The sequence below is a fragment of the Nothoprocta perdicaria genome, unplaced genomic scaffold (genome assembly GCF_003342845.1).
Source record: "Nothoprocta perdicaria isolate Ctin4 unplaced genomic scaffold, notPer1 scaffold_5, whole genome shotgun sequence".
Taxonomy (NCBI): Eukaryota; Metazoa; Chordata; class Aves; order Tinamiformes; family Tinamidae; genus Nothoprocta; species Nothoprocta perdicaria.
Window position 1 is genome coordinate 8303190 of NW_020455754.1, and position 108411 is coordinate 8411600.

The 108411-nt window shown below is 49.9% G+C and overlaps 4 protein-coding genes across 10 annotated transcripts; 2 read left to right on the top strand and 2 right to left on the bottom strand.

Moving 5' to 3' along the window:
• Positions 1 to 1160: 1160 nt before the first annotated feature.
• CSNK1A1 (casein kinase 1 alpha 1) lies at positions 1161 to 31699 on the bottom strand. Of its 5 annotated transcripts, none has more exons than XM_026047575.1 (11): positions 31452 to 31699; positions 30554 to 30660; positions 19153 to 19279; positions 17588 to 17686; positions 15059 to 15142; positions 11698 to 11837; positions 9265 to 9343; positions 8135 to 8209; positions 6848 to 6954; positions 5930 to 6042; positions 1161 to 2116 (listed from the first exon to the last, which is right to left on the bottom strand). In XM_026047575.1, the coding sequence occupies exons 1-11, from the start codon at positions 31572 to 31574 to the stop codon at positions 2109 to 2111; spliced, it is 1062 nt and encodes a 353-aa protein (XP_025903360.1). In that variant the 5' UTR covers positions 31575 to 31699; the 3' UTR covers positions 1161 to 2108. The 5 variants fall into 5 exon arrangements, with proteins under 5 accessions (XP_025903360.1, XP_025903357.1, XP_025903362.1 ...); XM_026047572.1 differs by having other exon boundaries at positions 5894 to 6042; XM_026047577.1 differs by lacking the exon at positions 15059 to 15142.
• Positions 31700 to 50056: 18357 nt separating this feature from the next.
• ARHGEF37 (Rho guanine nucleotide exchange factor 37) lies at positions 50057 to 59892 on the top strand. 2 transcript variants are annotated; one of them, XM_026047495.1, is made up of 13 exons: positions 50057 to 50099; positions 51420 to 51610; positions 52035 to 52158; positions 52272 to 52419; positions 53028 to 53227; positions 53969 to 54099; positions 54652 to 54756; positions 54919 to 55029; positions 55121 to 55450; positions 56309 to 56437; positions 56788 to 56983; positions 57331 to 57503; positions 58074 to 59892. In XM_026047495.1, exons 2-13 carry the CDS (start codon positions 51434 to 51436, stop codon positions 58281 to 58283), a joined length of 2034 nt encoding a protein of 677 aa, XP_025903280.1. In that variant the 5' UTR covers positions 50057 to 50099; positions 51420 to 51433; the 3' UTR covers positions 58284 to 59892. The 2 variants fall into 2 exon arrangements, with proteins under 2 accessions (XP_025903280.1, XP_025903279.1); XM_026047494.1 differs by lacking the exon at positions 50057 to 50099 and adding an exon at positions 51277 to 51323.
• A 6422-nt stretch (positions 59893 to 66314) lies between these two features.
• Positions 66315 to 72518, top strand: CD74 (CD74 molecule). 2 transcript variants are annotated; one of them, XM_026047643.1, is made up of 9 exons: positions 66315 to 66397; positions 68128 to 68303; positions 68394 to 68485; positions 68579 to 68641; positions 68923 to 69018; positions 69241 to 69331; positions 70385 to 70573; positions 71329 to 71403; positions 71789 to 72518. In XM_026047643.1, exons 1-9 carry the CDS (start codon positions 66321 to 66323, stop codon positions 71797 to 71799), a joined length of 870 nt encoding a protein of 289 aa, XP_025903428.1. In that variant the 5' UTR covers positions 66315 to 66320; the 3' UTR covers positions 71800 to 72518. The 2 variants fall into 2 exon arrangements, with proteins under 2 accessions (XP_025903428.1, XP_025903429.1); XM_026047644.1 differs by lacking the exon at positions 70385 to 70573.
• A 1198-nt stretch (positions 72519 to 73716) lies between these two features.
• TCOF1 (treacle ribosome biogenesis factor 1) lies at positions 73717 to 94166 on the bottom strand (the record flags this gene model as incomplete). Its single annotated transcript, XM_026047539.1, has 18 exons — positions 73717 to 74231; positions 74683 to 74719; positions 74992 to 75095; positions 76798 to 77358; positions 78459 to 78684; positions 79417 to 79502; positions 79787 to 80036; positions 80491 to 80661; positions 82553 to 82701; positions 82845 to 83019; positions 87191 to 87460; positions 88092 to 88316; positions 88813 to 88907; positions 89720 to 90062; positions 90338 to 90441; positions 91829 to 91971; positions 93793 to 93848; positions 94074 to 94166. Coding segments are annotated over 17 exons (3084 nt in total), but the record flags the coding sequence as incomplete, so codon positions are not given.
• Between the last annotated feature and the right edge of the window lie 14245 nt (positions 94167 to 108411).

A 108411-nucleotide genomic window follows, 5' to 3' on the forward strand; every position in this document is an offset into this window, starting at 1 on the left:
TCCACTTGTGCTAACGCATGGTGCCAGATGCTCTGTCTAGACAGGACATAACAGAGTATTCCAGGCACCAGTTCTTACAAACATACAATCTCTGTACGAGTCCTTATTCATAAAGCATCCTTAGTTGGCAGAGGTCGGCCTCGGAGCCTTAAAAATACCCCACCAGAGGAGTGAGCTGTTTCTTCTTCTGCCTCCGGGCACCAGGATGTTCTGCACACAGAAAGCTTCTCCAAACACACACTGATGTCTCTCTGAGGACTGGCAGGCTTTTTGCCACCACGCTCCCAGATTATTTATCTAAGTGTTAACTGGCCCACCAAGGTCCTCTGGCAAGATTTCCTACCTTCTCAGGGTAGCTCCTTACTTGGGGAGTGCACATTGCAACTGCGGAAGCGCACGGCCTTGTCCCACACCACCGCTCGAGAACGACACGAGCACAAAGGGCAACTTTTGTGAGCCTGAAGTAACAAGAGATTTCAAAATGAAAGGCCTCGCCCAACAGTAAAAACATGGACTGTGCCCAGGAACTCTGCTCCGTGCATGGAAACTGTCTAGGAGAGCTATCATACAAAACATTTACACAATAGGCATCTGGCAGCATTTTCAGACATTTTTTTTAATTTATTCTGACATGCTATAAAGGAATAAATTACACTGTTAAAGAATTACCAGCAATAAAAGTATTCTTTCTTTCAGCTGGGCTAGAATAGGAGTGAGAAGGAAGACAGCCCGGGGCAGTAACCAATGTGAACTCTGCATGGTATGAGGCTGTCCCCAAGAACAAGTATAAATCTGGTCATATCCACTTCACAAGAACTTGAAAGAAAATGCCTTGGTTTAAAACCATCCAAATACTTCCATCCAAATTTGTCTCGAGACTGGCAAGCACAAGTTAGGCCAGCCAATGTATGACATGGCAACACATAAAAGGCTACCAAGACTCGGTCTGCAAAAGATGCCGGTTTGTTTTTAAAAAAATCCAATCTCAGAAGAGAGGGCTGGGTCTCAAACAGGTTATAAAAATGCAAGACTGTCCCTTCCCCCTCCAGGAAAAAATACAAAATTCATTTAAAAACAAAAGCGAGGAAGAGTTACACCACTAAATCTAAAATGATTTAGAAAGAAATATGACTTCTTTTGCTTAACACATGGCCTTGAAACCTGGTTTTAAAAAAACTGGGGTGATGCAGATTTCTTAACTGAATTAACAAGGTAAATTAAAAAAAAATCTCATTTCCTTACAGAAACAGTTTTTAGTTTTTAATGAACTTGTAAACAAAAAAGTTCCCGCTTCAAAATAAAAACAAAATCCCAGATCGTATAGATGTTTACAGTGATTACATTTATCTAAGCAACTTACATACAGGTTCAGTTGTAAGATGTTAACTAAATTTCTGTGACAAATATGCTGTTTTTCCTTTTATACCAAGAACATTATAGAGTTAATGCAGAGTCCTAAAGATTATCTAGTAGTCGCTAAGTTTCTCTTAAGTCTTCACTTTAGATGCTGTTACTTCTAGCACAGGTAAGCAGGCAGAGTCTTTCATATGCTTAAAAACTGGAATCTTTGGTTACTACCATGTCAGCTGGCTTGGTATGTTGCACATAGAAGCCAACAACTTTAAGAATGTTTTAAGTGTACAACTTTTAAAACCCAGGGAGGAATAACCAGAAAAGAGTGCACAATTGTGAGCATTTACAATTATCACAACTGTTGCCGAAGACTGTTCATGCCATTCTTCCAAAACAATGAGATCTCATAAGCAGTGTAGTTCAAAGTAAAAAGGTAACAAAAATTGGCATATGCACAATTTTCTCCACTTGTGTGTCAACCATTAGTTAACTTCTCCACTTGAAAAAAATGCAATAGAAAACTGGACACCATGTTTCACTATCTCAGTAATATTCACAATTACAGCTGCTACAACTCAAAGTGCAGCATCATTGACACTGCCCAGAGCCAGTTTATACTGATATTAAGTTCTTTACACCAAGTAAATGGTTGCCCACAGCCACTGGCAAGTGTACTTATGAACTAAAATTTCTAGGATTTGGGGAGTGACAAGTCCTGCTCCGATCTGCTCTGCTTTGTCCCATCCTCTCCATGCTCAGAAACCTGCAAGATAAACACAAGGGCATCTTACTGGCACTGGAAGAAAATGAGAAACAGCCTCCACGACAGGAGAATTCAATATCAACCATTACGATCATCCACAGGGGAAAAATGTTGCTCCATTTTAGAACTGCAGAGTTCCTGACACCCCTTTCCAAAGCTACAGCGCTTGCTGTCACTCTTCAGCTCAACCACACACCTCTCGCTCGCACCCACTGCTGCAAGGGAACACACTATTATGCACCAGCTGCACAGCGCATTCCTCAAACAGGAATCCAGACCCACAGTTTGAAAACAAGATGCGTTATTGCCACTAGGAAGCAGGATGTAATTTCATAGGATTGTTTTCTCCTGGCCTGCAATGCCTCATGTTTTTTTTCCTTGAATGTCAAACTGTCATCTGATTGTGGTTGTGCTCTTCAGCGACACAGAATGGCAGTATCACACGACAGGAGGAGAAAGAAACAAAAATAACTTACCTTACAGTAACTGGTGTTCGCTACATGCTCGGATCTACGACACTCTGGCCGACCAGAACAGAAATGAGAACCTTTGGCAGTGACTAGGAACCCAGCCTACCTTCTGTCCTTGGAGGGACAAGGGAAACTACTTGTTCTCGACATCCCACATTCCCCGTCACACAATTGCTTCAGTGTTCAGGACTCCAAATGACAAGTTTGAAGAAAGGGGAGAGTAAAGGAAAACACGCACAGAACTTGAAGAACCAGTTACTGCAAGCTAAGTCAGGCTCCTGTTTGTGTGATTTCTTATATTCTCATTTCTGGTGACTCAGGTTGTACCATGGTGCTATTACGGCGGTAACAGGAGCCTTCGCCACAAACTACTTGGCCCAGCAAGTTTCCGTTCTGAAGGCCTTCCAAATAGGATAGTACTTTGTGAACATCAGAATCAACCTCAACAACAGCTCAGTTTTTAATAACAGAAATATGCTAACAGGACCGCTGACATGCTAGAGAATTCTGCACTGAAATTAAGGACATCTCTGCAAACAGAATTGATTCAATGTATCCTGGGGATTGATAGTTATGAGTCAGTTTTATATGAGGGAAGGTGACTGCATGTATGGTCACCAATTGTGCCTGATCAGTCTACTGCACTGTCAAGAGATACAGAGCTAAACTTCCCAGAACCAGAAGCACATGAGAAGCTGCATCCTTGGAACAGCTTCCCTCTCCCATCTTCAAAAAGCAGCTGATTCTGCCTTTACCAAGGACTCTGTACAGGGTTCCAGAAGAGGAATGAAGAGATGAGAGGGAAAAAATGGGTCCAAGTTAAAGTCAAGGATACCTGCAAATGAGCATGCTCACACTGGGAGTAGGGTAAATCTACAGATTAATTTGGATGAATTCAGATTCTTCCAAGATGCAGGTTTTCAACAGTGCTTGCACTTTATACAGCATACTCAAGATTATTACTGATAAATGCCTCTGTATATTACTATTACCCTTATTAAACTAGATAAAGAGACAAAGGGAGTGAAACTACCAGCAAAATAAAACACAAACTGGCTAATTTAAGCCAGTCTCTATCTTCACACTGTCACTGTAAACAAGAACTGTTGCTGTGATGAAGAATGTGCACTCTTGCTCAGACTGTTTCTTCCTGCTCCAACAGGCAGCCTTTCCACACACCCCCCCAGTATCAGGCTGGATTCAGTGGTAGATTCTGAATTTCAGGAAAAGGACAAAAATCTGAACCCAGCTATTTAATCAGATAGTCTATTACATACCAGTGTTTTGGCAGAAATTACTGTACAGCCTTCAGTCTTGTAAGGCCTGTTGGCTTCAGCAAAGCAAGCTGGTCCTCTGCCACAAAGAATCTGACATTTAAATGTAGCTTACTGAAAAAACTGTCTTCAAGAAACTTTCAGCATGAGCCTTGGGAACACCAGCAGGTTCCTTTTCTCAATGAAAGAAAACAGTTGTACTTTTATTAAGCTACTTTAATACCTGGTAAGGTTTCAGTACTGCCACAATGCAGAAACAATGTTCTGGTAGACTTATGGTAAATGTTGCAAGCATAATGCAGAGTGTGCTCTGCACTTCCTTGACTCCTAGTCTGCCACATTAGCTGAACAGCTCGTAGTTCTTACCTGCACAACTGGCAGCACGTGGTTTGCATCTGCAAGTCAGATCTTCCACAGAAGAGACAAAACAACCCAAACTTACTGTCCCTGTTCACCAGCACGTGGTAGAACTTGCTTCACTTTCCTTAATCGAAAGTATGCACTTGGATTCACCTGCTACCAGTGGGTGCAAGCAAGTATGCAACCCCCACGTATAAAAGTTACATAGAGCAAGTTTTTCTGCTGGGGAGCAGATCCACTTCAAAGCCCTCATTCCTGGGGAGAGCTCATGAAAGAGCTTACGAACCAAAGGCAGAACTATCACGGTTCAGTGTGACTGCATCTGCAGCAAGGAGCACTAGCATTCCACTTTGGCAAGCTCACCCGTTTTCAAAGCATGTTCAGCTGACCCAGAAGCATTGCAGCCATACCTTAAGGTCAACTTCTGCCAGTTTAAAAATAAAGCAGCTGCCTATACCTTCAGGAAAATAAGGTTTACATTTAGAAAGGCTCAATGGGACTTTCATTGTAAGAAAAAAAATGCCAGTGTCTCCACATGGCCCAAAAGGGAGGTCAAGACAAAACAATACTGCAGCGTATCAAGCAGCAGCAATGTTTCAGATGCGAGTTAAACCCGGTTTTTCTGTTACTCATTTGGGCAACTACATTGGATTCAATTTTCTACACAGCTCATCCTGAAGGAGCAATTTCACATGAGGACTGGCTGCAAAAACCATCTGCTGGAGCAATGTTTCATTCTAGTGACTTATTTAGACTAACACTGGGAGATTTGCTTGGAAAACATTAAAATTTAAGTAGTCCCCAGAATGTGTAAAACCATCTTCTGTGCCTTTTCAGGATCTCTCACTTTAAAATTTTAAATCCCCAGATCTTTAATATTTCACAACATTTTCCCTTGAAATCATAACCTAGAAACATTAAAACAGTCCAGAAACCAGAAGAGCCACCCCAGAGCATCCAAACGCTTCAGAAAATTGTGACTTGGCAGTTCACAGCAGTTCAGGTTTATTTCTCAATTTAAGCAAGACACTCTGAGCTCACGAGTCCATTTCTTTACCTGTGGACCAAACGCCTCAATGTAAAGCCTCTGGAGGACGCCAGATAATTCACAATTTTCCGTTTACAACATTTCAGCCATACAGAACAGAAGCAAACCGATAGCACTACTACCGCTGGAACACAGCAGAACCCAAAGTCTCTCGATCCTTGCCTAGTTGATGAGAAATATCCCTTAAGAAGTGTTAGGTCTAGGATTTTGGATTTTATTATATATTTTTAGATAAATATATATGTATATATTCATATGCATATATATGAATATAAATAAAATAAACATTCCCAACACCAAGTCAGTATCTTTTTTTTTGTTGGTTTTTTTTGAAAGGGGTTAATGCGGGAGCCAAAGATGCAGTGGTTAAAATGACCCAATATCCCCAGAAGAAATGATATGAAGAACAAGGACATTTTGGTATAAAGTTAGTAGTCAAATTCTCCAAGGACGTCTTTTGTTTTTGCTTTTTGTCTTGTCTTTATTTTGTTTGTTCTTAAATGAACAGCCAAATATATTTTTGAACCACCTCCTTGATCTAACACTTAAATTGTCGACATTGTCCAAATTAGTGTAATTTTTTTTTCTTTTTTCCTGTAACGTCACTTGGTTCTTGGCTACTAACCTTTCATGTTACTCTTGGATTTGTCAGTTTGCTTGCCTGTGGGGGTTTGGGCCTGCTGCCCCTGCCCACTGGAAGAGGCTGCCTGCTGTGCTGCTTTCTGCTTTAACATTGTCCAGTCGAATGTGTAGTCATATTGGTGGTTCAGGGTCCTAGGAAAGAGTAAAATACTTCACTGTAACACATTGCAGCTATCTTGTTGCTAACATGAAGACTTTGTTAAAATCCTAGAATTAGAGGTTAAGTTTTATTCAGAACCTGCTTTGGACATTATAAATGGTATAAGACTGCTAGCTATTAATAACTCAAAGGGATTCTTGAAGCAAGCCCAAATACCATCAAGTAGTGTTTTCTTTGCTGTTTATGCAAACGTATGAGTGTGTAAAAGCACTCCCCAATAACCCGGCTATCCTTTTGGCTCTATTGGGGTTCTGCGCTTTTCTTTTTCTTGAAAGACTATAAATCCCAGAACCTGCAATAAAAATTTATGGAGATGCCAGAAACCTAGATATTCTTGATAGCTTCCACAGACCCTATAGACTAGGGGTTTTGTTCTCATTTATCCAACAAGTGCAAAGAAGGGCACAACTGTTCTCCACTGAAGTCCATCTCCTGGGTATTACTACTAGTCCCATCACCAGACTCCAAACATAAAAAGCTTCCAGCACTTCCATGAAGGGATTAATTTATTAATTCAGTTGCAACATCTGGCATTAGTGGCCAGATCACGCAATTCAAAACAGGAGAACCTTTTCCTTCACACTTAACATTGTGCGTTTCCCTCCTCCCACTTCTGAACTGAGTCAATTTTCAAACTCTTACGTGGAAAGAAAATCTCAGAGGAACTTGCTAAATCATACACATATGTGCCAGGTTTCTATAGCATAAATACCACAAAACAGCTACTGACTAGAACAGCATTGACCAATTTCTGTACTTTTCTACTTGGAAACTGACCTGAAAAGAATACGGAATAATTGCCTCAGATACATGTAATCTGGTGCCTCCTCAAAGCGCAGGCCACGACAGTAGTTCAGATACATGGCAAATTCTGCAGGGAATCCCTGTAAATCAACAGCATTAATCAAGCCATGACTTGCAACAAAATGCCTTTTACAATCCCTTAGAAGGCAAAAGAAGTTAAATTGCATATATGATGGCAGATAGAACTGTCTGAAGATTCAGCTCTTCACTTTGCCTGTATTTATGTTGTATTTCAGAAAGTTCATTTCATCAGTATGTTCCTAGACATGCATTCCTTCTCCATTGACAGAATTGTTGGCTGGTATGGTTTGCTTTACTCATCCTAGTTAAAGCTAGTTCTTATTAACCAGGTCTCTGAAAGGAGTAACAAGGTTCTTTTCAAGCTTCCACTTCATATATCATCTTGATTTTCTTGTATATAAATACACTAGAATTAAGGAGAGTTACCCCAGTAAGCGTGAGGACTTAAAACGTGAACAACACCTCTCAAGGATTCCCTGCTTAATGCTTTTGCACATTTACTGCTCTACTAAGCCCAAATCTTGAGCAGGTAATAGTTCATGCATAATCCAGTGCTTTATTACACAAGAAAAAATATAGGGTGGAACAATTTAGTCATTTGGAAGAAGCCATCTCCCCTGTAAGCGTGTATAAACATTAATGACTGGAAAGTCTTATCCTTAGTTCTTCCTACGTAATGTTTAGCCACTACCACCTGTTCCCAAGGACCTTTGGTAACAAGGATATGGCAGCCACAGATTTAAAGAGATAGAGAAGAAATCCTCTGAAGACCTAAGAATAGCACTGAGAAACTGCTAGTCTGCAACATACCTTTAAAGATTACTTGACATGCAATTCCATTACAGCCTCTGTTTGAGATATGGAAGATAACTCAACTAAAGAGGCAGCAACTTAGCTCTGCCTTGGGTTTATTCATCCAGAGGGCACAAGTAAAATGTACATCAAGTTTTAAGAAATAAGCCCTCCCTTAAGAAAAGCTGTGAGCTTGCAGAGCAGACAGTCACCAGGAACTAGAATGACAGCTGCCTGAAATGTTCTAGTAAGCGGCAGAGGATGCCTGCCCCGTAACACATTCGATCTTGTTGGGTGGCCAACACACAAAAAAATTCACGACTGTCATAAAAGCACTAGTCTCACATTACATTTGCGGCTGAATATCTGATACACTGGCTCTAGTGTTAGAAATATCAAAGAAAAGAACTTCCATTTTGCTGCACGACACCATTTGGAAACTCTTACCTTACACAAAACCTCAACAGGAGTGGACATTTTCTTTTCACTAATCTTTTCATACTTTTGCTTCTTTGTTGCAGCCTGTGGAACATGTAGGTCACAATATAAGAGATATTGTGCAACACCAGATTAACAGTAGCAAAAACAGAAAAAAACAAATAAGCAAAAAAAAAACACCCCACAAAATTCCTTTGGTCAATCAGAAATATTTTACATGAAATCTCCGAGTCCCACACACTTACTGCAAAGAGAATGAAGGTCAATCTGGTATTAAGATTTGGACACAGTTTAATACCATTTGTTGCAGTCTAATGCTTCCATCACATGGCACAGCTCGTGTAGTTCTAGCTGCTGCTTTTGTCCATTAAATCGACCAGACTTGCATATCCATTTGCCAAAGTTGTATTAATTCCCACTCAGTGCCCTATTGAAGGGCTGCCTGTGTGTTTCAGTAAGCAGCCATTACATTCATTTGCAGCTGAAGAGTTCTAGTCTTTCACAAGCTGCTTGCCTATTTAAAAGTCTTAGATCTGCAGCTGCAACACCATCTGAGTTACACAACTCCCACATGGAAGAAGAAAAACAATTAAAAGATGGAAGCAAACTACTGAAGTCCATATAATAGAAATATTTGCCACACTTGCACTCTGTTGCCACACATGATAATACTTGAAACAACTCTCTTCAGTCACACTATGAACCAGACGGAAGATACCACTACAATTTAACTTGCTAAGCTGGAGGCTGTTTCTATGCTTTCTACAGCAACAGAAGAAGCCATTAGTAAAGGTTACTTTCCACTTCCCAAAGAAATCATCAACCCAGCACAGGAGAACAACAACTTGGCAAGACTGACGTCAGCTATTGTTTAGCATAAAGTTTAAGAGACTTAAACAACGCACATTCTGCCTTCTGCACAAGAAGCAGAAAGGACCTTTTACATTCTATAAATAACACCTTAGAAAAAGTTTCTTTGTATAACTGCACTAGACATTGCCTACACCTATGCAGCCCCGCAGCAAAGCATTAGACTCAAACCCAAAAAAGGTGTGTGTGTGTGTGTGTGTGTGTGTGTGTGTGTATATATAAAGCTTAAAGAAAAAAAAAGGGGGGAAAAAAAAGGCAGCAGAGCCTACCTTTAATCCTTGCCAAGGAAGACTGGTTCTGTTGAAGTACATCAATACATAGCCTAGAGACTCCATGTCATCTCGACGACTGTAAAACACATAAAAACACTACATTACAAACTTCAGCATTTTATACTTTATTCTAGGTAGTATGAACATTGCAAATTTAAAAACAAGAACTAGGGAGCACAAAAAGAGGCACTTTTAAACACAATTAAGACACCTGGAAGTTTAGGACATTCACTGGCACACATGTAACAAGTCACCAAAACCAGCTGAGTCTTTTCATTCTACAGGCAAGTCAGTACGTGTTGTGCATGGTTACGTTCCTTATATCTGCAGGTACATTGCAATTCATGCGGAAGCATAAAGCTTTGGAAAAAAAAATGAGGATCTTTGGCCTTCTTTACAGATCTTTCATTAAACCTAGATTCAGTTGGAGACCAATACTGAACATCTAGACTCACACGAGCAGCTCATTTTCCAAGGGCATAATTCCATTCTTCATTTCTAACCCGCAAAATTGAAGAAGGATCTCAAGCATCTCCATGTTGCAAAAAAACAAGGTACTTCAAAAGCAGTATGCATCATCTGAGAGGTACTGCTTTTCTTACATTCCAAACCAAAATCAGTTTCAGCACAGTTTGGGAGTTTTGGAAGTTAAAGGTCTATAGAATTAACGGGAGAATTTGCATGCAAATTCTCACCCATAGGGCTTCCAACGTGCTCTATACTGCATATACTCTAGATTCAGGCTTCAGCCATACAAACACTGCAGTAATTTGCTGCATAGGTTTCATGAATACTAAGGCTAGTAGAGTTCACAGGGGTGGGGAGAAAGTTCCATGACTGTTTCTTCCTGGCAAAGTTGCCTCTTCCCGGCTACAGAAGGGTCAGACTTTTCCTCTGACTGTCCCTCTACTGTCAACACCTATTTCATATGAAATAGAAAAGTAATTTATGCTGTTTTTTTTCCCCTCCCTTGAATGCCTGGGGAACCTGTCAGGTTTTCCTACTTCTCTGCTGCCCAAGCAGGATCTGCAGGAAGAGTATTTAGAAGATGGCAGACAAGACTTTACCCCTCCCACCCCAGCAAGAAGCTAAGGGCTGAGAGGGTGGAGTGTGAACAGGATTACATGTAAGGCTGACAGTAAAATGACACTCTCACTTGAGCACGATCTAGAGGAACAATCTAAAGGAACCAGAACAGTTCCGCTGCCCCCAGAACTTCGTATTAGAAGAAAAACTACAGGTGAAGCTTCACGTTACAGCCAAGCCAATATAACCACCAGTTACTGCCAAAAAGTGCCTTGCCTACCCACCCCTGAATCCTGTAGCAGCTTCCTAACCTTTCTGGGGGCCAGCTCAGGGAGTTGCATTGGAGGAGTCTCCTTGGTTCCCTGAATCAGATCACCGCAAGGACAAACAAGCACTAGCTGTGCATGAGGGTCAAGGAAGAGAAGGGGTTCATGCCTCCCAATAGCACCCAGCTATTAGGTCATCACAGCTGGAATGCGAAACCACCGTGTAGGTCAACGGGGTGAAAAGGATAGTAAACAAGACCACAAACTCCAGCCTGCAGAATTTCTAGTTCCATGAGACTTGCAGATTTTAATCATCAACAGAATCCAGTGAACCCATACAGAAACACAAACTACCATTAAAACTCTAGAAGGTGTAATGGATTCAGCAGCATAAAGGCTCTAAACAGACTCCTTCACCACGTGGTTCACTCTTTTATTGTTTAACTACATAGCTTTCTAGTAGAAAGTACAAAATTTGATTTCAAACTTTTTTTTGTTTTTAATACTACTTTTAAGTATATACTCATAAAAGCGTATTTCAGAATCTGAGAGATAAAAAGATAGTCTCCATTAAGACAATAAACGGAGAATTTCACCCACAGCGACTCAGAATTAGGTGCCCTTACATGCAAGAAGACATATTCTGTAACAGTTTAAGTAAAGCACTATCAAATTATATATCCTGACACACAATGTCGGGTCTGGCTTCTCTTGTTTACAAGAGCGTTATTTGTTTGTTTCACTGCTTGCTCCTAGACAGTTTAATGGCTTTTTAAATATAGACCACATTATATTTCAAATTTCATCAGAATTGTCAATGCCAGGAGAGAGGCCATAAGATCTCCAAATGAATTTAAAAGCAATCATGCTTTGCAGGTCCCTCCTTGCATTGCAAAGGGCTAGCATAGCTACTTCACTACAAGAAGAGCTTATAGTCTGCAGCATATACGTGCTTAGCTCAGAAATTACACCCAACATTTGTTCTACTTATCAATTAAGTTTGAACAATGACATTGAATCAAGGAACCCTAAAATTAAAACATGCACTTATTCATATAAAACTACTTCAGAAACTTCAAAGTTTTACAAGATCATCCTATAACCACCAAGGCAACTGCAATGATCTGCTTAAACTCACCTCTGCTCAATGCCAAGGTGCGCATTGATACTGGCGTATCGAGCTGTGCCAGTGAGATTTTTGTCTTCTCTGTATGGTATGTGCTGCCTTGTCCTGTTGTCCCGGTACTTTTTGGCCAAACCAAAGTCAATAAGGAATAACTTAAAGAGAAATGAAAATAGATTATATTCCCGCACAACGCAAGAATTTTCAGCCTCTTTTACTATGTAATAGCTATAATTTAAGAAAACCACACAATGTAAGAGCCTACAGTTTAGAGGAAGCAAAGTAACATTGCAGAGTCTTGACTAGCACGTTCAAAAATCTTAATACTGAATTAGTTCAAGCCTCTTCTCAATCAATCCAGTGAAAAAGATTAGGCTGTGCTACTCAACACTTGTAGCTTAGTTCTAACTATTTTGTGTTACTACTAGAGTCTGTATTATGCTAGTTCAGTAACTACAATGCATAATTTAGGAAGGGAATTAACGTGCAAAAGTACATCTCACAAAAACCCACTTACATTGAAGCAGTTTACACATACAGGAGGTTAATGGCAGCTCAGCAACATAATGCTAATGATGTACTGTACTTCTCTATTTAATAAGAACACAGGCCATTCTGCAGAGGATATGGCCAAAAACTTCAACAACAAACAAGACTCCTTGCTTTCATCATACGCCCATTTTAAGACTACCAGAACACTATCACAGCAGCATGAAACTCTTGTTGATTATATTAATAAAGCCAGAAAGCTGCAGCCTAGCATACAGAATTCAATTTAGGTTTCTAATTACCAAGCTTGACCAATGAACTGGCATTTAGCAACTAATGAGTGTGTGTTAATGAGCGTGCTAACAGCCAACCTGCCTACAGAGGTTAATAAAGATTTTACCTTCCTGTGTCAAGACTAATAAGACTAGGTAACAAAAGCTAAGGCAGAAGGACATATGAAGCATTTCAAGTTCTAACAACCAATCTTCAAATTACATGTCATCAAGTCAAATGCCTGATTCTATTGCTGAGATTAACCCTATAGGATCAAGGACACCAATCCCTATAAATTAAGAAATACTGGTAAGGCAGCTATCGAGGGATAGGGAAGGGGGGGGTGATGGGAAGATGACAAGGTTAAGTTCACTAAAAATCTATTCAAAATCACTTTTAAAGTGATTCCAGAACAGAAGACTTTAAATGCTAACAAGTAACAGAGACTGCCTTGCAGTTGGATCTGGAGACAGGCAGGCTGGCTCATTCAGGCACGCTGGAACTGTGTGAACCTCAAAGTGACACTTGGCAAGGAAGAGACTGAATAAAGATGCTGAAGATCTGAAGATCTCTGAAGTGCACAGTTGCTATTTTTTTTTTAGAATAGCTGGTTGTAACTTTAAAAAAAAAAATCAATTCAATAGTCTAGAAAAATACTTAAAAGTCATCTCAAAACACAGATGAGAGCACAGGAAACCATGAGCTGAAGTCTTGCCACACGTTCTATGCAACCACAAAGCCTGGTTCTTCCACATTTGCTTTCTACAAGTTGTTCTACTGAAAGTCACCCTCAAAGCCTAGAAGTCTTTGAACAAGATGTCAAACAAGTTTTAAAATCTCCTCCCTGGTCAGACAATAGTTTGGAAAGTCAGGATGGGGGTGAGGAAGGAGGCAGTGGGGGCTTCTTTTCCTTGTTGCACCCAATACAGCCACCACTAGAGGCAGTTACTCACTTAGTGAGCAAGAACATGTTTTCAAGCTACCAGGAAATGATTTGTGTAAAGGGAGTGTAAAGCTCATATGCGATTACTATGCTGCAAATTCAACTTCCCTAAAAGGAAAAGTTCATCTCAAATGCAATTCCCTGTTTTCTGACTAGAGCTTTGTAATCTGCTGACAGCCTCTGATGCGTAGTTTGCAGTAGCTACTTTGCAGGATATTTGCCAATCAGTTTATGCAAGATACTATGCCAGGAGCAGGGAGAAAGCAACAACAAACAAACAAAAAAATCAGTACACACAGCCAGAATATTGTCACTGCACAGGAAGCCATACATTTTAAAGAACTCAAAATCTTTACTTGCTTTTTATAATGCTAGGCATTTTTCCATTAATAATGTTATGAAGGGACAGAGTCTGAAATCTAGAATCTATTGCTGAGTGGAAGTATGCCTTTAATGCATGAATACTTAGTGTCTAGCTCTTAAATTTATTTGGTAGATACATACACAGTCTGTTTTTCGCTAGCCAAGTGCCTGGATATTATTTTACAGCACTGACTTCTCTGGGCAAGTTTCCTTTGTTCTCTAGCTGAGGCCGATTATTCCCTATTCTAAATAGGCAGAAGTTAAAGGAATATGATCACCTTGAAAGAAGTTAAAATGGAAGATATAAATCTGATCTGAATGAGCACAGAATCGACCAATACCAGCCAGCCCTGACACGTAAGTATTTCCACAGGTAACCTCATACCACTTCAGTTCTGTTTCTTGCATGATCAGCAGGAAACCTGAGAAGCAGAGCAAGATTTCTGCCAAGAGCAAGTAGGGAAGTAGATCAAAGTTTCTGCGTCAACTGATAAGCGAGTTTGAGAAGGAGATAACACCAGTCTGTCAGTGTGCACAGCACAGCTAACTGTCTGGTATCTACTAAGTGAAGATTATTGTTGTGGAAAGCTGCTAACTGATACCATGGACACACTCCTGAGCTATGATTTGTACTCAGCAGTTTCCAACTGTCCTACTAGAAACCAGCGTATGTCTTCATTTCTTTCCAATCTGTCTTCTTTTGAAGGAGTCAGATGTACGCTTCACTTTACAAGATAAACTTGTGCTTATCCAAGGCACAGCATACTCGAGTTACTTCATTTTGATTCACTGGGATTATAAAATAAGAGAATTCTCAAACAGCCAAAAGCTTATGAACAAAACCTGTGCAGGGAAAGAGTCTGGCAGAAGGGATGGCAGAATTTCTCCATGTGCATTCAAACACACTGCAGGAACCCTACAGGAAGGCAGGAAGTCAGCCCTACACAAAAGCCCTCATGTTTGTCTAGAATGGCTTGTCTACCCTTTGGATACATGGAACAGATTGCCTTTGAGTTTTGAAAGACAAAAATAGAACCCGATTCTGCATTTGAAACCAAGCATGTACATTCAGCCCTTTTAAAAAAATCAAGTTGAGAAATAACTTCACAACTTAAACAAGCGCCACAGGGAAACATCTTAGTAATGTTACATGTTTGCCAAGTATGTCTGAATAATGCCAACATAAGAGGTGCTTTTGCAAGGTCTACATTCTCCAGAAAGAAAGAACAAAACAAAAAAAAAAACCGAAACAAAAAAAATAAAGCACATGAACTTGGGGTTGAGGTTGGAATAGGAGACAGTTCAGACCTGGTTTAATCCTGAGAAAGATGGGTCCTGAGAAGTACTAACAGTCATGCTTCTTTTCCTCTTCCCCACTGGAGATTCTAAACACTGAACAAACAATAGAGGGTGGCAGTGCATCAAACAGTATTGCTCACATTGCAACAAAGGCCGGCGCAGACAGGCAACACCGAGGCGTTCGAGAAAGAACAGGGTAGCCAAATGCCATCCTTCTTCCACCAAGCACTGTAGTTTTTCCATGATTTATTGTTTTGGTTTGTTTGTTTTAGGGAGGAAATTTGAAAGATGTGGCAAGGTTAATTTTGACTGCGAGCCACTTCAGAATGACACTGCCTCGATCAGGGATAGCAATGGTGACATTTGGCTCTATTAAAAAAGGAAATTGAAGTTTTGCTTACAAAAGCAGCCTTTGGTTCCACAAACTGCCCTTCCCCCAAAAGACATTTAGAAAAAGTAAATCTTCAGTAAGGAAGAGGTAGAAGGCATTTAGTCACCTTAAGCTTTACTTTCATAAGCATGCAGGGCTTATTTCTAGCAAGGCTGAAATTTCACCTTTTAAGGTGGGAGTAAAATATCTCCCAATCATCAAATTAAAAATTTGGAAAAAAAATCAATTAATTTTGTCTATATTTTTAAAATATAACTGACAGGAAGCTACTGGAACAAGATTACCATGCTATTCTAGTCTTTGTGGTTGATGCATCTTTAAGCAGCGTGTGGACAACTTTTAAAAAATGGGGGAAAAAAGGCAAAACAAAAAACCACCAACCACCCCAAACTGCACTCAACTACAAAAAGAAACAAAGTAAGTACTGTGTGGTGCTATGTGCGACCTAGATAAGGCATCTATTGTTTCAAAACTGAAGCAATCCATTTCTAATTTTGCATAAGCAAATGTGCAATCCAATTAGTTTGCACTTTTGTCAAGAACTCTCCCCTTTATCTCTTAACGCTGCATCAGTAAGTGAAGCCTATCATCACAGAAAGTGTTCATCCAGAGTATTATTTTGTGACTCCATAAGTAATCTACAAATGGAAAAAAAGGGAAAAAAATCATGGTTTACAGGCAATTTTGGTTTTCTATTTCAGCTGATGCAGACCTAGTGTGTCCCTCTTCTAAAACATGTACAGCAGCTTTTTCTAGGCCATTATTCCACGTCAAGACACAAAGTGTGGCAATGCCAGCCCGGCATGACAATGCAAAAGGGTAGAAAAATGGCCCAGAAAAAGAATGCTTAGAAATCAGATGCTAACACTAGGAAAAAAGTTTTCTAGTTATATTGCTAAGTCATGTCAGAAAATTAGGGAGCCTAAATGCTCAATATAGCAGAGAAAAATAGAGCTCTACAGAGGGAAAGTATGAAACTTGGGAACAAGCAAAGTTTAATAGCAACAGGATTACATGAAAACTACCTTTCATATGGACTGTTACAAACAGTTTCAAAATAGTTAAACTAAACATTCAGTGCATTGCACCTCTTCAGATAAGAGCATAATCTCATGTCAATCGGTTTTCCTCTTCTAACGTTCATGGCCCTGAAGTTGGCATTCATACAGGCAAACAAAGGTAAACATTTTAAATACTAAGTGCCTAAAGACGGTAGACATTCGCTGATGGCCTATTCCTAAGTGGGAATCTTGCTTCCAATAAACAGCTTGATCGTGTACGTTTGTCCTGAAGTTAATTTCTATTAAGTAGCATGCTTAATGCATTGCCAATGCTGCCTGTCTGCCCGAGCTCGACACACAAATTGCAAGATTAAGCATTTCACTTAAGAACTAAAAATAAAGGAAACAAAAAACAATATGTCTCTATGTAAGGTTTTTCAACTGAAAACATGCACTTCTGGCTAAGAATACCCTCCATTCAAAGAAATTTAACACCTCAGCACCTCCCTCCCCACATCACTCTTCACAAAGTTCACAGAAAGCAGTTTGTTTTACAAATTCAGCTACTTTACATCTTAGCAGTTTTCCATCACCATATTTGCACAAAATCATTCACACAATCATATAATGAAAAGGATTTTATGTTGACTGTTAGTCATATCCACAACTCTTGGGGCTGAAGTCTCTTTACCAGTCAGGCACTAAACTTCAACGCCCTGATGACTGGTAGCTCCGGAGCTCCCACGCTGCCATGAATTCTTTTCATCCCAGAAAGACTATTCCAAAGTCACAGAAAAGATTAAACTTTAACATCAAGGGAAAAAAGTGCTATTACAATAGCTATCTCAATAATGAAATATCACCATTGAGGAAAGTAGTCAAGTATTTTCCAGGTTGAGTTTATAATCTTGTTGCAAGCCTAGAACTCATCTTGCAGCCAAGTCCATCTCTGTGTGACCTGCATATGGAAATCGCTGCATCTGGCAGTAGACACTGGGAAATCCAAGTTCTTGCACTGAAGAATTATGGCTTTAGCATCCAAAACATCAATTCAGCAATGATTTTCATAAAAGCTATGCAGCTAGAAAAAAAAGTCAATCATAGCCATTCTCTTTGGATCATTCAAGCAAAAAGCATTAGACTAACCTTATTACAGTGACGCCCGATACCCATTAGGAAGTTATCTGGTTTAATGTCTCTGTGTATAAAATTCTTTGTGTGCACATATTCAATTCTACTGATCATCTGTAAAAAAAAAACACACACGAAACAAATCCGAACAGTTAGAATTTCAGTGACAACAAAACAATTTATTGAAGCTTGAAATAAAGCAAGACTTTGTAGGTTTGTAGGGCTGCCTTCCTCTGCCACATACGCCGAGAAGTTTGATTTACTAACCAAATGATGACAAGATACTTGCTAAATGAAAGCCAAGTCTTTTCTTAGACCAAAGTAATATACTAAAACATTAAGCCACCTAACTTATATAGTCTTGGTCAGGAACTGGCAGTTCAAATGCCTGAAACTACTTCCCAGACATTTTAGTTTGTCTGACTGTGATATCCCATTGGTGAATAATTTTTCTAGAGCTTTATTTCAAAAATAAATACCTACCATGAAACCCTTCTCATCTGTTACTCACTCATTCATCCTGTTCCATGCATCATTTTTCCAGTTAGTAATTCACATAGCAAGTAACAACTTGTTTGCGACCTACATCATCCTAGTCCTAGTAGGGGCTACCATGATCCACAAAGAGTCAGCAATGAAGATGGAAAGAAACACTGACACATCTGCATCATCATATATGATGTTTCCGATGTATTCAATCACAGCATATGCATCTGTGACGCAGCTTTTTAACTAAAAGATATTTCCTTAAAGTCTTTCGTGTGTTTAAGTATTTTACAGCATCACGCCCTTGACAGCAGTTCTACTGAACCTTATCCCAAGGGTCAGTTTTCTTGCAATGATATCATAAAGTCTATCTGAATGTTTCCAAATGATAAGTGATTAGTGCTTATCATACAAAAAAGCTATACATGAAAGCTATATAGATGTTCTGAAGATGCTTTATTATCCTGACTAACCTAAGCGGGTGATTCATTCTAAAGCAAGCTTATCAGTCCCACAAAGCAGCTGAGAAAAGGGACAGTTCACCTTTGTTTCTAACAGGAACTCTCAACTTCCCTGGCTGAGAGCCTGGGATTCTATGACCACCTGGCTAAGTGACAATTTGGTACTAACATCAGTTGGATAATATTAGGTGACCTTCAAACCACCGTTGGAAATTCAACTCAAGAATCACTTACTGCCTTCTAAAGTAACTGAAGACAGTGCTTAGTAAGAGAACAAATACAGCAAAGCATTTCAAACACTGTACTCACAACCATGTAAAGTGCTAGAAAAGCTTAAATCTAGACATTCCTGATAAGAAAGCTCAGTTTTAGAGGCCTAGGCTAATTTTGAAATAAAGAACAGCAATTGTACTAACAGTTTAAAGAGCTGTCTTAAGCACCAGAACATGCAGACCAGCTGTTAACTCACGTTCTGGTATGGGAAAACAGCAAGTCGAGAGGATGGTGACATTCCATGAGAACAGTGTTTACTATACAGAATACAGCATTACACATTTAATTCACCTGAAGGAAATGATGTTACAGAAAACTCTTAATGGTTGTACAACTCCTTGCAGTGAGATTTGTACATACCTGGTCTGCTAACATAAGTACTGTTTTCATCGTAAACCTGCGAGAACAGAAGTTGAAAAGGTCTTCAAGGCTGGGACCAAGAAGATCCATAACTAGAACATTGTAATCCTTTTCTTGACCATACCACCTGCAACAAAGAAAACTGGTATTAGCAGATATCTTATAAATTCGAGCCTTAGCCATTAAACATTATTAGCCAGTAAACATTACTCAGTCTAGCAGTTAAACTATTATCAAGCAGCAGAGAGAGTTACCATAGTTGTGAATGCACAAATACGGACATCCTCCAAAGGCACTGCAGAATACAATATACAGCTCTAGAGAATCAAACATTCTGAAACTCTCATACTAAAGGTTTTGAATTTCTAGGAGAGTAACAATTATAAAAGACATATCCTGTTACTTCTGAGCATCCTGTGCAGAACTCTCAGCTGGAACAGTTCCATTTTAAGCTTCTTGCCATCAACTCTCAGGAAACAGTTGCCAGTGCCAGTATAAGTTCAGTTAACTTATATTCAGAGAAATCAACTAATATCAATTTCTTCAGCTTTTATTTTCAGATGTAACTTGCCTGCAACAGATCAAAGCAGATCACACAGGTAACAGGAATACTATCATTCATCCAAGTTTAATAGCTAATTGAAAGTCCTGTGCATGATGGCAAGTTTTTATTCTATTAAGTAAATGATAAATAGTCTTTGCTAGGTTTAGGTTTTGCCATACAAGGAAAATATTTAATTAAAAACCAGAATGTAGCAATACACACATTTTTCCACCAAGCAGACTGTGTCAGTTCTGGCCCTGGTGGCCACAATGCTGCTTTTTGCCTCTGCTAGGCAGCCAGCCCTTGTGACAAGGACACAGTACTAGCACTCCGTGGACTAGCAATAAGCAACTGCCTCCTGGAATAGATTTGAGGTTTCCAGCAACAGTGGTGAAGCTAAGACATCCCAAATATATACTCCTTAAAAGCAAGCAGATGAAGGAGTAGAGGGAATGGAAAGTCCTTCAGCTTAAGCACAGCTCAGAGGCATTAGGACTAATGCATGGTTGCCTGGAAAAGATAAAGTTACCACTGATAAAGTTGACAAATTCTTTGGTACTCTTGGAAAAGATTCCAAGCAAACTGTCAGGTTAGTAAAATGTTTTCAAAAAGCAAAGGAAAGATCCTATAAGCAGCTTCAGCATGGGAATTACTGGCCTGAGTCTTCCCACTGTCAAGATTCTAGTAGAAACCACTTTTACCAAGTTTTTAAATAATGCATTGTAAAGTCAGTATGGGCCACAGCCTACATACAATCAGGTCAGTGTAAGAGTCTCTCATCCCCTATGCCAAGGAGCTGAAGACACGCATTTTAAAATTAGTCATTCAAATTAAGTGCCTCCCACATGTTAAGTACTCACACTACTGGCAAGTTCATTTTGTCTCTTTGACTTCTAAAAATTCATCAAGATATTAAGATTTACAGAAAAGTTACAAGTGAGTCAACTGGGAAAGCACGCTGCATGGTATTATTTGAAAAGGTCTGTAGTTCACAAAAAGGTTGGCACTCACAACGGAATCTGATGCTGAGCTACCAAACTTAGGCATTTTAAGGCTGAAAACCTCTGCCCAGATAGGCTCTTTTAAGAAGTAATCAAAAATTATTTTTTACTGCAAAAGCAACCAAGAGGAGTAGAAATATCATATTCTTTAGAGTTAGGGAAAGAGACAAAGTTAGATACTGTCAAGAAAAAAATTTACGTTCAACTACAGAGCTGCTTCTGCTCAGGAACTACTGAATATGCCTGCAAGACAACCTCTTAATTCCTATGCAAACTGACAAGTAGCTTTGACATGGTTCTGTGAACACCTCAGTGCATCATAGTTCAAAGTGAAACACTACAGTAAGCCAGAGTAACAAAAAGTGGGAAAAGAAAACAAATTTTCTTGTTATTTTGCCGTATGAAGTTTAGGCTTGCTGCAAGTCTGAAATAAATAAGCTGAGACAAAATCAAGCATTCTAAAGAATAACAAGAAAAAAATAAAACAGTTTCTTCAAGAAATGTAACTCCAACTGAGGTACTAATTATTTGGTACAGTAGCAGTTCAACACCCAAGAGACTGCAGCATAAGGGAAAAAGATCAAGCAATTGCCTTCAACTCGGAAAATTTAGTTACAGCAACACACACAAAGTAGTAAAACTGATGAAAGAGAACCCTACCCAGGGAGCTCCATTTGTAAAGTATTTGGTTCCTCTACAGCAGTCTCTCTGGACTGTAATTGCATTTATTCAGGTTGATTGCCCAACCTCCATTTGGCCTACTTCCGCATATGCACGTCAAATTTTTTTTTTTTTTTAAATCACCTGACCATTCTGCACTGTTGGAAAGCAAATTCTGCAAGACAAAGCAGTAAGTTGGGTTCTCTTAACATTTCATTATGTTTACTTGCCAGTAATTTCTTACAGAGAAGTTTTTCCACTCATGTAATTTCACTACTGACCACTGTAACTTCCGTTACTATGTTAAGCAACTTGAGCTTTATTTGCCTTGTTGACGTTGCATGCATGATTTCCTTAGAATTTTTCTAGGGTAAATGGGATTACGTGGATTAATGATGTCCACTCAAAGCCTATCTAGCGGTTGCTACTACTGACAGTCAGAAGCATTAAAAGTCTTGGCTTTTCCTAGGAAACCTTGGAAAATATTCTTAGGACCTTGGCAAGTGCTGTTTACTCCCATATTCATAAAAATCAATGTAAGATAGAATAAAAGCACACAGAAAGCACAAATTCAGAGTAGTTTAGGAGGCAGGTCTTAACATTAGTGACACACACAGTCAAGGTGTAAAACATTACAGCAACAAAAGCATCTCAAACACTAATCTCTCAAATATAAGTCTCCAGATGTGCTAATGCTGCATCAGTCACTGAGATCTGGAGCACAGAGAGAAATTTAACTACCTGACACATCATGTGTTATTCTGGAGGTGGGGTGGGTGGAGTGAATTTCTCCACTTTCACAGTGAGTACGTCCCAATAAAATGTATTTACTAAAATGGGAATTTTGATTCAGAGTCACAGATCCACATATACAACTTATGTCAGGAAAATGCCAACTGTGTGTTACCATTGACTTGACTTTAATGAGGATTAGCAGTAGAACACATTACCGAAGGCTCCAGAAACATCAGCAAAACCATGTTTTTAGGCACTCAGAAGAGCCCAGTTACTGTATTGCTACCTGTTTGAGGGTAACAGCTGATGTAACTGGTACATATGTAAGCCTTAAGGTGTGTCCAGGTTCATTCATGTATGAAAATGCTTTGTCACCCTTACCAGTCTTGTCTGTTTATGATTATAGATCAGTTAAACAATTCAGTCAGGATACAGTAAATACCATTTATGAAGCTTTCAGCCAAATCACGGTTGAAGGTCCATCACAGTGACGTTGATCCAACTTCGGTTACATTCTAATTTGAAAGACTAAGACTCACCACGTCAGCAAGTTTCCAAATCATGTGGTTCAAAAGCCTGATATGCAGCCCAGTACATGCACTGAGGTGAAACTATTTGTAACATCCTCAATTTCAATATTCTTATCTCCACGCAGAACAAGACACATGATACAGAAGTACAGAACCATTAGGTTTCCAAAGCTCACACAGTTAAGTGGGCATTATGTCAGATCATGACATATGTCAATGTTTAAACTCATGTTTTTTTTAATTCCCTTGACTAACCTTGAGGCAAGCAAGTGAAGTATTGATGCACATCTAGCATTTAGTAGCAAATAGTGTATTCAGGTCTACCCAAACTTATAATCCTCTATCTTCAGAGATCTTTCAAAAATTGTATGATGTCTACTTCAGCAACTGCGTACTTCCTAAACAACGTCAATGACAAAAGAAATGATGTTTGAGAACATGTGCATAGATTTTTACTGAGAAAATATTTCATTTGGTTATAACAGTATTCTTTCTGTTAGATATTTCTTCTTTTGAAATGGCTGGGTTGGTACAAGCCAGCCCCTTCAGTGCCTTGTTTGCCAGCTAATGGAATCCAGACAGTTTTAGACTATAGTGCCACTTTAATAGTTCTGCAAGATACCCAGTTGCTTAATCCTGCACCATAGTTACATATTGTGTTAATAGTTATAATAGCAACAACAGCAGGGCAACAAAAGCTGTGCAACTATCCAAACTGTTTAAACTGCTCAAATTTTACACAACAGAGAAGGATTCTGGAAACTTGCTTGAAATGCCTCAAGTTCAAATGGAGATTAATTCAAGCACCAAACAACTGTAAATACTGCTGCTCATCAGCCACACAAGGCAAAACTCGCATATTCTTAAACCAGTAAAGGCCACCATTATGGATCATGTTGTTTTGTCCACAGCTGTATTAGAGACTAAAGTTAGCTCACTGCCATAGCAAAGTATTCCTGTCACAAAAGCAACTATAGTTTGGACAGTTTGTGTTCCAACTTACAGACATTTTCTTCTAACAGCAGCTCTTCTTTTCCAGCTAACCTATTCTCTGCTAAAAGCATCAGTTCAGTTTCCATCTCTTAACTATGCAAGTGGAGGGTGCAAAATAGCAGACTAGAACTAAGAAGAACTGAAGAAGGTGACTCTTAATACTCGAGACAGAAAATCTCATTGCCTCTCTGCAAGACTTGGATTTCTTTGAGATCATTAACTTTGCCACTTTTTTTTTTTTTTTTGGGTCATCTATGCTATGATACCTTGACTAGCCCTATACAATTAGTTTCTCATCATTTTGACTTTCAAATTGACTTTCAAACACCAAATGGAACTGCTCACGTGCCAACAGTTGCTATTATTAGAAGAGGAGTGCATAGTAAAACTATTACAAGGAAAGTAAGTTAACAGTGAACAATCTATAAAGAACTTACTACTGGAATCACCTGAGATGACCTTACTAATAAGCTTGACAAGTCAGCAGGCAGAGGAGGGTGAACATGAAATCCCAGAAAATCTCATGAACACATAGGATTCAGACATGCTGTAGGAAACCAAACGCAAACTGCATTCCACTTCTACAATCATTAAGTTATTTCTAAAAGGTCAATGAATTAATCATTAGTCAAATGATTTGACTGAAGAGAACATCACAGACTTCCCTGTGATCGTATGGCCCTAATAGCAGGCATGTCTGAAAACAACTGATCCTAAAAAATAAAAGCACAGGTATTCTGCACAAACTGGGAAGCAGAGATACCAGTGCTCAAGACACTGGTGGGCCTTCATGCTGCATTGCACATGCAGTCTCTGTCACCCATATTCAAAGATGAAAAATAGGGGGGAAACTTTTTCTGTCCCTTTCTGAAGGGACAGAAAACAACCACAGGTGTGAACAGGCAGGTGGGGATCCCTATAATTGTGCATTCAAAGAGCTCAGCACAGCAGTCATTAAATTATGCAACCTCTCTTTATAGATACATCCAGGGAAAGGAAGGGTGGGATGACTGTAAGAGAGGTGGTTATTAAAAACAGTAGTAATAACTACAAAAAAAAGACAGAGAGAGAGAAAGGAAGGAAATGACTGACTATGGTTAAGAAAACTTATCTTTAAGCACAGAATTTCTCTCTTACCAGGATTACATGAATTGGGGTGCTTGCCTAGAAAGTATTAACATTGTGCCTGATTTGCAAGAGTAGCATGTTGTCTCAAAAAGGAGCTGAATTTTGATGACTAAAGCAGTCCCTTCTGGTTCTACGTTTTCTGGACTCCCCAAGGCAGACATCTCCCAACAGTTCTAGGCAAACTGGTAAACATATCCCCCTATATCAAAATACTATTTTCAACTGTAACAGGTATTGAGGCAATACACGTTAGGCAGTCTGTTGCAAACTAGAAATATAAGATCTGTGGCAATTTATCTTCCCTGAAACTGGAAAAGCACTTTTAAGCTGTTAGCCAACTAGGAGTCAGTAATATAAGTGAACTTAGCATGACTGAAATACCGAAATAGAATATTTAGCATATGTCATCTAATGTTAGTTGCCATGGTGAGTATGAATTAGGCCACCCAAGTACTAAATAAAGAAACACCATGAACACACCATGCTATGAAGTTAGATGGGGTCTATAAATAAAGCTATTTTTGTGCAGACTGAGAGAAATATGAATATGTGAAGTATGCCAATGCAAATCATCTCCTAAGCAATATGGTCATTTCAGCTGCCTAGTGATATGATGCATACATACTTCCACCTAGTTGACTCGCTACTCTGGCATTAATGAGGTAGATTAACAGCTGCTAGGAAGTGAGGAGAATATCAGTCAAATTTCTTCCATAAAAGCCAGAAAATTGAGTTCAGCTGAGAAGATAAACAATTAATCTGAATTATATATGGGGAATGTTCCTGGGGAAAATATACTGCGTCAGTAGTGCTTCTGCAGCTGACCATCTCCTCCAGATTAATGCCGAACTGAAAGTGCGTACGTTCACGTTTCTGCAAAGGTTCAGCTGAGGCAAGGGAATCAGAAAAAGAACAGCTTCATTTGTTTTAAAGTTATGCTCTATCTTGGCTGTTTCTAAGGAGTTGTGAGGACCAATTAAGACAGGACTTCAGACTGTTACAAAACATTAGGATTTTGTTTAGGAATGTCTGTCCTCCTAGAAAATCTTAGATTCATTTTCAAGATAAGCATTCAGCTCTGCTTTGAGCCACAAGAGTCTTCCTGTTATCCAGTACAGTGGTTCTATCCTTTAGCATGCAGCCTTAATTAATAATAGAAGGTTAATTAATAGGAGGCTCCACTGCTAGAACCTTCCTCCTGACTACTTTGCATGCTTGGATGAAAGTATCCATATTACCAATGAAATAAAGACAGATTTTAATGTCTGAGAGGTTTAATTACAGATTTTTAAGCAACGCTTAAGAAAAAAATCAAGAATTGAAGTATTGAAATAAAACTCCAGTGTGAAAACAACCCACCAAATTTGACCATGTTTTCCCACTGTGCACACTACTCAATGAATACAGGTAAGCTGCTACTAATGGCATATCCAACAATACTGCATGAAGTGACAATAAGGATAAAAATATTTTAAATGTGTATCTTGTCTTCTCACCAGCGACTTAATGCACTACTGAGAAGATTAAGTGATACAAGTTTCCCAACTTCAAATATTTTACAGTAAGTTACTACATTGAAAATGCATAAGTCTGATGCATAAGGATGGATTTAATGTTGCAAAAGAATGTTTTTTAAAAAAACACTCAGTAGTTTCAGTTTTTAACCTTACAAATGAGAAAGTTCTAATATCACCTCAATGCAATCAGGTATACCATATACAATTAAATCAGCCTTAGCTATGTAAGAGTACAAACACTACCTGTCTTACGTTCACTACACCTTTTACCTGCCCTTCAATGCAACTTTATATATTGCATTAATTTATATAAATATATAACTTTTATATTAGAGCATCACCCATTTCAATGGGGAAACAGGTTACAAGATTAATTCTCCCAAAAGACTTTAGGAGAAACATCTCCAAATCCAACTTTGCTTTTAAAAGAAAGCTACATCTGAGCGGATAACTAGAAGCTCTCTCCATAAAGGATACAACAGCTGTTAAACACTACAAACAACAAAAACCAAGATTGACTGTCAGATAATTAATCAAACAATTCCTTGTCAAGAGTGCTTTTACAGAATTGCACTAAAAACAATACACAAGATGACTACACAAACAGACACCACTTCACTCCAAGACAGAACCAAGAATCTGGCTACAAGGGCAAATATTCTAAACTCATGGGATCCATGCCCGGTTAAAAAGACTACTACAGCCAAAAATGCTTTGCCTACAAAAAAGGGGCAGCTGACAACTCAGAACAATACGAGTAAGCCTACCAGAATAGTGTGGACTTTGCATGGTGTCCTAAAGGCCGATCAGGCCCTCAGTTGTTAAGCTGGGTTCAAGAGTTTTTTTGTCAAAAATGAAGGTAATAGTATAAACTAAATTTACACATCAAGAACATACAACTATGTTTTTATGAATTCTGATGAAACTTTTGAAACAAGTTCAAAGTCTTTCCTACTATTCCTGTAAGCAGGAAGGTCGACAATTTCTTTCCTAATCCTAAAGGGTTACCACTATTGGAGAATTAAGACACTCTGTTTGGATATAGAGTTTAATTTTAAAAAAAAGTTTTCTGCTACAGTGATATTACCAAATCCCTTTGTTCTCCCTCAACTCAGTTAATCACAGAAGCAATTTAAAAATAGCTTTTCTCTCAAAAAATTTTTAATTCATTATCCTTCTTAGAATCTGCTAAAATTAACCTTAAAAGCTACCAAAACAAACAGAAAAAATAAGAACAACTTTTGCTTAATTTTAGATAATTGAAAGAAACACTTGAGATACTTATTGAGTTTGAAATCACATATAAAAGGCAGAAGAAACTAGTTTTAAGAACAGGTATCTGAAGGAACAATCCATAACTTTTCTTCTGGTTTCCTAAGCCAAAGAACTACAGCAGACAAAGCACTATGTAAAGGCACATAATGCAACTTCTAGTAAGTCAGCATTAGCCACTGCATTACTAATGTAGATAGAAACTCAAGACCAAGTAAATAATCCTCAAATGTGAAGTGTAGTATTATATGTCTCTGTTTCCGAAATCTGCAGAACTGATAAAAACGCTGCTGGTCCCAGCTTATGTAGCATGGCAATGGCAAAAGTCAGGACAATTTCTTAATTATCAAATGACCTACTTATTGGATGCTGCTGCTATTTAAGGGCATCACTTTAGAGAGGTTTTAACAAATTTGCTGAAAGTGAACAAATTTCATTCATCCCCATTTGTCTTTCTAAACATACCGAGCCAAGAACAACTCATCCTGACTGGTCAGCCTGCCATTACAAAACGGCAGCAGAATGCGTATTATCAATTACGTATGCAAAGTGACCTAAGGACAAAGTCATACATTTTCCAAGCCTAGTTTCTGCTAACAACGCATGTCAGAAAAGCTTGAGCTGTCTGGAACAATACGCACAGTAATTTGACTTTGGAGTAATAACCTATTCAAAGACATATCCTTGCTAAGCACCAAGTGACACATCTCTTTGTAAGCCCAGCTGCCCCCCTTAGACTCAGAATAGCACAGATTCCAATTCTATCCAACACATCATGCTTTAATGTCTGTCCAAAAAGCTGTGCTGAGAAGCTCAGCTTCCTTGTCAAGAGGAGAGAAAATATAAAAATACCACTCTAAATTTCATCAAGTACCAACTGATGGTATACTAGGCAACTAGTAACAGAAGCAAAGTCAAAAAACCTGTTTAAGCAGTGTGTGGTATATACAAATAGATTTAAATCAAAGCAGTTTCCTAAAACCAAACAGGTATTTCCAAATACATGGCGAAAGCTAATTTTCTAGGCAAATACCCAAAGAGACTAGCACTGTGAGAATCTGAAAGGGAAAATTTTCATGACTCCTTCATATTATCAAACAACTTATGCATCTTTAAAACACAAAGTCTAAGAATCCATCTGACTAGTCTGAGGTAGTGTTTCAGCTATTCTTATTGAGGTTTTGGTGACCTTTTATTAATTCTCTAATTGGCATGAAATGTATGTTGAAGGAAAAAAAGGCTACAGTTCTGTGGCACTGTGACTTTTAAGCCAGAAGCACTGGTTACACACAAAGCAAAATCATATAGAACAATACAGTCAAAAAAGGGGGGGAGTAAGGGGGAGAGAGAGAAAAACAACCCTTTAAAATCCAGCACACCTTTAGCATCATTTCATTTGTTACATAAGTTGAAGAACCACACCTTAGGCCTCATTATAGCACCAAAGAGCTGTTTAGTTTTCAGAAATGTTTAGTTCAAGAATACTTGTTTTTCCAGTTTTATGCTGAAACACCAGATATCTACTTGTTTTGGCTATTTTCCCAGTTGTCCCCATTTCAGCATGTAACTATAGCATGACGACTTTCCCATGTGCAATTTCCATTCTCACAGTTGTGGAAAAAATATTCATTGGAAAAAAAAAAAAAAGCAGGGAATTGCAGTACAAAATAAAAAACGAACTCTGAGTTTCTCACGAAGGACTATTTAAGATAGGAGTAATCCGCTTCATACAGGTATATTTACTCTATTATTGCACAGGGCTCTACTGAATGGAGAGGACAAGGGGACACACAACCAGGACAACCCTGTCTCCTTGGCTGTATACAGCACATATTCAGGGCTACAGCTACCCAAGCTTGCAAAGTGGGGAAAAAACTATTACCGAGAAACGCAGGGTTTAAGTTACAGACTTTGTTAAAACTAAGATATAGTCTAGATTAAGAAAACCATTATGTCCCCACAATACATACCAGTCTGTAAGGGTACGCACATTACAACGTGAGACAAGGGTTAACAGACTACACAGAATCCACAGTTCAACTCAATTTCTGAATTAAAATTGCTTCTGTAGCTCAAAGAAGCATTTTCTTTATGACATGGAGTAAATATTAGAAATACTGACTTTATCCAAGTGGGTATTTTTTAAACCTCACTACAAATTATTTTTAAAGTCTCCCTGGAAAAGACTTATGTTGCACTTAATCTATTCTTATACACAGATCAGTGGCTAAAACTACTCAGTGTAACAGTTCAATAATACGAAACAGCGAGTTCTCAGAGTTGCACCAAAACAGCAGCATTTTTTTTGCCCTATAACAGGAAATTAATAAAGGCCACGTGAAAGTTTCAAAGAAAATATGAAAGAAGGAAGTCACATAACAAGCGATTGGGAGGGATTAATCTTGGCACTTTAACTGCAGGGAAATCCAAGTGACACATCTGTTGTGGGCAACAGAAAGGGGCTGCCATTTCATCCCGGGTTGAGGTTCTCTGCAGTCTCAAGGCTCAGAGCACATAACTATGAAAGGAAAAGATACAGGCCTGAGCACGTCCCTTGTCCCAACAGGAGAAGGGGGAGGGTTAATCACGTCCATCCGCCATTTTCTGAGCGGAGGAGGAAGACATGTTGGAACAAAAAAAAAAAAAAAAAAGAAAAGAAAAAAAAGAAAAAAAAACAACAAAAGAAAGCAGCCATTTCCAGTATCAACTCTCAGCCTTGCCAGGTACATCTGCTCTTACAGCCTCACACTCTAAATACTTTAAACATTTCATATATCTCAGGGACTGCTGAGGATCTCAGCCACAAAGCAAAATATGAGTGATACTTTTTTTCTTTTTTAGCCTCGGGATTTTTTTTTGAGGGGGTGGGAAGTAACCCACACAGTTGTAAAGCTTGTCAAGGAGCATTTTGCTGACCAGACTGATCTCTCGCAAGTTAAATCATGTATCCTTAGTGACAATCCCAGCTCACACTTAACATTAAGAAAAGTAACAACACGAGCATATATGGACAATTCCTACCGTATATGTGGGATGCCAACTCCTCCTTGCAGAATCTTGTATAGTTTGCTTTCATACAGCAGCTGGGGATGTCTTGCCTTCTGAGACTCCAACTTCACAGCAACTTCCTACAGCGAGAGGGAACAAGGAATCAGAGCAGAGCGTCCACCAAGCACCAACTTGCCACTGAGCTTTAAGGGGGACAGAACTTCAACATTCCTCACACAACCCTGCCACTTTCAGGGTTACACCGACTGCTTTCAGGGATACATTTTTTTTTTTTCAAAGCTCTCAGCTGGTGCTCAACATCCCAAGTTTTGCTGGGTCTTCCAATAAATTCCATACTGTGATGATTCGCACATAAATATCCACCTCGGGTAATGAAATTAATCTAGAGATGTTAAGTCTTCAGATCCACACAAGCGAGAAGAACATATGTGGGTGTTTCTTCTTTACAGCTCAGAGCAGTGAGGGGGAGGAAAGAAAAAAAAAAAAAAAAAGAAGAGAGACAAGAGCTGCAAGGGGATCTTCTTTGTTTTTCACCATTACTGTTGACGAACATGAGCTCAAGTGATCTCCAGCAGGAAGAGGGGGCCAGGGGGAGTTCTCTGGCCGCTGATGAGAGACAAAAGTGCTTTTCCCCGCACAACAGTGGTCTGTTCCAGCGCCTGGAGCTAAGCGGGCGCCGGGCGGGGAAGAGCAGGGCTCTGCGGGAAGGAGCAGAGCCGTCCATGCAGTGCGGGCCCTGTCCCCCACCCCAGCGAGCCGGGCTGGCCCACAGACGGGGGAAGGAGCAGGAAACGCGGCTCCTTGTGCGCCCTGGAGGGAGGCGATCGCCGGTGCCTGCGGTTCCCCCCGCGGGCCGGAGGGGCCCGCGCCGACGGCCCCCCGGGGCAGCCGGGCAGAGCGCCGCCCTTACCTCCCCGTTCGTGATGTTGATGGCCAGATAGATGTCGCCGAAGGAGCCCGAGCCGATCTTCCGCACCAGCTTGTACTTGCCCCCGACAATGAACTCGGCCTTGGAGCCGCTGCTGCTCGCCATGGCGAGGGGCGGCTGAGGGGCCCTCCCGGAGCGGAGGGGCTCGGCAGGAAAGAGGGCTCTACCGCCGCCCGGAGCACGGCAGGAAACGGGGGCAGACAAAGAAGGGCTGCTCCCCGCCGCTCAGCTCCGGACGGGCCCCTCCGGCGGGCGCCCCCCCTCCGCGGCTCGGCCCCGCTCCCTGTCCGGAGGCGCTGGGCTTCGGACGAGCTCCAGGCAAAAAATAACAATAATAAAAAAATAAAAATAAATTAAAAAAAAAAAGGCGCGAGGTGGCCGCGGGGCGGCTGCCGGGAGAGGGGAGGGGAAAGCGCGAAACCCGCTGGCTCCGCCGGGTCCCGGCCGCCGCCGGTCCCTCACTCGGCCGCCGCCGCCATCTTGTCTCTCAGCCGCTGCTACCGCGGACACAAAATGCCCCCAGCCTGGAGCGGCCGCTTCTTCACCGCGCAGGGCACGCTGGGAGCGGGGCGGGGGCGGCCACTGCGCATGCTCGCGGGGCAACCGCCTCCGTGCCTCAGCACGCCTGCGCGCGGCGCCGCGGAGCGAGGGCGAGGCTGCCGGCTGCGCATGCGCGCAGGGCGCCCCTCCTCGACGCCAACGGCCCGCGTCGCTCTAGCACCCGCCCCCCGGACGCGGCGCTGCCGCTCGGCGCGTTCCGAGCGCGCGCATGCGCGCGGCGCCGTCCCGAGTGAGGGCGGAAGAGAAAGGGGAAAGGAAGACGTGCCCGCACTTCGTTCTTAAAGGGGACGTCTCCCTAATGGGGCCTACGCAGGCTGGCGGCCCCCTCAGCCGCGGCCTGAGGCCCGCAGGACGGGCTGGTCCCAGCCTAGTCCCCCCTGCATGGCTAGGGCACCATCCTGAGTCCCGCCCTGCTGCCCCTGCAGGGCTGCGAGGCCACACGGAAACACAGAGGGGGCCAAGGGAACCAGAGGGGGCTTCTCATCCACAAGGCACCGTCCCAGTGCTTAAAGAAGTGGCGTTTCCCTTGTCTGGCGCCTCAGCTGTTGTCTAAATGTCTCCCTGAATGTCGCTGCACGGCAACAGGATCATGCCCGGCTTGGCTCTGTCCGCTCCATTGTTCCCCGGGGATTCTGATGACATCAGTCCCCGGTGTCTCCTTGCTAACCTGCTCGGGCAGAGTCCTCTCGAGCCACCCGCCAAGGGCCTCCCAGCCCTTTGCTCCCTCCCGCGGGCTCTGCTGGACCCTCTCTCCTTCACTGTGATCGGTCTGGAGTCGGGCAGCCCACACCTGGGAATTGCAGGGGGAGTTTCAGGACCTGTATTCAGGAGTCTGCATAAACCGTCCCTTTCCTATTGAACTCAGGGAGCTACGACTGTCATGTGGCCGAAACGGGTCATTTCCTGAGTGGTTTTATCTCTCCCGGAGCCTCTTTGGAGCAGAACTGCAAGTGTTGTTGTCTCCCTAACGTGCCCACGTGGGCATTAGAGACATTAAGTCATGTTCTGAGGTCAAAGCCACCAAAATGACACCTGTCTTATGTCACTTTTTATAAGGCTCAAATGGGATTTGAGCACCATGCCCAGCTGACAGTGTCCCAGGTTCAAATCAAATCCAAAAACACCCCCCCAACTACCTACAGTTTTCATTTTTATATTTTTTTTCTTTCCCTATAAAAATGAATCCACAATCACGTGTTTCTTTCTTGTCCTGCTGCTCCGAGGCCCTGCGCTGTCTGCAACACAGCAGCACGGTGCGATGGGCTGAGGGCTCGGTGGAGTTTCCCCTTGCTTTTGTGGATACACAACATCTGCTTCATGATCCTTCCCTGCTCGGTCTGACAGGGTTTGATTTATCCCTCTAACCTTCAGCCTTGGTTTGCCATGTGCGGTGCTGGAAATCCTGCACAGGCCTCACACAGTTCTCCTGGGAGTTTTCCAAGCCAGATGTGGATTTTCGAGGAGTTTAAGGAGGCTCGAGCCCCTCCTCATTAGGACCATACAGCACCACAGGCAGAGTGCCTGAGATGTCCACAGCTCCTCAGCCTGACATCCCCACTTTTACATGCCAGTTACACCCTGCTCCTCTTAAAAAACTTGCTTTGATTCAGCAACTTCTGTTCCAGAGCCCGTGTTTCTTGCTGCCCAATAAAACTGATCTTTCCTCTTTTGTCCTCACGCTGCAAGTTTTTTTTTTTTTTCTTCGGAGGAACACAAAACTGTGAATTCCCAGTGACTCATCATCACTCACTGTCAGAGCAGCTTCTTCTGCTGTGCAAGCCTACACTTGGGAAATGATTCAGTCCTCAAGAGAAAGCAAGCACCTACAGGAATGAAGCTCATGTATGGGGAAGGGAAGCCCGCAGCAGATGCCACCTCAGGATGTCTACTTTTAGTAGGGGTAGTCAGAGAAGCTGCTTTCCAGGTCACCTGCTACACCCAAAGCCATGGCAATGATGAAAAGTTTGGTTTTAGTGTCTGGTCTATGCACTGGTTTGGTTAGATGTTTAACTGCTTTGGGGAAATGTGAGGTCCAGGTAGGACACTGCTGTGTCAGTAGAAAATCTTTCATATAAAAGTAGAGGAGTCTTCTTAGCAGGACAGCATCTACGTGGTGATAAAGGCTATTATCGCCCTCACCATGTTGCTCTCTAGCTTGGTAAAGTTATTATAGCACAAACTGTTTCCTGTCTGCAAAAGTGTAAAAAATCCTGGCTTCTTTTCATGTGGCTGTTACATAGAGGGGGAAGTCTGTGATTTCCCTGTGGTGGGCCTTGTTAGCTACAAGATGACTTCAGACTCCATAGTAAAAGACAAGGAGAAATGAAGAGGCAGGGAATTGGCAGTGAGCAAATGCCCCGAGCTGTGAATTTCACCTCCAATTTCCCTGTTTTTTTTTTTTTTTAAGGGAATTCATATTCAAGGTTTTCCTATAGGCCTCAGGCCCCTCCACATCTCTAATGAATTTCAAATGGACCCCATTGGACACCTGGACACCCCAGACTGAGCTAGGTCTACCCCAGAATCTTTGAGTACCTTTGAGATAGTCAAAAAGCAAGTTAACCTCCATCTCATTCCTACCTCCGTGCTGTAAAGCAGCATTTGTGCAAGTAAGCACATCTGCACTCATGTCACTCAAAGTGAAGGTGGATCCTGCAAGGAGGAGCTGAGATGCATACAAAGACTCTAGACACAAAGCCTTTTTGTCCTCACATGCCCTCACATTACTGTTGATCGTGATGTGCAAACAGCTTAGGACTGGTAGGCACTCAGAGCCCTCGGGGGTTTGGTTGTTAATGGTCCACCTGGTTGGGATTTAGGCAGTGTGGAAGCTTTGAGCTTGAGTCACGTATCCTTGGAGGAGCTGGAAAAACAGGTCTGCAGCCCTTGGCCAATGAACACACCACGCATGGGTATGCAGGAGAGCAGCATCTCCTGGGCTAGGCAATGCTGCCACCTCCTGCCTGCTGCGGGGCAGCTCTGTGACCAGAGGACACTGCTGGTGCCTGGGGACATGGCTCGGGATGCAGATCCCTGAGCCAAGGCCGGTAGGAAACACACCAAGGTGCATATCTTTGCCCAAACGTCGGCGGGTGAGTCAGGTGTTCTGCAAAGGAAACCGTCAGCAGGTTGTGGAGACGTGTTTGGTATTTTCTGTCTTGGTCATTTTAAACACACATCCGCTTTTAGGTTCTGCACAGGGATAGGAGCCTAATGGGAGATACAAAGAAAGATCAGTCAAGGGTCTGTGGGAAGGGGTGCAGGACAGATCGGAGAATGACAGACAGAGAGGAGAGACGAGCCAGCATAAACCAGCGTAAAATCAGAACACAGAACAGAAGAAAGACTTACCAGCACAGCCAGAGTTCATCCATCCCCCCGGCCAGGAGCAAAGATGATCCCTGTGAACACTCTCCTGCACTGGGACCGGGAGTGTGGGGAAAACTTCCACCCCATCTCCAGCTCCGACTGCTCCAGGAGACCTGTCTATTCCTGGTGATTACAGGATAGGTAAAGGAGTGGTTGAGGAGCCCTGGGTGCCATCATCCCACCCACGTGTGACACTGAGATGTCCTCAACCCATTTCCTGTTCCCTCACACCTCTGTGGTTGGGACCGAAATCTCTTCTTGGGCTAGGACACCCTTTTCGGAGACCACCTTTGCCATTTAGGTCTTGGATACCCCAGAGCTCTGTTTATGTCTCTACAGTAACAAGGAGGGGCTGGTTTATTTTGCCCAAGAGGAGAAGCACACACAAATTTCTACATGGGCAGAATTTCAGCCTAGTTAATGAACAACACTACTCAGAGCGTGAGGCTGGAGGAGACCCGTCCAGCCTAGGATCCAGCTCTGTGAACCTGGCAGCTAGAGCACCCTGTAAGCAATTCTGTAGCTCTAGTTTTATTTTTCACATTCCAGATTATTTTTCACGTCCTTCAGGAACACTGAAGCAACGAAAACACGTCTATGCATCACTTGATGAAGAGAAAACAGTTTAATAAAGCAGCTGTTTGATGTAGCAGCATCCGCTTTTCATGTCTGTAGCAGTGCTTGCAAATATTTGGATTGGAAAGCTGAGCTTGAGGGAACTGCTTATCCTCCTGGAGAAAGATTTTCCAGGCTCCTGTCACAAGGCTCCTGGGGAGGGAGGAAACTTGAAATGACAAGCTAAGCAAAGCCATGGTTGGAAAAGTCAAAGGGCGTCCAGTGTGCCTCCTCCGGAGCAGTCAGCTCATGTTCAGCTCAGGCTATAGTTTCAGTGACTCCTGTGGCGGGGCTCCCGTCCCCCAGGGCTTTCCTTGCACTCCTGTGAGTTGGACCTAAGAGGGAAATGCCCTCCTGAGTGTTTCTGGAGTCCCACTTGCAAAGGACAAAGTTACATGTTGCGTCTAAGCTGAGCTGACGGGTCCATTCTCCTGCCCAGCTGTAAAGTCCTTTTCATTCCTTTTCAACAGCTCTGGCAGGTCAGGCCCCTCACAGAGTTGATTCAACGTCTTAACCCAGAAGAAGACAACTCATTTGTTCCACTGGGCTTGTTTTCGGATGGTATAAGGAACCAATTCATCTCACGGCAGGATCCAATAAAAACTGCAGCTGATGGGAAGGAAAAGGAGGAGTGGGATCACTTCATATCGACAGCAAAAAATCTGCAGAAATAAAACTGGCGTCTTCTGGCTCCTCCTTCCAGCCATCTGGCATCAGCCCCTCTCTAGGGAGGCACATTCACCCTGTGTGCCCTGTGGAGCCAACGAGGAGTGAGGCTCTCTTCTCTGCAACCCGTGCTCCAGTCTGCTCTCTGAAGCAGATTGTCTCGGAGATAGAGGGAGCCTAAGGCAAATTGCCCCCGAATTTCCATGTAGGTGGGCAAAATCAGGGTGCAAAAGAACAAACTGAGGCGACATCAATGGATTTCACCAAGTGCTGGCAGCCAAAGTCATCTTAGTGTTATCTCTTAGTGCTTTGGAAGTAAGGACAAGCAGGCTCCTGGCACGCTAAGGGATTTATGTATAAAGTCAGATCTGGCTTGCAGGTCTGTGGACACAGCTGGTCGCTCGTGCCCGAACACCCGCTCTGCTGCAGCGTCTCGTCGCGCCGCTGCCAGCAGCGTGCCCTTCACACAAGGACGCTGGGCCACTGCTGGGCTCCGGCCTTAGCTGACTCCCAACCGGGCTATTTTTAGCAGGGCTTGCAGTGTTTGGGAAAACGACTAGGGAAGAGCAGCTTGTGCCCGTAGGAGCCAAATGGGGCTTGTGTTGGCAAAGCCCTCAGACCCCGGTGGAGGTTCCTCTGTGTGAGCGATCACCTCCGAACGCTGCGCTCCTGGAGCTCCCAGCATCAGCACCAGCTCCTGCAGAGCCGCCTTCTCACTGCCGGTGGATCTGTCCCCAGATCCAGCCTAGCCATGGCCTGAACATCCACAGGAATCATGGAAGTGATCCCGTCCTCTGCTACCTGGGACCACGTGTTCCTGCCCTCATGCTGCTCCCTCCCTGGTGCTGGCACCACTGGTCGTGGGGACATGGGGAGCCAGGGCAGGGAACTGCTCCAGGTTGAAAATAGCTCTGTTTTTCCCAGGGCAATGTGACACAGGCTGCGTTTTCCAGGCTGGCTCTCGGCACAGTGCCTCAGTGCCAGTGCTGGCACAAGGAAAGCGATGCCATCATTTTTGGCAACAGGGCCTGCTCCAAGTGTTAGTAACCTTCAGAAAATTCACATCCCTTTGAGTCCAAGGTTACTTCCCAGCATAGATAAAGCCTTTATTGCATCATAAAGAGGGATGAAGAGCCACATGCCTATTATTTTACCCCTGGCAGCGTCCAGTGGCAGAGGATTAGGGAAAGGATGGGATACAAGGGCAAGGCTGTGCAGAGCCTTCCCTCCCTCTGGGAAACCCTTGCATTTGACCACATCTAGGGTCAGGTACAGACTTACTTTCCTCCTGTGTTCATCCTGCAGCCAGCAAAGGCTGTCCCCTCTCTGATCATGCACATGAGAAGAGGCCAAGGCATCACGGCACGGTGGTGGACACTGCCCCTTTCAACTGTGCTTTAGGTCAGGGACAAAGTGAGTAGCAGGCGACTTGTGCAGATCCCCTGCCGCCCCAGCAACCCGAGGAATGGGCGGCCACCAGCAAGATAACAGGGTAGCTGCATTTGTGACAAGCTAGATAAAGCTATCAGGTGCTTTGCAGCAGCAGAAGCCAAAGCCTTGCAGCTTCTTTTCCTTCCTGCCAGGTGGGAAAACACAAGTACAGTGATAAAACCCAGCCCAGGAGCATTCACCTTACCGTGGCATCAGCTGAGGAGCTTTTGGTTATTTCAGGAAGGGAAGTGTCTCAGATACAAGACAGTGAGGCCTGGTAAAGCTCTCTGTGTCTAGGATCAATAATGCTTAACTGGGTTTTGATTTTCCTGAGGAAAATGAGGTTTCCAAAACTGGCACAAGGAATAAAACCGAGACTGAGCCATTGCAGTCCCGTATCACTGTGGCGTGGCTCTTTCATGTTGGATAAAGTCCAGACCGGACTGGATTAATGAGAGAGCATTAGTGCTCAAATCCCATTTTTTCAGGGCTTGAGTATAACCAAAGGTATCTGGGTCCAGGGAGAACATGTCCATGAACTGACAGGACCATTTCTAATTTTTGCAAGAAGCCGGAAGGGAAATTCAGCAGTCTGGGATGTTCTTAGCTGTCTGCAGGGAGGTGCTGCAGAATATCAACATCAGAATATACAACATCAGTGCAAGGGCCTGGTGGCAGGACGTGGCCGGCCGTTGAGCACAGGCTTTGGCTGCGCATCTCCCATGTCAGGAGCCGACCAGACTGCAGTTCATCCCAGGAGGTTCCATCACCCTCGTCTCAGGACAGCCTGGATTCCTTTGAGCTTTTGGGGAGAAATGATACTGAGCTGCCAGCACAGATTAAACCATCCCCTGCTCTGCAGGCCCTTTTGGAGCAGCAATGTTCCCCTCTGCCTCCCACACCTTGAATTTTCAAACACTTCCCAGACTGTCTCTGCATGAAGAGTTCGCACTCCGGCAGATTGCAGAGGGAGCAAATCGAGGACTGCTGAGTCTGGTGATTTTATCATTGCACTACATCATGCAGGGCTTAGCTACTCTTCCTGATAGGTCAAAGCAGGAGGTAATTCTATCAAGGGTCAAGTCTTTACAAATTCTTGTTCTTATTCTTATTCTTATTCTTATTCTTATTCTTATTCTTATTCTTATTCTTATTCTTAAGTAAGGTGCTTCCTCACCAGATTAAAAAGACGAATGTGACTGAGAGAACCCCAGAGAGCCTGGAAAGCAGGGAGCAGCAGAAGGGAGTCCCCATTCTTCAAGTGGGCTCTTTGTAAAAATCTCTGTGATTCTTAGGCCTGGATTCCTAGGCCAACCTTCTGATCTCTAAATCCCAGAGGAGATCAAGAAACCATAGAAGCTTGCTCAGCACTTCATGCACCTTCATGCATTAGGATTATTTTAAGGATTATTGTGAGATCTTCCCCTAATCTTGGGCTGTAACGGTTAGTCTAGCCCAAGGAGGAGTTTCTGTGGCCATTGCAACCTGAGATCTTGTGCAGTAAATACACTCCTGGATGCAGTAAAGATGTCAAGAGCAGATTTACTTTTCATTTTCCCCTTATTCTCCAAGCCATGTAAGAGGGCTGGCCCAGGAGTGGCCTCAAGCTGTGTCTCCTGGTTGTCTCCACGCAGCCTCAGGAGCTCAGAGACCACAGCCCTGCCTTGGGATGAAGCTGCTGAGGCCACTGGCGCTTGTATTGATGTGCCTGGGCCACCCTGAAGGATGTCGAGTGCGGGCACGTCCTGCGTGCCGTGCACAAGGGCACGGCCCAGCACTGAGACACAGCTGGGAGAAGAGGGACAGGATTTGGACACAGGCTGGATCACCCGTTTCCAGACACAGCGGCTGGAAACCTGCGGCTTCAGACCCTTTGTGAGCTCCTCCCAAGGAGACGATCCCACTGTGTCTTGTTCCTTCCAAAAGCCAGGCCTGAACATTGTCTCTGTTCAATGGAGTAGCTTTTCATGCTGTTCAAAAGCTGATTCTTACGGAGATCAGAAGAACATAGGCGGAGAGATGCTGTTTGATTATGCCGGATTTTTTTTCCTCTCCCCTCCTCCAAAGATCATCACGAGCTCCAGTTCATTAGTGTTTGTAAAAAGCTCCGGGTGGAAAGTGCCAGATAAGGGGAAAGGCTCATCACATGTTATTGTTGCCACAGTAGAGGAAATATCATTAGAAAATCAATCTGCCCCTTGATGTGCAAAGCCCTGTTCCCCATCTCTGGAGCAGCAGTCGCACCATGTGGGTACCACTTTACAGTGAGAGGAGCTGAGCGAGCAGATGAAAAGGACGCAGGCTGTCCCACTTTGATGCTTTTCAGAGCGAGCTCTTTCAAGAGCTCCTTTATGGATGAGCCTTCGGCTAATTGTAGTACCAGTGAGCAGCAGCTGAACACAGCTCAGGGGAGCGGGGGACACAGTGTTGAAAAGCAGGTGTCCCCATGAGACCCTCCAGCCACAGAAAGGGCCCTGTGGGATCTCACTTGCAGCCCTAACCTTGCTGTGATCATATTCCAAACCAGCAGGACAAATGCCGGATCTGGTCCTTGCTGGCACTGACACTCCATGGGGACATCTTAACTGCCTCTGTGACACAGCAATGCAGCTTTTAGCCACTGGGTCTTGAGTGAATTCCTGTCATCCAGCTACATCGCAGCTTCGTGAAGCGAACACAGCTCTGCCAGTGGATGGTCCGTGCCTGGTTTTGTTGTCGTCAGGAAGGAAACGACAGGCAGTTTTATTTATTGCCGCATGAGGCTCCAGGTACTGGCTGCAAATCTTTCGTATTCTTGTTCTTTTCTGCCTCTTGTTCTTTTCTGTAGCCGTGCTTTGATTCTCCAAGGCCTTGTTTGTGTGCTGTCACTGACACCTGACGCAGGAATGCCACACAGCAACAACCAGCTCGCCCCGATTGCAGCTGCTTCTGGTCTGATCTAAAGCACATTAGTAGTTAGGAACAGATTAAAATCTAGGTGTGACTCAGGCAAAGCCATTGTCACCTCTCTCCCAAGCAGTGCAGTTCCTTTGCTGACGCAAGATCCCTTCGGATCTGATTTCTACCTAGATGCGGGATCCTCCAGGGATCCAAAGGAGAGGGAAGGAACGCGATGGCTGGTCAGCAGCTCCCCGAAGCAAACGCCTGCTGCACAGTCTGAAGGAGCAGAACCGCTTAGGGCTCACACTGCATCTTCCTTCCGAGAAAAGTAATTTAGGTCAACCTGAAGCATCTCCAGAAAAATCAGAAGCGTGGGACCTGCTTCCCCTCCGGAGGGAGAGCGACAAGCTCGGAAGCCATAGGGGAAGAAATGAATGGTCACGCAAAGAAGGACCTGCCACAACCACTGGTCACAGCAGGTGACAACATTCTTCTGCCCTGTGTCACCCCTGGCCAAAAGATGTGAAATATGTCCAGGGATGACCAGCAGCCAAACACCAAGTCAAACCCAAACCCGGGGTTCCTACCCGGAGCTCGCTGCCAGCCTTCTATTAGCACCGGCAGTCACATCCCCGTACCCAGCAGCTTGTTCCCAACTGCTGAGAATTGGTGCATTGCGGGAAACTCCAGGCAAATGAAAGCACCTCTCTGCATGTTCTTACTGTAAGGTTTGCTTTATGACCCTTGGGGAACTGGAGACTATGCTGTGAGATGTTGAAACTCACTTTACTGAGTTCGGCGGGGTAGGACTGCAGAGGCAGAGCGTATCCGCAGACTCCCGTGACAGCAGGCACTGGAAAGAGCAGCCATTTCGGAATAGCCAGCTCCTGTCACACACGAGCTCATTGAAACTATTGCAAGCCTCAAACAGTGCAGCATACAGGAGCCCAGAGGTGCAGGCTTGTGACAGAGTCTGCATTAAATGATAGGAAAATAACTTACTTTTTTTTTTTTTTTTGTGATAAGAATGTGGTTTCTGCAAATTCCCGTGTTCTTTCCCTCTCCTCTTCCCAAGGACATCACCAGATGAGAGTTAACAGAAGTATTTGCTTTTGTTAGGCTTCACGTTGCCTGAAAATCCACAGGAAAGGGCGCAGAGGGATACTCCCTGTTGTGAGGCTCCAAAAAACACTTCAAGAAAAATAATGAGCTGCAGTTGATTATAACAACTATTCCGTTAAAACAAAAGGCAATGAAAACATCTTGTCTTCTTGGAGTAGTCTTGCACTGTTGGTCTAGGGTGCAGCCCGAGCAGGACTGAGCTCCCGTGCAATGCACAGGCCCAACTGCAGCAGCAGTGACTAGAAACACTCAGATACACAAGTACTTCCTAGCCAAGAAGCTGGTGCGCAATATTCCCGGGAAATTGCCCAGTGTGTGACTTTACCTCCTTGCAGCAGTCTGATGAAATGTCAAAGCCACGGTGACAGCTCATCTAGGCCCATATCTGGGCTCCAGCTGTGGCCAACCGCACACACACAGGAGCCGAGCAAGGGCACAGCACTGCTCCCCAGATAGAGCTTCCCAGCTAACAAGACTCCTCCAGCCGTAAGGAAGAGATGGGGGTTCTTTGTATTTAGTAGCCCAATAGATTTTTCTTCCATGAATTCATCCCGTCCCCATTGAAATGCTTCGCCTCTGTCACATCCTGTGGCGACGCGTTCCACACATTAGCTGCACGTTGCACGGAGCGCCACTTCCTTTTCGTCACTTTGAACTTACCTCCAACTAGTTTTACTTGAGGCCCACAGTCCTGTATTGGAAGAGACAGTGAGCAGCCTCTTGCTCCACACCCTTACGTGCCACCCAGGAGCGGGCAGGTCTGTGCCATACCTGTGTCATCCCTTTTTCCAGCCCTTCTCCATTGAGTCATTCCTCACAGAGGCTATTAAAAATCTGTGATCATCCTTGCTAGCCTTCTTTGAACCATTTCCCTCTCCATCTGGAGAGGAGGAAATGGGAGGATGCAGAACTGCACCCAGCAGCCTAAATGCAGGAGTATTGCTGACTTACGCAGTGACTTATGCTATTTCCTGCCTTCTTCTTTCCTCATTCTTGGCATAAATTTTTCTACTTATTTCTTGCTGACAAGCTCCATCAAGCTAAGGTTACTCTTTTTGAAACCAAGCATAGTTTTGTCTTCCTTGCCTGCAACGATGGGGCTCTGGGCATTCCTCTTAATCAGTGGCTATCCAACGGCAACCCATTAGGCCGGGCTCTGTGCTGAAGCAGCAATTGCTCTTCCTCTTGTATGCTCCTTGCTACCTGCCCCTTCAAACAGTCATTTTCCATGTCTAAAAATGTGATCTCGGCACCGTTTGCCAATGTGACATTCAGCAGCCTCCGGGAGAGCTGGGGGCTCCCACTATCCTCACGTTTCCCTCCTCTCTAGGCTCTCTCTCTGTTGGCACCAGTAAATTGTTTATGCGATTTGCCTCAAAGGTCCCTTTAGCACAGAGCATCCGCCTCCGGCAATGCACGGCAATGCAAGGTGAAGGAGCTGCTGCTTACACCACGTACAGAGGGGATTCCAGCTGAGGTCAGGAGCGCGAGCCGAAGCATGAGCCGGTCTTCCAGGAGGGAAGGCAGCAGAACCTGTCACCCTGCGCTCTGCTCCGGGCTCCTCTCGTTCACAAGACACCAGCCGCCAGGACAGAAGCCAGCCAGGGGCAGCGACCTTGTGTTGGATGTCCAAAGTGGGGCAGCTCTCAGATCATGTCCTTTGGAGCACTGTGTGAGCAGTTCAGTTTCTCTGGAGTGATTAAGGAAAATACATGTTTTCCTCCAATCCTAGCAGTTAGGGTAATGAACGGAAAGAAAATGCTTTCTTCTCTTTTTTTTTTCCTTCTTTCCATCAGAATGGAAATCAGGTAGGGTACCTGATGACAGAGGGGCACCTTTGCTAAATATCCCTTTTCCCCCAAATCTGACATTTTAGGCCTCCTATTACGCACGCAGCATGAGCTTTCTTCTTCTCGGCCCGGGCAGAAGGGACACTGGAGGCTCCTGGATGGCTGTCCACCCTCATGGCCTGGCTCTCCTGGGGCTGAGACCTGCAGCCAGCACTGCCACTGCCTGGTGAGCCAAAGGAGGTGGAAGAGCCGGAGCTGGGACCTCATCTACTCGGATTAGTAATGGAGACGTCCCCTCTGATGCTGCAGTTGTCTTGTGGCTGGAGGGAAGGAGATGAAGTAATTGCTAGTGACGCACAGTGGAGCTCTTCTCCGCTTGGCTGGCAGAGCATGCCCAGGCCAGGGACTAGCTGGGAAGCTAGACTTTGTCAGGAAACTCCGCATTGCCGCAGCTGGGATAACCTGACACGTAGGAAGGGAGGCTGAGCCTTACGGGAGGCCCTGGGGCTCCTGCAGCCCTAAGGAAGCTGCGGGCACAACAGGGCCAGGTCAGGCTAGCAGACTCCCCGCTCAGGTGCCAGACCACAGTGCCACCGGCAGGAGAGACTCTTGGCTGTCGTTTTACGTTCTGTGGCATCAGCTGCTATTATTATCATCACTGGAACAGGTTGCCAAGAGAGGCTGTGGAGTCTCCTTCTCCGAAGATCTTCAGAACCTGCTTGGATGCAGCCTGTGCCACATGCTCTAGGTGACCATGCGTGTGCAGGGAGGTTGGACAAGATGATCTCTAGAGGTCCTTTCCAACCTTAAGGATTCTCTAATTATTATTATTATTAGCTGGTCCTCTCTCTCCCTGAACCTCCTCCAGCCCTTCTGGGTTTGTCTCCTCCGTCTCTCTGTCTCCTCAGCCTGGGCATGCAGCACCCCCACCAGCACTGTCCTGTCCCATGAGACCTTCATGCTGGGCAGCTGCCCACCTCCTGCTCCCACCTCTCAGCAGCCTCCAGCAGAAATGCCCAGTTCTGCCTGGCTGTTTGTTTATCTTCCTCATGAAACAAAGAGGAAGCCAAAGAGCCAGACGGCTCCACTGAAAATTCTCTTGGCCATGACCTTCCCCACCCCATTGCAATTCCTTCAACGCATTTGCCTGGAAGGCAAATCCTGGTGGGACTCCAGAGGTGATTAAGACAAAAGAGGAAGGGGAGGCTCTATGGGAAGTGCCTCCACTTATCTTCTCACGCCCTCATGTTGTGCAGGAGAGCAATTGCACCCTGGGGTGGGGTGGTTGGTGGTGGCCTTGCTGAGTGCATGGTGCGTGGCTGTGAGGTGGTGATGGTCATGTGGAGCTCCAGCTCTGAGCGGTGGGTGGTTGTAATGACTCAGGCAGGGAGAAGGCATTGGTTTAATTGGCATAAATAACTCAGCAGTAGAAATGGCCAGAGTTTCCTAAATTATTCTTACCTTTCTCAAGTCCCTGTAGGATCACAGGAAAATAAAAGCTGTGTGTTGCTATTCAAGAAGTTATTGTAGAGGCCAAGAAAGCTAGCAGATGTCTTCTCTGGTTCTTACATTTACAGGAAATCTCTCTCTGGGATTTTAAACCATGCATGTGTCCAGACACATGGCCATTTCAGCAGCTGGTGTCACTGTTCTGCCTGGCAAGGGTCATCACCTGGCACTTCATGGGTCTGACCTCCCACTACCTCTCTGCTCATACCCAATGGTCCTCACTGGGATGGAGCACCTCATGAGACACCTCTCACAAGGAGAGCACTTGAAGCTCTTGGATATCTCATGGTAGAAAAAGCAGCATAGAAACAGCAGGGTCTGAATGGGGAGAAGAGGGGCCACAGAGACCAGGGGCATGAAGGTTACAGTCCTAAAAGACAAGAGCTGTGAGCTGATGTAGTCTTAGGGAGGCAGAGGGGGGGCGAAGCCTTGCTCCTCCAAGGAGGAGGCCTCATTTTCCTTCACCTTTCTTTTCTTTCCCTCTTTCCACCAGCATTATCTACCATGGGGAGGTAAAGGCCTGTGGAAAGGAAGGTGAGGAAGAAGGGGGGCATGAAGAACAGCTGCTGCGTGGTGGGAGCAGAATCGCTCTCCATGTGGGACCATATGGACTGGCTGCCCAACACCTTCTCCAGCACCTCCACACCATTAACTAAAGACTTTGAAGGCCAAATGGCCCAGGGAGGACACCTGGGGGGAGGCAGGAGGGGCTCTGGTGGCCGCCTGCCCACAGGAAACAGCTACTTGAGGTTTTAGTTCAACTCCGGGTTTCTTTTCACAGTGAGCAGAGATGGGGGAAAGGTGTGACGAAGTGACACCACGGAGGTGGCAATGCAATCAGAGAAGAGATTGGCCAAAACAGTGAGAGGGATGTTCTGCCATGCCTTACACTGCTCACCAAAGAGACCACTGCTTAGTGAGAAGAGGTAATATATCACACGGCTAAGCCAAATGCAAGCTTAGAGCCCACAAATAAACCCCTTAGAAATAAAGAGCTGACAATTTATTCCACTTGGATCAAATTCTATCTGGTTATTTTTAGCATCTCCTCTGCCTGGTGGTGGAAGCAGTGCCCCATAGCAATGAGACCGGAGCCTGCAGTTCCTCACAGACCTGGGAAGCTCTAGCCGATCTTTTTAGGACCAGGCCCTCAGTACAGCCCTGATAAAGTAGGTAGCAATTATCACAGGTAGGTTTGTGCAACTTCCCTTTCTTCCCACGGTGAACTTCAGCATGGGTTACACTAGCTGGCAGAAGAAGAAGAAGAAACTGGAATGCCATCTATGTGGATTTTCAGGCATTGCACTGATAGCCACTGCTGATATGAAGAACTCACATTTCACTGTTTTTTCCTCTTTTTCCTAGCCCATTAGCTCAAACCCACCTGTTTTACCCAACAGTATGGCCCATACAGTACACAAGAGCAGTGGTGTTGGAGGCAAAGTCTACTTCCTATGGCTCCAGTGTGGGAGGACGTCTTGTAATTAGGATGCACCTGCAAGCACATTCTTGAGCTGCTGGTTTCTTTACGCACGTTTTCGTTTCCAACATGAATGGCTGTTAGCAATGCGTGCTCATGGGGTCCTTTGAAGAGAGGAAAGAAATCTGAAGAACAATAAGAGTGGAAATGATTCAGTGAAGGAAACGTAATTTTCCTGTGCAAACATGTAGCTCTAAGACCCCCCTCACACACCCAACAATTATAAGGCAAATCCAGAACTATCGCGCTTTGCATGGCTGGAAGTTGCGTTTATTTTCTGAGCAAGCTCTGACTAACTCAAAGTGCACCTAATGTGTTCCCAGAGGACCCCCTGCCAGCTTTAGCTTTCATCTGAATTGCTTCATCCGTAAGATTTTGAGCGTTTGGGAGAATCCCCGTGCCCTGGATGCTTCACACAAAACAGCTTGTCGGGGAGGGAGCAGCTCGGGCGGGACGGAGGGGGCAGCAGCAGCTTCTTGGCAGGGCAGCCTGCGCGTCCCCGGGCGAGCCCAGCCCTCGCTGCAGGGACACGTCAGCTCCCGCATGGAAAATACACCTCCCTCGTGCTGACGCTCTCAGTGCAATGCCTGTTTGGAGCCGGAGCCCCGTGCCACCCAGGAGAAATTCTCCAGCCTTTGGTCTGGGTGTCGGGCAAGGAGTGTCGTGTGGGGACCTTGTCTTGCCGGCAGCTTGGGTTCTCTTTGCAAAACAGCCAGGGAACAGCTTGAGGTTCCATTTCCTACTAGTTAGGCAGTTGGTGGATCCTAGCAAGGCTGGACAGTCACATATCTTGAGTAAGTCTGGGAGAAGCTTCCCGGGAGAACAGCTTTGCAATGAAGCTACACAAATAAAGGTCTGTTGTGAAAAATAAGCCGTCCTGCCGTCCCCTTGGCAGGTTCCCATGCACCTGCTGTGCTGTGTGTCATTCCTTGGTGGTTTTCATTTTCATTTTTGCAGAGTTATGCCATTGCTAACCACAGGGCTACACTATTGCCATTGCCAAGGGTAACAGCAGACGGAACTAGAGCGTTTGGCGACTGCAGATTGCCTAAGCCGGAGTATGAAATCTCAGCCTGCAATGCAAACAGCTGTGCTTGACCAGCCTGCGCCTGTTTGCTTTTTGTGCTGTAACTGGAGCTGCTGGGCTGCCCTTGGAGAGCTGGGGGCAGTGCTGGTGCGGTGGCACTGCCCACGTCTGCCCCTAAAACAGCCTGAGAGCTCAACGCGACCAGGGCTGGTGGCCAGGGCTGGGCAGCAAGAGCATGGGGCTGGCAAGGAAGGGAAGGAAACTGCGCCCGCAGCGCGGGAGCCTTCGGCTGCTCTGGAGGAGGACTCCGCAGCAGGGCTGTGTTGCAACAATATCACCGGAGAGTTTTAAAGTCTTGATTGGAATTAAAAACATGCCCGAAGCAACGCCCCCGCTGGGGCGGAGCGGCCCTCGAGCTCCTTCCCGCCTGGCACGGCCGGATCCCGGAGCCCGGGCAGGGCCAGGCTCGTTGGAGCGCCCGGACTCCCCTCGGCAGCCGCGGCCGAACGGCTCTAGCTCCAGCACGAGGCCTGACGCGATGCTGATGGGCGCGAGGAAGCAGAGACGCGGGCAGCATGTCCGGGGGCTGCGGGGAGAGCGGTGAGAGCATCTGCCCGCGCGTGGAGCCGGGACACCCCTGACGTCTCTGCAATGCCAGGCCCAAGGCAACGCGCTCAGCCTTTCCTCCGCGTGGGAAAGCACCCAGGCAAGGCTTGACTCCGCTGCCGCCAGCAGGGACAATACCGGTGTCCCCAGAGTGCCCAGCAGGTAAAGCCCTCGCTGCTGCCCGCGCGCGGTGGATGCCTTGCAGCTCCTGGCCTGGGCGGCCGTGGGGCTCACGGGCTGCCCCACCAGCACACACACACCGAGTGCCCGTGGCCCCGGTGCCACCCTGCCCGTGCTCCTCCCTCCTGCACCGTCCCCCGTGCAGCGCCGAGCCGCTCGTGCCGGCGGCAGGAGCCCTGGGCCGCGGCTACGCAGTGCGCTCAAAGGTCGCCTGGCGCACGATCGAACACGTACCAGGCAGGAGAATGATTCTCAGGCTCTCCAGCGTATCCCGCCCTGGGTCCGTATGGCACAGGCAGTCTGGCACGGGGCCTCCCACTGCTTTCCCATGGCAGCTTCCCACCCGGCCACCAGCCCTGTCCAGGGACCATCTCTGCTTATCTGCTTCCCCATGCACCTGCGTGGCTCTGTGCGCCCTGGCTCTTTGCACCCCTTGCAGCAGGCTGCTCTGCTCCTATTTCCACATTTCTGCCCTGCTTAATCACCTTGAAAGCGCCAGCATCCCAAAGCATCTCCCTTACCACAGCTACGTGTGGTGGGCACAGGCTTTTGGTCACATCCATGCCTCTGGCACCTTCTTGGCCTCCCTGGAGATGTTAGGGAGAGGCTGGCAGGGAAGGCAGTGGGCAAGTCTCTGCAGAAGTCCCAGTGGGAGCCAGCAAGGGACACACATTCTCTTCCCAATGTTTGGAGAGGTTTGGCTCTGGGCTCCAAGTGCTGTTTGTGACCTGCATGAGTCACTAAAACACCCAGAGTCGTTCGGGATGGACAATACGGATCAGCCAGGAAAAATCCAGGGCGCTGCTGTCACCTCCCTGTGGCCGCTGCAGGGACGTGTCCCCTGAGCTGAGAGAGCTGCTTGTTATCCAGGCTCCCTGTCCTCCATGGCTTGTTTATAAGGATGCAAACATCTACAGAGTGAAAAAAATCACGCCCAAAACCACCGGCTCCCAGCGGAGCGATGTGTGCAACCTCCTCCTCCTCCTTAAACGCGGGTGCGGCGCGGGGGCCGCCCGGCCGCGGGGGCACCCGAGGCAGTGCCGAGACTCCCGCACCGCGGAGCGAGCGGCGACGGCGCCAGGCGGAGGCGTCGCCGGCGTCACCCAAGGGTGCCGGCCGGCCGGGGGGCAGGACGAGCTGCGGCCGCGACGCTGCCGCCCGCTCCTCCCCAGCCCCGCTCCCGGTCACGTTAAGTTGCCTTTGGGGGCAGCGCGATCCCGGCAGCCGGCCCGGCCGGGGCCTGGGCCAGCCCCGCTGCGGCGGCCGGGCTCGCGCAGCAGCGCGCGGCCCCGCTCGCCCCCGCGGCCGCCGGGATGATCATTAACGTTGATCATTAACGTCCTCCGCTGCCTCCCCGCCGCAGCTCCCCGGGATCGGCTGCGGCCTCCAGGCAGGTGAGAGCTGCCGGGCGGCTGCCCTGGGCGGCGCCGAGCCCCCAGCGGGAGCGGGAGCGGGGTCCCCGGCGGAGCGGGAGCCGGGGCTTGGCGGACGGGGATGCTGCCCGCAGGGAGCGGAGCCGGGAATGGTCCCCCGGCCGGCACCGCTGCCCACGGGCGCGCAGCCCTGCCGGCCCCTCCTGGCCGCGTGGGTCGCGGCGCTGCTCGGCCGCCTGCTCTGCACCAGCCCAGAACGGCTCTTTATTTGCCGCTTTGCGCAGCTCGCTCTTTCCTGCCATGTTTCAGGCACGGGGTGCGGGGGTGGGGAGCCTGGACACCGTGCTGCCCGTGCAGGGAGCTTTGCTGCTCACCCGCTCCCACACTTGGCACCTTTCGGATGCGGTGTTTGCTGGGGGTGCTGTGACCACTGCACCCCCGTGGGGAGAGGAGCTGCGCCGGAGCAGTGCCAGTGACAGGCACCAGCCCCTTCCCAGCCCTGGAGCAGAGGGAGGCAGCTCTGCATCTGCAAGGACCGTGTGGCTGCTTCCCCAGTGAGGGGACCCTGAGTCTCTGCTCAGTCCCTGATCCTCTTGTGGGCTAAAATATTCCTTTAAAGCAGGTAGAAGCTGCAGAGATCCCATTCCCCTTCCTTTTCCTTTAGCTTTCTTTGCTTTCTGCCCAGAGCCGAGATTTCTTTATGGGCCACTGGGTAGGGATTTCCCAGGAGGGAGCATCCCTGCTGCTCAGGATCCCGTGTGGCTCCATCCAGGTATGAGGCTGGTATTGGGCTCTGCTCTGCTCCTTCTGAGGCCTGGGGCTGCCAGGGCAGGGTGCTGGATGGGCTGCTCCAAGCTCTGCCCCTTCCTCCTCAGCACCAAAACGAACACGGAATCTTCCTCGGGAAGGAAGTGACATGAATTCTCTTAGATTTTTCTAAGCAAAGAGGAAATCAGAAGAGGTCCAGCTGTGAAAACTGGATGTGCGGCTGCCAGTGTCTCTGATAAAAGCATCCACATTTGTTTCAATTTCTTCTTCCTCCCCATCTTTTTCTTGCCTCTCCTCCGCTGCTGCCCGCAGCGAAGCAGTCCTGCAGCGGCTGCTGCCTTTCCGTGCCCCTCGCACACGTCCTGCTGCACGCGCAGCTGGTGCAACCGGCGTCCCGTGTCCTGTGCCTCCTGCCTGCCTCTCCTAGGACGTGTCTCCCTCTGGAACAAGCTGCCAGGGCAGGGCTTGGAGCCATCAGTGAGCATGGATGTGGGAGAGGGCGATCCCGGGCGCAGGGTGCCCTCATCCAGCCTTGCCTGCTGGGTCACGGGCTCCTCCTAACCCTCCTTGCAGGGCTGCCAGCCGGCATGGCGAGCCCGGGCACGAGCGAGCCCGAGTGCTCCCTGTACGAGGAGCTTCCCGATGAGAGGATGGAGCACAACCGGAGGCTGGCCGTGGAGGAGCTGCTCGCCACGGAGGCCAGCTACGTTCACAACCTGCAGCTGTGCATGTGGGACATCCGGGCGCACCTCCAGCAGAAGCAGGTAGAGCCGGGCTCTTCAGCCTTGTGGCATCCAGATGTTCACAGCTGTGCTCCAGGGCGGGCTGAAGCAGGGCTGGAAGGGGCAGAGCATCCAAGTCTCCAAGTCTTTCTCTACTGGTTTGGCCATATTCAGATGCTTTGGGGAAATCCTGGGTTGTACAGATGCTTGAATAGACACTGGTCCAGTACCACTGTCCTAATACTACTATCCCTACTTCTGTAGCATTAGAAAGACCTCATTACCTCACACAGGAGCAAAGACAGGTCTCAGTATTTCCAAATACCTCCTGAAATGGAGACTTGCTTCCAGAAAGCTCCTCAGGTAACATGGGAGGCAGGTGGAAGAATGCAAGGACACAGGAAAAGCATGTTCCACCTCTGTCTAACTCATGAGGCTTGTCCTGGGGCAACTTCATTCCTTTCAGCTGCCTGATCTTGACCTGGAAGGACTCTTCTCAAACACCGACGACATCCTCCATGTCTCCAGAAGGTTCCTGGAAGGTCTTAAGGCCACAGCTGACCAGGAGTCCGAGCAGCTGCTCTTCATCTGTAAGTGGAGCAGGGGCAGGAGAGCGCTCCCAGGCCAGGACCACACCGGTGCTGTGATCTGGGGGATCCCATATGAATGGACTGGGCTTTGCAGCCTCGGTTTCCTTCCCCAGGTGCTCTGTTCCAAGAGTTCAAGGAGGAGATGCAGACCGTCTATAAGATCTACTGCGCTAGCTATGAGCATGCCCTGATGCTGGTGGAAAGCTACCGGAAGGATCCACGGCTGCAGGAAGAGATTTTGGACACCCTCCACACAACAGTGTAGGTACCTAATGCTGGGGCCACTGGCTCCATCTCTGTTTTATGTACTGGGCTTGTCCTTCTCTGCTGCCTGTGTGGGCAGATGCCCCAGACCCCTCGTCAAATCAAGTGTTGTGGCCATCCCCGTCACAGTGACGTGGGTCTAGCCCTGGCTGTCCTGTCCCGTGAGCTGGGTCGCAAACAGGTGCCCTGCACCCGGAGAAGCAGGGATGGCAGTGGGGGACGTGCGGGGGTCCCGTGTTCCCTGCTCTGGGCACAGCGACGTGGGAAGGAGAGGAGCCGGGTGCCAGCGCTCGGCTCCCGGGCTCCTTCCCCAGCGCAGGCGCCGATCCCAAGGCCGTTAGCCAAACAAACGCAGCCCTGTTCGAAGCGGTGGGCGCCCACGCCGGCGCTGGCAGGGACGGCACTGCCAGGCACAGGGCGCCACAGCCCCGCAGCTGGCCCAGAGCGGGGATTCACAGCCCGAGCTGCCCGCCACGGCCCTGGACGCTGCAGCACGGACGGAGAGGCGGGTGCCTCCCCCAGGAGCTCGCAGAGAACTTGGCAGAAGCAGGGAAATGACGGGGCAGGAGAAGCAGCCTCCGCGCCACTGCCGCTCTCCTCCTCAGGCCTCACACAGGGGCTTCAGACCTCAGCTTCTTCCTGGTGATGCCGGTCCAGCGGGTCACCAAGTACCCGCTGCTGCTGCAGAAGATCCTGGAGAACACCCCCGCCAGCGCCAGCGCCTACCCAGCGCTGCGGAGCGCGCTCAGCGCCATGGCCGAGGTCAACGCCAACATCAACGAGTACAAGCGGCGCAAAGACGTGGGTGAGCGGGGGCAGGTGGGAGGACCCAGCAAGCCCCAGACCAACTCCAGTTGTGTCCTGCCAGCATTGCAGTAATTTCTAAGTCCGTTTAAAGATCTCCCTTTTTCCCTTCCTGCACCTTCCTCATCCATAGGAGCTGTGAACCCCCCAGACAGGGACAGCCCCAAGCATTTCCTAGCTCTGACCCTGCCTAGGGCTGCAAGGCACCGCTTTCCTGCTCCTACTGCCAATGTCACTCTGGATAAGAGGCAAGATAGCAGCCTGGCATGGAGGGAGCTGAAAATAAAAGGGGCTGTTGGCATTTCCAGAAGTGAGAAGTCGGAACAGTCCTGCCCTGGGGACAGGAAAATGGAGCTCTTCACTTTGCTTGCTCTTCTTCTTGGTTTTAACAATTTTCCTGTGCTTAATTGATCCTTCTTTGATGTGCATTACCCTTGCTCTGCTGATCACGATGCTTGGGTTCCTGGCCTCGGTGCGGTTTCCAGCCTCACGGCTCCTCTGTTTCGGCTGCTTGGGCTGCGCAGGGTTCAGTACTTGCTTGTGGCTCTTGTTTGCCCACGCTGACCTCCTCGCTGCCCATCATGATGCACGGGCAGCGAGGCCACTTGCGTGCGAGGCAGGGGCAGTGTGAGCAGCCTCCTTGCCTCCCCTCTACGGAGGGGTCCCCATCACCTGGAGGGCCGTTCCTCCCCTCTCATCGCCTCTTCTCCTTCCCATCTTGCGTGCCCTGCACCCGGGGCAGCAACCAAGTACAACAAGGCGGAGCACCTGACACTGCGGGACCGCTTGGCTCGCCTCAACACGCACTCCATCGCCAAGAAGACCACGCGCCTGAGCCGGCTCTTCATGCACGAGACCGGCATTGCGGCCAAGGTAGGGAGCCTGCCGGCCACCCCGCAGCCCCTGTCCTCTCTCCTCATGCGGCCAATGCTGACACCCAGTGGTCCGTGCAGTAAAGGACCCATTTTCCAGCAATGCAGCGGTGGCTCCTGGGCTCTGACTTCAGGGACCTGTGCGGTAGTGGGAGGCTCAGGTGTGGACCTTGCTCCCTTCCTTCCTTGGGGAGGGCTGGGAGCATTAGGGGGGAACATGTTGGCCCCCAAAGGTCCTTGGGCATCCCAAGAAAAGGAGGCAAACGTAGTGAAGCGAACCATTTCTTGAGGCTGGGCTCCACAGGCTCCACATGCCCTTCTAATGCCCTATTTTTGCATGCATCCTCAAATCCCTCAAGTTGGGCCCTTTTGGACTCAAAGTCCTGAAGTTTCCCAGGTTCTCCCTCTCTCTATCTCCCCAGCACTGAGTCTCAAGCAGCGCCTGGCTTCATTTTGCATCATGATCCAGTGGGGGGCATTGCCTACACCCAAACCATCCCTGCCTGTCCGGGACTCCCCAGGTCTGTGGGACAACGTGACCTTTTCCTTGCAGACAGAGGACAAGGAATACGATGACCTAGAAGAGAAGTTCCAGTGTGTGGCATCCAGCATAACTGCACTGAAGGAGAACATGGGGTCCTATGTGAAACATTTAGAGGTAAAATCCTTGACCACTGGCAGGGCAGTGGCCCCATCCAGGCCCCAGCACCTCCTCAGTGGGGTTGCAGGATGCTTTCAAAGCCCATGAGATCAGTGGAAGCTCCATACCAGGGCAGCTTCTACAAGTCTGAGGCCTGATTTCTTCCTTTGCTTCCTCCAGGCGCTCATGTTGTCCACCCCACACAAGCATGAGCTGCAGATGGACGAGGGGGTTGCCCAGCAGTACCGCCGCTTCGCAGAGTGTCTCCATCGCAGCGTCCTCCCCGAGTTTGTGAGTGCCCCTTCCCCTCCCGGAGGTCTCCTCAAGCTGGGCCTGTCTGGGAGAGGGTTTCAAGCAAGGATTTGGGGCTGTCGTTCCACAGAGGCAGCGTCTGGACAGGCTGGTGTGCCAGCCCCTCTCCAGCCTCTCAGACATGCTGGTGGGGCCGCAGCAGCTGGTCAAGAAGCGCCTGGACAAGCTACTGGACTACGAGGAGATCCAAGAGCGCAAGAGCGAGCTGGGCAACGTGACATACGATGAGGAGGCCGCCATGAACACCTACCTGGCGATCAACGCTCTGCTCGTGGCCGAACTGCCACGGTTCAACCAGGTGGCTGTGCAGCTGCTGGGGCAGATCCTGGGCTCCTTCGCTGTCCTTCAGCGGGACTTGGCCGCACGGGTCCTGCAAGAGGCAGAAAAGGAGCTGGAGCAGGTGAGAATGACCCCCTGTTATGTGTGCCCAAACTGGCCAAATTTCAGTTTCTTCATTGGCAGGGATTGTCCTGCTCTCTCTTTGAGGAGTGCTACATGCGTTTTATTGATGTGGTGCCCAAGATCAGTGTTCACTTTGAGCTCCACTGAGCTCTGCATCAGGCAGGCAGATGGATGAACATCTCTCTGGCCTGAGGAATGAACATCACTCAGAGCAGTCTCCTGGGAGACATCTCTCAGGATGCATCACTACACAGACTTTCTAAGCAAACCTGAGGATAATAGCTCAGGCCCTCACCTGACTCATGACCAGATGAGAACATCATGCAACCACATAAAGATATCCTCTCACGTTGTAAGTATCTAGTCATGAGGGCTGGATTCCCCCAATCAGTCAGAGATGCTTAAATGTACATGTCTATTCCTGAGCTACATCACACCCCGTCTTCCTTTTCAGCCAGATGGTTTATGAAGGAACAGTTATTCTGCCCAGACCAGTTTTAGATGCAGGCTTTAGGAGGAGACACATCTACCACGTGTTCTACTGATGGAACCAAACGCTCTCCCCAGCTCTAGAGGGAGCCCAGGACCATGATTTTAAGTTGATAATCCCACTCATGTTGTGATAAGGCCCCCTTCATGTGAGCTGGGTCCATTTTCAGCTACTCTTCTCCAGAGCATGTGACCCAAAGTCAGAAAGGGGCAGCTTTTGTTGCCAGAAGGGACTGGAAGTTAGGTGTAAAGTGCATCTGTAGATGCGAGGCTTGTTCTCTTGCTTTCTCCTTTTCTTTCTGCTCTTTTGATCCTATTCAGGGCTGTTCTCTAAGGACTTCTCTAATCTCAGGGTCTGTCTTCACAGATGCCCCACAGCCACATGCCTCTGCCCAGTTTCTGGAAGTTGATGGAGGACACTGTGCAGCAGTCTGGAGCTCAGCTCCATACCTTCTGCCAGAAGTTTGAGACGGTTACGCCAAGCCCTGTGTCACAGGTAGGAGCTGGGAAGGGGCTTTCTTGCAGGCCTGCTAGATGAAGGCCTCCTAGCACAGCAGAATGTCTCCTTGGAGGGGAGGTTGGCTCAGAGATAGGGGCATGGAGGGGCTTGCCACAGTCATAATTGCCTCTGTCCTTCGAGAGGGGCTGTCAGGAAATAATGGCAAACCAGGAATACCCTTAATATTTCTAATTCTGGAAACTTGCCTCCAAACCATGAAGATAGTTACTATGAAAGAGTTTCTACTCCGATAGCTCGCTGGGATGTAATCACTCAGAAAGAAGGAGGGAGCCCTCAGTCTCCTATGTTTCCAGTCAAGAACTCCTTTGTCTCTTGCTCTCCTTTAGCCTCTGAATCCTGCTGAGGAGAGGAAGGTCCTTTCCCTTGTGAGCAGACATGGCCCAGATAAACTTTACCAAGTGACAAGCAACATCAGCGGCAGCAGGGATTTGGACCTGACCTTGCAGAGGGGACAGATCGTAGCTCTGCTGCAAAGCATGGACACTAAGGGGAACACGAGCAGATGGCTGGTGGATGCTGGAGGTACTGTGAGAGCTTCAGACGTTTTCCTTCTGGGCCTTCTTCTGCAGGGCTTGCTCAGTTAAAACCCTCCTCTGCTTTGCCAGCTACACCTGTAGCCATTAGATGAGGTTTCCCTGTCCACTCCTTGTGGCAATGCTTGTGAAGTATCACGGCTGGGAAAGGAGAATTAACCCAAACAGAAACACCTTGAAGCCACTTTGCTGGGCTTTACTGCTGGATGTCGCCAAAGATGGGGTGGTTTGAACAGAGCTCCTGTGTCTTGCTAAGCAGTTAGTATTGCCCTCTCCTCCAGCCAACCCTAAATGTGCAGCTGGTCCCCATGAACCACGTGTGTCCCTGTCCTCCAGGTCCTCGGGGGTTTGTCCCTGCTGCAAAGCTCCAGCCCTACTGCCCAGTGCAAACCCAGCAGCCCAGGGTGCAGGTGCCAGCCCCGGAGTGCGGGACGGAGAGGAGGCGACATTCCTATGCGCCGCCTGAAGCTCCCAGGCCTCAGGTCTCCACGTTCGCACCAGCTTTCCAGGTGAGAATGTGAGACATTCCAAGGATCACTCCTAGCAGCCCTGTCGGCTCAAATACTGATCCCTGTGTTTGCAGAGCATGGGTGGATGCACAGCCCTGGTTTTGCAGCACCCATTGGTCATCATGTGCTCCAGGTGTGCCTAGCAGGGAGGTCCGTGCCCGCCTGGCTCAGTGCCCTGCTGGAAGCTGGTGTGGATGCAGTGGGATGAACCATCGTGAGGCACCAGGGCCCTCTGGAGAGTGCTGCAGGGGTGGTGCCCATCTCCCGCCGGGACCAGGGAGGGAATGAGCGAGGGCAGCGATTTGCAGGTGTCAGGAACAGCATGCTGCCCGTGTGCCATGCTGCCTCCATGTCCAAGTGTCTAGAAAGGTCAGCAAAGTGCTCCAGGGAGCTGTGCTTAGTGGCACGTGGAGTCACCAGTCTCCCTGCACTGGCTTTTTGGAAACAGCTTCATTTCCCACGGAGTGAGACCTCAGGTGCCTTCTCTAGATCCTGCCCTGCTGTGCATGCCCTTTCCCTCCCTGACCTTACCACCAGCAAGGGCTTCCTCTCCTCCTCTGCCTTCCGCAGGTGGTTGCAGGTTTCTCCTTCGCGGCCAGGAGTCCCCAGGAGGTCAGCGTGCAAGCGGGGCAGCCGGTGTTGGTGCTGGAACCACACGACAAGAAGGGCAGCAAGGAGTGGAGCCTGGTGGACGTCAACGGCCAGAAGGGCTACGTGCCGTCCAGCTACCTGGTGACGGTCCCTGTGGAGAAGCCCCTGGGCTGGAGCTTACCCGTGTGACCAACCCGGCTTCACGCTGGTCTCAAGAGAGAGCCATCCGCTTGGCACCGACGCTGCGCGCCGTGGGAAGCGATGGAGAGGGAGGCAGCGTGGGAGGGCCCTGGGCAGGGAAGGAGGTGGGAAGCCCTGGAGGACGTTGCCCAGGGTGCAAGGAGTGAGGTGAAGGGATGTGTTTTGTGCTGGCACACGCAAGGCAGGGAGGTGCGAGGCCGTGGTGCCCCACACGTGCTTGCTTGCTGTGAGGCACGGCAAAGGGAAGGCTCGTGAGGAGAAGGCGGGTGGGCTGCTGGTTTTGCAGGGGTTTGCTGAAATTCCTGTCAGGGAGGAAAGTGTCCCTGAGGCAAGGAGACAGAAGCTGCCCCAACTTAGATCAAGGCCAAGGGGGTTGTTAGCCTGGCACTGAGTTGCTGGTGCATCCAAAGGGGAAATGGTGGCGTGAGTGCAGAGAGACAGGGACTCAGCTCCTTACGGGGACCGGGTGTCCGCGTGGCCACCACCCATGAAGTGCCACTCCGGCCCCTTCGGCAGCATTATCCACGATGCCTCATGGGCCGAGACTCCCGAGGCTCCGGTTCCTCTCCTGGCGACCATGTGCCGCCCCCGGCCTGCTTCCCGCTCCGCACAGCGAGGCTAACGCTGCTCATGTCCTTGTCTGCAGTCTCGTGGCGCAGATCGCTCTGTGTGTGACATGGCCATGGTATTTACTGTGACTAATGTGCTGGCAGTACAATATGTCTCTACACACACGGATAACTCAATGCTTCCGAGTTTGGGTCCCCGTTGCCACCGGGTCCTGGGGGTCTCACAAGTTCACTGCACAGCTGACGCTCCCCTGCCCCAACACAGCACTGCCGAAACGACAGCACTGAACCTTGCTTCTACGTGATAAACACTAACAGGAAAAACAAACGAAAATCCCAAAGAGTTGGGCACATCCTCTTACCGTCATTTTTTTTTCTCCAAGACAATCCATGACTTCTTTTTGTGGTGAGTTCAAGCAGCCTTCACCAAGTGGCTGGGCATCACGGATCAAGGCTTGGGAGTCATGGGATGTTGATCGAGATGTTTCTCCCTTTTCGCTCCTGATTTCCTAAAGCTTGTTCTTCTGTCACGCTGCAAAATTATCCATTTAAAAATAAGCACAAGCCAGGAGGAATGCAGGAAAGCAGCTATGTTAACTCAAGTGCATGACAGCAATATAAACTGTTCTTAAAGTTAATCCAAGCAATGGCATTAAAATTCAGGAACTGTACTGCAAGCAAAAATATTTTCATATACACAGATTACATTTCATAGAAAGACATAATTTAAGGTATTTAGATCTTTCAGGCTCGATATCACTTATGTGATATTCTTTGCATTTCAAGATCTTGGTTGATCTTCTCACATTACTCCCTTACTATCCTTATAGTGAATAAATACACACAAAGATAACGTCCAACTCTCCTTAACGTGAAGAGCTATATATTTTTAAGGATATTACATAATGTTGTAAAGGCAGCACCCAAACTTATCCAATATATATCAAATGCAACTTCTCACTTGCATTAAAATACTCGCTTGGCAATCATTTAAAAGGAGCATTTAGAATCAATTTCTCTGTAATCTTTTTCAAGTATATCTTATTAAAAACAAATGTGTTTAATCAGACAGTGATGGTGAGATCGCTTTGAAGCCATAAATGAAGCTTAGACACGGTTATTTTCTGCAATTTCTCCATCACAGTCAGACAAGTGGTGATTAACTAGAGAGCCAGCGAGCAGCCAGCCCAGCTTAACCATCAGATCTAGAAAGCCAAAGTCAGTGATTTTACTGCAATCAATTTTGAAACAATTAAATAGCATATAGTTTATATAAAATACTTGTCAACAAGTCAGCAAGTATTTGCAATACAAAAAGTGAGTGCTGCTGAACACAGACTTAGCACACAATTATTAGCCAAAATAGTGCAATTTGAATCATTTTGCAATCGACTTTGAAGAACACTTGCACATCCTTTACTGTTAAAAAGAAAAATAGAAAAAGGAAATAACATTCCAACAGTTTGAACATATCTGCAGTATTTACTCAAATATTTCTGCAGATAAGAAGTTCCCTTTCCAAAACATAACAATTTAAGCTGTCTTAGCTCTTTAAGCTGATTTGGAACCATTTTAAGTCTATCAGCTGAAAGTCAGTCCCCTTCTTTGCAGTGACTTGCTTAAGCTCAGCTGCTTTGCCAGGTACTAAAAACATATATTCCATTATAGATACCCTCTCCCATAAAGTCCTGCTCAGCACTGCTTTTGATGTAGTGACATAGGTTATGAAAAAGAGGCATGCTGCCATCAAACTACTAGTGTTCTTTCATGAATTTTTTGTAGCAAACTGAAAAAAAATCATGATTTTGATTCCCCTACGTAACTGTAACTTGATGAATCCTAAGCCGTGAGGCTGAACCAAACTCTTTGCATGCTTTCTTGTAGAAATGTGGTGACAATTTCATACTTGTACAAAACCCAAGGATTTTCTTACAGAAGTCCCAAATACCCCCTTAATTTTATTTTTATAGTGACAAGAACTGAGATGAGATACAAGCAAGATTACTCTATTTCTCTTAAATTTATACCAAATTTGTGTAGATCATGTCCAAAATAAGTCAACTTCCCTCAGTTATTTAATTGGAGGATGGCCACATTATCCCAAGGTAACTTTCAGAAAGCAATTAATTTCAACAACACATAGTTATTAAAATCCACACTCTTGCTGTGCTGTAATGATTTCCTCAAGACAAAAAAGCATGTATGATCACCTGAGAACTCTATTATTACTCTAATATATTTTTTCACTAAGTGTAACAAAAATTAACTCTCCTCTAGTGATTGCAGGACAGAAGAGAACTGTGTGTTCTCTTCAAAGACAGGAAAGAGCTGGCCTGCTTAATGCAATTTTGGGCTCATTTCACGCTTGATTTTTAAAACTGGATAATTATTACATTACAAAGTCTTTCCTATGCTAGAAAGAACTTCAAATTTGGGTCCACAGCTTCATATAGAGGCACTTACCTGCATCTGCACCCTTCACACAACATTTTCTCAAGGACTTCTCTACGAGCATCTTCAACTATCTTTCCTTGCCATTTTAGCTGCAAGAAGCTTATTTGTATTATGACTGTGCCAGAAAGTTTGAATTTGCTTGTAATAAGACCATAAAACCAAGTAGGACATCATGTTCAATTCGGTTTGGTTAAGATCGACACGATCACTTTAAATACCAGCAGATCTCAACTTACTCAGTATTCTGGTTTTCTGTCATCCTCATAAATAACTGGCACTTTCAGCAGGTGTTTTATGCCTCATAGGTTACCGATTTAATATTCAGATCTTGCTATTGAGCAGTCAGCGAGCTGCCATGCCATTGTCAGGAAAACACATTAGTCTGATTTCCCCCCCCCACCTCTCATTATAATGAAAACAAAACTTAAGTAGTCATGCCCCTCTTCCCATAAAAATAATGCAGTGGGAGCGTGCAGCCTTCCTACCAACCTATTAAGTGAACTCGAGTGAGCTGAGACCTGGCATGGGGTAAAGTCTGCTAGAAGTAATTTTCTATTATGTGCATTGATCGCCTAATAAAAATGTCAGGTTGAGGCTGAGGTTTGGATGATGTATGAAACAACACGTGGCTCTGCATCCTCTAAATAATGGTTATTATCACTTTGGAGCTCGGGCACAGAGGGGCATCAAACCTCTTGGCTTTACTGAGAGGGCAGCCAGTGCACAGGGATGTGCTCCAAAGCTTTGGAGCCCAACAAGAAGCCCAAAATCAAAACGCTGGGAACAGAAGGGATTTTCACAAATCCCAGCAAAGCCGTCCTGCGGCGGCCTCGGCAGCGTTTAACATCGGGTTTTGCTCTAAAAAACACACGCGTCATGGGACACAATCTACCAGATCTTGCCTCCGAGCAATTTGTGAACAGAATTTGTTGTTTCAATATATTTTTAAAAGGCTTATGCCCTAATTTCACTTCCAAATTACAAGTTCAGGATGGAAACAGAAAAGCACTGGATATTTATCACTCCTTGCACAGCAGCATTGAACAGGCTCCAAGCTCCAAGCTTGATGAGAGCCCTGCAGCATTTATCAAGCGTTTCAGCACCCACGTCGTGCCACGCAAATGAGTGACAGCTTTAAAGGAGCCCAGTTAGCAGAATCACAAAGGGTTGGGGCTCGCAGCGGTGAGGTGCGGGAACAATGCAGGGCACTGCATTTGGGAACACGCTGCTTCCCTCTCCCGGCTCCCCCAAGGGGATCACGGAGCACTCTGTGGTGAAGCAGGCAGCAAGTGGATTTTTAAAAAGCAGCCTGTGCTTAGTACTAGAAGGATTAATCTGCCCCTCAAAATGGCTTTCTAAAGCTGCTAAAGTCACGTCAGCCCGTTCTGGGAAAGTGAAAGGGCGCTAAATCCATTAACATTTTAAGCCACTTCACATCTACTAATAACATTGCCACGAGGCATTAGCAGTATGAGTAGAAAGAGCACATAGCCAAGCGCTGAGTACTGCAAGCGAAGCAGTTATGCAGGGTAGGAGCCATCACCCAGGCAGCCTTCTGAATGGCATTTAAAACTAGCTTATCTTTAAGCTTAACTTTTGAGAGTTTAAGGGCTTGGTCAATTCCAAAGGAGAATTCTCCAAAGGAGAATTTCTGGGCATAGAAACTCCTTCTGTGAGATAGCCCCCAACCACATGAGCTCTAATGGCAGGAGATCGACCCCATCAGTTGCAGTCTGTAAACTAACAGGAAAAAAAATGCTGAGTATTTGTTCAGATGATCCATACTTGTATTCTAATTAATGAGAGCCTCACATGGGCTTCATATAACAGTACCTTGAACATGAGAAGGGAATTTCCCTTGCTGACAAAATACTCATGTAACTTCAGATGTTCTTTCAGGCGTTGAAGACTTCTGCATTTCCTCTTCCTTCCTTCCTTAAACAATGCCATTCTGCCTCTATCATGTCTACTGTCTCAGGCCACAGGCCCGTCACCTTTCTAGCTACAGATAAACAGCTCAACAAGAGATGTTTTTTACACCTTAAGTGGTAGGTTCTTACAGTAAATCAGTCTTAGGTACCCCAGGGCTGCTCAGGTTGGTTTACCTGGGGTGCAGAGAGGCTGCAGGCTCTGCACATGCTCTGGTTCCCCAGCACATGCTGCTCACAGGGCTCCTGCCCCATGTGGGCTCACGGCTTCCTTAGCCACAAACCGGCTCTTGCTCTTCAGCTGAATTCACTTCTCTGGAACGACTCCCTGGTGTGAAATCCCCCAGGGAGGAAGCGGCAAAGGAGGAATAGAAACTGCTGCCCTTGGTGCCGCAGCTCCCGAGTGCTCCGTTGGCGCGGAGTTTCCCACGGGCTGCCTCTCCCTGTTCCTTGGAAGCCAGCCGGGGTCTCGTGTGGCGCCAGGAGGGACCCACTGCTGCAGCTCACGGTGCACAGGGCTGCAGCAATGCCATGGAGGAAGGAGGTGTGGGTGCTGGAGCCAAGACCTAGCCCTTCCTGAGGGAATATCCATCCTGCTTGTGGGCACAGTGGTGCTCCCGAGCCGTGTGGGGTGCAGCAGCCCCAACCCAGCCCTGTGTTCCCACAGCTGACCCTTGTGCATTCCCAAACAGAGGGAGAAACCTGCCTCTAAGCTACGCAGGGCAACTTGAACTGCAGCGTGCTGCTCCAGGGCTTGATTGCTGTTGCAACAACACCCACAGCACAAGAAACCCCAAAGGAGCCTCTGTCCTGGGGAAAAAAAAGACAATTTGGGCTTGCTGAGACCAGGTGAGCAGTGTAAGGCACAAGGTGGGGAGGCACCTGCCAGCAGATCCCCTAGCTGGCTGGTTACACATGCGTTTGCTCCATAGGTCTCTTTGCAGCAGAGCCCCTCGAGGTGACCTGCTGAATGCGACGAGGATGTCACGGCCCGAGCAGCAAGAACTGTAGCTCATTCCGTAGGTGCTGGGGACCGTGAAAGGGAAACTCTGCTTGGTGACAAGTGACATCACACAGATGTCTGCAGGGTTATTTCCAGCTCCCCGTCTGAAATAATTGCTGTTTGCTCATGTCAAGGTCTCTGTGTAAGAGGCAAGTCTGAACCAAGTCTTCCTAAGGCTGTATTCCTTCTCTCGGATGTCAAGGTGGTTTGGATTTCCCCCCCAAAAAGGACAGCCTGTTCTCAGCCTCCTATAACCAGGAATTACCTCCTTCTCAGGGGGTTTCACAGGTAGCACAAAACACGTCTGTCCCATTCACTCCTATCTGCACTACCCTGAAGTTGCAAAGGAAAGAGCTGGGGAAAAGGAGGGCTGAAAGATGCTACAAAAGGATCTGCATCTTTCATGGAAACCTGATTTAGAGGCTGAAACACATCAACCACCACTGCCCTGTGCTGAAAGCTGGAGTGAAACACACTGGAAGAGTTAATAGAAAAGAAAAGGTGTCTAGTGCAGAGCAAAACATTGATTCAGTGGTGAAAAGAGGCGAGCTGGCCGTGAGGTGACCCCCCCTCCTTTGGCTCACATAGGGATGAGCATAAATCTTCTCCCCCAGTCCCAAAGCAAAGTTGGCAGAATTGGGCCCATTTTCAAGGAAATTGATTTCAATTTCATTTGCTGAGTTCCTACTAAAACTTTCCATAGTTCCCCTTTTGGACTGAGGCAGTCACGGAAGCGGGTCCCGCACACGCTGGGCTCTGCAGGTCCTTTCCAGCCCCCTGTTCGGATGGGGCAGCTGCAACTGCGCATCCAGGAGAAGCGACTTGTCTTAGCGCAGCCGCTGCGGCCCAGATGGGTGACTGCAACCGAGCTCAGTGTCAGCACGGAGACCAGGTCCACTCTGGCACCCAGCATGGAGAGCCACACGTCCTCACTCATGTGTCCATAGTCATGTGGTCCATGCTGCACCACAGTGTGGGGCCAGCCTGGACATGTCACCTGCAATGTCTGCAGAGCAGGATTTGGTGGGATGAGCCCCACAGGTCTATTTTGCTCAAATGCAGAGAGGGATGAAGAGTACATACAAAAATGCTGGCAAATAACCCAGTGGTCCATGAACACCTTCAGCAGGTTCTGGTCATCCCCAGTTCTCTGAGGGTTGCCTGGCCATGGAGCAATGGCGGCACTTCCAGCTGCATCCAGGAGGACAAATGAGTCTATAGAGATACAGCAGGGCAGGGAGCCTAGACCAGGTCACGCATCTCCATCTCTCACAGCTCAAGAAATTTGAGCTCTCAGACTGAAAAACTTAGTGCAAAATGAGCAGAGGAAAAAAGCAGCACTTTGGCATTGCTGGGTTGCCTCTGGGGCTGATACAGGCAGTGTAAAGCTCCATCCAGAAGCTGAGCAAGAAGGTTAATGATCAGCTGCAGTCATTTTATTTAACTCGGCAGGAATTGTTGTTGATTTATGCCAGCTGGGCAAGGGCCTGTTTGAAAGGGTGGTTGGTTTGCAGGGTTGTGGTGTGTAAGGAATAGGAGTGATCCCTTGTGTTTTCAGGGTGCAGGCAGGGCTCCGGGATGCACTGGGGCACCCAATCCTGGCCATGGCAGGTGATAAAAGTCCAAGAGGGCTTGAAAAGACTTTGCAGTGCTTTAAATGTCGCCCCTTCGTGCTGGCAAAACACCCTGCAGGGACTTTCCCAGCCGACGACGTAGCCCGCGAGATGGTGGAAGAGGGGGTTGTGCTGAAGTTCAGTGCGATTACACAAATAAATAAAGAAATAAATAAAACCAGCAACTTTTCCAGGCCCCAAAGGCAAGTAGGGAGCCGGCCTTTGCGGGGGACGGGGTTGCTGCCCGCCCCGCACCCCTCCTGCCGCCCCCTCGGGGGGTCCCGGCCGCGCCGTCGGGTGCCGCAACATCAGCGGAGCGGAGCCCCGGTGCGCGGAGCTCTGCCCGGCAACAGGTGACGCGGCGCGGGGCAGCCAATGGGGCGGCTCGGCGGCGCCGCGGGGCCGGGGGTGTTCGGCGGCGCGGCGCCCCCGACGCCCATTCCCCGAGGGCAGCAGCCATGGCCGAGGAGCAGCGGGACCTGCTCTCCACCTCGGACCGCGGCAGCGCCGTGCTGCGCGGCCCGGAGCCCTCGAGGTGCGGGGCGCGCGGGGGGCCGCAGCGCGGCCGCGGGGTGCAAGAGGACACCCGGGTCAATGGGGCTCTGTTGGGCCCATGGGGGCTTGGTGGGACGCAGTTGGGTTAACTGTGGCATGGCATGACCAGGGGGAGGGTGGAGGCACTGCTGGGCCAAGGGGGGCTTGGTGGGACATGGTTGGGTCAACTGTGCCATGGCGTGGCCGTGGGGAGGGTGGAGGCACTGCTGGGCCAAGGTGGGCTTGCGGCAGCTATGGGGCACCATAGGGACCTAGTGGGGCTATGGAGAAGGAGAGGGCACTATTGGGCTAAGGAGGGGGCTTGTCACGTCCATTTGGCCACTTGGGGCAGATGGTGGTTAATAGTGGCATGGCGTGGCCGTGGGGAGGAAGGGGACACTGTTGGGACAAGGAGGGCGGCTTGGCGCGACTATAGGACACCTGGGGCACGGTTGTGCTGAGCAGATGACGGCGTGGCTATGGGGTGGAAGGAGGCAAGGTGGGTCAAGGGACAGTGCGGTGCGGCCATGGGGTCAAGTGGGACCGAGATGGGCCAAGGGGGGCATCGCTTGGCTACTGGGGCCAGTGGCCGTATATGGGTTGGCTACGGGGCCAGATGTGGGCAGCAGGCTAAGGGGCATCTCAGTGTGGCTATGGGGCTGGTGGACATGATCCGGGACACAAGAGTGCCTGGGTTGGCGTGGGGCACATGGGGTTTTGTGGCAATGTAGGGTTGGGACCCCCTGTCCCTGGTCATCCCCTGGCCACCTTCACCCACCCTAGACGGGAGGAGGAGGGAGGAAAAGCACCGCAGCCAATCAGACGGCTAGGAATTGCTGACGTCAGAGGTAGCCAGGCAGACAGGCCAGGACCGATGTCAGATCCTGTTGTTCCCTGAGGAAAGGTGGCTTCGGAGCCAGCTCTGCCTGGGACGGAGGATGAAAGTGCAGCAGAAAGGCTGCATCCTAAATCCCTCCTCCTCTTATCTTGCCCCTTTTCTTTTGGGGAGGAAGAAATCATCCATCCGTCCTGATTAACAGAGCAGGCAACTTGAAGGAGCCCCCGGTAACCCAGAAGTGCTGCCCGGCAGGAAAGAGCAAGAGGAAGGAGTCAGACTGCAGGGACCGGCAGCACGAGGGCTGCGGGGCCTCCCTTGGCTCCGGCCTCCCTTGGCTCCGGCCTCCCTTGGCTCTGCCCTCCACCCGTGGGGGCCCGTGGTCTCTCCCACGTTGAGGGTCCCCGCGGTGTGTGACGTGTCCCGAGCCCCCCGCGCTGCCCCTGCCCTGCGCCCACGCGCTGCGCCCCGCGCGGCTCCCGCCTGCGCCCGGCGGGTTTCGCTTCCCCCCGGGCGCAGAAGGGACCCGCGCGGAGCTTTCGCTTCTGCAGCTGCGGAGCCAGCGCCCGCTCCCCGCCCCGGCCGCTGGCGTTCAAAAAGAGCCTTTTTAAGCGTCTTTAGTCACTTAGTGTTTTGGCTGAAGAGGTGGCAGAGGTTGTTGAGGGGCTCCATAACGTGAGAATTTTGTGGGGCGGAGCTGGAGGAGGCCAAGTGCCACCAGCCTCTCCTGGGTGCTAACTGGAAATCCCCGCTTGCGTGATGGACGTGAAGGTTGGGAGGAGCATCACGACTCCATGTCCCGCATCCCGCCTCCGTGGCCAGCAGCCGGGCTCGGCCACCATTCCCAGCTGCCAGGAGCAGAGCGGGCTCTGAGCTCCCTCCCTCGTGTCTTGCAGATCCCTGTTTGGGCGCAGAGCCGCCCTCTCAGCGCTCTCCATCCTGGTGGCCCTGCTCATCGTGGGCCAGGCCGTGACCGTCTACTTCGTGTACCAGCAGGGCGGGCAGATCGACAAGCTGACCAAGACCTCGCAGACTCTGCAGCTGCAGGCGCTGCAGAACAAGATGCCCTCGAGTCAGTAGCTCACGGGGAGGCGGTGGGAGGTGGGCACAGAGGCGGGTGGTCCCTTTTCTTGATCCCCCTCACATTGCACTTCCCTGGCAGATGCTAAGCCCGTGAGCAAGATGCGGATGGCCATGGTGAACATGCCCTTGGCCATGAGGAGCCTGCCACTTTCGCCCCCTTCAGACAGGATGGTAAGAGGTGCCCACCCCTGCCTTACACTGGCCGCTGCCTCTTGGCCACTGCCAACCTTGGGCTGACTCTTGCCATTGGAATTTTCTCTTCAGCCTATGGATATCATGGGGCCCGTGAGCAACAAGACGGAGGATCAGGTCAAGCACCTGCTGCTGGTAAGGTCCCCATGTGTCCTCTGGAGCATGCCAGCCTCCCACAGCTGCCCTCTGTACTGCCGAAGGTGGTGGGACACTGTGCTTTGAGCTGTCCCTGGGCTACATGGGCATCACTGGGGGCTTTCCTCCTGCACTCTTGGGGTCTCGGAGCTGGCAGGAGCTCCTGTACTCCTATAATACCTATACTCCTATAATATTGCACTCCATTTGATGGGAGCTTCATCCCATCCCTCCTTTTTTCCTTTGTCTTCTTCGTCTCACTCTGGTGGTTGCCTCTGCAGCAAGCAGACCCGCAGAAGATGTTCCCAGAGCTGAAGGACAACCTATTGGACAACCTGAAGCATCTGAAGAAGTCCATGACTGACGTGGATTGGAAGGTCAGTGTGTGGCTGCTCTCCTGCTCTGCCCCTTCTGGAAGCTTTTCCCTCGGGAGGCACTGGCATGTGTCCACCTGGGCATGGAAAATCCTTATGGCGTTGGGCTCGCATTCCTGCCACCCCAAGGGAGGGGACGTGCACGCAGCTGTCCCAGCTCCGAGCTGGAGCAGGCAGCAGGGCTCCTTCCTCCTGGTCACCCCATGCTGCTTCCTCCTCTTGCAGTCCTTCGAATCCTGGATGCACAAGTGGCTGCTGTTTGAACTGGCCAAGAAACCCCAGAAGAACGAGAGGAAGGTGATCCCGGCGCAGAAAGGTATTGCGGATGGGAGCTACCAAATTTTGGGAGGGTTGGGAGTAGCCCTTCAGCGATGGCTGCGTCCCAAGAGGGGACAGCACGAGAGCACCCAGGGGTGGCTGGGCAGCCTGGAGCCTCTGCCTGCCTCGGGGTCCAGCAGCAGCTTCATCAGGAGCTTCCAGATGCTCTTGGTGGGTGAAGACGCAGGTCCAGGGCAGCATCTGGGCACTGCCGGGCTGGAGAGAGGGGTTCAGGCATCCCTGGCAGGATTTCAGCTGCTGCAGAGGTGTGGAAATGGCACCTTAGCAGCAAGGCTCACCGCAGGGCCCGTCTTCTGCGCCTCTGCTCCCTCTAATCTAAACCAGTAAGGCCAGACTCGTAGGGATGGGAGCAGCCCTCCTCCTCTGCAGGGGAGCTGCTTGCCTGTAGGACTGAGGCTGAAGTCAACCAGGACATCCTGAAGGAAAAGCCATGGTCCTAGAAAGGGCTGACGGTGGATGTGCCATCAACAGACGAGAGCAGATGCAGAAGTGTTAAAAAAGGAGAGCAAATGTCTGGGAAAAACAGACCACCACCTCAAATCCCCCTTTGGTTAGAGGGAAAGCTTTAGAAAATATCCCTGGAGTGGGGTTTGCGCTTCCTCCTTTTAAATGTAGTTTATCTAAATTAAAAAGGCAAAAGCTCAGTGCCCAGATCCTCCTGCAGTTTCGTTCCCTAGGCCTGCTCAGACCAGTCCCCCATAGCCAAATTCCTGTAGACGTGGCCCCTGTTACGTAGGTTGGTACCGTTTGCCCTCATTAGGGTAAACGTTGGCAGGAGAATCCCAGCAAGGCAATTCTGTCCCGGAGCAGGTGGGATTTTGCTGTTGCTGACCCACGCCTGTTGCAGCGGCCCCGCTGCTGCTGCAGTGCCAAGGGGCTGGCCCGGGGTTCCTGCAGCCCTGGTGGGTGACGTGTCCCCCGGGCAGATATTGCCTGCACCGAGCCCTGATCCGAGCGCTGCTGTGAGGCTCCTGGGCAGCAGCTGCCCCGAGGTGCTCATGGTGTGTCCTGTTTGTTTTTATTGCCCTAGTGCAAACTAAGTGCCAGGTGGAGGCCAATTTTGGTGGTGTCCATCCGGGCCACTTCCGCCCCCAGTGCGATGAGAATGGAGACTACCTTCCCAAGCAGTGCCAAGCCAGCACGGGCTTCTGCTGGTGCTCCTACAAAAACGGCACCAAGATTGAGGGCACTGAGACTCGGGAAAAGCTGGATTGCCCTGGTAGGTCGCCCGGGTGGGGAGGAAGAGGAACAAGCAGCACCTTCAGTCGTGGTTCCTGTTTTCTCTTGAGCTCAGTGAAGAGCAGAACCCGATAGGAGCGGGGAGGGTGCCCGGCAGCACTCGAGCTGCTCAGGGCGTTGCAGCATCAGGCAGTTCTTGCCCCTGTGCCCGAGGCAAGGTGGCGTGGGTCAGTGGTGAAGGACAAGGTTCACAGGCAGCAACATCTATCCCCTTTGCCCCTGCGGGCCCATCCTGAGGACATGCTGCAGGGGCTGCCCCTTCAGCACCTCCGCACCGTGCAGTGACATCGTGTTGTGGACACCCTCTGAAGGGAACCCCAAAAACCCTAGGAGTGAGAGTGTTGACCCTTGCCTAGTGGCAGCTGGAGCTGAGGCCCTGAGCCTTGCCCTCGTGGCTCTGCTTTAAGATCTGAGCTTAGCTGAAGCAATCTGATCTAGCTGAAGCCCCTCAAAACAGAGCAGAAGGACCCCAGCTTTTACAGGTAGGGGAGAACATTCAGGAAGGCCCTCGCTTCCCCTTCCAGGGTCTTGCCCACCCTGGCGTGGCTGCACTCAGCACTCGGTGTGTTCATGGCCTGGCCATGGTGGCCTGGCAGCCCTCGAGGGGCAGCGGGGCCGTTGCAGGGACTGGGGAAGCAGCAGTGCAGGTCGCCGGCCTGGCAGAAGCAGCAGAGGGTGGCACAGGGCAGCGAGCCGTGGTTGTCCCAATGCTTAAGGACTGTGTGTTCCCTGCAGCGGTGCCCAGAGCTGTGGAGCCAGAGGAGATGATCTTCTCCGGGGTGGACGTCCTCAAGCTGGACGGAGAGAAAGGTGAGCAGCTCGGCACGGTGGAGACGGCATCTCCAAGTGGGTCACCCAAGGCCAGGGCAGGGTGGCTGGGAGGAAAGCCCTGGGTCTTTGGGCACATGGAGCTGCAATGCAGAACCTGCCCCATGTCCTTGCACCAGCAGTGGTGAGAGGGGTGGCCACGTCCATGCAGTGACTGGGACACATTCCCTGTGCTGGGAAACAGCATCAGCCTGGGCTGCATCTGGCCATGGAGCAGGACGGAGAGGCGTTGGTGGCTGGGAAGGATCCCTGGGTCCTCCCTGCAGCCCGAGCGCTGGCTGCGGCTGTGGGGAGCAGGGCAGCTCCCATCAAACCCACCTCCTGCATCCTGGGTCTTCCTGACTTCCCCCCTTCCTTTTCCTTATAGGAGCCAAGTAGAAGAGGATGCCTCCAGATGCCTTGTTCCATCTTCAGCATCCCCCCCTCTTGTTTTTGCTCTCTTTCATAAGTGCTTTCATATTGCTCTTTCGAAGGCTATTAATAGAAGGCAATCCTGAGCACTTCTGCCCAGGCGTTAATTCTCCTCCCCTACTGCAGGGCACGAAAGTGGGTTGATCGTATGCTGCCTGCAGGCTGCCTCCTGCCTTGTGCTAGCACAACAGGAGGAGCCTTCCCTTTGCTAGAGACAAAATGTTCCCTTACAGGCATGGCTGGGAGAGCACGCTGGAAAATTCTTTCATACTTCAACCACATCAGACCCATAGTTCTTTCCCCTTTTGCTAATCAGACACGAGCTGCTGGGTATGAGCTTTTGTGCGACAGCAGCATCATTCAAGGGGAGCTTCCCGGGAAGATGCGGTCGCTGAGACCGGTCCCAGGTAGCACTTTGCAGCACCCTGGCCCCAGGCAAAGAGCAGCAGGACCCAGGGCAAGCATAGGGATCAACCATGCTGAAGAATGAGCCACTAATTAATGCTTTCTTGTACTGAACGATCATTAAAAGACGGCAGCAAAATGGAGTCCACATGCTTCTTAACCGAACCCTATAGGTTGGAGCCACATTTGACAATCAGATATGTTAGACTGCTGATGCATCTTTCTTTTTTCTTTTTTTGATAAATTGCTGGGTTTGGTAGGGATAGATGCTCACCTGCAGCTTAGCTTACCCCAGCGCCAACAGCCGCCAAGCAGCAGGTAACAGCAGGAACAGGAGCTAATGCTGGAGTCAGAGGGGGTTTGTTTTCAACAAATTTCCTCTATAAATCAGCTCACAATCTAAATGCAAGCTAACCATTTTGAATAAACTTTTGAATAAGAAAGCCTTGTGGCAATCCTGGCAGGGCATTATACTCAATCCTTTTGCAGCTATCTCAAAAAAAAAAAAAAAAAAAAAAAAAAAAAAAAAAAAAAAAAAACAGGAGAAAAAAACCCCACTAAATTCTGCTCCCTCGAGAGCTTCTGGGCGGACGCTGCTCAGACATCCGTGCCTGGCTTTGGTGCCTGTTTTCACTCATGTTTGCAGCGCCAGGGAAGGAGCGCGGGTGCAGGCGGCTGCTAGAGGATGTCACTGCAGGGCAACCTGCTCCCTGGTGCAGGCAGGACCGGGGGCACCAACCATTATCACCTTGAGGAGCATCTTTTCCCCCCAGCAGGGAGGATTCTAATGAATTCCCTGCGCTGGGATGGCAGGGAGCAGGGTGCAGTCCCGGCCCCGGGCTGCTCCACGGCACCAGGATGCACTGGGGGTACCACAGAGCTGGATGGTGCTGGAAGGAGCAGGAGGGGATCCCCAGGGATCCCTCCTGTTTTCCTCAGCCCTATCCCTAGGGCAGAGGATGGAGATGGAGCCAGGCACCAACCACAGGTGCTCCCGAGCGCCAGCTGCTCGAGGCTGCAAACACAGAGCAGGCACAGGGGAAGGGCGACACTTTTAAATCCAGCCCAAATCAGGCTGCTCTCACACCTGCCCCACAGCAGTGCAGCATTTTAGTAATTAAAAACGGAACAAACCACCCCAACTGCTGTGCCAGGACCACGCACTCAAATCCCAGCAACAGCAGCATCTGCACTTTGGGGAGCAAGCCCCAAACAACTGCTTTTCCCTTGGGGGGGTGTCAAGCTGGTTCTACAACCCCAGCAGAAGCCGCCTCCAAGAGCCCTGTCTGCCCCAGCCAGCCCCCTGTGCCCCCCAGCACCAGCTCTGCCTCCACTACAGCCAAGAGGGGCCCAGGGGCCAAAGGCAGGCCTGGGGGCTTCCTGCCCCTTCCCTTCGGAGCGGCGCGAGCACAATCTCACCGTTTCTCTTTTATTGCATTTTCCATAAAAAAAAACTCACGAAAAATTATGCAGCCTTGGCCAAGAGCAGCTGCTGGGCACAGCTGCGCAGCACAACTCCAGGGAAGGGAGAATCGTCGTCGCCAGTGTCAGAATAAAAAGTAAACCCAAGAGCTCTCTCCATGGGTAGCAAAAAGACCGACACCACAAATCACAGGAAGAAAGGGAGAAAAAAGAAAGAGTAAAAGTTTCTCTTAAAAATATAGCTCTGTGAAGAGAGAGAAAAAGGGATGTCTGGGTGTCAACTAGGAGGAAAGCAGTCTATGCAAGCTGGCTCTTCTCTGGTCAAACTGCCTCCTTTAGTTCAGTTCTAGTGCAACGGGTGAGCCATCGGCAGGGGAGGTAAAACACTTCTCCAGGCCCCAGCAGGACAGGAGGAGGCAGAAAGTTACACCACTCTGCTCTAAAAGTCACAGTTAAAAGGAGGAGTTATAAATTACTATTAAAAAAAAAGTTGGAATTCTCCTGTTGGGCTTCCTTTTCCTCTCTTCTGCTTGATCTTCATTCATAAATCCTTACTGACAGGGCCACGGTACCTTTGAGGAAAGGAGTTAAAGAGTTAGGGAGAGGGAAGAAAGGAATTGCCTAGAGCTGGGTGGATCCATCCAATCCACCTCGAGGTGGCTACAAAACCACCCTCTAATTCACATGACTTTTCCAAGCTCCCTGTGGTCAGCAGGGACTGGCAGACACTATCAGAGGTCACTCATCTCTGCTGATGGCAGAGGACATCAACGTCTAGGCTGGATATCCAGCTTGCAGCAGCTAGAGAGAGAGCTGAGAACAACCTCATGCCCAGAGGCCAGCACGCTGCTCACTGACCCTCTTACACTGCTCTGCTCCCTGGTCCTCTCTCCTAAGGCCAGACTGCTTCACAGAGCGGTTGCTCAGCAGCCAGACCTGGCTCCTGCGACCGGCCCAGGAGTTTGGGCAGAGGTTACTGCTGTTCAGAGAGCTACCAAGTGACACCTTCCACAGGCCTTGTACCTTTTCATAATTCTTCAGGCTCGGTTGTTTTCTTCTTCTAAAAGGAAAAGGGAGAAAATATAAATCAGTATCATGTGCACAATCAGCACACAGAGCCCAGCAGTTCCTCTGCTGCTGTCTCCACAGGGATAAAGTCCACAACGAGGAACACATCCTATTTTCTCCCTCTGTCCCCTCTTCTCACCCTGGGGATGGGATGCAACAGCCTGCTAAGCCCTCAGGGGCTCCAGATGCTGCTGGGACGAGCCCCATTAGCACTGCGCCAAACGGCCCTCCCTGCTGTAGCCTGTTCCAGGGTCCTGCACGTACCTTCTTCTTCTTCTTGTGACCTTCAGCAGAGCTTTCTGCTACCGGCTCCCCTTCTGAAGATCCTTTTTTGCTCTTCTTCTTCTTTTCTTTTCCATTCTTCTTTTCTAGGGGAGAGAAAGAATTTAACTGAGAGAGTGGATCTGCTAAAGGCAGTGCCCGAGCAGCATTTGACTTCACCCCAAACACTGGAGGAAGCTTAGTTAGAAAGGGGGCACCCCCAGCAGGTCCTTGACCACTTCTAAAGCCTTCTGGAGCACTAACTCTTGGCAACACTTCCTGCACAAGGCAGTTGTCCTCAGGGCCCCTTCTCCAACACCAACGGGCCAGGGGGGTTAGATCTCACCACATCATGCAGTGTGGGCAGAATCACACAGGATTCCTCCCAGTGGCTGCCTCGGTGCCAGAGTGGTGGGGCACACGTGAGAAATCAGAGCAAGGGGAGCTGCCCACACAGGCCGGACACACAGCTCAGCTCAGCACGACCACGCCAGGAGGTTCCAGCTCACCTCTGTGCAACAGCCCACACAAGCACTGATGGACACGGCCCCGTCTCCTTCAAAATAAAGGGCTGTATCTCTGCAGAACAGTCACCCCAGCAGCTCTGGCCCACCCATTCCATCTTCTCTCTTTTATTTTAGGTAGCAAAAGCCCACAAGAGCCAGCACAGAATCAGCTCTGATTTGCAAGTGCAGTAGGAAATGCTCTGCGTAGGAAAATTCCCTTTGCATTAGGGCAGCAAACAGCATTAGAGAGAGGCGTGCAGGGGCAGGAAGCACTCTCAATTAGGAGCAGCAAGCAAAAGGCTGGTACTATCCTCCCCTTTCTCCTGGGGTTTGAAAGCTGCAGTAATAACCCCAAGCCAAATCCCTCAAAATGAGCAGCTCACCGTGTTGTCACAGGAGGCACCGTGATGAGGCAGGGCCAGGGAAGGGCTCTGTCACCCTACGGGAAGCAGCAGTGTCTGACAGGACAGATGACAGCCCGGATTTCAAGGCTGATGTTTTTTGAAGAGGCTGCCAGCGAGGGGACACGTGCAGGCAGCTCTGACTAACACCAAACCCTGTGTATGTGAATGCTGCCTTTCATCTACCATGCCCACAGCTCCATGTCAGGCTCCGGGGGGGAAGCAGCCTTTCTGCCTGCCTTTCCCAGCTGCACTGCAGCTCGGCTCTCCGTCATCACGTGCTGCATTTCCCCCAGCAGAGCCATTTGCCCTGCAGACACAGAGCAGGGCATCATGCAGAGCCTTAGGGCAGGCAGAAACCAGCCCGGAGGCTTCAGGGTTTGCAGCTAGTCAGAGCTTGCCCCAAGCACAGGAGAGATGGGGGGGAGTCCACACATGGAGCATAAACAGCCCCCAGCAGCTTTCGTGCAGACACATTTAAATCACTGCCTGCAAGAGAGCAGCTTCAGCCACAGGAAAGGCCAGGAAAGGAGAAATCCTAGAGGAACAGGTCACAGCAGCACACCACTGAAGATATACAGGACCATCAGCTTGCTCTGCAAGCAGCAAGGATCAGTAGGACAACAAGTATGAGCATTATGTAACTCCTGCTGTGCTGGGCACAGGACAGAGCGAGACAGAGGAGCCAAGTTGGCTGCTTGCAACACAGCTTGCTGATGGGACTGCAGAAACACACTGCCGTGGTTTGAAAACCTGCCACTGGCGTTGGGTGGGCCAAGCAGGAAGCTAACAGGAAAGCAGGTGCTGTTTATATGGCCCTGCACCAGAGGCTGAACATGCAACAGCAGCAAAAGCCTATTGCAAATGCAGCCTCGAGTGATGGGTAGTGCTTAGATGCTTACTTTTATTGGATTTTTTCTTGTCCTTGCTCCCTGGTAGCTTCTCCACGTCACCAGCTGCTTTCTTCTTTTTCTTTTTGGGCACTTCTTCACTATCCTGCCCTTTCCGCTTCTTCTCCTTGGGCTGCCCAACTGCTCCATCCTCCTCTCCTGGCCTTTTCCGCTTCTGAGAAGCTTTCTGCTTCTTGTTCTCCTTGTCTTTGCTCTTGGGCGCTTTCACAGCCTTGTCAGCCGTGGAGGACGGTTTCTTCTTTTCCTTCTTTTCTTTTTTTTCCTTCTTTTTCTTCTTCTTCTCTTCCACCGTTTGCACTGCAGGGATTTTGGCGGCAGTGGTAGCCTCGCTTTCGTTGCTTGAGCTGGGCTCCTCTGACTCTGGGATGGAGAGCAGGGCGTATGGCAACGGGTTTCCTTGTGTCCCTTTTGCCCCAGTGTCATTCTGCTTCACTGCAAGGGCTTTCTTGCCTGGGGAAGCTTTGAGGCTGCCGTGACTCGGTGCTGTCTTCCCGGCTGCTTTCTCTTTGCCAGTAGGTCCTGCGGCTTCCTGCCCTGGAGGGGGTTTGTCCTCTGCAGAAACAGTGATGAAAGAGATGACAAATTCAGGGAGCTTTTTAAAAATAAACACACACAAATAAAAAGCAAAAACAATTAAACAAAGAGCACTACAGGCTACACAGTTACCAGTGTGTTTAAAAGAGAGGCTTGCAGTTCTCCCTGCTGGGTAAATCTGCCTGCCACCTTACGTAGAGCAGGGAAAGATGCCTTTGTTCTAGCACTACTTATCTGGGAAAGGAAATGGGTGACAAGGAGCAGCACAGTTTTGTCCACACCCAAGGGAAACAGGGCCTAGGCTAGTGCAAAATGAAGCATAAGAAGGGTGAGCAGGGCACAGTCCTTCTCCAGGAAGTCAGGGACTTCCCAAGGCGGAGGTGGCACCCGCAGACCATATCTAAGAGGCACCAATGACTTATCTTATCTGGCCGGCACCAGGGCCTTCCCTCACATTTCAAGCCTACTCAGCAGCTTGTTGCACAACTTAATGATTCACCTGCCACAAAGGCCAACCAACCCAACTGAAGCTCAAGAGCTGGTCACAGCTCAGCCAGAGCCAATGTAGAGGTACCAGGGTTGCACTAGAGCAGAAACATCTTCCAGCTCTGAATTTTACAATTCAGGAAACAACTGATGAGGCAAAGAAGTGGTAGGACATCTCATTTTGCCACAAGCCTTTCCGTTCATTTACCTTTCTCCTCCCTCCAGACATGCAAAGTGAACAGAGCACAGAGAGACCATGGGGAGACTCAACAGCAGCAGTGCAGAGTAGAGGAGGCTCCTAAGCCGGTGTTTTAAGGTTCACTAGGAGCTGTTTCTACTGCAGCACACGGACACCACGAGCACAGGCAGCAGGGAGAACCCTGCCTGCTCCCATGGGCTACAGTAATTAGTGCAGTAATTACTGCAGGACGTGGAGGAGGCCAGAGCACAGTGTAAGCAGGCGGCAAGTGGAAGGGGATGTGCAAGGAGGCCGTGTCATGGCCAGGGGAAGCCAACAGACGGCAGCAGAGCTCCACAGTCAGGTTCTGCAGCAGAGACACCCGCGGAAGAGGCCCCGTTCCAGGGCTTTGCTGCTGGGCCAGGCAGATTTCTGGCCTTGCTGAAGGACCCACCTGCTTTCTGGACTGCAGGCGCCTGCTCAGCATCCGTGTCGGAGTCACTGCTGTCACTGCTGGAGCTGTCGGCTGCGGTTACAGGGGCCTTGGCTGGCGGGTTAGGAGCAGGCACTGCTGCTTTTGCTTGTCCTGTTTTGCCTACAGGCAAGGAAGGAACCGTCTTTGGTGTCTGAGGTGCTGCTGTTGGGACCTTGGAGAGGCCCACATAGCCTGTGAGGAGGGACTGAAGAAAGCAGAGACTAAGAGTCACTGCAAGGCAGCCTCTTAAATACCAAGCACTGAGTTTTGCTCCCATACTCCTAAAGAAGGGCCTGCGTTTGGTTACCTATGGACTGACCCATGCACTGTTTAGCCCGTCCCCATCCCTGCAGGGAGGGCAGGGTAAGGCAGGGATACCAGGAGAAGGGGGCAACCCCAACAGGGGCTGGCTGAGCTCATAGCTCATGGGGCTGGTGGCCACAGAGTTGCTCCCTTGTTCTCACCCAGCTGAGTGGACTTGGGGGAGGCTTCTGGTCATCAGCATGAGCCCCTGCAGTTAATGCACTATCCTGTGCTGCATGACCTGCACATTGCTTACAAAGGGAATTTAAAGGCTTGGGTATGGGTTAAGTTACAAAAAAAGGGGCAGGGAAACGTTTTGGGGGACCCTTCTGCTACCGACACTGCAAGCCAGTTCTCCTGGTTTAGCTCTTGCAAGGTTCTGCCTCCTCCCATCTCATTTAATAGCAGAAGGTACAAACCCTGCACCCAAAGCTTGGCTGCCTGGGGAAGTGCTCCCAGGAGCTCGGATTCAGAAGTTTTTCTCTCCCCTCCTCTGCACTGCAGAGCTCCCACTTCCATGCTGCAAACCCACTGAGCATCCTGCTTGCTCTGGCTGGGAATGCAGCGCTCTCACTCCTGCTTTGAGGCCAGGTGCAAGACCTGAGAGGATGCCAGCCTGGTCTGGCTCAAGTACCTGTGACACTGTCCCTTCTTCTTCCTCGCTGGACTCTGAGGAGGAGCTGTGGGCTGGCTCAGTCCCTCCTGGTTTCTGCTGCACACCTGCTAAAGAGCAGAGTTCATCCCATGAGACCCATCGCTGCCTCTTGGGGCTGAATCCTCCTACCCAGCACACAGGCACTGCTGCCAAGGGGACTTCTGCCCCCAGAGAAAGGGGAGTGCCCAGCAGAGCTAGGGAGCAGAACCCCCTTTCCAACCACTATCTGAAAGTGATGCCTTCCAAGAGGCAAAAAAAGGAGTGCTGACAAAAAGCACAGCCAGGCTAGGGCTGGGCACGAGCACACCTCTTGGCATGACATAGAGGACATCTCCTCAGGAGAACTGACCAGGTTTGGAGACCTGTTTGGGCGTCTCCTCCTTGTCACTCTCGGAGGAACTGCTGCTGTCTGAGGTCTCCTCTGCTTGGGTGGGCAGCGTGGCCTGGCTCAGCCTGGTGTCCTGGGCAGGCTGCAGCCCTGGCTTCTTCTGCACAGCAGTGGGGTTTCTTGGCACTGAAGCAGCCTGTGGAGCAGCAGCGTTGGTTGGAGGTGCTTTCCCTGCAGGAGCTGCCTGCTTTGGGCTTGGAGGACGAAGGGCCTAGGGAGAGGAAGAAGAAATATATCTGAAAGGAGGAGAAATTGCTGATTCCTCTGAACTACAGAAATCATCTCCTAATAGGCGGGCTTAGACCACCTGGACTCTCCTTCAGCCACACTGCTCCAGTTCCTGGCTCACTGGAGCCCAGCACCTTCCAAGCAGGAAGATGAGACCCCCACCCTCCCCAACCAAAAAGCAGGGAGCTAGGGCCTGGTAGGAAAGTCCTCTCCGTTGAGCCTGCTGCTATTGCAAAAGGAGGAGGAAAATAAAGCCAGCTGGGAGGCAGCAAAGGTGACAGGGCTGCCTCTCCCTCATCTGCTTCCCTTTGTCATATGGGGACATGGTTTAAAACAACTCCCCTCGCTCGGAGGGGCCACGTCCCTAGCTGCCTGCACGCCCGACTCCCGCACCCCCCCGCCTGCCGCCCTCCCCAGAGAGGCTCCTGCGCCCCTACCTCTCCCACAAGCAGGTCGCTCTCCGAGGAATCGCTGCTCGAGCTCTCGGACACTCTGCAAGCCGGCGGCGCGGCGGCTTGGATGCCCTTCCCCGGGGGCAGCGTGGCGTTAGCCTTGGCAGCCGCTGTGCTTGCAGCCCTGCCTGCTTTGACGTTCTGCTGCGTCAGACTCTAAGGCAGATATAAAAGAGTCAGGCCAGAGCACAAGTCGAGAGGGAAAAGAAGTAGAAGCACAACGCAACCCTCCACCTCCCGACCCCTGCATCATTTTCAGGATAGCTCCAAGGCTGATATATTTTCTTCCTTCACCGTTTTGCTTCAGTGTGAGCCTCCAAGCAGGGCCTCCAGCAGATTTAGAGCATCCATGTGAGGGCCAGCACATCTGGGTGTATCTACTGCAATAATCAAGTGCCCAAATGGCATCTGCCTGGGAGCAAGAAGCTGAAATGCGACATACTTGAAGCCCCCAGGATACCTGTCCACCGCAGCACCAGGAGGACAGCAAGATGCAAAGGCTGTCTCGCTGGATGGAGATTCAAACTCCAGGCTTTCTCCTACACTCAGACATCACATGAGGTTTAGCTGGCTACACAGACAAAGCAGGGACATCAACGGTAGGGCAAATTTGTCCTCAGGTTCACTAGCAAGTCAAGGATTAGATAGCAAGTTAACAAGAACAGTTGTGTTTCCTGACACCTGAAGTGTCCCATGTGCTAACATGAAGTGTCCCAGGAGCTAAAAAGAGAAAAGCCAGGAGCATGGATGAGGGAAATCAGACACTGACATCATGTCCAAGGCACAAATGCCAGCAGAGGAGAGAGCAGGAGCGACGCAGGAGCGCTCAGCCTCCTGCTTTGTGTTACAAACAAGGCTACGTAAGCAGCTGTCCCTCCCCAGATCTCTGACAAGCTGCGCCTTTGTGGGCTGAGGCTTCTCACACACAACATCTGGCCTTCGGGGAGGAAGGCAGCGCTCCTCGATGGGGAGAGCCGCGAGTCGAACGTGCGCTTTGAGACGTCTTGCACACAGCTCCAGTTACAGCAACTGCCTTGTTTTATCCAGCTGTGGTATTGCAAACAAGCTTTAATCAAGCAGTGTGCTCAGGCTGGCTGGCTGCCCACCAGCTGGGGAGAAGGCAGCCTTTGCATCAACCACAGCCTCCAGCAAGGATGTTGACCAGAAAGGTGATGTGTATGTGTGGGAAGAGAAGTGCACTGGGCTGCTAAGCCCTGAGCTCAGAGCACCTGCCCCTTTTGCAGTGGGGAAACCACCAGCAAGCAGGAATGACAGTCACACTCCCCAGTCAAAGCTTCCTCACGGGGTTTCTTCCCTGGCCTCAGCACAGCAGAGGATCAGAAGAGAATCAAGTAAGAAAACTGGGACTGACTCCTCCGCACTCAGATCACCCTCACTGTGAGTGAGCAGAGATCACTCGTGAGCTAGACCAGGGCTGAGAAGGGCGTGAGGCTGGGCCACGCTGCGCAGGGTCAGTGTGAGGCAGTGCTCCTCGTGCCGACACGAGGCTGCCTCCATCCTCTAGGAGTCGGACTCCTATTCTGACTGAAAGGCAGCACAGCCCATGTTGCTCCTCAGGACAGATCCAGCAGCCTCCTGTGGGTGGTGGAGCAATAACCAAGCAGCCTCCGGCTGCCGTCCACACCAAGGTGGGCTTGGGAGGAGTCAGGGGGCAGGCTGCCTTGCAGCCACCTGGCTCAGGGAAGGACTGCCCAAAGGAATTTGGCAGTTTTTCCAGTTGGTTTACCTTCTAGGTCTAGGGAAGGGGGACAGAGTCCAGGAGATCTGGCCTCATGTGTCTAGTCATGTTCCTGCCAAAACAGTTGCATCCTCCCCTACTCACACACTGCAAGCTTGCTGAGGCAGAGATATGTACCCAGAACTCAGGTCACTGAGACCCAGAAACGCTGTCAAGAAGCCTGGATCTAGCCAAAAGGAGGGGTCCTCTCTCTATCATTCATCATCCACCCAACTATCATCTTGCAAGTTTTCTCATGAGTGTGTGGGGCAAAGAGTGTCCACATGGAGCAGGTCAGCACCTCCTTACCTGTGAAGGGGGAATTATTTCCTCCTCCGAATCGGACTCCTCACTGGAATCGTCGCTGCTCTCGGCAGGCGGAGGGGCTGGTGCTGGCACCGGTGCTGGAGCTGGTGCCTTCTTCCCACCCGCTGGCTTGGGCACAGCGTTGGTTTTCACTGTAGGAAAAGCAAGGGAGATTGTCACCAAAGCAAGAGTTGTTCTTGGCTGGCCAGGGCAGGAACTATTACATCGGCCAGGGCAGAGAAGGAAGCCCAAGAGGAAGAGGGGAAGAGGTCCTTACCACTACCAGGAGCCTTACCAGCTGGTGGAGGCCGCTGCTGTGCCACGGGCGTCTCTTCTTCACTGTCAGAAGAGTCACTGCTCTCACTCTCAGAGGTCTGGCTTTTCAAGGTGCCTCCCGCTGGCTTTTCAGGTCCTCCAACTTCAGCAGCCTCGCCTGGGATGGGAACTTGTCCAGGCTGTTCTGTTAATCTCTTAACAAAAAAGAGAAATACAAACACAGAAATGCAGCGTTACCAGAGGTTTCGGTTAGTGGTTTAAGTGCATTTACAGCTCAAGCTAGGTTTTGTTTTGCCCTTAAACAGCTGTTGCTAACACTCACTCCATCCTCAGCGGGTCAAAGATTGGAAAGGGCTTCAGTTACTGCCTTGACTGAGCTGCTGAAAATGCACACGTTCATTTAGCAACGTGCCTTTGACGAGAAATCCAAGTGCATCCGATCTCCAGAGTGTGCCGGGCTAAGGGCGCTCGTACATCTTGCTGCAACGAGACTTCAGGAGGAGCCTTCCAGCAGAGCAGGTCAGTCAGGACAGCTGCTGCGCCAGGGTCCCTCTGCACCACCAGCTCTCAGAGCAAACCCTCAGCCAGCAGTACCTCAGGCTGCCTTGCAACTCCCTAATGAAGTGCAGATAACCTGGAGAGGAGTCTGAAGGGAAGAGCGGCACCCCAACCCTCAAGCCCCCTCCAAAGCCTCTCATGGGAGCACAACCTCTCCCTAGCTCAAGGAATCAGAAGGAACCTGAAAGTCTTGTGCCAAAATATTTGTAATTCAAAGAAGGTATCGGAGCAGCTACTACCCCCAGCGCTGCTGGAGAGCTCAGCACAGAGACAGGCTGCCACAGGAGCTGGGGAATGCAAACAACAGGCAGAAACAGACCTGCGGCTACGACTGAGCCCTTTGGAAATTAACCTGTCAACAGGCCTAAGAGTTGGAAAACAACGAACCACTCACTTGGGCTGTGCCATCCCACAGCACACGGATCTATGCTGATAGCTGGGACACAAGTGAGGCCGGGATGAGCTCCTGCCCCAAGAGGCTGCTGTGTGAGCACCAGGCAGCCAGCGTTACTGCAGCACCAGGCACACAATTCCAGGGAACAGCTCCTCTTCCTGCCCCTCTCCCAGCTCGGACACAGGGCTGGGAACATCCTCCCGTGCCCCTGGGCAGGCAGGAGGGGAAAAGGGACCGGTCCTGCTGCACGGCCACTGCAACCTCCTTCGGCAGTGCCGCTTATCCAGTGACTCTGCTCCCACCTCAGAGCCCTTCGTCCATCCCACAGCAGGGGGACAGGGGCACCCGGGCACTGCTGGCTGGCATGGGGGCTGCTCCCGGCCACCAGCCCCATGGCTTCCCAGGGAGACGGATCTTACTGCGCTTCCCGGCACAGCCCCGCCGAGACTGCTGACCATTCCCAAGACAAACGCTCAACAGACACCAGCACCTGCATGTTTATCCCACCACAGAGCAGCTCTCTGAACAAGCCAAGCACATTTTGACTCCGCTCGGAGAAACAGAAACCTCCAAAGCGCTCGGGGAGGGGGGAAGGCAGAGCCGGGCTGCTTTGTTTTGATACCCGTGAGTCACTCTCTCCAGGAGAGAGGCCAGATTTGCAACAGCAAAGACAGAGCTACTTGAAGCGGAGCAGGATTCACTTGGTCTGCACGTACATCCATCCCCAGCACGGTACCCAAGGGAAGAGCCTGCCAAGATCAAACCCTGCTCACTCATTTCTAAGGCCTCCATCGCAACGGGGCGGGTTTCTGCTCTGCGCAGATGCACAGCGTGAGGGCTGCTCTCTGCGCGGCACAAACGACTGGCAGAGGGCTGTGGAAAAACTGTCCACGGGCAGCCTGACACAGAAATAACACTGCAGCATCCTCACAGAAACCTCTTTGAGGTTCCCACAGCCGGAGGATTCCTTGGACGCTCTCAGGTGGGAGCCAACGTCCCTCCATCCCCGTCATCTCATTCCCTGCCCGAGGCCAGCAGGTGCCACACGCTATGGCACGGTGCCACGCAGGCTCAATCACACCCAGGGATTGGGGTAAGACAAGCGGGGAGTTTCTGACATCTCAGAGAACCAGGCAGCTTGGGTAGCTGACGGGAGGAGCGGAGCAACTCAGAGGAAGCCCGTTTTCCTTCTCCCTCGCCAGTCCCCAGAGCAGGAGCTGCCTGCAGATCAGGCCGAGAATGATGACTCAGGTGCCACACAGCCCATCTGCCGCGCGCAGCGGCCGTTCGCATCCTGCAGCTCTGCGTGGCGAGAGCGGGGCGCAGCAGCACCCCGGCACGTGCGCCCAGCGGATCACGAGCACCAAGCTCCGGCGCATGGAAGCGCTGCCAGAGCAGCGGAACTGGGACTAGCAGCTCAGCTGGGTCACGACACGGGGAAGGGAGGGATTGACGCCTGCATGGAGCTGGAACTGGATCGAGGAGGAGGGTAAAGGGGAGATTGGGCCTTCCCTCACTGTTCCATGGGAAAAAATACAGGTTTCAGGCAAAGCTTCTGCCAGCACAGCCTGCGCAAGTTGCCTTGGATGATCAAGAAACGTACAGGATGCCAACACACACATGCATAGAGCTCAGCTCAACACTGCTGAGCAGAAACCAGAGCCTGCACACAGAGTTTAGTGCCATTTTTATGGCAAAATGTCCAGGAAAGGGGAAGCAAAGCAGAACAAACAGCTCCAAAAGCAGCCACTCACAGCATCTTTAAGGTCAGTCCAGACTGTCCCCCATCACCATTCTCTTAAAAAAAAAACCCTGCAAACACCTTGTCAACTTTTTTGACTAAATATTCCTGCGTGTTCACGGGTAAACATACCAATTAAGCAGTTCAATTTAGGCATGATGTTCATTTTAATTGTGCTAATCCACCCCCACAGGGAAAGATGAAGCAGCTTCCAACGCTCTGTATCTGTTTGGATCTTGCACGGAAGCCAGAGGAAGTTGCAGGATGCAGTAAGTCCGTGGTTAGCATATGCCCAAGTAGCAGATGGTGAGGATGAGCTAAGAAGAGCTTGACTGGGAGGACAGGACTGTGGACAAGGATATGCCTATGGGCTTAACTTCAGGCTTCGCTCATGGTCTCTGCCTGCAGGCTACTAACACAGGGAGAAACCGCCTCCTTGGCAAAAATAGAGCTCCCTTGATCACAAGTTTTTCCCTGCTGGCTGTGGTAGATGAAGGGTAATCAGCAGCTTGAAGAGGAAAGATGATGAGGTGGTTAAATAGCCATCAGCAAGAGAGCTACCTGCTGTGGCCAGCTCCACACCAACACTGGGGACAGCAAACCCAGCCCAGCAGGTCCTTCATCTCCCACGCTGCTTGAAGGGATGAGCCATGTTCGTTTTATAGCGAGCATCCCCATGGCAGAGCTACGGGAAGAGCTGCTCCTGCCACCCAGAGCTGAATCTTCACATATAACCGTGCAGGAAGAGAGCAGCACAGAACCAACTGTTAGAGATGCACCCGCCTCCACCCACGTCGGCAGGCCAAGGCTATAAAGACAAAATGCAGAGCCTCCCCTCTCCGGCGGCTGCCTGTCACTAGCAAAAGGACGTGTTGACAAAGAGCCTCTTTGCAAGGACACGTGAGGCTCTACCCCCAAGTTCTCTGCCTCCCTAGCAAACAACAGCTCCTGCCTGGGAAACGCAGCGCTCAGGCCTTGCTTTCGGGCCACTGTCTGAAAGGCTCCGCAGCTCTGTCTCATTGCAGGACTCTCCACATGTCAGATCTAGGACTATCAAGGTCCTGTTTCACCACGTGAAGCAGAGCGAGCCCCACCCTGTGCAAGCAAGCGAATGCTCTCAAGAAAGGATTTGTTTCCCAACAACTTGAGCCATGTAGGCCTGAGCCTAGCCTGGGTTTAGGGCCTTCCCTCAAGAAGAGCCTAACACTCCCTTCATAGGAGGGCCAAGCTGTTGGTGACCCCTCAGAGTAGCAAAGCACGAGTGGAGAGTCCTGATGTATTTGCTCCTCACAGACTACACTGCTGTTGGGACACCTCCCCTCATCCGGGCTTTCCTGTTGCCTCTCACAACAGTTTTTGCATCAGAGAAGAGCCAGACGAGCTCCAGCACAGAGCGAGATACCTGGTAACTCCCAGCTATCCCCCAAGAAGTCCTTTGTCTTCATATGGTGGGAATAAAGAGATAAAAATAACACGTAAATAGAGCCACACATGAGTGAGCAGTTATCCATACTCGTTTCCAGGTAGAAGCCAAGACTCCTCCCAGGGGAGGCAAGGAGCAAAGTACTATGTGCTGCCATTCAAGAGGGTTAGCAGCAGCACATAATGGCTGAGCTACTGTTCTGTGCATACTCTCATCATTCAAGACTGAGTTGAACGTGGCATCACCAACCTTCTGGCTTATGGGCACAGAGAGATCCTCCTCTTCGCCGTCTGAGGAGTCGGTGCTCTCCGCTGGTTCCGTGCTTTCAGCAGCCTTTGTGCCAACAGCAGTCCTTTGCAGGCCATTTTTGCCCTGCTTTGGCACTGTTGGTTTTGGTGCCGCCTTCCCTTGGGCTGATGGAAGAGCTTTTGCTGGAGCTGCTTTGCTGGAGAGTGACGCTGCCGGGGTTGGTTTCACTGGGGATGGGGTGGCCGGGGAGGATTTTGGAGGTGGCTTTGTCTGGAAAGAACAACAACAGCATGAACCAAGATGAATCCCACAGTAGAACAAATCATACACTCAGACTGGAATGAAGGGAAGAGATTTCAGTGCCCTCTGTAAAAGACAAATGCTAAAGGGAGATTAGCAACTGGCAGGAAAGATAAGGCATTCCTTCATCCAGCAATCTGGGGACAGTCTCCTAAAAGGAGAAAGCAAAACCAGACATTGCTTGTCAGCCTTCAGAGAGCACCAGTTCCCTGCAGTCAGGTAAGTTTTAGCACTCTGCACTCTCTACAGCAGGGAAACTAAGCTGCACTACAGCTTGCAAAATCAGACACTGCATATTACAATCTATAGTTGAGAGGCAAATTCAACCACAATGATTTGCCTCTCCAAGTAGGAAAGGAATTGCTGGGTTTTTTTTTTTTTTTTTAATTAATCAGTGTCATTAAAGGTAAGTTTTCACTTCAAAACCTACTCCTCCTCTGCCCTCAAAAAGAGAAAGACAAAAACATTACGGAAACTTTAAATGCTCTCCCTGCAAACATGACTTTGCTGTATACAGTGTCTGTTTAGAGATGCTTCCTTCACTGCAATTCTTAGCTTTGGGAAGGAATGCACGGAGAGACCAAGTTTCAGACAGACGCACTTGGGTTCCAGATGCGGGTTCCTCGTTTTCACTGTCTGATGAGTCGCTGCTCTCTGAAGTGTCATCAGCCTTTGCAGTCCCAAGAACTGTTGCTGGTCCAGGCTTGGCCTGGTTTGGTGCCACTGCTGCTGGCTTTACTGCTTTCTTCTTGGTGGACACTGGAGCAGCAGGTGTGCTTTTCACAGGTGTTGCATTAGCCTGCACTACTTTCACAGCTGGTTTTGCCTGGAAACGGGAAAGAAAGTTAACATCTTATATTTTTAGGAGGGAAGAAGCTGGTAGAGGGTTGGTGCCTGTTTTAAGCAAGGTCATTTTGCCAATTTGGCTGGGATAACAGGTAGGCTTGTTCAGAACTATGGGCTGTACAGCATGTGAAGAAGCAAGTTGCTTCCTCTGAGGGATGTCTGACCAGCATGAATCCTCCTGAATTTGCAGTAACTGCAGAACTGTGTGCCAGTCACCTCCTACGGATCCAAGACTCTCCCTCTGCTTCAGGCACTAGGAAGAACTAGGACAGAGGGGCTGACTGGCAGGGGTTGGTGGGGCTCTCAGTCACACTGCGTGACTCCATCGCCTTGGGTTTGGGGATCCCACACATTCCAGGAAGAGAGTGTTGACAGACTGCAGCCGCGCTTTGGAAATGCTCCCTTGCATTTTCCTCTCCCTTCACGGTTAGAGAAGTGGTTTCCTAGAAAGAAGGACCCCGGACTGGAGAGGTTACCTGGACTGCTGAAGGTGGGAGCTCCTCCTCGGAGGATGTCTCATCGCTCGATTCCTCACTGCTGCTTTCAGCCGCCGCAGCTGCCTGCTTCAGCTCTGAAACACAAGCGAGGAGATGTCACAGCTGCTGCCAGTTCTGAGTTCTTAAAGTGAGATGCTAATGCATCTTTTGAAGTCAAAAGGGGGGAAAAAAAGCAAAAGGAGAAAAAAAAAGGCAGCAGAAAGAGGTGAGAAGCAAAGAAGATTTGCAGGGAACAGGTCCCAGTCTCAGTGAAAGAGCTGGTGGCCTCCTGGGAACAGCCTCTCCAGAAAAAAGCAGAATGCCTGCAAGCTCCATTCCTCAGCACAGGCAGAGATAAGAAATCCCTCCTGGGCAGTCGCAGACCTTAAAGGCAATTGTCCAGGCAGATGCAGTATCCTGCAGGAGCACCTAGCCTGCCTGCATTTTATCTGAAAAGCAGACAAGGACTGAACTTCTAAGCTCCATTCCTTCCCTCATCTCCAAAATAGCAAAAGGGATTTTCTTGAAGACTTTAAAAAAAAAAAACCAAATATTCATTTAGCAATTGGGACCAAACACAATACCATGAAGAGCCTTTTCAGAAAGCTGAAAACATCTGCAGCATTCGCTTGGTATCTTCTCCAAATACATTATCATCTCCAATGCTGTAGCGAGGGATGCTGCTGGAGATGCTGACACACTCCTTAACCGCAGCATTTAGCACCCTAAGTGTGAGCAAGCATGCTAGATTCATCCCAGGGAGCTCCAGAGCTGCCAGCTTTGCAGTATTTTTGCAGTCTTCCTGGGAGCACGTTGTCCTCCGAGCTGTTCAGCGAGGGAGCTGGCACAGACCAGACCTCATGCGCAGCAAAACCAGAGCACACATGCTCTCCCTCACCCTCCTTACCCGCCTTGGGGGCTGCTGAATTCACTGCTGGTGTTTCCTTTTCTTCCTCACTCTCTGAAGAGCTGCTGCTCTCGGAGCTCTCTGGCGCCTTCGTCGTTTCTGGTGCTTTGCTCTGACCTCCTTTGCCCAAGGTGGCTCCTGGGGGTCCCAGCTTCTCAGGACTGGGTGGCTTTTGCCCAGCCTTGGCCAGAGGTGCAGACACAGCTGCTGTATTGGGCTTCTTATTTGACACCACAGTTCTGTGCACAGCAGAGGCCACCACTGCCTTGTCTGCCGGAGTAGCAGTTTTATTAGGAGAATGCAGGGAGTTGGCAGCTTTGCCGCTGACCACAGCTGGCTTCACCTACAGGAAACAAAAGTTAGAAGGCTGCAGACAAATAAAGGGCTAGACTAGGTATGACACATCTTAAACTGCACTCCAGCAGCTGGGCAAACCACACAACTCCTTAAGGAGGTGCTTAGGGGATGGATATCTATGAGAAGGCTTATGCCAGCACAGGAGGGTCATTTAAATATGAATTTCACCCAGCCCACATTACAGCACATGCCTCAGAGGCTGGGATGGCCCTGGCCTCAGAACAGCATCAGCCCCTAAGGTCAAAATAAACATGTTCTTACTGTCACGACTTCTTTTCCTGATGGTGCCTCTTCTTCTGATGAGGAGTCGTCATCCTCGCTGCTTTCTACGTTCACTGCTGAGTTGGTGACCAGGGGAACGCTGGCTGCAGCACAGGAGAGAGACATAGAAGTAATGCAAGAAGTGCCAGTCACCAAAATGGTCTCTGGTCCTCAGGAAGGCCCCAGCACACAGGGTAAATGCCATCTCTGCACCTGCCCCAACACCAGAGCCACTGCCCTTACCACAGGCAGGTTCCTCCAAACCGCCCTGTCTCCATGGCAGGTCCAAGGATAGGTCTGCAGCGACCAAGCCAAAACATTTCAGAGAGGGTTTCTTATCAGACTGTTCAAGTAAATGGCTCAAACATCAGTTGCATCAAGGACCTGTTTCCACCTTAGAGGCAACTGGCTTTCCAGACCAACTAGAAAGTCCTCCTTCCCTCATCTGTGAGGCTAACGTTCCTTTGTTGTCCCAAGAGATGCTACAACTGATCAGATGATGCTTCCCCATTGGGTACCATTAAGTTCCCAAGGTTACATCCAAGCTAGGACATTCATCGCTTCTTACGATGAACCATAGCAACTGATTCTACCAAAAGCAAAGACCCATTCACAAATTCAACAAATGCAGGGGAAAGGGTTCCTTGCTGAGCTTCAATTCAGCAAGCCCTACAAGAGATGAAGAACAACAGACTCTTGGAGGGACTTTTGAGGGTGGCAGCTTTGGATGCAGACATCAGGCTAGTGTGAGACATGTCAAAGCTGCTGTCCTAACCCATCAGTGATGGATGCTGGGAATAGGAAAGCTGGGCTGTACAAATGGAAGTTAACTGGAAATTCAGCAATTGCTGAACCAGGCACTGATGAGGCTTTCAGGGCTGGAAGGGGTAGTAGCAATAGAGACAACAGCTCTTGCTTCAGAGTTGATCTACATCCAGCAGGATACCGCTCTCCTCCAACCTGAGTTCCATCCCTGGGCTCAGCCTCCCCAGGGACATTAACTTACACTGCTCTTGGGGTGGGTTTCTGCCACTGCCAAACTCTAGCATGGTACAAGGGGCGCAAAATCACAGAGTTACTGGGGCAGCTACATTCATCTTGGGGGGAAACACTTCTCCAAAGAGCTACACTCACCCACACCAATCAAACAGACTCCACAGGAGAAAGAGAGGAAAAGTCTATCGGGAAGAAACAGCAAGAGAGCAGGAATTACGATACAGGGATACTCCTTCTCCCTATTCCTCAGTCTGGCTTTCTGGAGAAGCAGTCTAAACCTAAAGGGCCCAATTCCACAGGGCACTGATAGCTTTAGCAGGCATCTCTGCTCCTCAGAAGCTCTGCAGGGACACAGGTGCTCAAATAGTTGCTCTGTTTTCCCAGAAGCATCAGGGAATAGCTATCCCTTTACAAGTATTTTCTCTGGTCAAGCCAATTGGGCTGTTCTTGCACAGTCCTAGTCAGTCAAAACATGGGGAGATAAAAGTCTCCTACCCTTGACAGCTTTGGTCTTCTCTCTCTCATCATCTTCTTTCTCTGAGCTCTCGGAGCTGCTCACAGGATCAGGAACTCTGATCTTTTCTGGGACGGCTGCCTCCACATCACTTGCCTTTCTTCTCCTGGAATTCGAGGGAGTTCTGAGGAAACAGATTTGGAAGAGTAAAGAAGAGGTGTCAAAGTGTCAAAAAGGGGAATAACTCTTGAAAAAGGATGAATGTGAGCACTCATTAACGCAGCTCCTCCCAGGCCTGACAGAAGTCTTCACAGCTCCTGTGGCAATGGGAGAGATCCACAGGTATCCTGGAAGGCACATCTCTGTTGTCCTGAGGCAACTCCTGAGAGAAATTATCCTTGCAGCACTTGGAGTAGACGTTGGATAAGGACTACCTAGGACACGGTAAGAAAGTATCTTCCTCACATTAGCGGAGAAGTAAAGACATACTTGCTCAGGCTGATGTTCACCACAGAGTAAAGGCAACAGAAAGTACAGTGAGAATTTAAACTGTGTTCCAAGAGCTTAAGGAGAGCATCAAGGATGACCTCAGCTAGATGAGGAAGAGCAGGGGCGGGCATTTTCAGGCCAAAAAACCTGTGCAGCAAAAATAAGATGTGAGAATCACAGCTCCCTCACGTGAGAGGGCTTCAGCCAAGCAGGGAGCTTCTCGGTACACCTAACAGTGGGTCAATACGTCCCCCATCGCGACTGTAACCCAGGCAGAACAACTGGAGGACACAAGAAACAAGAGGCAGACTTGCCAGGTGAAACTACAGCCTAAGGGTGACACCACAGAAGGAAGAGTTCAACATGATGCAAGTTTCTGTTGCTCTCTACAGTTTAAGTTAACCGTGTCTGGAAAGGCGTGCAGTAGAGCCCAGGGGACCTGGCACACGCGACAGCCACCATCAACACCCAAGAGAGCAATAAACTGATAGAGCGAGGAACTGCAAACCCAATTCCACAGTTAGATCTTCACCTGCTTCCACAGCATCTCTTCTGCTCAGTTAAGAAAACAGTGGGGAAAAAGGTTAAGAAAACCATAACCGTGTTACACCGAGCCCCTGCTAACCTGGCTCTGCAGCTTCAACCATGTCCATCTCCACAGCACTTATTTCTACATGAAAATAAAGCACCCAGCACCCTGAGCAGGGGCAGGCACCACCTCGCAGGTGTGAAAGCCTCTTTACTGCAGCCATTCACATGCACAGGGTGTTCAGCTCTATAAACGTGAGGACCAAGCACATGAGCACGTGCAAGGACAGGCTGAAACCAAAAGCACCTTCTTTTAAACGGTAAGTTTCGCGACCTATGCCCAAATCTAACACCAGCAGCTCTGCTCACGGGCAGCTCACACGCTCAGCCACGCACAGCACACGGCTCTACGAAAGCAAAATGAAACTGGAAGTCACTTTTTCTGCCAGTGAAGCATACCTGCAACCCTAGCAATACTCCAGCATCACCCCAACATGCAAGAGGAGCACCAGGTTTTCAGAAATAGAGTAACAATTTATGCCCAAGATAAAGAAATGTTATTTTTTCTTTAATACTAGAAATAAAGCTGTGTGAACACAGGGCCTGGGGAAGAAAAATTATTACTGAAACATCCCGGCAAAGTGAAATGTGAACAAGTAACGATCATAGGAATGACAGTGCTTAGCCCGGGATGCCCGTGGGGATGATTCCAAATCCCATGGCCTGGGATTCCAAACCCCACTTCCCAGGATGCACATGGGGGTGATTCCAAATTCTATTGCTGGGGATGCACATGGGAGTGATTCCAAATCCCTCTTTCTGGGATGCACATGGGGATGATTCCAAACCTCGCTTCCCAGGATCCATGTGGGGGTGATTCCAAACCCCGCTTCCCGGGGTGCACGTGGGGGTGATTCCAAACCCCGCTTCCCGGGGTGCACGTGGGGGTGATTCCAAACTCCGCTTCCCGGGATGCAGCCACACTCACCTTTGCCAGTGGGTGAAGATCTCCTCCAGGGAGGCAGCCAGGGACGGCAGCAGCTTCTGCGGGAGCAGAGAACACGAGTTGGAGGGAGCAGGAAAACCGGGAAGCGGCCGGGACCGTCGGGAACCCCGCGGAAGGGAACAGGGCCGTCCCCATGACCCCCCTTCCCTCCGGGGCCCGCGCAGCCGCCACTTCCCGCCCGCGGCGCCGCTGGCCGCGCTGTCCCGGGCCAGGCCGCGGCGCTGCCCCCGGCCCGGTTCGGTTCGGTTCGGTTCGGCCGGTACCTGCCCCAGCTGCGCCTGCAGCTCGCGGGCCGCCCGCGCGTAGCCGCCGCGCAGCAGGTGCTGGTGGATGAGGGCGAGCAGCTCCCGCTGCCCGCGCGCCGGCAGGGAGCGCCGCGTGCCCGCCCGGCCCGGCCCGGCCCGGCCCCTTCCCGGCCCGGCCCGGCCCCTTCCGTCCCGCCGGGAGCGCTGGGAAATGGAGTGCGGCTCCGGGCCGCGAACCGGGCCTGAGTGCTCTGGGGGTGAGCTAGCAACCGAACCGAACCGAACCGGAACCCACCTGGGTCGGGGAACCGAGCCGCAACCGAATCGAGCCGGGGGAGCCGGACTGGGAGATGAACCGAGCCCAAAACCGGGCCGGGGGGGGCTGAATGTGACTGAACTGAGCCCCAAACCGGGCCCAGGGAGCCGAACCAGGAACCAAACTGGGACAGAGAAGCAGAATCTGGAACCGAACTGGGCCAGGGGAGTCGAACCAGGAGAGGAACCGAGCCCCAAACTGGGCTGAGGGGGCTGAACCGAGCCCCAAACTGGGCTGGGAGATCTGAATATTATTGAACTGGAAACTGAACTGAGCCCCAAACCGGGTCCGAACCAGGAACCAGGCCAGAGGAGCTGAACTGGGAACCAAACTGGACTGGGGAAACTGAACCAAGAACTGAACGGCAGCCAGGGCAGGTGAGCTGGGTCCAAACTGGGCCAGGGAAGCCAAACCAGGAGCTAAACTGGGCTTGGGGAGCCAAACCAGGACCTGACCCGGGCTATGAAAACCGAACCGGGCTGGGAGAGCTGAATGGGGCCAAGCCAGGCTGGGGGAACCGGACCAGGAATTGAACCGGGCCGGGGGAGCCAACGGGGAGCTGCAGCAGCAACCGAGCCAGGCTGGGGGACCCGAACCAGCAGCCAAATGGGCCTGGGGGCCATCAGCTGAACTGGGTGCTGAGCCAAGCTGCGACCTGAACTGGACCAAGGAGCCGAATCAGGAGCAGAGCCCGTCGGATCAGGCGGATCAGGTCAGAACAGAGTCAGGCTAGGGGAGCCACCCAGGAACTGATCCAGAGCGTTATCGAATAGACCTGGAACCGAACCAGCCCAGGGAAGATGCTCCCAGGAGCCAAACTGAGCTGGGCAGGGAGAGCTGCACCCAGGAATGCAACCAGCCAAAGGAAAAACCAGCTAAGGGAGCTGAACAGAACTGAGAGCTGAACCCAGAACTGAACTGGGGCAGGTGGAAGAGGTGGGAACCTAGAGAGGCCAGAGAGACTGTGCCCTGGAGCTATATCCGAATGCATCAGATGGAGGAGCTGTGTCCAGGAGCCAAACACAGACTCAGACTGGCCAGGAAAGCTGAACCTGAGGACCAGAGAGAACAGAAGTAGGCTGGGTTGAGGACACAACCAAGTCTGGGAGATGGAGCAGGCATCACTGCTTCAAACACAGGCTGGTGGCACCTGTGGAAGTCCTGCCACTTTCATGAGTGTGATCTGTCCTCTCATACGCGGTGCCCAGAGGTTGTATCCAGGAGGAGTGGACAGAGCCTTAACTTTGATGAGTTCTCCTGCAGTTTTGCAAGTTTGAAGTACATGGTGGTGCAACTGAGACTCGTGAAAATCTTGAAATCAGCTTGATGATCACGGAGTATTTGCAACACAGATTGATACTTGAATTTGCTGCTTGGCTGTTTCGTAGGATGTGTATTTTGGACGTTTTCCATGAAGCGAGGAATACTAAAAGTGCTGCTTTGGGGAAGGAGAAAATGGAGAAAAGAAGGGCTGGGACTGTGGCATCATTGTGCAATTTCTGCAAGAAGATAAAGAGAAGCCACCAAATACTACAAGACACTCACACGTGCACCCAGTGCTGGCTGTGCTCAGTGCTAGGGATTAGCACCCTCCAAGGCTGGCAGAAAGGATGAAATGCATTAACACTTATGCTGAAATAGATGGTGGTTTTAGTTAACGTGGCAGCTGTGAAATGTAGTGTCCCCAGAGTGGCTTTGTGACCCATTCTACCACCTGGTATAGAGACTGGCCACCTTCAGGACAGGGGACAGGCAGGTGGCGGAAGGGACAGTGGTTATTACAGCACCATCCACTAAATCTTGCTGGGTCCTGAGCATAGAGCCGTGCTCCCGGAGCCCTGGGGAGCTGAACACCCAGGGCTGGTTTAACAGCAGACACACACGAAGCTGCTCGGAGGAGCTGCCCAGGCATTTGGGGGGCTGAAAGAAGCAATGATCAAGAGCTGAAACCCTCTGCACTACGGGGAGAGCTGTTGGTCGGAGGCTGCCCAGCAGAGGGGCTGCTGTTACCACTCCCCGCTTCCCATGCTGACACTTTCCAGGAAAAATCTGGCTCCCTTCACTTTGGCAGAGGTTTATTTTTGGAAGGTTTAATAATGTCCGTGGTGTGTCTGTCACTCCCTCAAAATACAGAACCTTTATTTGTATTTATAGGCGAGATTAAATATAAAACTGGCTCCGCTCCAGCTGGCTCCTGCACCAAACTTCTTTGACACCAGGATCATCCACAGCAGTAAAGCCACTGGCCAGGTGGCAGTTTTACAGCTCCAGCAAATGAAAGGCAGGCCTGGCTGGTCATTTTTAAGAGTGGCCTCCCCTTGCACAAATGATCATTGATGCTCAGAGTAAATGTGGATGCAGCATCTCCATGAGGTGCTCCAGCAAGACCCCTTTGCTCTGAAATGGCCCTTGCAAAGTGGCACAAGGCAGCACCCAGTTCTCTCAACTGGAGAGGAAGATGCAGGTAAGAAAAGCGTCCCAGGGCAGCTAATAAAAAGAAAAGAGCCCCAAACCAACCCAAGCCTTGTCTGCCTCCGTCCCTGCTCGCCGTGCAGGGCTCAGGAGTCGCACAGTTGCGGGAGGTGCTGGACAGGACTTGGGCAAAAAGAGACAAGGAGTTTTTCCCGGTCAGTGAAGCTCTCCAGAAAATAGAAGCCCTTTGGGATGAGCCCAGTGAGTTGTAGGGAATTGTAGTAATGATGTTTAGGTTATTTTGAATGGATGTGGAAGCACTGGCGGGAGGAGAGCTGAGGGAATGGTCCATGCTGGGAGCAAATGCTGGGGCTCACCAAAGGGGAATGCTGTGGAGAGACCTGTCTCCTTGTGACAGAGAGCACGAGGGGAGACCAGCAAGGGCCTGCAGGGCTCGTGGCCTGCCTTGGAGGTGAGCTTAGGGTGTTTATCAGGGCCAGATTGTCCAGAACTCTCTGTGCCCTCTTTGCATCGAGGGAACGATGGTTTTCAGCGTGGCTGGGGGAGCTTGGTGCGTAGCTTCCTCCTTGTGTCACATCTCCAGAGTCCAACAGGCTGAGCTGAGTTTTGAGGCTTGTCCCCTCCTAAGCCTAAGGATTTACCTATGCGGGACAGCACAAGAGATTAGGCTTGAGAAACTCAAGTAAAACACCAAGGCAGAGTTTAACATAAATGGGGCAAACACGTTCAGAGGGGCCTGCTCTCCAGGAAGGCGAACAGAGTAGGTTAAAGCCCCAAATGCCTGTACACAAATGGCTTTAAAAATGCCTTTAAAAATGCCTCCTTTTTTTTTTTTCAAGTGGCTCTTCACAGGTCTGCTACATTCAGGGTCACTTGAGTCCAAAGCTTCATACCCTGAAACCATGAATACCCTCAGAAAGCCACAGATCAAAGCCTGGTAGTGCCGCAACCCACTTGAATCAAAGGAACTAAAAAAAAAAATAAGTTGCACCACAATTACAGGTAGAGAAGGTATTTCAGGCGTGCAGTAAACATGGCAAATAATAAATAGAGCTATTCAGTCAGCAAACGGCTGTGTGATTATAAATAGGAAAATCTACCCCAGCCCAAAGCCAGCTGAGCCCCAACAACGTGCAGTTATTAAGGAGTGATTTTTCTGTGCGTTTTTTGGAAGGAGGTTGAAAATATTTTGCCCACTCTTTATTTTAGGAAGGTGAAATGTCCCTGGTGGCTTTCAAAAGCTGACCTCTCGAGCGTGCATTCTCCATGCCAAGACACTGAGTCACGAAGAGATTTGCAGGAAGCTGTTTCCAATCCAGACAGGGGATAAAACGGTTGTAATTTAGTAGCCAGCTGGGCTCAGCGTGCTAATAACCACAGCGCCCGGTCCGTGCCCTCAGCCTTGCAAGGCGGGAGCTCTGCTTGCTGCTGCTTTCACATGCTGTTTGGTTATTGCTTGGGGTAGAGCTTGTGTGCTGAAAGGCTGCCTGTGTCCAGGCCAGACCCGAGGTCGGAGCATGTGAGCTGGCCGGGAAACGCTGTCCTTCCTTCTTTGCGCCACATGGAAGCCGACAGGCTCTGGGCCTGTCCTCTGGACCCTTGGGCTTGCAGGGACGTTTTATACTCTGCCTTGTTTCAGCTGCAGGCATCAGTTTAAGTGTCTGATGTTTGTGTGTTGTAGCAGAGAGGGCCTCATCTTCCTCCTCTTCCTCCTGTGAACCCACCGGACCTGTTTGTTTGGTGCCCCTGAGTGCGATGCACTTTGCACGTGGGGTCTCTCCTGCCTTTTGGGGGGCTGCACGGGTACACATTGAGCATCGTGGTTTTATCCCCAGAGAGGCCCGGGTGGCACCAGCGCCCACGGGGTCCTGGTGCCGGGGGGGCAGCCTGGGCGCCCGGAGCAGCTCCTGCCTCCGGCTCCCTGTGGTCACCCCAGAGCAGGGCAGCAGAGGCGGGAGCGGGGAGCAGAGGAGCTCTGCCTGCTCCCGGCCGCTGCAGCTCCTCATGGACCCTTTGCACGGCCGCTGGTTCCCCTGGTTCCCCCACACGTGACCTGCAGATGGGCTGCTCTAGGGCAGCACCTCGCAGCCCGGGAGCGGGATGGGCGGCCTGGGACAAGGACCTTGTCACCCGCGGCAGGTGCTCTGAGGAGTCTCGTGATCACAGCCCTGGCCTGGATTACGGATGCGACCTATTTGTTATCGCATGGCAAGATCCAGCAGGGCTCTCCGGCTGACGCGTTGGGATTTGTCCCGCTAGGGATTAATGACCTTTCTGTCTGCTCCAGGGGTGGCTCGGCCCCGTGAGCAGCCGCAGCCTGGGCTGGCTGTGATGTGTGTGGTGCCTGCCACTGTATGGGCAGGGACATAGCGGGGCCGGGGGAGCTGCCACCCCTCCTGCTGGGAATCACTTCCCGGCCTCCCGGTGCCTGAGGAGCTGGCTCCGTGCCCTGGGTCTGCTCGCCCTCTGAGTGCTGGCGTGAGCTCTGCCGGGTCGGAAATCTCCGTGGAAGCGGCTGAACGTGCAGGCTGTGCCAGGAGGAGGATTCTGGATCCTCCGGAAAGGAGGCTCAGCTGCATTGCCCGCTCCGGCTGCTCCTGCCGGGAGCGCTTTGATCCGCCTGTCCCGCACGATGCCTTAGAGAGCCCGGCAGGCCAGATCATGTCACCGTGTCCGGCTGGGCCAGGCTGGGAGAAGAGCAACAAAGACGGATGGGGACAAGAGGAGGAGGGCAGAGAAGTGCCTGGGACAGCGAGGAGAGGAGATGGGAGCTGAGAGTAAGGAAGAGGGAGGTGGTGAAAGGAGACATAAGGATGGATGCAGGGGTTCTCATTTCCGGGGGAAAATGAGGCAGGAGACAGAAGAAGCAGTGGAAGTTCAGAGGAGAGATGGAGAATAAGGAACAGAGAGAAGCGCAGAAAATAAAGCCACGATGTGGTAGCTTGGGGGAATTTGCTCATGCCCCTGGCTTGACATCCCTGTTGGTGCTGCTCAGCTCTGGGTGCCTGGATGGGGCTGCTGGGTGCTGTTCTGCAGCGCGTGGAGTCACCAAGGATGAGGATGCTGCATCTCCCGGGAAGGGCCTGGGGAATCCCAACGAGGGCTGCAGGCCCATCCTGCAGGGTCAACCCATCCAGGGGTCTGGACTGTAAGGAGAAGGACTTAAGGAACAGTCTCATTCAGGAATCCCTTTTCTTTCCCTTTTGTTTCTCTGTTCTCTCACCCCTCCTCCTTTTCTTTGTCTGCTAATGCACAGCAGATGGGAGGAAATGCCATTTTAAATGCCACAGCATCCTGATGAAATGTGATGGGTTATGGCAATCGCGGATGAATCACGGCATTGTTTTGTGTACACGGTGGCCTCGCTGGGGCAGTTTCTACCTCCAGTTTTACAAACAGAGTTAAGGTCATTTGGGCGCCCATGCCAGCTGGTTGGCAGGTCCCCTCCAGGGTGTTCAAGTCACTTTAATTAAGCAAACGCCTTTGAGGAGTCAGAACTGAGCTCACGGTTGCTTTACTGGTGGCAAAACCAGCAGCTAGCTTGGAAACATCTGCTCCATACTGCCTTTGGGTCCACGGGGGTGATAAATCACACTAAAATCCCAATTTACAGTTACAGGATTTCCTCCTAAGGTGCAAGAGCTCTGTGCCCAGGAGGAACGGGATCAAGAGGAACAAGCCCTGCGCAGCACAGCCCTCCAGGCCATCTCCAGCTTGGATGTGGGCCCCTTTGGAAAACTGGGCTGCTTCCCAGGGTCTCCCTGTGCCTGGGCTGTGCGGCAGAGCCGGCTCCGCAGAGCCCAGGCCCACGGAGGGCCCTGTGAGCCCTCCTTTCCTGGGGCTGCTCGGATCCGATCGGCACGCTTGGATCATTGCGCGTAAACTATCGGGAGGCATCAAATAACATGGACTCAGTCACAGCCTGTTGCCAGATGAGGAACAGCAGCTCGGAAGTGGAAAAAAGAAATACACACACAGGCGCGCACACATGCACGTATATATATACATACATATGTGTATATATATAACCCAGCTGCTCCATAACTGAAACCTGGGCTGGCCTAGCCCCGTGAGTTTCAATCTAATTAATTATGGGAAAAAAAGTCACCCCTGAGCCTGCAGAACATAAAGCAGCCTTTTAATTTGGGTGACTGAAAGAACAGATTAAAAAAACTCCAGCTAGCAACATTAAAAGTTGGTTGCAACGTGCTTAATTTTAGTAACGTAGATTGAAAACATCTCTCTCTGTAGGTCTGAATGCCTGTGTGTCTAATTGATGACAGTTATTCCACGCTGGCACTGCAAAGCTAGCAGCGCTAAGCCATTTAATTTCGCGTTATTATAAGGTCTAATATCTGTTGATGCTCTGCCATAGCCAGTGGAAGGGTTATAATGATTAATTAGCACCCCCTTTCCTCTGCTTTCACCCCAGCTCTTGCTCTGGGCTGGTTTGTAATGTAGCCTCGTTACAAGGCCTGGCAGCTCGGCCAACACCGATAGTCACTGCAGCCCTGGGGGTTTGTTCAGCTTTGAGCAGCTCTACCTGGACAGAGAGCTGAAGAGGGTTTGCATTTGTGGAGCCAGAGGTTTGGGGTGTTATTTTCCCCGCAGGAAATTTCCCCGCGGGGGCTCCGTGTGTTTGGGCAGGCGCTAGCTCCCTGGGCCGGGCTCTGCTCTCCCTGCCCTGCCGTTCGCCCCGTGTTGGGCTTGGAGTTGGTGCCACAGCTCGCAGGCTTCCGAACCTCATGCAGCTTCATTCCGGATGGATACAACCTCCTGCAGCTTCATTCCCGATGGATCCTTCCTTCCTCCTGCTCCCACACAAAGCAGGAGCATTTGCACCCCGGGCCCGCGCTCTCTGCCTGCAGCCCCTTGGCTTGATTTGAAGTCCCCCCATGGGTTTGGTCTAGGAAGGTCTAAGAGGGGGTGGCCGTGCAGAACCGCTTGGCAGGTTGGTGTCCCCCAGGGACATGAGAGTGTCCCCCTCTGTGCCCCACAGCGCTGCCCTCCACGTAACTGCCTGTTCTCACCGGACACGGGTGGGTGTCCAGGCAAATTCAGGCAAAAAAGGAGACGGGCTGTGAGATTTCAGCCCTGTGTTTCTGGGCGTTCCTGCCTTGTACGTTAGCGTGTCCCATGCTCCCCGCCGTGCCTGGCCGCCGTGCCCCGGGCGCCGAGGGAGCCGCTCGTCGCCTCCTGATGTGCGTGTGCCGCGTTCAGCGCGTCCGAGCGCTGCGGGGAGAGCTGGTGTTCCTTCTCGGAGTGTTTCCCTGCTTAGTAAGATGGAAAAAGCCACAGTGCTTAAGGGAGGGCAAGCGGGGAGATGCCAGATGCGTTAGTGCTCCGAAGAGCCGCAGAGAGCCCGTTTTATTAGATGTTTTGCCTTGACTCCAAGTGGAGGCAGGCTGGATCCATGCTCCCTCCTCACGATGGGACAGACGGGCTCGTTTTTGCACCATTCCATGCGCGTGACCACAGGTGGCTCCGAGGTGGCTCGGTCCCTGCTCTAGCAAGGATCCTACTGCTTGTTTTGCAGCAGCAGGCAGCAAAAGAAAACCTGAGGCTGTGGCCAGACCGTCTGTGGGCAGCAGAGGCTGCCACGAAGAAGAGTGGGCTTCTGGAGCCGTGTGAGTCCCTATCTGCAACGGGATAGCACGGGGAGATAAGGCTGCTTAGCCACATGTGCCAATAATAGAAGGGAATTGCAAACAGATTCTTGCCTTATCTTGCTCGAGGATATTGCAGTAAAGGGATTTATTTTGGCTTTTCTGCCAAAAAATGTACACAGAGATTCCACCGGAGCTCATATATGTGTTTCTCTTGGAAACAGGCAGGACTCTGGTATCCAAAAAGCCCTGCATTGTTATTAATCTCTGGGGTTTTATCCAAGTTTCATTAAAAATCTGGACATACTTGAAATGGCTTTCAGATAAAGCTGAATGAACCTCCCCCTGTCTTCGAGGCTGGTGTGGCTTGATTTCCCTGCTGAGAATTGGGTGGGTTGGGAGTCGGGCAGGAGATTTCCAGCCACCTAAACTGCAAGAGAGGGAGCATCTTAAAACAACCTGATCCGAATGAATCACCGGCGTTTTCCTTGGCCTGTGGCTTGCCAGGAGCGGAGCAGCTTGCAGGGGGCAAAGGAGTGGCACATCTCCCTGGGAAAGAGCTGCTTTGGTCTGTATTAAATCCTATGGGCAAGAAATTGTTATCAAGAGCGTTGAATTATGTTGCATGCGTGGAACACGAGCCAGGGATTGTCCGCAGTGTGAGAAACCTCCCTGAGAGCCCTCGGAGCGAAAGGCTGAAGCAGCAACGCGGGGCGAGCAGCAGGCCCAGCACCCTCCGACCTCTCCGGAGCCACGGATGGAGCCAGCCCCACATGGCCACCAGCAGCCCGTGAGTCCCCGTAGCCACAAGAGGGTGACAAAGGCCCATCCTGCGCTGTGGTGGCCCTGGACAAGCCCAGAGGTGTCCCCTGCTAGCTCAGGACAGCAGCCCACCTTGGAGACTGAGCCTGCCTGAGTAAACGGAGGCTGTTGGAAAATCCGTGCTGAAGAGTGAGATGTGAGCGGGTGCTGGCTGGAAACGGGATCCGCACATTGAAAACTGGAGGACGTTTTTCCACCTGGCTTTATTTAGCCCCAGTGCTGGCATCAGTGAAACCTTCCTGTTGCCAAAAGAGGGGAGAACTCCCGAGGTTGCTGTAGCAAGCAGGGAAAGAAAACCTCACCCTTGCTCCCCCTTGGCAGTGTAATGCAAAAGCCACATTTTAGAGTAATTCTGGAAAAACAGAGAGCAACTACTTAGTAACTGTCCTTTGTGCTAAGAGAGTTGTGTGGGTCAGCCCTGCAGCCTGCTCCAAGCTGGGGCTTGGAAGAGCTGCCCAAACCCGGCAGGACCAGGACGGGGGCACCTCAGTGGAGGTGTCTTCTGAAGGCTGGTTCTGGAGGACGTGGCTCTCTGCCACCTCCTCAGGTTGCTGTGGGGATGTGGGATGAAGGAGAGGTAGCGGGAGGCTGGCGGGAGAACCTGGCTGCCCATGGGGAGTAGGGCAGAGTCCACGGAGGAGAAGAGAGGGGCAAGAGGAGCTCAGGGAGGAGGCAGGGGAGCACAAGTGAAGGTGGCAGAAGGAGCGAAAGGGAGACGTGGCCTGTGTGAGAGGCGGCTTGTGAGCAAGGGCAGCCCCAGGGGAGAGGGGCAGTGCTGTGGAGCTCGTCCCGTGCCCGGCCGGCGCTGCTGGCACGGTGACCCTCGCCACGCCGCTTCCGCAGGGACCACGGGCGTTTCCCAGCAGGCGCTGTCCGGGCGAGCGGACAGAAGAGCTTTGGGAGCTTTCCAAGTGCTTTCCAGGGCTGCTCCCATCGTCGCGCTGTCCCGGGAGGCCGGGCGCGGCTGTGGCCTTGACGGCATCTCCGGTGATGAGTCCAGCCAGCTCCCCGGTAACTTCCTCTGTCGCGGCGATGGGAAAGCCCATAGCAGCTCGTGCCAACCCTGATGCCATTGGCTCTTGGTTGGGAGCTGGCTCTGCGTTTCGGGGACACCTCGGCTCTCCAACCAGGGAGCCCGTCCCCTTTTTTTCCCATGGATTGTGGCTTGATTTCAGCCGTCGTTGTCTTGGTGCGTACCAGCGCACGTACTGCTATGGTATATGGGGATTTATATTTGCAAATCCCCTCGCTCCCATCTGTTTCTTAGGCTGTTATTGATAGAAGGAGGAGGGGAAGAAGCGCTTGAGCAGGAACGGGAACGCGGCTGCAGGGGAACAGAGTGTTTCGCTGCGCCCCGCGCTCCTCACAGGCCACTGGGACACATGGCAAGGGGACAGGGACACATGGGGACCGTGTGCTCACGTCCCGTGCACCCTGGCCATGGGTGCTGGGTGTATTTGGCCAGAAGGCGAAAGGAGGGTGTGTGTCCGGGTAACACGGGCTCTGCTCTTGCAGCTGCAGCGTCTTCGCCGAGTTTATCCTCCAAGGAGATTTTTCTGTTTTCTCTTTAAATACTAGAAGTAATTAGATGCTGCTTATGAGTAATCACTTGGACTAAACAGTCTGGTTTCATTTAAAGTGGTCAGGATGAAATGCCTCCTGATTTATTAGGGGAAAAAATATAAAAGGGCTCCTTCTCCTTGGGCCTCGCAGGAGCCCCGCTGAGGAAGAGGGCAGCGGCAGGGTTAAACCCCACCTTTCCTCACCCCATGCCTGGGATTTGCTGTGAAAACATCCCCGGCAAATATTGCCTCCCATGTGCAGGAAGGGCTGGGAGGATGAAAGAGGCACCGGGAACATTGCAAACAAGGCGGATAGGGGCTTGCGGGGGAGCAGATCACCCTGCGCTTCCCTACAGCCCCAAAGCGTCCCGCGAGCGAATCCGAATCCTTGCCACCCATTCCCAGGCCGAGCCTGGAAAGCCTAAAGCCAACGTTAACAACTGAGCGTGCTGAATTTGAAAACGCTGAAAACGGTGACAGTAAATCTGCCTCTGGCTCCAGGCGTTAAGTTGTCCTCAATACCACAAAAATCCCTGCAAATTTTGTGTTGATTATGGTGGCGGGAGCACGCGGCGTTAACGGCACGGAGGTTTCCGGGGCCTCGGAGGAGCCTTTGGTGGGAGAGGGTGGAAGGAACAGACTCCGCTCGGCGCCTTGGGCACATTTTATCAGCTTAGCCGAGCCGTGGGCAGATGGAGCGGTGCAAGTCGGGCAGGGCGAGGAGCTCTTTCCCAACAGGCGTGAGGAGAGGGGAGGAGCGTGGGAATTACAAACGGAGCCCGTCCCGTCCAGGGCGAGGAGCCGCAGCTGGGGAAGGAGGCCCACGGGTGGGAAAGGCACCGCGGGCAAAATCCTGGGGGCTTTGGGCTGCCCTGCCTCCCTGCTGCCCCTTCCCGCAGCGTTCCCCGGCCTGCAGAGGATGCGGGAGCATCCCGGCGCGTCAGGGGGATGAGGTGCCAACTTGCTGCACCCGGCAGAGCCATTCCCATTTTTTTTTCCGTGCATCCTCCGCTCCGGTCACCTAGCAACTGTGCACCAGAGGGCATGGCGGGATTGAGGGATTGTGCTTGGCAGGACCAGGAGCCCCGCCGGCCGCGCGCGGGGGTGACGGCTCTGGGACGGTCCCAGGGCCCCGCGGGAGCCGAGCTCGCTCCGGGGAGCGTCTACGTGCCGCGTGTTCGCGCTGCGCCCTTCCCAAATCCACCCGCCATCCCGGCTGCAGGCCGCTTCCGTGCGCTGCTTCCCGCCGGCGCGAGAATCCCTGCAATATGTTCGCACTCCCTTTGTGCCGTTTCCCAGGGTTTTCCCGTTCCTGCTTTGACCCGGATCCTTGCGCTGATCAGTATCCCCTGTTTTCGTTTATGTCTCAGTGTTTATGGGAGCTGAGTATGGGTTATTCCTTTCCATTTATAGTTTTTAACAAAGCATGATTGGATTTCGTTCCAATCATTTCTCCTCTTGACTAAAATGTTGCTTTTGAAGACCTATTATTAGCAATTTTGTGTAGCTTCTGGATTACTGCGGATAATAATGAATCACCCTCTGCAGTATTGATATAGGTACTCGAAGCCTCCCAACAACCAGCCTGCAAGCTGCGACGGAGCGCGGAAAACCCTCGATGGCGAAGGACGGGCTTAAATCCCAGACCGTTGCTCCGGATCCTGCATCCGCCAAGCACATTTATCCGCCGTATCCCGCGCCGGGTCTCGCTCCGAGCCGGGAGGCCCGGTGCACAAAGGTTGGCTCCGCTCCAGCTCCCATCACCGGCTCGCGCTTTGTAAGGAGGGCACGGAGTCCTGCGCCGATTCCCTCTTCAGGAGGCCTGTTCTCCTCTTGTCCTCCCGCTCTGGCAGCACCGTGGGATTTTGCTTCCAGCCCCCAAATCACCCAAGGGTCATTTGCTCTTCTGAAAAAGAGCAGGTTCCTTCTGGCGGCAGGAACCACTTCTAATCCCACCTGGGAGCTCAAGTTTAGAATGGAGGTCTGGCAAAAGCAGAAATAACTCCTGGATTTTGGAATACGTGTGCTTCTGGAAGGGGGGCGTTTTAATAGACATGCTCTGGAAAACATAGACCTGAGGGTTCATGTTGTTCAGCTAGCAGATGAAGCCTTTTTTTTCCCCTTAAATCCCCTTAAAAAGTGGTTGCTTTGGAGCTGGATTCACCTCCAGCCGCCAAGGCCGTGCAGAATCGTCCGCTTTATTCCCTTCACTGGCTGCCTCCCCACGGCAGCACCACTGCCCGTTTCCCGATTTTCCCTTTTCCCGGGGACCTGCTTTGACTCTGCCCTGAAGCTCTTTCTGCCCGTCGTCCCAAAGGCCCTGGCCGGGGCCGGTTCAAGCTGTGCTTTCCTTGTGGGCAGCCACATTTCTTTGCAGGATCTGGTGGTTTTGCTGTTGCCCCACAGGCAGCTGCTGCCTGCGCCTGAGTAAATACAGCCGGGCCCCTCCGCTGAACTCCTTCCCTGGATAGACCCCGTCCTGCAAAGCTGAGCTGCGAATGAAATATGCTGCCTCTCAAGAAATACTCCTCGAGTTTTCCATTTAAGTGAAGCACTCCAGTGTGTGACCGAGTAAATTCAGCTGATGGAAACTTGTTCTCCTATTATTATTTTGGTCTGTTTCCCATTCAGGAAGGAAGAATCCAATCTCCTCAGTTTAATCCTAGATTTCTTCGCTGGCCGAGCTCGCTGCACGGCTACCAAAGGAAGCCCTGATGCAGCACCACAGTCATCCTGAGCCTCTCCATCCCTCACTCGGCTCTGGAAACCAGACAAGCCTGGGGATTTCAACACAGACCTGCGCTGGCTCGTGCTTGGGAAGCAACAAGGCTGATTTATTATCACATGGGGACAGCAGGGAACGCGTTAAGTATTTGCATCTCTGTCTCTGTATATCTTGCCTTCCACCCTGGTAAAATGACTGTGGGCAACCCGGGCCTTCGAAGAAACTTCAAAGCAGCCGGCACAGCATCTCCTGTTAGCAACGAAGACTGATGAATAATAGAGTGGACCCACCCACTCCTGCTTTCATCTGTCATGTTCTATGGAAATTAAGCCTTTCTCTTACAAGAAGGCAATTTGTGCTCTTGGCATCTTCAGCGAGAACGAGTTCCCAGCTCTCCTGCTCGATTATTAACACCTTTTGTACGAAGGAAGGCCGTGTCCAAACGGGTGGTTTCCCTCCTCTGAAATACTCCCTAATTAGCGATCCAGCCTTGGAGAAGAGTGACCCTAAGGGACAGCGGTGCCTGTCCTGGGGAGCCGCCAGGGGACAAGGCCGGTGGATGAAGGCTGCGGGTGGCCGGGGCTCCCGAGCGCGGCTGGGTGGCTGGGAGCAATTCCTGCCCCTTCTCCTCCCCACCAGCAATTCCTGCCCCTTCTCTGCTCCACTAGCAATTCCTGCCCCTTCTCTGCTCCGCCAGCTCGGTCACCTGTGAAACATCCTCCCCAAAGCGCCGGCTTTGCTTACGCCAAAGCTGAAAACAACCCTTGGAGCTGCGAGGAGAAGCAGCCACCAAAACCAGCTCCACGGGACACTGCGGAAACAGAGCCCGGGTAACAGGCAGCGTTTCCCCCGACGGGTTACAGGTGCACACAGGCAGCTGTGTTTTCCTGTC

What these genes read in the sequence shown, in the direction of transcription:
- CSNK1A1 (XM_026047572.1), bottom strand. Translation starts at nt 31,574, where the DNA reads ATGGCGAGCAGCAGCGGCTCCAAGGCCGAGTTCATTGTCGGGGGCAAG. An exon ending in GTTGGCATCCCACATATACG is followed by an intron (nt 19,280 to 30,553) that starts GTAGGAATTGTC and finishes TCTTTGTTGCAG; the next exon opens with GTGGTATGGTCAAGAAAAGG. An exon ending in CTGTTGAGGTTTTGTGTAAG is followed by an intron (nt 6,955 to 8,134) that starts GTAAGAGTTTCC and finishes GTTGATTTACAG; the next exon opens with GGATTCCCTGCAGAATTTGC.
- ARHGEF37 (XM_026047495.1), top strand. Translation starts at nt 51,434, where the DNA reads ATGGCGAGCCCGGGCACGAGCGAGCCCGAGTGCTCCCTGTACGAGGAG. An exon ending in CGCACCTCCAGCAGAAGCAG is followed by an intron (nt 51,611 to 52,034) that starts GTAGAGCCGGGC and finishes CATTCCTTTCAG; the next exon opens with CTGCCTGATCTTGACCTGGA. An exon ending in CGTTCGCACCAGCTTTCCAG is followed by an intron (nt 57,504 to 58,073) that starts GTGAGAATGTGA and finishes TGCCTTCCGCAG; the next exon opens with GTGGTTGCAGGTTTCTCCTT.
- CD74 (XM_026047643.1), top strand. Translation starts at nt 66,321, where the DNA reads ATGGCCGAGGAGCAGCGGGACCTGCTCTCCACCTCGGACCGCGGCAGC. An exon ending in TGACTGACGTGGATTGGAAG is followed by an intron (nt 69,019 to 69,240) that starts GTCAGTGTGTGG and finishes CTCCTCTTGCAG; the next exon opens with TCCTTCGAATCCTGGATGCA. An exon ending in GGTGATCCCGGCGCAGAAAG is followed by an intron (nt 69,332 to 70,384) that starts GTATTGCGGATG and finishes TTATTGCCCTAG; the next exon opens with TGCAAACTAAGTGCCAGGTG.